Source organism: Oncorhynchus tshawytscha, linkage group LG04 (assembly GCF_018296145.1).
Source record: "Oncorhynchus tshawytscha isolate Ot180627B linkage group LG04, Otsh_v2.0, whole genome shotgun sequence".
Classification (NCBI taxonomy): Eukaryota; Metazoa; Chordata; class Actinopteri; order Salmoniformes; family Salmonidae; genus Oncorhynchus; species Oncorhynchus tshawytscha.
In genome coordinates, this window is record NC_056432.1 from 44,503,435 (window position 1) to 44,627,968 (window position 124,534).

The 124,534-nt window shown below is 42.6% G+C and overlaps 5 protein-coding genes and 1 long non-coding RNA gene across 10 annotated transcripts; 3 read left to right on the forward strand and 3 right to left on the reverse strand.

The window, feature by feature from the left end:
* Positions 1–626: 626 nt before the first annotated feature.
* LOC112248855 (F-box only protein 21) lies at positions 627–14,254 on the forward strand. 3 transcript variants are annotated; one of them, XM_024418211.2, is made up of 13 exons: positions 627–882; positions 2,712–2,847; positions 3,116–3,225; positions 3,520–3,641; positions 7,458–7,604; positions 7,899–8,035; positions 10,355–10,491; positions 10,715–10,894; positions 11,011–11,025; positions 11,125–11,257; positions 11,560–11,750; positions 12,031–12,188; positions 12,690–14,254. In XM_024418211.2, the coding sequence occupies exons 1-13, from the start codon at positions 656–658 to the stop codon at positions 12,965–12,967; spliced, it is 1,971 nt and encodes a 656-aa protein (XP_024273979.1). In that variant the 5' UTR covers positions 627–655; the 3' UTR covers positions 12,968–14,254. The 3 variants fall into 3 exon arrangements, with proteins under 3 accessions (XP_024273979.1, XP_024273982.1, XP_024273980.1); XM_024418214.2 differs by having other exon boundaries at positions 3,131–3,225; XM_024418212.2 differs by lacking the exon at positions 11,011–11,025.
* Positions 14,255–14,601: 347 nt separating this feature from the next.
* Positions 14,602–29,312, forward strand: LOC112248857 (calcineurin B homologous protein 3). Its single transcript, XM_024418217.2, has 8 exons — positions 14,602–14,863; positions 23,279–23,348; positions 24,323–24,403; positions 24,680–24,819; positions 25,255–25,316; positions 25,523–25,630; positions 26,289–26,336; positions 28,229–29,312. The coding sequence occupies exons 1-8, from the start codon at positions 14,800–14,802 to the stop codon at positions 28,310–28,312; spliced, it is 657 nt and encodes a 218-aa protein (XP_024273985.1). The 5' UTR covers positions 14,602–14,799; the 3' UTR covers positions 28,313–29,312.
* A 2,480-nt stretch (positions 29,313–31,792) lies between these two features.
* On the reverse strand, positions 31,793–61,758 carry LOC112248856 (F-box/WD repeat-containing protein 8). 2 transcript variants are annotated; one of them, XM_024418215.2, is made up of 11 exons: positions 61,142–61,758; positions 60,948–61,052; positions 60,622–60,786; positions 60,363–60,451; positions 57,746–57,903; positions 57,261–57,457; positions 56,702–56,947; positions 51,017–51,144; positions 34,055–34,228; positions 33,606–33,722; positions 31,793–31,967 (listed from the first exon to the last, which is right to left on the reverse strand). In XM_024418215.2, exons 1-11 carry the CDS (start codon positions 61,589–61,591, stop codon positions 31,802–31,804), a joined length of 1,995 nt encoding a protein of 664 aa, XP_024273983.1. In that variant the 5' UTR covers positions 61,592–61,758; the 3' UTR covers positions 31,793–31,801. The 2 variants fall into 2 exon arrangements, with proteins under 2 accessions (XP_024273983.1, XP_024273984.1); XM_024418216.2 differs by having other exon boundaries at positions 56,702–56,932; positions 61,142–61,757.
* Positions 61,759–64,009: 2,251 nt separating this feature from the next.
* Positions 64,010–69,113, reverse strand: LOC112248859. Its single transcript, XR_002953278.2, has 5 exons — positions 68,651–69,113; positions 68,289–68,534; positions 68,127–68,155; positions 67,739–67,888; positions 64,010–67,490 (listed from the first exon to the last, which is right to left on the reverse strand). It is a non-coding gene; the product is annotated as an uncharacterized LOC112248859 (long non-coding RNA).
* Positions 69,113–73,323, forward strand: LOC112248858 (SREBP regulating gene protein). Its single transcript, XM_024418218.2, has 5 exons — positions 69,113–69,844; positions 70,367–70,523; positions 70,776–70,927; positions 71,235–71,348; positions 71,473–73,323. Exons 1-5 carry the CDS (start codon positions 69,752–69,754, stop codon positions 71,554–71,556), a joined length of 600 nt encoding a protein of 199 aa, XP_024273986.1. The 5' UTR covers positions 69,113–69,751; the 3' UTR covers positions 71,557–73,323.
* Positions 73,324–87,891: 14,568 nt separating this feature from the next.
* LOC112248860 (cytosolic arginine sensor for mTORC1 subunit 1) lies at positions 87,892–120,759 on the reverse strand. Of its 2 annotated transcripts, XM_024418219.2 has the most exons (9): positions 120,445–120,759; positions 98,206–98,276; positions 93,441–93,634; positions 92,778–92,913; positions 90,913–91,036; positions 90,478–90,588; positions 90,172–90,254; positions 89,966–90,060; positions 87,892–89,296 (listed from the first exon to the last, which is right to left on the reverse strand). In XM_024418219.2, the coding sequence occupies exons 1-9, from the start codon at positions 120,555–120,557 to the stop codon at positions 89,228–89,230; spliced, it is 996 nt and encodes a 331-aa protein (XP_024273987.1). In that variant the 5' UTR covers positions 120,558–120,759; the 3' UTR covers positions 87,892–89,227. The 2 variants fall into 2 exon arrangements, with proteins under 2 accessions (XP_024273987.1, XP_024273989.1); XM_024418221.2 differs by lacking the exons at positions 98,206–98,276; positions 120,445–120,759 and adding an exon at positions 93,737–94,411.
* Positions 120,760–124,534: the final 3,775 nt, after the last annotated feature.

Sequence of the window (124,534 nt, forward strand, 5' to 3'; positions counted from 1 at the left end):
TTCTTTTGATTTTCCCATGATGTCAAGCAACTGAGTTTGAAGGTAGGCCTTGAAATACATCCACAGGTACACCTCCAATTGACTCAAATGATGTCAATAAGCCTATCAGAAGCTTCTAAAGCCATGACATAATTTTATGGAATTTTCCAAGCTGTTTAAAAGCACAGTCAACTTAATGCATGTAGACTTCTGACCCACTGGAATTGTGATACAGTGAATTGTAAGTGAAATAATCCGTCTGTTAACAATTGTTGGAAAAATTACTTGTTTCATGCACAAAGTAGATGTCCTAACCGACTTGCCAAAACTATAGTTTGTTAACAAGACATTTCTGGAGTGGTTGAAAAGGAATTTTAATGACTCCAACCTGTGTATGTAAACTTCACGACTTCAACTGTAGATGTTACCGTGGTGACATACAAGCCTTTAACCAACTACTAATCACTACTGTATACAGCATATACTTGTCCTGCTGCTAACATGTATTTTATTTTATAAAATACTAATTTACTGTATAATATAAATATATTAAATTCGTTTTTTTTATTCAGTCATTTCCCCTCCCTCGTTTTTTTATGGTTATCTCGAAGTTCAGCCCCCTGCGCCAGAAAGGGGCGTGGCTTGTACAATGAGGTAACCGGAGTAAACAGTAAAGATGGCGACATCTGGAGCAGGAGGAGAGGGGTACTCCGGCCTGAACGGGATCGTTTCCGAGACAGAACACAAAATAATGACAGACCTACCGGCCGAGTTACTCGAGTACATCCTTTGCTTCCCTGTCCTCAAGCATGTCGACATTTGCAACGTTTCCTGCAGCTGCAAGCGGTTACACGACGTTTGCCACGGCAGGGGGAAGGTCTGGGGACACCAGTACAAACTCAGGTGAACTGACATTAGCTTGCTTGCATAATCCCACGAGCTAGCTAGAGACGTAGCTATCTAATGCTAGATGGCATCTAAATCGCAGTTGCCCCTCTAAAATACGAAATTATTTCTAGCAGTACAGTCAGCACATATCCGTCATAGCGAGCTACTGTCGCAAGGGAGCTGTCAAACGGCCGTTGACATTCGGCTGATGCACAAAATTCGACATCACGCAAAGTAACGTTAATAGCTAGCTAGCTAACTAACGTTATGTATCCAGCCTAGCTAGGTAGCTACCATGTCCAGGGGCTTATATAAGAAGCTACTAAAATATCTAGGTCACAATTAACCATTTCACAATTCTTGCCTTGCACATTATCGTGCCTCTGAGGACAGACATTAAAGTTGTGTGACCTTGAATGCTTGGAAATTGTGATTGAGGTCTTGTGCAGTTCTTGCCAAAAATCAGTTGGCTTGCTGGTAGTTTTTTTCTCTGACTGAGTCCCCTGTATGGTTAAAGTTATGGCAAACCACTGCTGATTTTGAATCTATTGGAAGAATTATTTGTAAGCCAGCCACTTGTTACTTCATAGTAATTAGACCTTAAAGAAATGTTGAGTGTCATTCTGTACCATGCAAGTGATGGGCTAATAATAAACTTAGCAAAAAAGAAATGTCCCTTCACTGATAATTGTGTTTATTTTCAGCAAACCTAAGATGTGTAAAATATTTGTATGAACATAACCAACCAATGAGACAAACTGAACAAGTTCCATAGATATGTGACTAACAGAACTGGAATGTGTCCTTGAACAAATTGGGGGGTCAAAAGTAACAGTCAGTATCTGGTGTGGCCACCAGCTGCATTAATTACTGCAGTGCATCTCCTCATGGACTGCACCAGATTTGCCCATTCTTCCTGTGAAATGTTACCCCAGTCTTCCACCAAGGCACCTGCAAGTTCCCGGACATTTCTGGGGGGAATGGCCCTAGCCTTCACCCTCTGATCCAACAGATCCCAGACGTGCTCAATGGGATTGAGATCTGGGCTCTTTGCTGGCCATGGCAGAACACTGACATTCCTGTCTTGCAGGAAATCACACACAGAACAAACAGTATGGCTGGTGGCATTGTCATGCTGGAGGGTCATGTCAGGATGAGCCTGCAGGAAGGGTACCACATGAGGGAGGAGGATGTCTTCCCAGTAACGCACAGCGTTGAGATTGCCTGCAATGACAACAAGCTCAGTCCGATGATGCTGTGACACACCGTCCCAGACCATGACGGACCCTCCACCTCCAAATCGATCCCTCTCCAGAGTACAGGCCTCGGTGTAATGCTCATTCCTTCAACGGTAAACATGAATCCGACCATCACCCCTGGTGAGACAAAACCGCGACTCGTCAGTGAAGAGCACTTTTTACCAGGCCTGTCTGGTCCAGCGACGGTGGGTTTGTGCCCATATGCGACATTGTTGCTGGTGATGTCTGGTGAAGACAGGCCTACAAGCCCTCAATCCAGCCTCTCTCAGCCTATTGTGGACAGTCTGACCACTGATGGAGGGATTGTGCGTTCCTGGTGTAACTCGGGCAGCTGTTATTGCCATTCTGTACCTGTTATTTGGGTAATTGCCATTCTGTACCTGTTATTTGGATTTTTACGAATTATCTTTGAAAGACAGGGTCCTGGAAAAGGGGCGTTTTTTTATTTTCCTAAGTTTATTTATGAATTTGCACCCAACATCCATTAGCCTACTACTTGTTCACTGAACTCAACTCTCTACTAATCTGACACGTACAATGAAATTCACTGAATCTGACTGCAATCTCTTTTCCTACACTCCCCAGATGGCCAAGATTGCAGAAGCATTACCGCCAGAATGAGTGTTGCGATTGGCTGAAAGAATACAGAACGCGACACACTGTTGGTCTACAAATACGACGAACTGTTGTATCCATCTCAAAGAGATTCTTCACGGAAGTTGTAAGTAATGACATTAGCAGTAAGCTGTCATGGTTATTGCCATTCTGACTTAGCCAGGCTAGTTTGTGGAGACTGAACTAGTGTTACTAACATTGTAAGAACTTGTAAAGAAGTTAGTGACAGTCGTCTCTTGGCCATACTAATCCACCACATCATGGTGTCTGTGATTTAGCTGCTGTGCGCAACTGCGCACGTGATCATGTGTTTTTGTGTGTGTGTGTGAGGTTGGCTGGCCTGGTTAGCACTAACCCAGAGATCTGTAACACAGCCTTGCGTTGGCCAGGTGTTGGGGGACAGCTTTGCTGAGATTGAGTCCCTCGGGGCCCCTGAGCACTTCTGTGAAGACGAGCTGCTTTCCATACTGAACTCAGATAGGAGGTAAGAGCCATGTCTACACTCCAGTCCAGCACAAAAATCTATCTTTGGTCATTGGTTCGGTTTTATGTGTTAATGCTCCCTGGAGCTTTGTTTTATGTCCATTGTAACAATCTTCTCTTCTCCATCTCTTCTCTCCCTCTCTTGCCTTTTCCATCACTCTCTCTCCCTATTAATCTCTCTCATTTTCACCTTGCTTGCCCTCTCTCACCTTTTTTCTTTCTTGTGCCTTCTGTCTCTTTCTTTCTTGTGCCTTATCTCTTTCCATCCCTCCTCTCTCTCATCCCACTCCCATAGGAAAAGCCTGACACTGAAGTACTATGCAAAGAAAATCCTTTATTTCCTTCGCCAGCAGAACATTCTGAGGAGTTTAAAGATGTTTCTGGAGCAGCCTGCAGAGCAGCAGTCAGCACTAGAGGGTGAGTCATGAATATGGTGTACTTACTGTAGTAGATGTGGAGTGGGCCTATTCATACACTGCATTTATATGTATCATACTCTCATGACTTGTATTCAGTGTAGGCCTAAATTAAGTAAGGCAGACAGCTGAACATGGGCCTAGCCATACTTATTATTATTATAATACTGAGTGTTTGGATAAGAAAAAAACAATGGCCGTTTTCCCCCCCATTGTGGTTTTTGAAGTCATCAAATCAAATTTTATTTGTCACATACACATGGTTAGCAGATGTTAATGCGAGTGTAGCGAAATGCTTGTGCTTCTAGTTCCGACAATGCAGTAATAACCAACGAGTAATCTAACTAACAATTCCAAAAGAAAAACAACTACTGTCTTATACACAGTGTAAGGGGATAAAGAATATGTACATAAAGATATATGAATGAGTGATGGTACAGAGCAGCTTAGGCAAGATACAGTAGATGGTATCGAGTACAGTATATACATATGAGATGAGTATGTAAACAAAGTGGCATAGTTAAAGTGGCTAGTCATACATGTATTACATAAGGATGCAGTCGATGATGTAGAGTACAGTATATACGTATACATATGAGATGAATAATGTAGGGTATGTAAACATTATATTAGGTAGCATTGTTTAAAGTGGCTAGTGATATATTTTACATAATTTCCCATCAATTCCCATTATTAAAGTGGCTGGAGTTGAGTCAGTGTGTTGGCAGCAGCCACTCAATGTTAGTGGTGGCTGTTTAACAGTCTGATGGCCTTGAGATAGAAGCTGTTTTTCAGTCTCTCGGTCCCAGCTTTGATGCACCTGTACTGACCTCGCCTTCTGGATGATAGCGGGGTGAACAGGCAGTGGCTCGGGTGGTTGATGTCCTTGATGATCTTTATGGCCTTCCTGTAACATCGGGTGGTGTAGGTGTCCTGGAGGGCAGGTAGTTTGCCCCCGGTGATGCGTTGTGCAGACCTCACTACCCTCTGGAGAGCCTTACGGTTGTGGGCGGAGCAGTTGCCGTACCAGGCGGTGATACAGCCCGCCAGGATGTTCTCGATTGTGCATCTGTAGAAGTTTGTGTGCTTTTGGTGACAAGCCGAATTTCTTCAGCCTCCTGAGGTTGAAGAGGCGCTGCTGCGCCTTCTTCACGATGCTGTCTGTGTGAGTGGACCAATTCAGTTTGTCTGTGATGTGTATGCCGAGGAACTTAAAACTTACTACCCTCTCCACTACTGTTCCATCGATGTGGATAGGGAGGTGTTCCCTCTGCTGTTTCCTGAAGTCCACAATCATCTCCTTAGTTTTGTTGACGTTGAGTGTGAGGTTATTTTCCTGGCACCACACTCCGAGGGCCCTCACCTCCTCCCTGTAGGCCGTCTCGTCGTTGTTGGTAATCAAGCCTACCACTGTTGTGTCGTCCGCAAACTTGATGATTGAGTTGGAGGCGTGCGTGGCCACGCAGTCGTGGGTGAACAGGGAGTACAGGAGAGGGCTCAGAACGCACCCTTGTGGGGCCCCAGTGTTGAGGATCAGCGGGGTGGAGATGTTGTTGCCTACCCTCACCACCTGGGGGCAGCCCGTCAGGAAGTCCAGTACCCAGTTGCACAGGGCGGGGTCGAGACCCAGGGTCTCGAGCTTGATGACGAGTTTGGAGGGTACTATGGTGTTGAATGCCGAGCTGTAGTCGATGAACAGCATTCTCACATAGGTATTCCTCTTGTCCAGATGGGTTAGGGCAGTGTGCAGTGTGGTTGAGATTGCATCGCCTGTGGACCTATTTGGGCGGTAAGCAAATTGGAGTGGGTCTAGGGTGTCAGGTAGGGTGGAGGTGATATGGTCCTTGACTAGTCTCTCAAAGCACTTCATGATGACGGAAGTGACTGATACGGGGCGGTAGTCATTTAGCTCAGTTACCTTAGCTTTCTTGGGAACAGGAACAATGGTGGCCCTCTTGAAGCATGTGGGAACAGCAGACTGGTATAGGGATTGATTGAATATGTCCGTGAACACACCGGCCAGCTGGTCTGCGCATGCTCTGAGGGCGCGGCTGGGGATGCCGTCTGGGCCTGCAGCCTTGCGAGGGTTAACACGTTCAAATGTTTTACTCACCTCGTCTGCAGTGAAGGAGAGTTCGCATGTTTTCGTTGCAGGCCGTGTCAGTGGCACTGTATTGTCCTCAAAGCGGGCAAAAAAGTAATTTAGTCTGCCTGGGAGCAAGACATCCTGGTCCATGACTGGGCTGGTTTTCTTCTTGTAGTCCGTGATTGACTGTAGACCCTGCCACATACCTCTTGCGTCTGAGCCGTTGAATTGAGATTCTACTTTGTCTCTATACTGACGCTTAGCTTGTTTGATAGCCTTGCGGAGGGAATAGCTGCACTGTTTGTATTTGGTCATGTTACCAGTCACCTTGCCCTGATTAAAAGCAGTGGTTCGCGCTTTCAGTTTCATGCGAATGCTGCCATCAATCCACGGTTTCTGGTTAGGGAATGTTTTAATCGTTGCTATGGGAACGACATCTTCAACGCACGTTCTAATGAACTCGCACACCGAATCAGCGTATTCGTCAATGTTGTTATCTGACGCAATACGAAACATATCCCAGTCCACGTGATGGAAGCAGTCTTGGAGTGTGGAATCAGCTTGGTCGGACCAGCGTTGGACAGACCTCAGCGTGGGAGCTTCTTGTTTTAGTTTCTGTCTGTAGGCAGGGATCAGCAAAATGGAGTTGTGGTCAGCTTTTCCGAAAGGAGGGCGGGGCAGGGCCTTATATGCGTCGCGGAAGTTAGAGTAACAATGATCCAAGGTTTTTTCAGCCCTAGTTGCGCAATCGATATGCTGATACAATTTAGGGATTCTTGATTTCAGATTAGCCTTGTTAAAATCCCCAGCTACAATGAATGCAGCCTCAGGATGTAGAGATTCCAGTTTGCAAAGAGTCAAATAAAGTTCGTTCAGAGCCATCGATGTGTCTGCTTGGGAGGGAATATATACGGCTGTGATTATAATCGAAGAGAATTCTCTTGGTAGATAATGCGGTCGACATTTGATTGTGAGGAATTCTAAATCAGGTGAACAGAAGGATTTGACTTCCTGTATATTTCTGTGATCACACCACGTCTCGTTAGCCATAAGGCATACGCCCCCGCCCCTCTTCTTACCAGAAAGATGTTTGTTTCTGTCGGCGCGATGCGTGGAGAAACCTGCTGGCTGCACCGCCTCCGATAGCGTCTCTCCAGTGAGCCATGTTTCCGTGAAGCAAAGAACGTTACAGTCTCTGATGTCCCTCTGGAATGCTAGCCTTGCTTGGATTTCATCAACCTTGTTGTCAAGAGACTGGACATTGGCGAGAAGAATGCTAGGGAGTGGTGCAAGATGTGCCCATCTCCGGAGTCTGACCAGAAGACCGCCTCGTTTCCCTCTTTTACGGCATCGTTTTTTTGGGTCGCCGGCTGGGATCCATTCCGTTGTCCTGGTTGAAAGGCAGAACACAGGATCCGCTTCTTGAAAATCATATTCTTGGTCATACTGATGGTGAGTTGACGCTGATCTTATATTCAGTAGTTCTTCTCGACTGTATGTAATGAAACCTAAGATGACCTGGGGTACTAATGTAAGAAATAAAAAAACAAAAAACTGCATAGTTTCCTAGGAACGCTAAGCAAAGGCGGCCATCTCTGTCGGCGCCGGAAGTTGCATCACCGTTTGCATTAAAACCCATAGAGAGAGAGAGTGTTAATAACAAAGCCATAAAGAAATGTAGTGTATAACCATGTGTTTTTTACAGTCCTCTATTTTCTCCTCCTGCTGTAGGAGCTGTGCTGGTGGACCAGTATTGTAACCCCCTGGCAGATGTGTCGTTGGACGGTATATCCTCCCAGCTGGAGGAGATCACTGACAAGGTCAAGAAGATGCTGCGGATGAAGAATTCCTCTCATCCAAGCCTGAGGGTCACACAAGGTTGGTCTGAGCTGGAGAGAAACACATGTTGGAATGTTCTGTTTGTCTCTCAGGAATTAATACAAAGAGCTAATATAAAGTCAGGCTTTGTCAGACCTCAAAAGTAGTCTAATGTCGATTTTTAGTGCATTTTCACGTCGACAAATTTAGATTTTGTAGTTAACTATCAAAGTTCACTATCTAACCTAGGAGCTTGTGAGTGTATTACATTGTACCATTGTATTTGACCTTAGTGCATTCTCAGCACCGTTCTTTGCTAATACTTAATGATGTGATCCTTTGTGTTCTGTCTAGGTGACTGCTTTGCTGTGGAGGATTTTGAGCTCGAGAGGCAGGTGGTGGTTGCCCTCAATGCTGTTTTGTACGAGCAGCTTCAGTACAAGGGCAACGAGTGTGATTACTACAATCCTCTCAACTCTTACATACACCAGGTAGGTGCTTTCATCGAGAGGCTATAGAGGTCTTGGAAGGTGATTTACATTTGTGTCATTTAGCAGACACTCTTTTCCAGAGCGACTTACAGTTAGTGCATTCATCTTAAGATAGCCAGGTGGGACAACCCCATATCACAGTTATAGCAAGTAAATTCTTCCTCAATGAAGTGTCTATCAGCAAAGCCAGAGCTAGTAAGGGGGAAAATAGTTAAGTATGAGTGTTAGTTTACTAAATGCTTCTTTTTGGGGGGGTGGGGGTGCGAGGGGGGGGTTCTGTGTGAGTATTGAAGATGCTCTTTGAAGAGGTAGGGTTTCAGATGTTTTCAGTCCTAGCTTCAGGGGGATGTTGGTTCCACCATTATCGTGCCAGGACAGAGAAGAGTTTGGACTGGGCTGAGCGGGAGCTGCCCTCCCGTAGGGGTGGGAGGGCCAAGAGACCAGAGGTGGCACAACAGAATACTTGGGTTGGGGTGTAGGGTTACAGCCTGACGGTAGGGAGGGGAAGTTCATTTTGCTGCTCCATAGGCATGTACTATGGTCTAGTAGTGGATGCGAGCTTCGATTGGAAACTAGTGCAGTGTGCACAGGAGTGGGGTGACATGGGAGAATTTGGGAAAGTTGACACCAGACGGTGCTGCAGCGTTCTGGAGTAGTTGCTGGGGTTTGATGGCACAAGCGTGGAGCCCAACCAACGGCGAATTGCAGTAGTCCATACGGGATGTGACAAGTGCCTGGATTAGGACCTGTGCCGCTTCCTGTGTGAGGTAGGGTTGTAGAATAGTGGTCACCAACCTTTTAAAAATTTGTTTACTTTTTTTCTCCCCAATTTCGTGATATCAAATTGGTAGTTAGTCTTGTCCCATCCCTGCGACTTCCGTACGGACTCGGCTCTCGACCCTCAACTCTCCCATGCGTCCTCCCCGAAACACGACCCAGCCAAGTCGCACTGCTTCTTGACACACTGCTTGCTTAACCCGGAAGCCAACCGCATCAATGTGTCGGAGGAAACACCGTACAACTGGCAACCGTGTCAGCGTGCATGCGCACAGGAGTCGCTAGAGCGCGATGGGACAAGGACATCCCGGCCGGCCTAACCCGAACGACACTGGGACAATTCTACGTCGCTTCTTGGGTCTCCCAGTCGTGGCCGGCTGCGGCACAGCCCAGGATCGAACCCGGATCTGTAGTGACGCCCTAAGCACTGCAGTGCCTTAGAACACTGCGCCACTCGGGAGTCCACCGGTCATCAATCAGTCCTCCAGTCAAGATACTTTTGCAGTCAAAAAGCAAGCTGAGATCTCAGAATAGGAAAAAAAAACGAAAAAAGGGGTGCAAACCTTTAGGTCTTTATTGTTGGCTTTACTACAGAAATGTTTTGTGGTCGACTAGGAATGCCTTGAAGATCGACCAGTCGACCGCCCAGTTGGTGACCACTGTTATGGAGCATGAACCTGCAGGAGTAAGTCACTGCTTTGATGTTTGTAGAAAACGACAGGGTGTTGTCCATGGTCACACCAAGATTTTTTGCACTCTGGGAGGGGAGAGATGGCGAGGGAGTTAGTCAGAGAAAGAATGCTCTGACTAAGAAAAGAAAGAAGGGATACCGGTCAGAGGGGTCAAGTGTTGGTTTCTCGTGGAGGGGAGAGACTCAGGACATTTTAAAGTCAAAGGGTCGGGGACAGTGGTCAGGAATGGGAGAAGTTCATGATCAAACGCTGCCGGAGTCCAGGAATTCCACTGGGTTGTGCATGCAGGGTACACTAAATTAGAAGGATTGCAGCCAAGGGGTGGGGAGCGTCTGTAAAGCCTACACAGAGAGGAGCGAACTGGGATAGAAAAAAGCGCATAGTTGCCAAAGCTACAAAAGAGCAAAATGAGATCATCTGAAAATAACTAGGTAAGATACTCCTGGTTGACGTGTCAACAATCATCTGCAAATTATGAGTAGTCAGCAGTGCACACACTAAGTAGGCTACTGGGAAGACAGGCAGCACTTAAATTAGATGGCCTTAGCTAGCAAGAAGACCGTACTAGACAACAACAGATTAAGACAAAATTATACTTATCCGTCCTAGAGATTCAAGGAGTTCTCCAGCTAGAGCTATAGATGTTATCCTCGGCCTGTAAGTGTCTGAGTAGGATTGCTGAACTTCCTAGATCAGCACTCCTACTTTGAGTCTTTTTGAATATGGGCCCTTTATTATTTAAATAAAGTGAGTCTATTGATACTGTTATCCTCACCTTTTAATGGACAAAGTGGCTCTTTGAACTCTGTGGCTCTTCCTTACAGTCCCATGTCTTCTATTCCCTACCTAGGTGTTGCTCCGCCGGACAGGCATTCCCATCAGCCTGTCTGTCCTGTACATGACCCTGGCCAGGAAACTGGGGGTTCAGCTGGAGCCCGTAAACTTCCCCAATCACTTCCTGCTTCGCTGGTGCCAGCATCAAAGAGGGTAAGGGCCAGAGTGTGAGAGGAAGTGAACGTAAGGCATATACTTTAATGATCAGCCTTTAGTTCAGAACTAGTTCATGATTGGGTGAAATGCAGCATTGCTCTCCCAAAATGGCTGGGTTTCAATATACCCAATGTGGCATCATCTGCGTTGCATACACAAAATTGCCTCAAAGGTACTTATTTTTTTACTTGTATTGATAAAGCTACACATCTTATTCCAGGAGTGGGGACATCTATGACTTTGTGTACATTGACGCTTTCGGTAAAGGCAAGCAGCTGACGGCTAAGGAGTGTGAGTACCTCATCGGTCACCAGGTGACTGCAGACTACTACAGTGCCATCAGTACCACAGAAGTGCTGCTAAGGATGGTGGGGAATCTGCTCAACATCGGCAAGCGAGGGTAAGAGTTGTGGACTTAGGGATGTGATTTTTCTTAAACTAATCAATAACTTTTCTGACATCTTCTATCTGTACATCCAAAATCTTATTTTTCCTTATTTTCTATGTTGTCCTCAGGATCTCATCCTTGAGGTAATGTTAGGGTTAGAGTTGGTCAAAAATAAATTCCTACACTCAACTGTCGCTGCTCTGGTATGAAATAACATTGTATCACTGTGCTGTGTCATGCAGGGAAGGCAATGAAAAATCCTACCAGCTGCTGAGAGACTCCCTGGATCTCTACCTCACCATCAACCCAGACAACGTTCAATACCTTCTACTACAGGCCAGACTCTACTTCCACCTGGGCATCTGGCCTGAGAAGGTTAGCATGATTTCTCAAGGTGGCACATCATGAACCCAAGTACATATAATTGGACCATATGCCTTTTACCTTGGCTTTGATCATGTTCAAAGAGGCAGCACATTTAGAGTTTATTTTATTTTATTGGGCAATCCATTTTTGTAAGAAACAATTTGTCTTCTATCATTTGGCTATTGGTCTGCTTCTCTAACATCCAGGACTAGCTGCCTCTACTTTCTTACTACGGTGCAGAGGACAAGTTTCCCCAACTGATAATGACTGGTGTCTGCTTGATGTCTCATCCCTCTCACTTCCTCCTCCAGGTCCTAGACATCCTGCAGCACATCCAGGCGTTGGACCCGTCCCAGCATGGAGCGGTAGGCTATCTGGTGCAGCACACCCTGGAGCACATCCAGCACAAGAAGCACCCGGTGGAGCCAGAGGTGAAGAGACGCAGCGCCCCCGAGCACGTAGAAGTGCAGTACAGCGTAGGCCTGATCATGAAACACAAGAGGTGCGTCTGAGTTCTGACGAGGCAGTCAGTCACTCTTTCCACTTCCTTTATTATTTTGGTCTTCTTTCCATCTGTCCATACTCCACTACACCTTTTAGATAAATGCAGACATTTGGTTTTTTAGAGTATCTATTTACTACATTCCCATGAGTTTAAGTTTGTATAGTATTGCCCTGTAGTGTGACTCGGGTGTTTTGTATTGATAAAGCCCATGTGTTACACTGTACCCCATCTCTCTCTTGACACTGAGTGGCTGCCCCCCCCTCCCCCTCATTGCCAGGTCTGGCTACAACTGTGTGATCTATGGCTGGGACCCCAAGTGCACCATGAGCCAGGAGTGGATCACCACAATGAGGGTCCACCAGCTGTCCAGCGGGGCCAACCAGCCATTCTACAACGTCTTAGTGCAGGACGGTACCTGTCGATACGCTGCCCAGGGTACGTCTCCTCTAGACACACTAACATACATTCTCATTGTGTCAGGGCAGTGGTAGTTAGTTAAGAAGGTGCTCTAAGATGTAAGAAACTTGACAAATGTAGTACTTGAAATGCTTATTGAAGAGTTATACATGCTGGATGAGTAGAATACCTATCTGCTAAGGTGTAAGCCTATATGTTTTTGCATTAACACACAGAATATGCAGCTGTCTTGTACAGCAGTGGTTCCCAACCTTTTTCGGTTACTGTTCCACCAACTCAATTTTGCTCTGCTCTGAGTACCCCTGAAGTACCCCCTCATGTGCATTTTACCAGTAGGCCTATGGTCTTATGAGAGACTTCTCAAGTACCCCCTGTGGATAGACCAAGTACCCCCGGGGGTCCTAGTATCCCTGTTTGGGAACTACTGTTGTACAGTAACTTGCCTCCACTCAGTTTAAGATTTGATGTCACATGATATGATACTTTTTTTTTTTAAAGTAGCTTTCTCCCATCTCCCAGAAAACCTGGAGCCTCATTCCGCTCCTCTGGAGATCGCCCATCCGGAGGTGGGCCGCTATTTCTCAGAGTTCCATGACAGCCACTACGTTGCCAACGAGGAGTTGCAGACACGCTACCCAGAGGACATGGCAGAGACACTGGGCACCGTACGGGACCTCTACCACAGACTGACGCCCTGCTCAGGGCAGGCCTCAGGGCAACAGGAGAGCCCTAAAGGCACCGGGGGCTCCTCCCAGGACCAGAAGAGCCAGGAGAACCAGGAAGCTATGCCCATGTAGCTTAGCGTCCACTACTTCTCTGCCCTTTCCAAAACAACCCCTAGCCCGTACCACCTAGGCACCTGTGTAGATCTGAAAGGATTGGATGGGTATAAACAATGTCAGAATTACAACTAGCCTATCATAGGGCATAGTGGAGCTACTACTAGACCCTTCAGCAGGGATAGATTCGGCCGTGAGCCGATTTCTTTTCTTTCTTTTTTTTCTTGAGGAGCTGGAACATAATTACAAATAATTTGTAAACTGCAAATTGACCACAAGAAGCCCAACAGATAATATTTGACTAAAACATAATAATTTCAAACCCTTTCTTACATTTGTATACGATCATATGTTTGGGAATACTTGAACATATTTCCCAAATTAATATAACTTGGCGCTGATTTCCTGGTGTTTTTACAGTTTTGTATGTCCAACAATGAAAATGCAAAAAAAGATACATAAATATATATTTGGTTGCTCAGAAGGTTTTAATTGGGGGGCCAAATAAAGCCACCTGCGGGCCAAATTCGGCCCGTGGGCCAGTGGTTGTTTCTAGATTTTAAGCCCCCTCTCTTCCCCATCCAATTCCTTTACTTGACAACGTCCTGTCCAGAACCATCAGGGCCCCTGTTCACAAACAATCTCAGAGTAGATAGTGGTGATCTCGGATCAGGTCATAGCTGTCAGTATAATCGTATTCACTATGATCTAAAATGCTAAACTGATCCTAGATCATCACTCCTAGTCTAAAGCGATTTATGAATGATTGCCCTGGAATGCTTCAGTACCTGGATCTCATGTGCTGTACCACCGATTGCCAACCAACGCCAGTAAAAGCCAAAACCCCTTTTCTCTCCAACTTCATCCATCTTCAAGAAGATTTACCAAGCTTGTCTCCTTTACTCTCGCTCTCCATCTCAATCTACTTTCTTCACCTTCTGTCAAGTTCTTCCCAGACCTGACCCCTAGGCCATCACCCTCTCTTTTACCTCCACATGAAACACTATCAAAATGAACGTTACAGTATGAAGCAATGTGAAAATTAACATTTCTGTTACAATATCTCTTTCCATCTTACATTATAATAATGATTCATGCACTTACGAAAGGATGACTTTCGAATTTCTAGAACATGTTATACTTTTTTTTCTCTGTACATTTCCAAGTAAAACATTGTAGGACTTTTAAGGGCTCACAGATGTGTTGAGCTGTGTAAAAAGAAAACCACTAGGACTACAATGACTTGAAACAGTAGAGTGGTGAGACTGGATGAAATGAAAGGAAAAAATAAAATGTTTCAAGGTTTATTTTGGTCGTTCTACTATGTTATTTACAACAAACGTTTGTATTGTCTCTTCAAGAGCGTACTAAAGAATAGACATTCTAGTAGCCTGTGTATTTTTTGACGAAGTAACGTTCTGATGAAATGCAAATTGTGCTGCAGTTGCTATTAATGACTAGTGGTTCATGTTCTAAATGTATGTATGTTAAATTTCTTTAAGGACAATTAATTGAATTCATTCTGCATTCACTTCTGGACAAATGTGTTCAGGACCTTGGTAATCCCAGAAGTGACATTTATTGGTCAACTAACTACACGCAGAATCTGCCCAGGAGATTAGGACCTTGGGGATAACAGCAAAGCATCCCTCCCGACAGACCATAATAAAGAGTGCATGTGTTACTAACTTCTTTATGACAGCAGAGGGAATCGCTAGTTGGTAGGGAGCACAGTACAGTAGGAGCGCGAAAAGTCCACATAACTCGTAGATTCACCTGCGGCAAAGATCGTAGTACACTCTTGTAATAATTTCAATGCGCAAGTGTCGCTCTTTTGGGGAAAAACAGCAATGGGAGCCTCGCAGTCTGTGCGCACTGAACATGAGTTCCAAGATGTGGCTGATCGAACTGGATGTAAGTAGCCTGGGCTATATTATGCTCAAACTATAAGTGTTATTCAAATCAAAATGTATTTGTCACGTGCGCCGAATACAACAGGTACTTTACAGTGAAACGCTTACTTACAGGCCCTAACCAACAGTGCAATTTTTAAAAGTAAACAATAGAGAAGTTAGGAAATAAAAAACAGTAAAAAGACTGAATAATAAAAAAGACAGTGAATATTAATAGCGAGGCTATATAAAGGCACTGGTTAGTCGGGCTAATTGAGGTAGTATGTACATGTATGGTTAAAGTGACTATGCACATATGATAAACAGCGAGTAGCAGTATCGTAAAAAAGGGGGTGGTGGGACACAATGCAGATAGTCCGGATAGCCGTTTGATTTCCTGTTCAGGAGTCTTATGGCTTGAGGGGAAAAGCTTTTGAGAAGCCTTTTGGTCCTAGACTTCGCACTCCTGTACCACTTGTCATGCAGTAGTAGGGGTCCTCTGGGGTGGGTGGGGTCCTCTGACACTGCCTGGTGTAGAAGTCCTGGATGGCAGGCAATTTAGCCCCAGTGATGTACTGGGCTGTACACGCTACCCTGTGTAGTGCCTTGCGGTCAGAGGCCGAGCAGTTGCCATACCAGGCAGTGATGCAACATGCTCTCGATGTTGCAGCTGTAGAACCTTTTGAGGATCTCAGGACTGATGCCAAATCTTTTTAGTTTCCTGAGGGGGAATAGGCTAAGTCATGCGCTCTTTATGACTGTATTGGTGTTTGGACCATTCTAGTTTGTTGGTGATGTGGACACTAAGGAACTTGAACTCTCACCCTGGTCCACTACAGCCCTGTCGATGAGAATGGGGGCATGCTCGGTCCTCCTTTTCCCGTACTGAGCACGCACCCCTGAGGGGCTCCAGTGTTGAGGACCAGCGTGGCAGATGTGTTGTTACCTACCCTCACCACCTGGGGGCGGCCCATCAGGAAGTCCAGGATCCAGTTGCAGAGGGAGGTTTTTTGTCCCAGGGTCCTTAGCTTAGTGATGAGCTTTGCGGGTACTATGGTGTTGAACGCTGAGCTGTGGTCAATGAATAACATTCTCACATATGTGTTCCTTTTGTCCAGGGGTGAAAGGGCAGTGTGGAGTGCAATAGAGATTGCATCATCTGTGGATCTGTTTGGGCAGTATGCAAATTGGAGTGAGTCTAGGGTTTCTGGGATAATGGTGTTGATGTGAGCCATTACCAGCCTTTCAAAGCACTTCATGGCTACAGATGTGAGTGCTACGGGTCTGTAGTCATTTAGGCAGGTTACCTTAGTGTTCTTGGGAACAGGGACTATGGTGGACTGCTTAAAACATGTTGGTATTACAGACTCAGAGGGACATGTTGAAAATGTCAGTGAAGACAACTGCCAGTTGGTCAGCACATGCCCAAAGCACACATCCTGGTATTTCGTCTGGCCCTGCGGCCTTGTGAATGTTGAGCTGTTTAAAGGTCTTACTCACATTGGCTACGTAGAGCGTGATCACACAGTTGTCCGGAACAGCTGATGCTCTCATGCATGCCTCAGTGTTGCTTGCCTCGAAGCGAGCATAGAAGTGATTTAGCTCGTCTGGTAGGCTCGTGTCACCGGCTGTGCTTCCCTTTGTAGCCTGTAATAGTTTGCAAGCCCTGCCACATCCGACAAGCGTTGGAGCCGGTGTAGTATGATTCAGTCTTAGCCCTGTATTGGCGCTTTGCCTGTTTGATGGTTCGTCGGAGGGCATAGCAGGATTTCTTATAAGCTTCCGGGTTATAGTCCCACACCTTGAAAGTGGCAGCTCTACCTTTTAGCTCAGTGCAAATGTTGCCTGTAATCCATGGCCTCTGGTTGGGGTGTGTTTGTATAGTCAGGTTGGGGACGACATCCTCGATGCACTTATTGATTACACTGTTTCTATTGGATTATTATCAAATGCACACAAAAAACAAATTTGATCTTGTCGCGAAAATAAATAGCTTATCCTTAGATGAAGGGACAAATAGCATAAATGCCTCAATTTCATAGTTCAAACTGGAATTATGAATTGCTTTGTAGTGAGTCTTCCAAAGAGCATACAATAAGACACTGTATTGTAGCTGTTTTCACATGAATAGACAATAGTCGGATTGTTCTTCTGTCATTCCATTAAAAATCTAAGAGTGGTAGGCTACTCCTTCCAAAAAGCTTAAAGGACAGATGGACAACTGTTTATTTAACAAGTTGAATTGAATGTCATACTACTTGCCAATATGGTGCCATGTATGATGAATTTCCTATTGGAGTAGAATTTGTGATGATTTAGAGTGCAGTATTACTGTAAATTATGTAACTCAAATCCATTGACAATCAAATATCACACTATTTTTGGAAGTGACAAGGGTAAAAAAATATATGTTTTTTAAAAGTGGGTTAATTACTCATTTGTGATAGGATGATGTTCTGCAAATTTGGTCTGTTGCAACAACATTTGTTGTGCTTGGAACATTGATCTGTTCATTCTCATCAGCTGGCTTCTGTTATAAATGGGAGAACTGTGCTTCCTCCTCCCTCAGTGTAGAAGGATGAGAGAGGTCAATCAAGACAAAGCAATACTCTGATTTCCAATGTTCAACATAAAATGTTTAGATTGTAATAAGTGTAATAACTTAATACAGCATGTTGGTTATCCAGAGTGTGATAACTCCTAAAGTAAGATAATGGTGAAGAAACATGTTGCGCATTATGCAGCTGAATGGTATGCAAGTATTTGAACTGAAGTTCATAACCATGTCTTCCCTGAGTGCTGCTTCCATGGCATTTGTGGGGAAGCTTGTGTTTTTCAGTGATCCTGAAAGCTATACAGGTGTGGTTTCGATCTCAGGAAGGTTCAACCATGCTGGGCAGGTTCCAGGTGAGAGGCCAGACAAAACACCTGGCCCTCCAGGTTGGGGGTTGGGCGTGGGGCTAACAACCCCGCCCAGTAAAAACCACCATTGTTACAGAAACTGCAACAACTTCCAAAATTCAGGAAACTCTTGCCAATCTGTAGGCACTTTGACGGCTTTAGATGAAAGCCATACCCTGGAAATCGGGAGCTCGTTGAGGAGTTTAGGGCCCATAACTACAGTCCGTCTTGGAGTATGGAATGTCTGCACCATGTTTGAAACTTCAAAAACAGCTCAAGTTATCAGAGAGATAGACAACTACAATGTGGACATCCCATGTGTAAGGGAAAGCAGATGGACTGGTTAAGGGCGCAAGGTGACAAGTGATGGCTCAACAATTTTCTTCTCAGGAAAGGACGATGCCCACCCCAGTGGTTTATAGCTCTCATTGTTAGCGAAACAACTGCCAAATCTCTCTTGGAATGGGAACCCATCTGTGACCAGTTTATCAGAGCAATATTCAACTGCAAGGTCACCATCCTGCAGTGCTATGCCCCCCCACCAACGAGACAGAGGAAGAGGACAAGGATGACTGGTATGAGCAGCTACTGCAAGCAGTATCTAATGTCCCACAATACAATGTGTTCCTGATAACTGGAGATATGAATGCAAAGGTTGGAGCCGATAACACCGACTATGAGCAGGCCATGGGGCAACACGGCTGTGGGACCGTCAATAACAACGGTGAAAGGCTTGCCGACTTCTTCCTCAATGACAGCTGTGTGATTGGTGGCACACTCTTCCCTCACAAAGACATCCATAAATTAACATGAAGATCCCCAGATGTTCACACTGTCAACCAAATCGACCACATCAATGTCAACGAGACTTGCCAAAAGTCTCTATAGGATGTCAAGGTCCACCACCAGATGTCAACAGCAACCACTACCTGGCGGAAGCTGTGAGCCACAAATGCTGTAAAACAAGGGTGGAAAATATTCAACATCAACACCTTTCCTGAGATAAAGAAAGCGTTTACCATCGAGCGAAGACATTGCTTCAGTTCATTAGCCAAAGCAGAATATGAAGACCAGAGGGGTATACTACAGATGTAGAGTCTTAAATTCGATCCAGTTTGATACAGCATGAAAGTAATCCTGCACCAAAAGGAAATGTGAATTATTATGTGGATTATTATAATTAATGGACGTTTCTGTAGGGGTTGATATGTTTTCTTTTATATATTCGTAAGGGAAAATCAAGTTTGTAATTTACAATGAGACATTTCTAACTTCAGAATCCTTTTTAAACCTCAAATACAATAACAATTTAAAAATGTCCTGCATTGCTGGAAAGTCATCCTGCAATAGGGTGATCAAATTAAGATCCTACATCTGTACAAAGCAGGATCAACTAGTTAGCCTGCTAACTTGATAAACAACCAGAAATAACTATTGCATTTCTGAGGGGTATACTACAAAGCAGGATCAATAAGTTAGCCAGGTATATATTCTGAAATAACTTTTTATTTTTTTTTAAAGATAAGCTAGAAATGGGTATTGTTTATTTGACTAAACAACCAAAAACTCATACCTACGTTTAGCTTTCTACAGTTGGCCAAAGTAAAATTGTTGAATGCAAAATCACCTAGGCTGATTGAGCGAGCACAGTAGCAATGGGCATCAAAATTGTTAAAATGTTTTACAAACAATTTTAATAAATGCAACAGTTGACCAATCGAACAATGGATGAAGATACTCCAAACTACAATGTTTTTAATACATCAGATATTGATTTTATTATAGCACATAAAACATTTGACTGGCACTGACAAATAATGAATCAGGGTTGAAGGATTTTGGTGGGAATTCAGGTATTCAATTTATTGTCAAATGTCACCTTTTCTTTCTTAGAATAAACTAATATAAACATTTTCAAATGGTAATCAGGTATTTTGTAAATATTGTGTGTTAAAATAAATACAATTATACGTGCATAATTTGCTTAAATACATTGGGTGTACAGTATTTGCATATACAGTGCATTTAGAAAGTAGTCTGACCCTTTCCCTTTTTCCACATTTTGTTACGTTACAGTCTTATTCTAAAATGGATTAAATAAAACATTTTCCTGAGCAATCTACACACAATACCTCATACTGACAAATGAAAATTAGGATTTTAGATTTTTTTTGCAAATGTATTTATTATTTACATAAGTATTCAGACCCTTTGCTATGAGAATCGAAATGTCGGGAAACAGGGTGCATCCTGTTTCCATTTATCATTCTCTAGTTTTTTTCTACAACTTGATTGGGGTCCACTTGTGGTAAATTAAATTGATTGGACATGATTTGGAAAGCAATACACCTGTCTATATAAGGTCCCACAGTTGACAATGCATGTAAGAGCAAAAGCCAAGCCATGAGGTCAAAGGAATTGTCCGTAGAGCTGAGACATGATTGTGTCGAGGCACAGATCTGGGGAAGGGTACCAAAAAATGTCTGCAGTATTGAAGGTCCCCAAGAATATAGTGGCATCCATCATTCTTAAATGGAAGAAGTTTGGAACCACCAAGACTCTTCCTAGAGCTGGCCGCTCTCCAAACTGAGCAATCGGGGGAGAAGGGCCCTCTGAGTTCCTCTGTGGAGATGGGAGAACCTTCCTGAAGGACAACCAGCTCTGCAGCACTCCACCAATCAGGCCTTTATGGCAGAGTGGACAGACGGAAGCCACTCTTCAGTAAAAGGCAAATAACAGCTCTTAGAGTTTGCCAAAAGGCACCTAAAGGACTCTCAGACCATGAGAAACAAGATTATCTGGTCTGATGAAACAAGATTGAACTCTTTGGCCTGAATTCCAAGCGTCACGCCTGGAGGAAACCTGGCACCATCCCTACGGTGAAGGATGGTGGTGGCAGCATCATGCTGTGGGGATGTATTTCAGCGGAAGGGACTGGGGGACTAGTCAGGATCGAGGAAAAGATGAATGGAGCAAAGTACAGAGAGATCCTTGATGAAAACCTGCTCTAGAGCACTCAGGACGTCAGACTGGGGCGAAGGTTCACCTTCCAACAGCACAACGACCCTAGGCACACAGCCAAGGCAATGCAGGAGTAGCTTTGGGACAAGTCTCTGAATGTCCTTGAGTGGCCCAGCCAGAGCCCGGACTTGAACCCGATCGAACTTCTCTGGAGAGACCTGAAAATAGCTGTGCAGCGATGCTCCCCATCCAACCTGACAGAGCTTGAGAGGATCTGCAAAGATGAATGGGAGAAACTCCCCAAATACAGGTGTGCCAAGCTTGTAGAGTCATACCCAAGAAGACTCAAGGCTGTAATCGCTGCCAAAGGTTCTTCAACAAAGTATTGAGTAAAGGGTCTGAATACTTATAAAAGACTGAAATGTCACATTTACATAAGTTAGCAAAAATGTCTAAACCCCTTTTTTTGCTTTGTCATTATGGGGTATTGTGTGTAGATGATTAGGGGGGAAAAAACAATTTAATCCATTTTAGAATTAGGCTGTAACGTAACAAAATGTGGAAAATTAAAGGGGTCTGAATACTTTCCGAATGCAATGTTTTCCTACATTAACATAAATGGGTGGAACTGGGCTGAAACCACCAAAAACTTGCTCTGTCTAGGCCTATCTGCACTAACCTGTGCTGTCTAGACTGCCTCATTAATGACTGTTGTTGTCACATTCTTTACATTGTTTGTGAGATCAGACATAATATCACTATAATCAGTGTTCATTTTTGAAGGTTGCTTTCATTTCAGAGCATCTAATTTGTAAACATTTCAACTCTATTAAATTATTACTTTTTTCAATTCAACAAAACAAACACCCATCAAAATAAAGTTATCTTTTTTGTGATGTTAGTGTAGAGACGATACGTTAAAAGGTAGACTCAGCAGTGTGACATAGATGCAGAAAGTAAATAGCATAGTGGGTCAATTTCTGCAAAAACTGACCCCGTTTCACTGTGCTACCTGGGCGACACACTCATGTAATGTCTCACAAATACCTATAGGTCTAGGCCTTGTCTGATAAATACTGATACTACTATAGCAACATGTCCTTTGCTTAAGTCATTCCACACACAAGCCCATGCCTGAGAGGCTTGAGGATTTAGCAATTCAAGGATTTTTATTATCTGCTTGAAAACATGACTAACAAATCTGTTATCCTTCCTGTGATTACATTGTTGCAGTAATTGCACTGATACCTCTGTTCACAAACATGGATTAAGAGTTGAGCCATGAGCTTGCAGTGCAAAGTCAAGGTTGGCTGAATACAGATGCAACTCAAAGGGTTGAGAGGGAAAACAGAAGAGTCTGAAATGCAATACGCAATATTGCTGTATTGCTGCATACACACCACCCACGTAAGTCTATAAACCTGCCTGTGCAATAGTTTAGTGTGTGGCATTGTTCTGTGTGGTTGCTGAAGCATTCACCTTCAATAGTTGTTGCTACTGCAAACATTAATCTTGTTAAGGGCATTTCCATGTCCTATAAGCACTAACGTGAAGTTCATAGGAGCACATCAAATTTGGTGTCAAATTAAAGCTAAGAGTCTATATATTGTTTTTTATTAAGGCTTTTATAAATTCTTTAACTATTTTCCATCCTAAAAATGTAGAATAAGGTACTGATTTCTGGTCAAACAGATGGACAAGGGAAGGGGTCTTGGCAAACAGAAAAAGTCTTAATTCGGAGTAGATATTTAACAGATTTTTGGAAAATGTGGTCACAAAAACAACTGAGGGAGATTTTACCTTAAGTATGTTATCAAATCTGCACTGTCATTTGAGTAAATGTGTTTTTGTAAAAATGTCAGTAGAAATTGATAAAAGTAGTCCTTGTGCATATGGTTTAACTTTTCAATCAATGGTTTTTGTTTGGCATACTTTTAAAGTGAAAAGTAGAGTCTCGCCGTCATTCTATTACCATGAAATGATTATGTGCATTCAACAAGCACTGTGAGGGCAAAGCACGTTCCACCTTTGAGGAGAAGTCAAAATAAGCACCATTGTATACTAAGTTTGCACGCAAAGTAAAATATCACAATCTGTGGTTCTTTAACTGTATCTTGCAACCATAACATTAAAATGTTGTGCAAATATAACCCCCTGTGATCCTTTATTTCGAACATTAGCCCACAAAGAAGTCAATAATTCAAAGTTCCCTTTGAAAGCAAATATAATCTCACTAGAGTATGTTTGTTTTTGTATTAGGCCGATTGTGTTTTTTAAAATTATCATTATGCTGATTGTGTCGTAGGCCTATTGTTGTCACAATTCTGGCCATTTCTGAAGAGGTTTATCTGTTCTGTACCCTTTTGCACCTGAATCAAAGTTCATAATTGCAACAGGTCATTTACATGTTTTACACTTAAAAACCAATACATACCATACCAGAAAATATTTGGTAAAGATATCCAGCTAGTCTTGAAGGGTGGGGTATCTACCCTCAAGTTATTATGCCTTTAATAAGTATTAAGTTGCTAATGCTAATTTACTCCTCCAAACTACTGTGATTGTTTCCATTCAGTTTCCCTGGAGCAGATTGGCAACCTCAACAAGAGATTCAGACAGCTGAGCAAGAATGAGGAGACACTAAGGTAGTGTCACCAACACCATATATTTACAGTACATCATCGGCTGTTACCCATCTCATCTATTCATATACTGTAAAACCATTCTGGAAATATTTTATGTATTTTGGAATTTACCTTCAAATATGTTACGTAAAATATAGTAGCAGTTCACTTACTGTATTTGTGAATGTACAAAATAGAATGTCACACAAAGAGTACAAGGTCGAAAATAAATAAAAGCACATCCTCTAAAGAGGGAAAAAGTTTTTGTTGTATTTCAAATGGCTTGTAATTCCACCCCAAAGAATACGTTACCATATTGTATTTTTGCAGTGCCAAAATCCTTTTGACCACTAGTGGGTGCATGGTATTGTTGTTTCTGGCTACATTTGTGCTGTACCAATTTAATTGATATGTAGTAGTAGTACCCCATCAATTAAATGTCTATAGGGGACAGATTGGAATGGAAGCAAGTCTTAAACATTTAATGGTTGAGTATTTGCCTTTGCCATGTAGTCACTGTATGGAAGCCTTTGTTAAATGCCTCTAGAAGTATAAGTGCAACATTTGGTATTTTATAACACTTACATTTCTGGAGGCCTTAACACAGGCTTCAAAGTTGGCAGTCATTGATATGCTGTAAAATGTTAAACACATTACCTAGCAGCCAACCTGCTTGCAAAGACCACTTATCCTGGACATTTTTTTGATACCGTTCGTTACAATAAGCCTATAGTGGAGACATTTGAAATGAAACAAGTATTTCTAATATGGTATTGTTGTTTCTGGTACATAAACATGAGGCGTGCCTTGTAAGAGGCTACATTTGTCCTACCTGTTAGTGAGAGGGCTGTATCAATGTAATTGATGCTTGTTGACAGTAACCTTAATATAATACTTGTTAACAGTAACCTTGGCCTTTGGCAAAAGGCGGTAAACATCTCACATGATAATGTAGTTGTTACTAACATATTTTCATGTCATGTTTTCTTTTGCAGTCGACAGGATTTGGCGAGCATCTCTGCTCTAGATAACAATCCACTCCGGGCTCAAATTATTAATGCCTTCTTTGACAAAAGGTGATTATATAGCCGAAGTACAATATTGAAATCTCTCGTTTAATACATACTGTATTTACTGTCATTAACTGTTAAAACCATGTTTTTACACAGAGGACAGTTTTGTTCATGAGGTAATCAGTGATGCTGTAAAGGCCTTAGTTTTGAAGCATGTTCAACACAGGGCAGTCTGAGTGAATTCACATATACATGTAACTCTATACCTGTAGTCTTGGTAACCTCACCAGTTAGTCTGGTTTAACCAGACTAATGCCTCTCTGTGTTTACTTGATTTAGAAACCTCCGTGAGAATGAGGCGGGTACGGTCCAGGTGATTGGCTTTGAGGAGTTCCTTATGGTCATGTCTCACTTTCGTCCGGCAGCTATGCACATCACAGAGGAGGAGAGGGAGAAACTGAGGCGGGAAAAACTACGCTGTATGGTTTGGTGATGAGTAGAGTGACTTTGCTGAGACTTGTGTTTGTGCCCAGAGCTAATGCCTAGGCTTTAGCTCAGTGGGCTAGTGTGGTCTTGACTGAGTCATGCATGTTTTATATAAGGGCTATTCTAGATAGAATCATAACATTGATTCAGTTCTCTAATCATACTCTAGTGTAGAGTCAAGATTGGGTCTGGAGTAGACCAGCCAGTCTGTCTTGCTCCTACTTAACATGGATGCAGCTCAGAAAGCCAATTCTCATAATCATGACTTCTTCATCCACCCTGATGTGAAATGAGCCATTAGGCCCCTATCCTGCCCCTAGAACCCTTCCCAGTCGATGATGAATATAAATCATAGTAGAGACCTGTTACACTCTCTTTGGGGATAAAATAGTTAGTAAAAATGTCCTATTTTGCTTGTTCGTCTTCAGTTGTGTTCAACATGCATGACACAGACAGTGACGGCACCATCACTCTGGAGGAGTACAGACGGGTAAGGCCTCCCTTTTCTACCCTCTCCTCACCATAATCCTCCATGGGCCCCAGGGCGTGTATTCACAAAGCATCTCAGAGTAGGAGTGCTGTACTAAAATCAGGTTTGCCCATGTCCATGTAATATGATTCATTATGATTTTTTTTTAAAAGAAGGCAAAACTGATCCTATGTCAGCACACCTGGTGTGCTCTTTTCTTCCTCTAGGCGGTAGAAGAGCTCCTGTCTAAGGCTGGCACAATTGGGCAGGAGACCGCAAAGGCCATTGCAGACGCCGCCATGCTGGAAGTTGCGAGCACCACAAGGGGCAAAATGGTAACGTGGGTTATCACTTAATCACTAATGTTCGTACCCTTAAGACCAAAGAGTTCATAAAGTGCGTAAGATACAACGATAACACAATTGATTACAGTGAACCACACCTTATTTTTAAGTGCAAAGAACTGCTCTACTTTGTGCGGTGCCTAAGAACAACCCATAGCCGTCTGTTATTCATGATAGTCCACAGGTCCTCATGCCTTATTGCTTTAAGTGGCAAACTGCAGTTCAAACAATAACGTGTGTACAATAAAATACAAAGGACATTTCATGCCGAAACCTTAATATTAAACACCAATGGTTTTCACTAAGTTGATGATTTATATTTCAGATAATTTGTACAGCTTTGTTACTATAATTTTTATTTATATAAAAAAAAAAAAATCTTATTTGATAATTTCATATATTGTACACGTGATAAGGCCACACAGAGAGACATATATTATTAGACACCCGTGATCATCTGAAGTACCCAAAAGGCCCTAAATGTCATTTTATACAATTTCAAAGAAACATGGAACGTTAACTCAATTCTGGTAGTTTACTGGTACATTTGAAAAGTTCCAGTAATGCGCCCTCCCTTTGCAACCCTATGTAAAAATGTATGTAGCAATTGTAGATTTCCCATTTAAAATTGGGTTACTTTGTTTTTCAGGAACCTGATGAATTCTATGAAGGAATCACTTTTGAAAATTTTCTTCAGGTATGGTTGTATATAGAGTACAGTATACAGTCAGTGTACAAAACATTAGAAACAACTGCTCTTACCATGACAGACTAACCAGGTGAATCCAGGTGAAAAACATGATCCCTTATTGGATGTCACTTGATAAATCCGCTTCAAACAGTGTAGATGAAGGGGAGGAGACAGGTTAAATAAGGATTTTTAAGCCTTGAGACATGGATTGTGTACACAACATGACCAAAAGTATGTGGACACCTGCTCATCGAACATCTCATTCCAAAATCATGGGCATTACTATGGAGTTGGTACCCCCCTTTGCTGCTATATCAGCCTCTACTCTTCTGGGAAGGCTTTCCACTCGATGTTGGAACATTGCTGCAGAGACTTGCTTCCATTCAGGCACAAGAGCATTAATGAGGTTGGGCACGGATGTTAGGCGATTAGGCCTGGCTCGCAGTCGGCGTTCTAATTCATCCCAAAGGTGTTTGATGGGGTTGAGGTCAGGGCTCTGTGCAGGCCAGTCAAGTTCTTCCACACAGATCTCGACAAACCGTGTCTGTATACACTTCCCTTTGTGCACAGGGGCATTGTCCTGCTGAAAAGGGCCTTCCCCAAACTGTTGCCACAAATTTGGAAGCACAGAATCGTCTAGAATGCTGTAGCATTAAGATTTCCCTTCGCTGGAACTAACTATTCCTCCTCCAACAAACTTTACAGTTGACACTAAGCATTGGGGCAGATAGCGTTCTCCTGGCATCCGCCAAACCCAATCCGTCAGACTGCCAGATAGTGAAGTGTGATTCATCACTCCAGAGCAGAGTCCAATGGAGGCGAGCTTTACACCTCTCCAGCTAACGCTTGGCATTGCGTATGGTAATCTTAGACTTTTGTGCGGATGATCGGCCATGGAAACCAATTTCACGAAGCTCCCGACAAACAGTTCTTGTGCGGACGTTGCTTCGAGAGGCAGTTTGGAACTCGATAGTGAGTGTTGCAACAGAGGACAGACGATTTTTACGCACTACGGCACTCTGAATGGCACACATGGCAGTCCCGTTCTGTGAGCTTGTGTGGCCTACCACTTCGCGGCTGTGCTATTCTTGCTCCTAGATGTTTCCACTTCACAACAACAGCATTTACAGTTGACAGGGGCAGCTCAAGCAGGGCAGAAATTTGACGAACTGACTTGTTAGACAGGTGGCACCCTATGACGGTGTGATGTTGAAAGTCACTGAGCTCTTCAGTAAGGCCATTGTAATGCCAATGTTTGTCTATGGACTGTGCTCGATTGTGTACACCTGTCAGCAACGGGTGTGGTTGAAATATCAGAATCCACTAATTTTAAGGGTTGTCCACATACTTTTGTATATATAGTGTATGTGCGCCATTCAGAGGGTGAATGGGCGTGACAAAATATTTAAGTGTATGGTAGTAGGTGCCAGAACTGTAACGCTGCTTGGTTTTTCACGCTCAGTTTCCCGCATGTATCAAGAATGGTCCACCACCCAAAAAACATCCATCCAACTTGACACAACTGTGGGAAGCATTGTCAACATAGGCCAGAATCCCTGTGGAATGCTTTCGACACCAAGGAGGGTTCATGCCCTGACGAATTGAGTCTGTTCTGAGGGGAAAAGGGAGGGTTTGGGTGGGGGAAGAGGTGCAACTCAATATTAGGAAGGTGTTCCTAATGTTTTGTACACTGTGTACAACCTCTTCCCCATTTCACAAGCTATTCAAATTGGCTATTGATGTATTAGTTGAAAAAAGGAAATGCCATTTCACTTTTGAGTTATGCAAAAGAATGCTATTACAACACAGTGACATTTGGTGTCTTAATATACTGCTATACTTTATATATTGAATACTGCCATATCAGTCTTATATTCCCCTACATTTTCTCCCCACAGATTCTTAAAACCTTCGATATTGAGACGAGGATGCACATTCGCTTTTTAAACATGGACACTGCAACCATGCGATGTGGGAAATGAGTCCCTGTCTCCTTTAAAATAGATCTGGTACTGATGTTTTTACAGAATGAATCTCTCCGGTCTTCCTCTGAGATGAAGCCAAATACCTTTTTTTAAACTTATGAATGATTGATGGGAGATCCACTGTGATATACAGTGTCTTCAGAAAGTATTCATACCCCTTGACTTTTCCACTGCACCAGAGTCCAATTGGCGACGAGCTTTGGACTTTTGACATAATGGGGTATTGTGTTTAGGCCAGTGACAAAAATGTCAACAATCCGTTTTAAATTCAGGCTGTAACACAACAAAATGTGGAAAAAGTCAAGGTGTGTAAACATTTTCTGAAGGCACTGTAAGTGTACAATATTGTCTACATAACGTATGTTGTACATTTTAAAATGACAAACTATGCTGAACTATATTTTAAGGTTTGGGTTAGACATTTGCATCCATTTCAGTGCCGTGCAATGTCCTTGCAGTATTTAGTGCTTGACTGTGACTGAATACTAACATGCTTTCAGCTAAAAGTAAACACATACACCTCCAGTGCCCCAGATGAATCCCTTCATACCACCCTCCACACTCTCTCATGTCAGCATTATGTATACATAACAGTACAGACATTTTGAATGCCTAGAGGTTCACCCGCCATGTGGATCACTGAGAGGACCGGGGTTGGCATCCAGGGTCACTTTTATTCTGGCTCTGTGGGGCACAGTGCATTCCGACAGGGCTTCAGAATACACGTTAGACTCAATTTATTTAGTTCCTCAAGCTTCATTATTCCTGTGTCCTTTCAGTGGAGTCTCACCATTCTACCCTCTAAAATCAAAGACCACTTACAAATAACCACGTTTATGTATTACTCATGCTGAAAACATTGATCCTTAAAATAAATGTTTAAACACATTAGACGAATATTGTTCTTTATATCCAAAGAACCTGTAATAGCCTTTGCAATAATGTATACACATATTGTAGTCATTAATTAAAAATAAAGAAATTATGAGATGAAAAATTGTTGGAGTTACTTGTGTTTTGCTTCCATCTTCGTGTGAAGACAGATAAGACTGCCACCTGCAATTCCACTGAAGTAAATTAAGTGAAAGGACCATGTGACCGTTGTTGCCCATCAATTTATGGAGGATGTCAGTACCAACTTCAATGTCTAGTTAAAGGTCCAATGCAGCAGTTTCTATCTCAATATCAAATCATTTCTGGGTAAAAATTAAGTACCTTACTGTGATTGTTTCACAGTAAAATGGTAAAAGATTAACAGAAGTAGCTTCTTAGCAAAGATACATTTCTCAAGCAAGAATTTTGCTAGGAATATCTGGGAGTGGTAAGGAGAAAACTGAAAATGAGCTATTATTGGCAGGGGTTTGAAACCATCTTTCTTATTGCTCTATTAACTAATTTACAGCATGGTGATTTCACTATGGAAGGCCAAACATCTATGCCACCAAAACAGGCTAACCAAACACTAAAAGAGCAATATCATCATGCTCAAATTTCACAACCTCAATGTGGAAATATATATAAAACACAGAAAAATCACGTGTTTGACTGCACTGGATCTTTAACAAAACATGATCCCATCATAAGATGAAATCCATTCAGAATTCATTGTTGCTCTAGGAAAAAATTAAAAAATAAGGACAGCTATTTAAAATCGGATTTAGTTTGAAAAATCAAAAGGATATATAAAAGCTGATTTGCTTTGTACATACTGTCTACAGGGCTGGTGGTAGGGGTCTGCAGAGCTGGTGGTGGTAGGGGTATGCAGGGCTGATGGTAAGGGTCTGACGGGTCGGTGGTAAGGGTCAGAAGGGCTGGTGGTAAGGGTCAGAAGGGCTGGTGGAAGGGGTCTGAAGGGCTGGTGGAAGGAGTCTGAAGGGCTGGTGGAAGGAGTCTGAAGGGCTGGTGGAAGGAGTCTGAAGGGCTGGTGGAAGGAGTCTGAAGGGCTGGTGGAAGGAGTCTGAAGGGCTGGTGGTAGGGGTCTGAAGAGCTGGAGGTAGGGGTCTGAAGGGCTGGTGGAAGGAGTCTGAAGGGCTGGTGGAAGGAGTCTGAAGGGCTGGTGGTAGGGGTCTGAAGGGCTGGTGGAAGGAGTCTGAAGGGCTGGTAGAAGGAGTCTGAAGGGCTGGTGGTAGGAGTCTGAAGGGCTGGTGGAAGGGGTCTGAAGAGCTGGTGGTAGGGGTCTGAAGGGCTGGTGGAAGTAGTCTGAAGGGCTGGTGGTAGGGGTCTGAAGGGCTGGTGGTAGGAGTCTGAAGGGCTGGTGGAAGGGGTCTGAAGAGCTGGTGGTAGGGGTCTGAAGGGCTGGTGGAAGTAGTCTGAAGGGCTGGTGGTAGGGGTCTGAAGGGCTGGTGGTAGGAGTCTGAAGGGCTGGTGGAAGGGGTCTGAAGAGCTGGTGGTAGGGGTCTGAAGGGCTGGTGGAAGTAGTCTGAAGGGCTGGTGGTAGGGGTCTGAAGGGCTGGTGGTAGGGGTCTGAAGGGCTGGTGGTAGGGGTCTGAAGGGCTGGTGGTAGGGGTCTGAAGGGCTGGAGGTAGGGGTCTGAAGAGCTGGAGGTAGGGGTCTGAAGGGCTGGTGGAAGGAGTCTGAAGGGCTGGTGGAAGGAGTCTGAAGGGCTGGTGGAAGGAGTCTGAAGGGCTGGTGGAAGGAGTCTGAAGGGCTGGTGGAAGGGGTCTGAAGGGCTGGTGGAAGTAGTCTGAAGGGCTGGTGGAAGTAGTCTGAAGGGCTGGTGGTAGGGGTCTGAAGGGCTGGTGGTAGGGGTCTGAAGGGCTGGTGGTAGGGGTCTGAAGGGCTGGTGGAAGGAGTCTGAAGGGCTGGTGGAAGGAGTCTGAAGGGCTGGTGGAAGGAGTCTGAAGGGCTGGTGGAAGGAGTCTGAAGGGCTGGTGGAAGGAGTCTGAAGGGCTGGTGGAAGGAGTCTGAAGGGCTGGTGGAAGGAGTCTGAAGGGCTGGTGGAAGGAGTCTGAAGGGCTGGTGGAAGGAGTCTGAAGGGCTGGTGGAAGGAGTCTGAAGGGCTGGTGGAAGGAGTCTGAAGGGCTGGTGGAAGGAGTCTGAAGGGCTGGTGGAAGGAGTCTGAAGGGCTGGTGGAAGGAGTCTGAAGGGCTGGTGGAAGGAGTCTGAAGGGCTGGTGGAAGGAGTCTGAAGGGCTGGTGGAAGGAGTCTGAAGGGCTGGTGGAAGGGGTCTGAAGGGCTGGTGGTAGGGGTCTGAAGGGCTGGTGGTAGGAGTCTGAAGGGCTGGTGGCAGGGGTCTGAAGGGCTGGTGGAAGGAGTCTGAAGGGCTGGTGGTTCTAATAGTAGGGGTCTGAAGGGCTGGTGGTAGGGGTCAGTGGGAGGGGTGAGAGCCAGACAGGATGTCATAGGGCACGGTCAGGCCAATGTTGTAGTTGTAGCCAGATGACTCCACATTGTTGGACCTGCAGATGGGCAGAACATGGGCTGGTGGAAGGGGTCTGCAGGGCTGATGGTACTAGTAGTAGGGGTCTGAAGGGCTGGTGATAAGGGTCAGTGGGAAGGGTGAGAACCAGACAGGATGTCATAGGGCACGGCCAGGCCAATGTTGTAGTTGTAGCCAGATGACTCCACATAATTGGACCTGCAGATGGGCAGAACATGGTCCTGGGAGGTGGAGTCCTCTGAGAAGTCATAGTGGCAAATTACTCCCCTATGTCTATAATGTGGACACACAAGAATTGGGGCAGTTAAAAAACAAAATAACAAACAGACTTAAGAATTAGAATTAGAATTAAACAGAAAGTATTCACATCTCTGGACTTTTTCCACATTTTTTTGTGTTACAGCCTGAATTTAAAATTGATTAAATTAAGATTTTGTGTCACTGGCCTACACACAATACCCCATAATGTCAAAGTTTCAATTAAAAATGAAAAGCTTAAATGTCTTCAGTCAATAAGTATTCAACCCCTACGGAAAGCCTAAAGTAAAAATGTTGTTAACTACAAAGATACAGGTGTCCTTCCTAACTCAGTTGCCGGGAGAAGGAAAACATTCAGGGATTTCACCATGAGACCAACGGTGACTTTAAAACAATTACAGAGTTTAACGACTGTGATGGAGGATGGATCAACAACATTGTAGTTACTCCACAATACTAACTTAAATGACAGAGTTTAAAGGAGGAAGCCTGTACAGAATTAAAATATTCCAAAACATGCACCCTATTTGCAATAAGGCACTAAAGTAAAACTGCAAAAAAATGTGGCAAAGAAATTAACTTTACGTCCTGAATACAAAGCTTTATGTTTGGGGCAAATCCAACAAAACATATCACTGAGTACCACACTTCATATTTTCAAGCATGGTGGTGGCTGCATCATGTAATGGGTATGTTTGTCATCGGCAAGAACTAGGGAGTTTTTTGGGATAAAAATAAATGGAATAGAGCTAAGCACAGGCAAAATCCTAGAGGAAAACCTGGTTCAGTCTGCTTTTCAACAGACACTGTGAGACAAATTCACCTTTCAGCAGGACAATAACATAAAATACAAGGCCAAATATACACTGGAGTTACTTACCAAATCGACATTGAATGTTCCTGAGTGGCCTAGTTACAGTTTTGACTTAAATTGGCATGTATGGCAAGACTTGAAAATGGCTGTCTAGCAATGATCAAGCTTTTCATTTCATTTTTTTTTTTTCCAAACTTTGCGGCAGGGTAGCCTAGTGGTTAGAGAGTTGGACTAGTAACCGGAAGGTTGCAAGTTCAAACCCCCGAGCTGACAAGGTACAAATCTGTCGTTCTGCCCCTGAACAGGCAGTTAACCCATTGTTCCTAGGCCGTCATTGAAAATAAGAATTTGTTCTTAACTGACTTGCCTAGTTAAATAAAGGTTAAAAAAAAACAACAACAACCAACTTGACAGAGCTTGAAGAATTTTAAAAAGAATAATGTGCAAATATTGTACAATCCAGATGTGCAAAGCTCTTAGAGACTTACCCAAAAATATTTAGTTGTAATCGATGTCAAAGGTGATTCTAACATGTATTGAATCAGGGGGTTGAATACTTATGTAGTCAAGATATATTAGTATTATATTTTTCATTCATGTTTTACAAATGTTGACAGACTATTTTGTGTAGATCGTTGACCATTTAAAAAACAAGTGTAAAGAGTTTAATCCCACCTTGTAACACAAATGTGGAAAAAGTAAAGGGGTGTGAATACTTTCTGAGGCACATCTATGCAGACACTGATCTCTGTGTAATATGGAATCTTCAGTAAAATAAACAAGTATCTTGCTAAACTCTAAATGTATAAATTAGAATTTTGGGTGGTGTTATTAGGGACCTGCGGTGGGCTGTGAGGTCGTCATCTGTGATGCAGGCCCCTCGTGGAGACTTCTCGTCTGGGATGTTGGCTGTCACCAGAGTGCTAGTGTTGAATCTCAAGTGTCTGACTGGGTGCCTGCAAACAGATAGGAGGGAGAAACAACAAACACCATTTTTTATTACTAACAATTTGATTTCACACACACACACACAAATTCACTAACGAGCTGAAAAGGGATCAATCAATACTGATGCGCCTGTTTGGTTTGCTGCCAATGTCAGCCTGATAGGTAAATGTTGCGTATTGCTGAATATTTTAGCAATGCATACTTGAAAGTGACTGGAACGGCAAGACACTTACATTTTTATATTTCAAGTACTGAATAGCACGTAAGAATTCTACCTGCCTTTTGTGGCACAAACAAATAGATGTATGAGCAACCAATAGAAAGAACTCTGCTGTCCCACCTGTTGTGCATCTCCCACAGTTTAGCTCCCATCCTCATCTCCCAGACGCAGACCAATCCCTCACCTCCGCCACTCACAATCTTCCAATCGTCTGCCTGCACGGAGGTCACGCCCATGTGGTGAGCATACAGCGATGTCACAGAGGAGCCGGTGCGCAGGTCAAACACCCTCACCCTGAAACAGAACACAGCAAAAGCAAGTAGTCATTTCATCTCAGGAAGTGATGTTGCAGGAAGTAGATCAGACAAAGGTGGTCGATTCACTCCACTACTGAAGATATGAAAGGATGTATCTTTCCTAGGCTGGTCCAAGATCTGTGTGTGCTCTTGCCACCTCTATTGCTGTTATTTTCAAGCCATGGGATGACAATGAGTGCCAACAAGGAGTTGGCATTATAGAACCAACAGACCGGCACTCAGACCACATCTTAACAAGGTTACCAGAGGAAACTTGGTGCCTCCGAACAATGCATTACAAAAACAACAACAGAAAACCTATAAGACATGATCAGAAAAGACAGGCCAACAAAGACAGGAATAAACACCAACACTAGGTGACATTGAGGGGATTTCATCTGCTTCCTCTACTTTAGACCACTTATAAACGTACGTTTAATTACTTTAGCCACCAATAACACTCATTCACTCACAGCACCAAAGCTACAAATATTGAAGATGTTTTGAACTGATTAAACACGGTGCTGTTGTAGCATTAATAGAACTAAGGAGGATTCTTGGGTCTGGTTTGACGAGCCAAACATGCCCCACGGACCTCCAGCTCCATCTGTTGCCATCACTGCTTTAGTTTATTGGGTCCCACCGCACAGCAGCCGGAGGATGACTTCATGCAAAAAGCTTTCCAAAAGTTCATTACCCAAATTTAATTTATTTGGGGGTGAGCAGATTTAATTTCCGCTTCAATAAATTAAACGAATCAGGGTTGCATAGCTAAATGGGCATTAGCATTGTAACTAAGATGTATGGTAAGACATGAGTTGCGTCCCAAATGGCACCCTATTCTCCCTATATAGTGCACTACATCTGACCAGAGCCCTATGGGTCCTGGTCAAAAGTAGTGCATTATATAGGGGATAGGGTGACATTCGACACACTGACATGGCTGCTGAGTAGTGTTGTTTCATGGGCGCTCACGCTTCAGCAAAAGGGTTTAAAAGTTACTGTCTGGCAGCCTCCGACAGTCATAAATCTAATGTTTGGAGCGAGCCCTGGTCTTCACTGAGCTGCCAGTGGACAAGCTATTTCACATTAATCAGCATGATCCTTGTTTTCTACTAACCAGTTGAATGATAGGGGAAAAATATATATATATTCCACCAAAATAAACATACCCAAACACATTTTTTCCCCCATGAGATGGCCATAACCGGTAACTGGTAACGTTGCATAGTTTTAGAAAGGTCAGGAACTCACCCTTCTGGTAATAAAAAAATAATAATACTCACTTTTGAGGACAAACTCAAGTATATAGTACAAATATTATGAGAATATACAAATCATATATGAATGGTCAGTTCAATTCTATGAAATTATTTAGTATTTTTTTTATGTTGAGAGAGCTAAATCCGGCTGAGAATGAGACAGTGAGATGAAACTACAATGAACAAAAATATAAACGCAACATCTAAAGTGTTGGTCCAATGTTTCATAAGCTGAAAAAAAAAAAAAAAAAAAAAAAAAAAAAAAAAAAAAACACAGAAACTTTCCATATGCACAAAAAGCTTATTTCTCTAAAATGTTTACATCACTGTTAGTGAGCATTTCTCCTTTGCCAAGATAATCCATTCACCTGACAGGTGTGGCATATAAAAAGCAGATAAAACAGCATGATCATTACATAGGTGCACCTTGTGCTGGGGACAATAAAATGCCATTAAAATGTGCAGTTGTGTCACACAACACAATGCCACAGATGCCTCAAGCTTTGAGGGAGCGTGCAATTGGCATGCAGGAATGTCCATCAGAGCTGTTGCCGGATAATTTTATATTCATGTCTCCACCAAAAGCCACCTCCAACGTCGTTTTAGCAAATTTGAGGCCGTTCAACCGGCCTCACAACTGCAGACCACGTGTACCCTGCCAGCCCAGGACCACGGTGTTGAGGAGTATTTCTGTCTGTAATAAAGCCTGTTTAGTGGGGAAAATCATTCTGATTGGCTGGGTTCCCTACTGGGTGGGCCTGGCTGCCAAGTGAGTGGGCCTATACCCTCCAAAGCCCAGTCATGAGCATGAGGTGGGTGGGCCCTTGCCCAGTCATGAGAAATACATAAATTAGGGCCTAATGAATTTATTTCAATTGACTGATTTCCTCATATGAAATGTAAATCAGTAAAATCTTTGAAATTGTTGCATGTTGCGTTTATATTTTTGTTCAGTATAGTATTGCTGCATCCGTTAAATCAGTGGTCGCCAACCGGTCGATTGCAATTGAATGGTCGATCTTTAAGGCATTCCTAGTCGATCACCATATATTTCTGTAGAAAAGTCAACGAACGATTAAGTCGCTCCTTTTTAAAATTTCTGTTAAACTGTTACCGTAGGTGCACTTGATTCAAAAGTCTTACGCACCGGGTAAACAAAGTTTCCCCACGAGACAAAATCCGCCTACCCGGCTGACCGGCAAATCTGTGACTAAAATTGAGTGCACCTACTGCGCTGCCCAATCGGATAGCTTAAATCACTGTGGCTACAGAGCTTCCATGACTCTGGCCACAGCCAAGTTTAATAGACTACTAGCCTACGTAAGATTTAATAACTTTTAAAACCGAGACCACAGAGAGGACAGTTGCAAATCATTCAGCGCGTTGTCAGGATTACATATTTTATAGTATCAACAAATGTCGGTACATAGAAGTGTCTTACATCGTCTGAAAGCTTAAATTCTTGTTAATATAACTGCTCTGTCCAATTTACAGTAGCTATTACTGCGTAAGAAATACCATGCTATTGTTTGAGGAGAGCTCCTAACAACAACTGTTTTTTCACCGCAATAGGTTTGATAAATTCACCTCTGAAGGTGAAATGTGTACTTCTATTCATAAATCTTGCTCTGATTTATTATCCAAAGGGTCCCACAGATAACATGAAGTGTTGTTTTGTTAGATAATATAATTTTATATCCTAAAAAAGTCCATATAGAAGGCACTCATTCAATTTGCAAAAAAAATAATCTGAAAATCTCACCCTAAATATTGTTTCAACGAGTCAAATCACATTTATATATACTTCCTCAGAGATCCTAGAAGGTAACAAGACTTCACTATTTCATTAGGGGTGTAATATATCCTGAAGGATACCATATTTGGTCAGAGAGCGACGCCTTCATGGCACACCGATGGCGCGGGCGGCCATCACTTGAACATCTATCTTTGTCAAATAAGCACCAATCGGGGTCAAACAAAGCTAGCTAGATAGACAATGATCTGGGCTTTACGGGAGTATCAGGAAACCATGTTTATGTCGTAAAATGTAGCTTCTAACCTTGTACGACAGCATGCCTTTTCATTTTGGACAAAAATTATAAAGGATATTCAGAGTTATGAAAACTGGTTGTTTTGCAAATGTTGAACTTATAAAATGGCTACTAATACTTGGAAAGCTAAATCAAAGTCCAAGTATACATATTTGATGATATTCTTACAAAAAAATAAGAGTATGAATGTGAATGTCTCCTTTTGCCCAAATGTACATGGGGACTTCACACTAAAAGACTTGAGGATCAGTCATACCCCAAGTTATCCATCTGAAACTTTGCACATACACTGCTGCCATCTTGTGGACACTATCGGAATTACAACCAGAGTGATGGCTATAACAGACTCATCAATCTACACACAACATCCCTTAATGACAAAGCAAAAACAGGTTTTTGCAAATGCATTAAAAATACAAATCTGAAATATCACCTCTCACATAAGTACTCAGACAATGTATACTCAGTACTTTGTTGAAGCACCTTTGACAGCAATTGCAGCCTCGAGTCTTCTTGGGTATGACGCTACAAGCTTGGCACACCTGTATTTGTGGAGTTTCTCCCTTTCTTCTCTGCAGATCCTCTCAAGCTCTGTGTCAGGTTGGATGGGGAGCGTCGCTGCACAGCAATTTTCAAGTCTCTCCAGAGATGTTCGATCGGGTTCAAGTCTGGGCTCTGGCTGGGCCACTCAAGGACATTCAGAGACTTGTCCCGAGCCACTCCTGCATTGTCTTGGCTGTGTGCTTAGGGTCATTGTCCTGTTGGAAAGTAAACCTCCCGCCTCAATCAGAGGTCCTGAGCGCTCTGAAGCAGGTTTTCATCAAGAATCTCTCTGTACTTTGCTCAGTTCATCTTTCCCTCGACCCTGACTAGTCTCCCAGTCCCTGCCACTGAAAAACATCCCACAGCATGATGCTGCCACCACCATCCTTCACCAAGTTTCCTCCAGACGTGACGCTTGGCGTTCAGGACAAAGAGTTAAATCTTGGTTTCATCAGACCAGAGAATCTTGTTTTTCATGGTCTGAAAGTCTTTAGGTGCCTTTTGGCAAACTCCAAGCGGGCTGTCATGTGCCTTTTAATGAGTGGCTTCTGTCTGCCCACTCTACTATAAAGGCCTGATTGGTGGAGTGCTGCAGAGAGGGTTGTCATTCTCAAAGGTTATCCCTTCTCCACAGAGGAACTCTGGAGCTCTGTCAGAATGACCATCGGGCTCCTGGTCACCTCCCTGACCAATGCACTTCTCCCACGATTGCTCAGTTTGGCCAGGCGACCAGCTCTAGGAAAAGTCCTGCTGTTTCCAAACTACTTCCATTTAAGAATAACGGAAGCCACTGTGTTCTTGGGGAACTTCAATGCTGCAATATTATTTTTGGTACCCTTCCCCAGATTTCTGCCTTGACACAATCCTGTATCGGAGCTATTCGGACAATTATTTATTTATTTAACCGTTATTTAACAAGGCAAGTCAGTTAAGAGCAAATGATTGACTTCCGGTAACGATGTGGCGAGGAGCAGCAGCTAACTGTAGCTCAAACTATATTTTAACTAATTATTCAACGCCTATTTACACATTTTGTTATTTAATTGTCCAAAATGTTGGTTACATGGTAAATTTACTTAGAAATGCACATAAGCAGACACTTTTGACAAAAAAAACAAATGTCATCTCTACCTGCAGCTAGCAAGGAAAACGGTGAAGAAAAACAACCTGGTGACCCAGTTCTAAATGAGATTCGCGAAATGCACAAAAATCTCGAAGAGAAAATTGCAGGTGGGCGAAGTTGTGGCTGAAATAAAACTTACAGTGGGTGCACTGAAAGCAAAAGTGGACACACTCGACAACCAAGTTACACACGCTGAAGAGAGGACATCAACCTCAGAGGACAAGAACAACTGCCTAAACGACACTGTTGAAAAAACTGATAGAAGAACGACTTCAATACCAGGAAAATGACATTCGGAGACATACACTTCAAATCAGAGGGTTACCCGAAATCCACAAAAATATGGAAGATTGTGTGAAAGACATTTTACGCAACCTATTTGATAAAACACCGGAGGATGTTAAGTTAACAACATGCCCATCGAGAGAACACATCGGAAACCGACGACACTGCACCCAGGACCAGCCCCACGCAACCCCCGGCCTATCCTGGTGAAATTCTTACGATACACTGACAGGGAGAAGTTCCGGCTCAGAGCCAAAGAGCGTAGGACTTTTCAATGGAAGGAGACCAAAGTGGAGTTTTCCCCTGACTTTGAGGCATATGTGCATGAAAAGGGGACTGAAATACTCGTTGCAATATCCTGCCGTGTTCTGGGTTACTTTGAGAGGATCATTACGTCGTTTCACAGACCAAAAAGAGGCAAAGAATTGTGTCATGGACATCAATGAGGCCAAACAAATTGTGTAGCGTGGTAGGCTATGGTTCATCACGAATGGACTAACATTTTTCTCTAAGGCGATATAACTTCTCATGTTGTGAGTAACAGTCTCATTGAGTGTTTATTCTACGAATGCTGCCTATAATTTATCTTTCTGCTTTACAGCTGGCATCATTATACTACTGGATTAAGCAGGACTATAGTCCAAGCATATCATTCTGTATTATGGCTATAGTGGGGAGAAACATATATTAAGCTTTCATTCTAATAACAGCAATAGTGGGTCAATATAGACCACAACAGGTGTGTTCGTGCCATGAGTGATGGGCACAAGCCAAAGTGTTAGTCAGTTTATTTTATCATTATTATGACTTATAGCGGTCTCTCTTTTGTAGCTGACCTCAGTTTACATTCCTGTCTTTTGGATCTATACAGTTCATGTATCAGTCTCCACGAGAAAGGTAATCTCTTCTCTTTGCGAGAATAACGATCAGCCCATCTTTATGTTGGATGTTTTGATTGATTTATGTCATCTTTCAAATCAAATCAAATCAAATCAAATTTTATTTGTCACATACACATGGTTAGCAGATGTTAATGCGAGTGTAGCGAAATGCTTGTGCTTCTAGTTCCGACAATGCAGTAATAACGAGCAAGTAATCTAACTAACAATTCCCAAAAAAAACTACTGTCTTATACACAGTGTAAGGGGATAAAGAATATGTACATAAGGATATATGAATGAGTGATGGTACAGAGCAGCATAGGCAAGATACAGTAGATGATATCGAGTACAGTATATACATATGAGATAAGTATGTAAACCAAGTGGCATAGTTAAAGTGTCATCTCTATGACATGTCATATTTGTCATTTCATGCCTATATTTGGCGTTGTTAAAACGTGCTAATTCTAGTTGGAGCATCAGCGCCCGGAAGACCTCGGGACACTTCACACAGATGAAGGCCTGGTATAGGGCCTTCCTACCTCTCCAAAGGTATACATGTTCAAGTGGAAAAATAATTTAAGGACAAAGAGGGATGAATCTTGATTTTACTTGTAAAGATTTCAGGACAAAATATAATATTGGGAAATATTTATGCTCCAAATGAAGATGACCCAGACTTCTTCCTTCAACTTAACAAAATAATACTGGATTTAGGTGGTTTTCCTCTGGTACTGGGGGTGATTATAAATCAGGTCCCTGATGCTTTTTTTAGATAAATCCAAAATGGGTCTAACCAGGACCTTAAACTCAAGAAGCAATTAAAATACTGTGTAAAGATGTTGGTCTTTATGATATATGGAGATTGCGAGCGGTTGGATTGATCAATTACACATTATTTTCAAAAAGCCACACTGTTTATTCATGCATCGACTACTTTCTGATCTCACACTCTCTCATAGATAAAGTGGGTGCTTACAATGTAGGCACGATAGCTATGACAGATCATGCACCCATTGATCTGACTGTTGAAATATTGGCAAATGAACACCAGCCTCTTACAGAACGAGGCGTTTTTTGAATTCCTTAAAACACACTTTACGATATTCTTTGAAACAAACAATAGTGCGAAACAGGTACATGTCTGGGAAGCTTTTAAAGCTTACATTCGCAAAGTAATGATACAAAGATCTTAATGGTAGCCCATTAAGAAATTAGATAAACAGAAAATGTATAAACTTGAAACAGAGCTTAAAATGCTGGAGAGGGAATATTGGTCCAATCCTAGCAACATTTCTCTGGTAAATCTGAAAACAAGAGCTGAATATTTTATTCAGTAAAAAATATCATATTAAATATAATAATATTCCCTGTACAGGCTGAAATAGAGATGGTACGAATCTAATGAAAAGGCAGGAAAACTGTTGTCCAGTCAATTGAAATCTAGAGAAACAGCTCGGCAAATAGGTGGAATCAGAAATAAGACAGGCAAGCCGATTACGAATCATAAAGAAAAACAATATTTTGAGACTTGTTTCAGGAACTTTATACTTCAGACAGTCCTTTAGATATGCAGAAAGCAGAGGCATTCTTTCAGAATCTGAACCTTCCTAAATTAACAGAGAAAGACAGGAATTGGCACGACCACCCTATTACTTTGGAGGAATTGACCGAAACTATAAGACAAGCACCCAGTGGTAAAACTTCAGGGTTGGATGGGAAACCTAGTTATTTCTATAAAAGGTTTGCAGAGCAGCTTAGCCCAGAAATATTGAAAACATCGATTGACACAGGTGAGCTTCCACCTTCTATGAGTGATGCAGTAATCACCCTAATCCTCAAAAAGGGAAAGGATCCCCATAAGTGTGGGAGCTACTGTCCAATTTCTTTGATAAATTGTGATGAAAATTGTCTCATCTCCATTTTCTGTAGGACGAGGCACGAAACAAGGTGACGGTCTCTTGCCTCTCCTATTTATTAGAGCATTAGAAGCATTAACAAAAGCTATTAGGTTGCATCAGTCAATCAAAGGGATTAATATGGGAGGTAGGGAGAAAAAACTACTGCATTATGCAGACAACATATTACTATTAATATCAGACCCCCAACTCTCCATACCGCCTTTACTGGACCTTGTAAATGCATTCTCAGAGATATCGGGCTATAAAGTAAAACCGGACCAAATCTGAAGTAATGCCTCTATCAAAACATTGTCTGAGAAATGACCTCCTCAGCTGGAGGTTTCAATGGGTCCCTAAAAACTTGAGTTACCTGGGGATCGTGTTAATTCCTGGTCTAGAGAACATGATTTCTGAAAATCCTGACCCACTATTGAACAAAATTCAACTCCAGTTTAAGAGCTGGAATAAAGTACAAATCTCATTATGGGGTAGGATACAGGTTATAAAGATGGTTATAGCTCCTAAACTGAATTACGTCATCAGCATGTTCCACTATCCATACCGGTCTATACTTTTAAATCCATGGACAAAATTATTACTGAGTTTGTTTGGGCCAGTAAAAAGGCCAGGATGAAACTAGCACGATTACAGGCAAAGACTGAGAAGGGAGAAATAAAGCTCCCTAACATGCAATTGTATTAAGAAGTCTTTGTAGCTTCCCAAATAGGCTCTCTCTTTATTGAGAACTCGCCTAGGCCAATCTGGGTGGACATGGAGGAAGAACTTAATGCCCCATTTCGGGGGGCATCAGATTATTTGAGTCAACAAAAGGTGGGACTCCAGAATCCAAAACTGTGCCATACTAAAAAAATATATGGAGCCAGATTCATAAGAGAGAGAGAGAGAGAGAGAGAGAGAGCTTCACCTTTCTTGATAAGCTATGCTTCGTTATGGAACAACCCTAAATTGAAAATAGGGGGACACATGGTTTTCTGGAAAGGTTGGTATAGAAAGGGGATAAAGAACATTGGCTGTCTGTATCAAGAAAACACTTTTCCCTCTTTTGAAGAGCTGAGCTCCAAGTATAATACAGAAACAGGACTTTTGAAGGCATCTCCAGCTTAGGTAGGACAAAACAACAACAAATTCCTAGTACATTCCGATATAAGCGTTAAGATGGAAATCCTATGCAAATTACCACATACCGCAGGGCTTATACAGTGGGGCAAAAAAGTATTTAGTCAGCCACCAATTGTGCAAGTTCTCCCACTTAAAAAGATGAGAGAGTCCTGTAATTTTCATCATAGGTACACTTCAACTATGACAGACAAAATGAGAAAAGAAATAATCTGAAAATCACATTGTAGGATCTTTAATGTATTTATTTGCAAATTATGGTGGAAAATAAGTATTTGGTCAATAACAAAAGTTTCTCAATACTTTGTTATATACCCTTTGTTGGCAATGACAGAGGTCAAATGTTTTCTGTAAGTCTTCACAAGGTTTTCACACACTGTTGCTGGTATTTTGGCCCATTCCTCCATGCAGATCTCCTCTAGAGCAGTGATGTTTTGGGGCTGTTGCTGGGCAACACAGACTTTCAACTGCCTCCAAAGAATTTCTATGGGTTTGAGATCTGGAGACTGGCTAGGCCACTCCAGGACCTTGAAATGCTTCTTACGAAGCCACTCCTTCGTTGCCCGGGCGGTGTGTTTGGGATCATTGTCATGCTGAAAGACCCAGCCACGTTTCATCTTCAATGCCCTTGCTGATGGAAGGAGGTTTTCACTCAAAATCTCACGATACATGGCCCGATTCATTCTTTCCTTTACACGGATCAGTCGTCCTGGTCCCTTTGCAGAAAAACAGCCCCAAAGCATGATGTTTCCACCCCCATGCTTCACAGTAGGCATGGTGTTATTTGGATGCAACTCAGCATTCTTTGTCCTCCAAACACAACGAGTTGAGTTTTTACCAAAAAGTTATATTTTGGTTTCATCTGACCATGACATTCTCCCAATCTTCTTCTGGGTCATACAAATGCTCTCTAGCAAACTTCAGACGGGCCTGGACATGTACTGGCTTAAGCAGGGGGACAAGTCTGGCACTGCAGGATTTGAGTCCCTGGCAGCGTAGTGTGTTACTGATGGTAGGCTTTGTTACTTTGGTCCCAGCTCTCTGCAGGTCATTCACTAGGTCCCCTCGTGTGGTTCTGGAATTTTTGCTCAACGTTCTTGTGATCATTTTGACCCCACGGGGTGAGATCTTGCGTGGAGCCCCAGATCGAGGGAGATTATCAGTGGTCTTGTATGTCTTCCATTTCCTAATAATTGCTCCCATAGTTGATTTCTTCAAACCAAGCTGCTTACCTATTGCAGATTCAGTCTTCCCAGCCTGGTGCAGGTCTACAATTTTGTTTCTGGTGTCCTTTGACAGCTCTTTGGTCTTGGCCATAGTGGAGTTTGGAGTGTGACTGTTTGAGGTTGTGGACAGGTGTCTTTTATACTGATAACAAGTTCAAACAGGTGCCATTAATACAGGTAACGAGTGGAGGACAGAGGAGCCTCTTAAAAGCCAGAGATCTTGCTTGTTTGTAGGTGACCAAATACTTATTTTCCACCATAATTTGCAAATAAATTCATAAAAAATCCTACAATGTGATTTTCTGGATTTTTTCTCTCTCATTTTGTCTGTCATAGTTGAAGTGTACCTATGATGAAATTACAGGCCTCATCTTTTTAAGTGGGAGAACTTGCACAATTGGTGGCTGACTAAATACTTTTTTGCCCCACTGTATACAGCCACCTTATAGGTGCATTTAATGGAACTTGTAAGGGTCTAAAGGATGTATGGGAAAAAGACCTGGAGGTAACATTTGGAGAGGAGGAATGGAATATCTCTCCCTATGAGAGATGCCCGGTCCAAGCTGATTCAATTTAAAGTGTTCAATAGGATTTATTGAACTCCTCTGAGGTTGAACAGAATAGGTTTGATAGAATCCAGACTATGCTGAAGATGTCAGTTAAGTAGAGGTGACATGATCCATATGTTCTCTAACTTTCCAAGCTTACATACCTTTAGGCAGAAGGTATTGGAAAAGATTGGGGATATTCTGGGTACCACAATACTTGTAAATCCTGCTTTGCTATTACTGAATATCATTAAGGATATTGATGGACTGAGAAGCTCATGTTTAAACTGGCTAAAAGTTGCTCTAACCACAGCCAAACGAGTCATACAGAGACACTGGAGGGAGAAGGACCATCCGTCTTATAAGGAATTGTATGTGGCTTTGGCAGAAACAGCTTCATATGAAAGAATGATTTATAAAAATTAATTGTAAACTCGCTACCTTTGATATGTGGGGACATTTTCTCTCAGCGACAGAAAGTGAAAACAATATGAAATGGCCTGATAAGACTACAGACATACAGTTGAAGTCGGAAGTTCACATACATCTAAGCCAAATATATTTAAATTCTGTTTTTCACAATTCCTGACATTTATTCCTTGTAAAAAGTCTGTCTTAGGTCAGTTAGGATCACCACTTTATTTTAAGAATGTGAAATGTCAGAATAATAAATGAGAAAATTATTTTTTAAGCTTTTATTTCTTTCATCACATTCCCAGTGGGTCAGAAGTTTACATACACTGAATTAGTATTTGGCAGCATTGCCTTTAAATTGTTTAACTTGGGTCAAACGTTTTGGGTAGCCTTCCACAAGCTTCCCACAATAAGTTGGGTGAATTTTGGCCCATTCCTCCTGACAGAGCTGGTGTAACTGAGTCAGGTTTGTAGTCCTCCTTGCTCGCACACGCTTTTTCAGTTCTACCCACATATTTTCTAAAGGATTGAGGTCAAGGCTTTGTGATGGCCACTCCAATACCTTGACTTTGCTGTCCTTAAGCCATTTTGCCACAACTTTGGAAGTATGCTTGGGGTCATTGTTCATTTGGAAGACCCATTTGTGGCCAAGCTTTAACTTCCTGACTGATGTCTTAAGATGTTGCTTCAATATATCCACATAATTTTCCTACCTCATGATGCCATCTATTTTGTGAAGTGCACCAGCCCCTCCTGCAGCAAAGCACCCCCACAACATGATGCTGCCAGCCCCGTGCCTCAAGGTTGGGATGGTGTTCTTCGGCTTGCAAGCATCCCCCTTTTTCCTCCAAACATAACGACTGTCATTATGGCTAAACAGTTCTATTTTGTTTCATCAGACCAGAGGATATTTCTCCAAAAAGTACAATCTTTGTCCCCATGTGCAGTTGCAAACCGTAGTCTGGCTTTTTATGGCGGTTTTGGAGCAGTGGCTTCTTCCTTGCTGAGTGGCCTTTCAGGTTGTGTTGATATAGGACTCGTTTTACTGTGAATATAGATACCTTTCTACCTGTTTCCTCCAGCATCTTCACAAGGTCCTTTGCTGTTGTTCTGGGATTGATTTGTACTTTTCGCACCAAAGTACGTTCATCTTTAGGAGACAGAACGCATCTCCTTCCTGAGCGGTATGACGGCTGCGTGGTCCCATGGTGTTTATACTTGCGTACTATTGTTTGTACTGATGAACGTGGTACCTTCATGCGTTTGAAAATTGCTCCCAAGGATGAACCAGACATGTGAAGGTCTACAATTTCTTTCTGAGGTCTTGGCTGATTTCCCCATGATGTCAAGCAAAGAGGCACTGCGTTTGAAGGTAGGCCTTGAAATACATCCACAGGTACACCTCCAATCGACTCCAATGATGTCAATTAGCCTATCAGAAGCTTCTAAAGCAATGACATCATTTTATGGAATTTTCCAAGCTGTTTAAAGGCACAGTCAACTCAGTGTATGTCAACTTCTGACCCACTGGAATTGTGATACAGTGACTTATAAATGAAATAATCTGTCTGTAAACAATTGTTGTAAAAATTACTCGTCATGTACAAAGTAGATGTCTTAACCGACTTGCCAAAACTATAGTTTGTTAACAAGATATTTGTGGAGTGGTTGAAAAACGAGTTTTAATGACTCCAACCAAAGTGTATGTATACTTCCTACTTCAACTCTACATAGACCACTGGTAGGGGTAGGAATATATATATATATATATTTTAATTTTCCTTTTGTTGTAATAGTTATTATGGGGGAGGGGGTTATGGGTGAAAAAAGTTTCCTTTTCCATCTTTGTGTGCGGTGTGTTTGGGGGGTGCGCACGGTGACTTTTTCCACATTTTGTTGCGTTGCAGCCTTGTTCTAGAAAGGATTAGGTTCTTTTTTATTTGGCCCGTCTTGGAGTGGGACTATGGCGTGAAGCGGGTGGGGAGTCTGGGTGCTTTCCGGGTGCTCTGTATTATTCATGTCCGTCAAGTTATGGTTTAATGCCAAATGTATGCATTGTTGTTATATCGTAAGAGGAAACAATGAAACCTATAATTACGAAAAAAATAACATTCTTATTTACAAAGACGGCCTACCCCGGCCAAACCCTAACCCAGACGACGCTGGGCCAATTGTGCGCCGCCCTATGGGACTCCCAATCACAGCTGGTTGTGATACAGCCTGGTATCTAACCAGGGTCTGTGGTGACACCTCTAGTACTGAGATGCAGTGCCTTAGACCGCTGAGCCACTCAGGGCTTGATTCCTTCGAATTCATGGCTTGGTTTAGTCTGACATGCACTGTCAACTATGGACCTTATATAGACAGGCGTACCATTACAAATCATGTCCACTCAATTGAATTTACCACAGGGGGACTCCAATCAAGTTGTAGAAACATCTCAAGGATGATCAATGGAAACAGGATGCTCAATTTCAAGTGTCATAGCAAGGTGTCTGAATACTTATGTAAATAAGGCATTTATTTTTAATGCATTCGGGTATTGTGTGTAGATTGATGAGGAAAACATTTCAGTTAATCCACTTAAGGCTGTAACGTAACAAAATGTGGATAAAGGGAAGGGGTCTGAATACTTTACGAATGCACTGTAGGCCAGAAAATGTGACACGTCACTCCCTATGCAAACATGGGGTCTGAAACCTGACACTTTAAGTCAGCCCTGCGAAAAGAGAAATGGGGCTTTCTTGCACTATAAGACATGGGACCATTTGACGTTCACAGCAGTGGAGGCTGCTGAGGGGAGGAAGGCTCATAGTAACGGTTGAAATGGAGTCGCTGGAATTGTATCAACCACATGGAAACCATATGTTTGATACCATTCCATTGACTCCATTCCAGCCATTATTATGAGCCATCCTCCCCACAGTAGCTTCCATTGGTTCACAGAGCACTTTGTACACAAAAATGTCAGTTGCAACGGGTCCAAAACTGCTCTAAGTCTCCCAAATAGGGGGCTTAACATCCAAGAGGCTATACAACACCTAAGAGGCTATACAACACCTAAGAGGCTATACAACACAGTAATGTGAGAGTGGAACTGTAAACCAGATTAGGAATGACATTGAACCTTATGTTCAAGTATTTGAGTGTCTGTCATCTTAAAGGCCCAGTGCAGTCAAAAACATGATTTTTCAGTGTTTTATATATATTTCCACACTATGAGGTTGGAATAATACTGTGAAAATTATATCCTTTTAGTGTAAGAGCTGTTTGAAAAGAGTCCGATTTTTGGCCTTCCATGGTGACATCACCAGGCGTTAAATTAGTTAATAGCCTGTCTGACAATAACACATGTTCGGTTTTCACTCCCCACTCAGACAGTCCTAACAAAATGACTGCTTGAGAAATTGACCCTTCTCTAAGCCCCGCCCCAGAATTGTGGCCAACCAATGGATAGCAACTCGGACAAGCTCACGTTTCAAATGCATGAAAGCCAATGAAAGCTATAGCAAAACTGAGTTAATAAAAAAAAGCTAAATTGTTTAAATAGCTAACATTAAATTGCTTAAACAGTGCACATGGGGTACTTGCTACTGTGATTCCTAAAATGCAAAGCCTATTGGAGTATTTTTCTAATCTGAAATTATATGTTATTATAAATTATTATATTTTACATTGTTTGCTAGCTCAGCTGGTTAGAGCTAGCGATCAGTCTCTTTGACCACCAAACGTTGTTAACGCTAGCTAGCCAGCCATTTAATATAACTTTGTTCTCTCGAAATGTATGTTAGCTAGCTAGGTTTGCTATATTATGAATCCAACTATCATCTGCTGTCGACATCAGGATACGACTTGAGAGAATTTTTGCTTCTTTCTGAACATTTTAATTGAAAATAGTAAGGTGCTTCATTGTTACACAGAAATGAGTTGATATTGAGATAACAATGGCTGCATTGGACCTTTAACATCAGTTGAGCTCAATAAAGGTATGTTTAAAACTAGACTGGCAACTTGAAACACTTGATTCAATGAAATGGAAAGGCTAATAGAGGAGACAAAGCAGACAGTATATTTTTCTTTGTTTTAGGGTTGTGGTTTGTTATTTCCTATGGGTACAGGACTACTGGGCACGAACATGGCTCTCTCTCCATTCCACCCCCCCATCCCTTCCTCTCTCCCTCCCCAGTCCCCAAAATCCTTCCTGTTTGTTCAGATGTGGCCCAGGCAATTATGATCAAGGCAGTATTCCAGACAGCCCCGGCCTTATCAGGACCCTCGTTTGCGCCCTAGAAACTTCAGAACGAGAGTGAGAGAGCAACTAATTTGGAGAGAAGAGAGACGGAGAGGAGGAAGAGACGCATTAGGCCCTGGCCTTTGGCCATCCTAATGGACAGCTAGAGCAGACCCGCTGCCTGCCTTCTCATCTCCCTCGTGCCCCTTTGTCCCTGGCACATCAGACAAGACCAAATGGTCACAGCCAAGTTGGCCTCCGACTGCCTACGTACAAGACTACTTAATCAGAGAGAGGGACATAGGTAAGAGTCTCCTACTTTGTCTATTATTCTTACAGATGGGGTCGTACTTTACGAGAACGGCTGTGCCCAACGAGATGTAGTGCTACACATGCTTTCCTCGCTTTTGGCTGTCTACTTAAGGCCTGATGAATTTGGTGAAGGAGTTTGATTTGTAAGGATTCTGCCAAAAGTGCTATGCTTTCACCTGCCAACTCCTGTCCCGCTGTCAGGGACAAGTGCAGATGAGGATGGCTCTCTTTTGTGTCTTTCTTTCCCCATACTGACGGCCAGGTTGCAGATGCAGCGTGTGTGTATACAGCGGCTGAATGGCGAGGCCACTGGACAGCAATGTGGAGACTGCCATCGTCTGCCACCCTGCTGTTTCCTTCACAAATACCCCCAGGTGATGGGCTGGCTTCAGAAAACACACTGTCCACCCCGAGCGACGCTCGTTGACACAAAGAGTATTTCACAAAGAGTATTTCACTTCCAATCATTAATTAGGTCCCCCCTCCCTCTCTCTCATAACCAATTTTGATGCTTTGTTTTTCAAGGTATGCCAGTGGTGTGAAAAAAAAAAATTATCTTTTCTTTTTCTTTTCTTTTCACAACTTTGCTAAACACCTGATCCACCTAGAAGTACGCTGTGATTTGCACCTCCACGTTCCAATATTCCTAATCAGTTGTAATTATGTGTTGAGGAATATTGTGTTGTGATAAACAGTTATTGCATCTGACTTGAACCTGGAAGGTATACCCAAGGGAGCCACAGGCACTACGGTGGTGCTCAAACTTGTCAGACAAAAGTATGTGAGACAGATTTTAACACCATAGTGCCTATGTATATGTGTGTGTGTGTGTGTACCCAGCTGGTGTGGTGACACATACAGCGGTCCCATACCTCCTATCTTTGTTTCCACAGATGAGCATGTGAGGAGGGCTGTCTCTCAGGTTGACACAGGAGAAGTCTCCCGCTGAGTTCCCCACAGACATCTCCAACTGGCCCGTCTCTAGGCTGTACACATGGATCTGAACACACACACACACCAACACAGTTAAGACTCATTCACTACGGTTGCAAAAGTTAGCACCAGAGGCAACACATAGAAGTTATTTGACAATGGCTTCTGTTGCTACAGACATATTTACTTATCCCTATACACTGCAGCAGGAGTTAGACAGCACCTGCATATGAGCAGATAAAATGTAGTAGTGGAAACAGCGGAGTAAATAGTCACAATGTACTCTAAATCCAGCAACAGCGTCAGACTTAAGGCAGTAAAGACAAGTTGATCTTCACAACTTTCTAGTCATGCACACACTGGGCTCGACGATATGGACAAAATCCATATCACGATAAATTGACCGAATTATCACAATAACGATAAATAGAAAGATATATTTATAACATTAATGTGAACCAGTTCTACATTTTCTTTACATTTTTATATCCCCTTAAAACTAGGCTACTATTATTACTTTGAATGTTGTGGCTATCAATTGTCCCATTAACAATTGAGCCATATTAGTAGACTTATTTCATTTCAAACTTCACATTTCTCCAGTATAGGCATCTTATCGTAAGGAACAATATCATCAAAATGTCCACGATAGGTGGTTGGTTCAGTCGGTGTCGCTCATTTTCGGTTTATCGTCCCAGCTCTATCACCAACACGCCCTAATACACACACAGCACTATTGGCAAAGTCTGAGAGCTACTGAATTATGCATGTCATTATGAATCTCCTAAGATGCCTTTCAGAAGTGTGCCGAGTTAAAAGCCCACTGAGAATCACTCACACTTGTCTGTCTGAGCTCATAGACTTCTCACAACACTTTCCTTCACCTCACATTTACAAAGGAATTCATATCTGTGCTGTTAACAGGCAGAAGACAATGCTTTGTAACAGATTCTAAACTGAGTTCAGGTGGGTATGCGGAGAGCCAAACACAGTACTTGGATCAATACCGACAGGTTATCAGGATGAATGAGTGAACAGAGAAGAATGCTCAAATGTGGGGAAATTAAGATCATCTAAAAGAAATGCAATAGTTCCATGCCAATAATCATAAACACTACCTTTTCTTTGCAAAAAAAGCTAAGAATGCAGTATTGCAAAGCTAAATTAAAACAAGTTTGACAATGATAGGAGGGCAATTGACCCACAAACATCCCTATTAATTCAAATAGAACAATTAAGTGTGTTCCCTCCAGTCAGAGAGAGAGAGTGGGGAGAGGAAAGAGAGTATGTAAGAGAAAGGGAGAGGAACCGAATGAGGGAGAGAGATAGAGTTGAAGAGGAAAGAGAGCAGGCAGCATGATGTAAGGCTTGAGAAAGTGCCAGCTGTTTTGTGTCCCCTATTTGGGCCACATAGCCTTAATTGTGAGATGGCCCTGAGTGGAGCATGCCAAAATCACACAGGACACACAGACGGACATACAGACACACACATAAGACATTGAAATGACAGCTTGATGGGGGGTAGGATGAAAGGGAAGGAGCGGTAAGGGGGCTGTCTGCCTGCATGTCTTTTTTTCAATTAATCATCACCGTTTTTTGGGAGGAGGTTTGATTAAAAAGCATCCCAAACCAGCAATTATGTGGAGGAGCCATCAGGGCAGTTTAAAGCTAATGTCCAACCAGTTAAGTGGGCACCTCAGCATGTGTTGATGAAAGGAATCATGGCTTGGCTACAGCAGTCATCGGGTTAATGTGCCTGACAGAAAAAAGAAAAAGAAAAAAAGGAACCGCTAATCTATAATTTGTCCTAACTCACTCCCTTCACCAGTCCCTTTGTTTGGTAAACAAACACATATGTCCCTTATCTATTGTCAAATAATACAATGAGTTGATGAGTTCATGTTGCATTAGACTTTCAGGTGCATTGTGGGGCAGTGCAGTTAAACGTGATTTTCCTGTTTATTTTCTCATATTTCCACACTATGAGGTCGAAATAACACTCTGAAATTGTGAAAATTACAATAAATGCCTTTTTTTGTGTAAGAGCTGTTAGAAGAAGAAAAATCCTGGAATTTCAGCCTCATCAAGATGGGATCGAACTTTTGGCCCACATTATGACGTCACAAGGTGATCTGATTATAATAGACCAATGACTGTTTATCTGGGTAAGGGGGTGGACCCTGGACCATGCTATCAGCCAATCAGGGCTGTGTATGTAAATATCTTCACATTTCTTTCCGAACGCCCACACAGACTGAGCATTTCAAGGGCCAATGGAGGCTCAGGGAAATAAATGATAACAAATATATTCTGTAGTTAGTTTCATGATATAAACACACAGTGATTTGTTAGGCATACATTGGTGATTTAAAAACATAATTACAAAGACTGCATGGGGGCTTTAAGCTAATGCTTTTAAACAAGTTGATCTACAGAACATAGACTGACATGGACATAAATTACGCTCAAAGAGTTTGAAGATATGCCTACAAAGCAACCGGTCGGAAGTGAATCAAGAGCATTTATCTAAACGACAAACGGAAGAGGTCACACTTTCCCCTGAACAAATATACACTGAGTGTACAAAACAGTAGGAACACCTGCTTATTCCATGATATAGACTGACCAGGTAAATCCAGATGAAAGCTATGATCCCTTATCAATGTCACCTGTTAAATCCTCTTCAATCAGTGTATATGAAGGTGGGAGACAAGTTAAAGGAGGATGTTGAAACCTTGAGACATGGATTGTGTATGTGTGCCATTCAGAGGCTGAATGGGCAAGACAAAGATTTATAGTAAGTGCCTTTGAACGGGATATGGTAGTAGGTGCCAGGCGCAACGGTTTGAGTGGGTCAAGAACTACAACGCTGCTGGGTTTTTCACAATCAACAGTTTCCCCTATGTATCACGAATGCGCCACCACCCAAAGGAAATCCAGCCAACTTCACACAACTGTGGGAAGCATTGGAGTCGACATGAGCCAGCATTCCTGTGGAACGCTTGACACCTTGTAGAGGCCATGCCCAGATGAATTGAGGCTGTTTTGAGGGCAATAGGTGGTGCATCTCAATATTAAGAAGGTTATGTACACTCCGTGTACGTAATGGTTGTGTTCTGTGTAACCTATGTAATGGTTGTGTTCCGTGTTAGGTCTATAAGCTGTGCCGCCTGTAGTTTTACCAGCTCTATCTGAGTGGCTGCAGGGTACAGGGTAACAGGAGCCCAGTAGAGAGCAGCTGAGCAGATGTCCAGACCCCCAGGTCCACTAGCAAGGGAAGGATTGGGGAGTTGGGGGTGTAGGTCCACTGGCAGGGGAGAGGGAGTAGTAATGAGGACCTGGAGACTGACTGCTAGCTGACTGGCTGACTCTCGCAGACACCAGACAGACAAACAGTCCAATAGACAGTCATGAACAAGACACAGATATAGACATAAGACACAGACAGACACATGTAAAAGACAGAGACAGGAAAGGCAAACGGACAGACAGACAAGAGAAGCGTGGCACATTGTTTGACCTGGATAACAAAGACAATACATGTCATAATACATTCAAAACATTTAGCTAGTAGAAAAGCAACCAATCATAGTGATGACTCACTTTTCAGTGTGAAAAGAGAGATAACATGTCTGGATGCCACCACCATTTCTTTGACAGCTTTTAATTAGGCATATGTCTTCTCATTAAATAGCATATAACACATTCTGCCTCGCCAGAGTCTGTTGGCAATTCTTACTTCCCTCTTCGCAGTAGGAAAATGCTGTCAGAAACACTATGAAGCCGATAGGCTTGTTAAAGCGGATTAAAAGTTGTAATTTTTTAAGTTTAATTAGTGAAGGGAAAATGTGACAATCATGAATTGGCATAATTTTGTGACGATGAGCTAGCTAGGTCTATAGTGGAGAATGAAAACAAAAGAAACTCAATGCTCAATGACCAATACCATATCAAATATACAAACTTAGAGATGTTGCCTTAGATTACTTGATTGGATAGTGAAACTATTCAAGTAGCCTGCACTATTTTGGACGGAAAGACACACCAACAAAACGTGTACCAAGATCTATGGAGCTGGCAGCCTATATGACGTCTCTCTTGATTGTAGAAGCAGAACTCCAGTTCATATTATGATTTAGTATCTCTGTTAACCCAGCAGTAAAATCGAGTGTAATTTGGTCCAATGCGTGATCAACTTCTGTGTTCATACTTAGAAATTGAAAAGTTAGAAATTGATAGTTCAGGCAAAAGTCCCCCCCTTCCGATCTGTGTGGGCACACACGCAAAGCACTCGAGGCAAAGCAGTAGAAGCAACGCCTTCGCCCAATCCTGATACGTCCAAATAACCAGTGACAATACCCCAAAAAATGGAAAGAATGCCGCTCGTTATCTCGCGCATCCCATTCAATCCCGGCAGATTCTTTGGTCTACATGCAGAAACTGCCCACGGGAGATCAGTTTAGCTGTAACCTTGAGAGGAAGGAGTAAAGTTATCCCTCAGACTTTCTCTAAGGTCCACTATGTGGTGCTGTAGGGCTAATATAACAACATCAGCAATGAGAACATTGTAATGATGTCAGGGGGAGAGTCTGCCAAAGACCTGTCGAACCAACAGAGAGAGGCTCCATTTGGGACCGGTCCCTAGTCACTTGACTAATTACTTAAGTACCAGTATCGGTGCTAAACAAAACATAAAACTTTTAAGAGGAGAGAGACAGACTGAGGTTTTTATCTAAGTGGATTTTTGAAACAGTGAGATATTCCTTTGGTCACAAAACAGAAAAAACAGCTCCTTGCAAAAGATTGTCTTGAAATACACTGGAAAGCATGACAATGGTTTCGTATTGAAACCCAAACCTGATCCCTGAGCAACTCTTTTGTCTCCTGGGTATGTAATCTGCAGAGGGATAAATAAAGGTATGAGCCTCCGTTAGGAGCAGGGTCCTTAGATACAAGACCTTAATAGACGCAAACAGCAACTTCTTTGGGAACAAGAGACTAAACTTGTTTAGTGTGCGTGTGTGAGAGAGAGTTTGTGCATTAAGAGAGTAAACTAAATACTACAGTAATTAGGAACAATACCCAGTAGGAGTAGTTCAGCTATTTTTATGCCCACAATCCTCAGCCGGTGGCCCCATTTCTGTCTCAGATTCCCCAAGTTGGGATGCACCACCCCATTGGGGTCCCAGAAACTCTAAATACACTCAGATTGATGCATTGCTACTCAGACTCAGAGAGATGCAGGTTTTGGGGTGACATAATAGGGTTGCAATTAATTTAGGACTGCAATTCAACCCTATACTAACATCAATAAAAGCCTAATTCAAGGATGGCCAATTTGTAGCTGTCCAAATGTGTTGAGTGCTTAGAAACATAATGGTGTGGGCTTCAGTTTTGGCTTTGCGCATAGCTTTGGCATAGCTACCTCAATTTAACCCTGTTCCCAACTCCAAGGACAGTAGAACAAAAGCCACAGCTGGGTTGTATTCATTAGGCATCAAAATAAAAATTGTGGAAAACGGCCTGGAACAGAAGGGGACAACCTTATCTTTATTTGAAAAGTTGTGCCCTGATGAATAGGACCATGTAAAAAGACTATTTTAGTACACTGTTGATGCACCCACCTTGTTGCCTCCATCGTTCATGGCCCAGCCACAGCTCTTGACCCCCAGGGCAGCGTGAGAGGCCGAGGCATCCAGACAGGTGATGGGGTGGCCGTAGACGGTGTGGAGCACCCGGGGTTCCAAGTCCTCAGGGGCCAGCAGGAACACCGTCTCCCCAGCAGACAGGGCCACCAGGGGGACACTGTCCCCTCCTCGCCCCCCGGCCCATGGCACCACAACCATAGACTCCACCTGGGACCAGAGTCTCTGTTAGAACAAGTTATAGCAAATTTATTCAGCCTGCTGACTACTGTCACAGGGAGTGAAACGTCTAAAGTAGCTCCCATATGAAAAGTTCAGTTGCACTGTTAATGAACAAACTAATATGGTATAATGGATTGACTGTGACATAAATTTGAAATTGAAATCACAACAGCACACTGGATCAATGTAGACACCCTATCATTGCTCCAGGGAATTGTATCATAATCCTCATTAAAATTATAAAGCTGATGGTGCTTTTCCAGACCAATCAGAGACAGACAGATAGACAGAGAGAAAGAGAGCAAGGTAGACTCACAGGTTTGGGTAGCGTGGCCTGGCAGAGGGTCCTCCAGTAGCCCCTCTCATCAGGCTGGTCCAGCCGGACGTCTAGCCCAGCAGCAGTAGCCAAGGTGGGGCTCTCCAGGCTCAGAGCCAGGGCGTGGACCCTCCCAGGGATCTGGAAGTGGTGGACGGGCTCCTGTCCCGTCTCTGTGCTCCACACATCCACACATCCTACACAGGAGCAGAATATACAGTTAACATGTACTCAAAGACTTCTCAGTGTGGCCATCCATGTGTCCATACACCTTAGTGGAACTTGGTAATAAAGTGTGAACTGTACATCTGCCTCCTGCCGGTCATTATCATGCCTTCTAACAGAGGCACCAGGGTGGTTATACCTATCAAAACCGGCAAAGACCACCGACCAACAGGTGGCGCCCCTTTTCAATGCCCTAAACTGGAAGGCTAGCCAGTAAAATAGCCACTAAGTTGACTGCAGAGTTGAGGACCCTCACTCACCATCGTCATAGGCAGCCACAGCCACAGTGTTGTTGACCCGGATGTGACTGACGTGAGGTCTGGGGGTGACGTCTGCCATCAGGGGGCTTGGCTTCAGGAAGGAGGCTGCAGAGTCCCAGTGGAGGGTGTCCCACAGTCTCACGTCCCCTGACGTGTACCTGAGGGGACAAAAAACAATGTAAGCGATGCTAAATTTTTATTTTGAAATGACCTAAGGCTCCATTTAAACAAGCAGCCCAGTTCTGATATTTTTTTTTCACTAATTGGTCTTCTGAAAAAAATTGGATGTTAAAATATCTTATGCAATTGGTCAAAAGACCAATTAGTGGAAAAAAAGATCAGAACTGGGCTGCATGTCTAAACACAACTTATGAAGCATGAGGATGCATCTTAATTTTCCCCATTAAATATGCTAACTGTGTACCATGGTAACCATCCGTGCATTATTATGTGAATATGAGTGGATGTCTGTGTGCTTATGGGCGACATGACAGTAAATGGGTGGGTGATGATGTGGTTCAAATGTGTGAGTATCTGTGAGTCTCAGTCAATTGGAGGCATGGCAGAGATAACACAGCCTTTCCAGGGGGTGGGTATGGTGGCAGCTGAGTCCTTCACAGACGGCCTGGGACGAGCCACGCCACCCCAGGCACAGCCATATACCCCAGCACCAGCTGCCCTGGGCTGCCTCAGACAGACCGAGACCCTATCTGGTGCTGGAGCCTGGATGTGGTTCAGGATTCGTGCTGAGCTGAGCAGCTGGAGAAAGCTGCAGACTGACAACCACAGAGAGTGGCACCAAAGGGCTGCTGGATAAAACCTTTCAGCTATTTAGCTACTAACAACACTGTGGCACAAACATGGTATGATAGCTAGCTTCCATCCCCTTCACTAACTTGAACCACATCAGCTAGCTACTGTACCACCTACTTCAATCAGCATCCGTATCCCAACAAGAGGGAACAAGAGACAGAGAGAGACAGATAGAGAGGGGGAAAGGGGGCTAAAACACTCCATCTGACATCTCAGGGTTTGTTAGGAAGGTAACAACAGGCGCACACTCTACATAATTAGTGCATTATCTTTCAGCCAAGAATCAACAGGAGAAATGTATGCCTCAGCTGGCACTTTTCTTCATCCAAATAATCTCTGGAAACTTCTGACATATCAATTCCAAGGAAGATAACAACCTACAGTTCTGCTTCATCAGTGCATCTACAAGATCCTACATAAAAGTGAGAGAAATATTACCTTATGTGTCATTACAAAATGTCCACAAAAAAGCAACCTTGGTTAAACAAGGATCCTAATTTCAAAGGGTTGCTAAAATCTACAATGAGTATCTTAGAAAATCAGTCATCCAAATCTGTAGATGTGAATAGATAATAATAATAGATAATAAAAAAATAATGTGCAGCAGCAGGCAGGCCTCTGTTGTCTGGCTGAGACTGTCTCTCAAAATGGAACCCTATTCCCGTAGGGGGCTCTGGACAAAAGCAGTGTAATATCTATGTGGGGAATAGGATGCCATTTGGGACACAGGCTGAGAGTTCACCGGGGCCAGGGGAGAATTTAATCAGACCACCCCCTGGGCACCAGCCTCCTGATACAACGTTTACCAGATTCATTTCAGCAGCTGAGTACTCAAGTCACGCTATGATCCTACAGTAATGGGCCCAGTCAGTTTAAGTAGCTTACATGATGCAAACATTTTTTTACAAGTTGAATTTTTGAAGAGTTCGATCACCATTTATTGGGCTGAAACCGTGCTGATCACCACAGCTGCTTGCCCCTCCTGACATTAAAAACTAAGGATGGGCATTTTAAATGATTTCACTATTCAAATAATATCATGTTTTTTTTCGGAATCCGGATAGTCTAAATTTAAAAAAATACATATTTTACTCTACTCTCTTAACCAATCAGAATGATGCAACATGCCACAACAGCATACAGTGCTCAGTTGTTTTCAGGGTACAATATCGGTAGTTTTTGGCTAACAGTAGCCTAGGCGAATAGTAACAGTGAAAGAAGTCTGATGTTCTCCATCATATAATGTTGTGTTTTCTGGTGAGTGCTTCACATTGATCTGTGTCAGGTCTTGTGGAACCCTGCGTTGGTGCGCGCCTATAGGCTAATCGTTATTTGAAGTGGGAAAAATACCATACCGTTGTCAGGGCTGACCGGAGGGATAAATGTGCTATGATAGTAAAATGCCCTTTAATTTAAAATGCAACCCATAGAGCATGAGAGAGAAAATTAGCTTGAAAAGAAAACAATCCCATTGTATATCCTCTGAACTGTAATCTACATTTAGTGTACAACTGTAAATAATGTTCTGTCAAAGCCATGTGACGTCTGAAGCAGCAGTAGCTCAATGTGCCATACGTAAACACTACATTCTAAAGTTTGTTGTTTTATCAAATTATGCATTTCAAATGTCATGATATATCCTTGTGTGTAACAACTTAACATGGACAATTTAATTCAGACAAAGCTTTTTCATTGTTAAAATAAGCATTAAAAAAAGTGTTGGAATACTAACGTCCAATCAGATATCCAGATATTTGATTAACCGTGCCCATCCCTACTAAAAACAGGTTATGTTATATCTTACCCAGCAACAACATAGCTGTCACAGGAACTGACATCACACAACACTTTCCCCAGCTCGTACTGCAGTTGGCTGATTGATCCAACACGATTCTAGGAGTATGAAGAGAGACACAAAACATGTCGTTTTTAGACATCCCTATGTAATTACAATGCTGTTACTATAGTTAATACTCTACAGTTTGATGGGTGTAAGGGCAACTTCAGGTAAAGTGTTGCCAAAGTGTCATATCAGAAAAGCATTTAGTTAACTGAACCCCTACCTTCCAGTTGGAGCGCACAGTGTTTTCAGAGTTCCTGCAGTCTCGTAACATGCTCTTCCAGCAGGGGGAGTCAGAGACAGAGGCCCCGTGGTGATAACTCTCTGTCTGACACATCCTAAACCACAGCACCTCATCCTCTGCCAGGACCCCCCACGCCTTGCTCACCTGTGAAAGTATCAGAGAGGCTATAATGAATACTCATTGATCATCATATACTGTACATCAGAATAGATTGAACAAATCAGTGTAAAGTCAATATTCAGACCTATGTTTCAAGTGACAACAGAGTCATTATGATTTTTATGTGATTGAAAATCACAGTTTACCTGAGCACATCGCCCCAGCTCTGTCCGACTGAGGTACTGGAAGATCTTCAGAGCTAACTCGTAAGGCAACTCAATGTCAAAGAAGGGAATGTCATTTGTCTCATTCTGCAAAAATAGGAAAATACCAATGAAATCGAGATCCACACAGTGTCTAGTGGTAGGCTGCCTCACAAAGACTATCACCTTCATCTTACCAGGTCTTGAATGAATTGATCCACTAATTTGTCACCCTTGTTAATTTTCCTCTGGGGTTGTTGTTGGGAGGAGGTGTTACAGGCGCTTGTCAGACTGTGGTATTGTCTCTTCCTTCGAGTCCTCTCCTCCTGGATCCTCTCCAACAAGGGACTGGTCCTTCCATCTAGCAAGCCCTCGGCTATCGACACATACTCGGGTTGGTCCTCATTTGGAGTTTTTGCTGCAGACAAAAATGCACCCTGTCCTCCCTTACTGCTCCCAGGTGATGTCGAATCCTGTTTTTTTCCTGGTTCACTTCTGTTCTGACCAAAATCTTCAAAATACCGTTTTAATTTAGAGTCTTCCCGACTTGGTTGAAGAGTAACGTTACAGTTCGAATGCGCCTCGTTTTTAATCGTCAGTTCTTGCTTCCAATGCTCTCTGAACGCCAGAAGCTCGTCTTCTGCCATGTTTTTCTAACATAGTTACAACAACATACATATAGTTGACTTGTTATTTTTAGACAAAATTAAAAATTGGTAGGGTTAAATTGTTAGTAGCTGGCTAGGTAACTTATATGGCTCATGCTAAAACTAAAACAAACACTGAAGTCCTGGAACAAAACTGTCCGACTAGAGATACTTTGCGGTCTTAAGAGTTCCGCGATGTTTAATTCCTCATTGTTTATTTTAGGCGTTGCGAACTGGGGTGCATTTTACAATATTTCATTTAAAAATAGAATAACTGGTACAATTAATAAGATTGACATGAAAATACATAATTATCAAATAGCATAAAATTCCGATTGTGTAAAATGTCTAGGGGCAGTAGCCTGTAGTGTACTGATTTTAAATCCTATGATTATCCAATTAGACATCGCTATTCCTCCATCCTATCAAACAAAAGGCTCGTCAGATAAGATGAGACGACGTTTTTTAAAGAGTTAATGATTACCTCTCTCTTTTGGGAAAAGATGATGTAAACACCTCACACCATGTGACTCTTTAATCGTGTATAACGAGAGCGAGAGAGAGAGCGAGAGAAACACAGTCCAGATCTGATCAGATCCGGACAGTAAAAAGAGGATAATTTTATATAAGAGCGGATCAGAGGAGGGGACATATAAAGAAGATAGAGCGATTTGTAGAGAAGATGTGCTGGCTCCCGATAGACGAGCCTCTGCCTCTACCCGGCGACGTGATGGTCTGTGCCCAAGGAACCTCCCCATGCTCCGGGACCCAGTTACTCGCCTCTCGCCTCAGGTGGATCGGGGATGAGATGGATAAAAACTGGACGGTTGGATCTCGAGATAACAGATATAATGAGAAACTTGGGTTAAATAGAGAAGCCCGCTTTAGAGGCTTTGTATGCACAGCAATACAAATCACCGTCCTCATAATCTTTCTTAGAAAGCGACACCTGTAGATGTAAGTCACTGCAACGGCAAAACCAGCAACAGGTAAGCTTCACAGGTGCCCATCACATGTTGGTTTGGCTATGAGTAATGCAAACAAACTTGGTTGCGGTTAAAGACGCTTTATTCTCGACCTTCCCAACAATGTTCAGCAGGTGATTTGCGAACATGTGGTTAAAGATATGTAATTATAGTTGGTGTGAGATTTAGTTTATTTACAATTTAGTATTTATCATTGATGATTATTTATCTATACAATTGGGGTTTTATCTCAATGAGTATGTATCATGGAGTTATTCATACAACTATGCTGGGCTATTCACTGAGGATGAACTTCTTCTAAATATGATCTAAATGTTTTATTATATACTCAAAGCAATTAATATTTATCCACTGTAGATGGTGCCTTCAGGATCCTGAGGAGAGAGAGCTGTCAGAATATTTGCACTGAGAAAAAGGATGACAGCCAGCCGAGGTTCAGTGTGCACCGAGGTCATAATAACCATGCCCCAAAATCGGCAAGACAGTTAGGAACAGGGTACATTTTTTGTACTTTGTTGGCTAAGGAAAATGTTGTGCTTCGGAATTCATGTGACATAACATTATGTCACAGAGATTAAGTAACATTTTCAGTTCTTGTTTTATGGGTATAGGATGTAGTACTGTGTGAATACATTTTTAATTGCGTTATTTCCCAGTTTATTTTATTGTTTAACTCACTGCTTGGAATTCAGTAGGATTTAACAGACATAAATTGTGTTAGTATAATCACTCTCTGGCGGTTTTTCCCCGAGAATAAAACGGTGACGTCATCCTCCCTTGACCGTTACCAAAGGAAAAACGTACTAGAATTGCCCACACGACTGTCATACGTGGACGACCTTACACTTGAATTATCGATGCACTAATACACGATGTCAATTACCTAACTGAAAAAGCTTATTTGTATTAAAAAAATACATGTTTCTACTTTTTAGATGCCCGTCTCCTTTGAGCAATCTGGAAATGGTGCTCTGTGGAGAAATAACACTACTTTTTACATAAGGTTCTGTAATAATTAGAGACCATGCAAAGTCTGGATTCTATCCTTACTAAATATGAAAGTCAATTTGTAAAGGTTTTTTTCTGCAGTCATTTTTATTAGGTGAATAATGATGTTAGTTGTATCAAATATTCATAACGAAAAAATAAGTCAAATCAACTGTTCTATTTTTTGAACTTTTGAAATTGGCTGGGGACTCAGCATTGTTAAGGCAGATAATGTTTATGAAACCATGCAAGAAATCTTGTGTGCAAAAATAAGGGCATGCTATTCATGTTTACAGTACATAAGCTGTTTTTATATATTGCAAAAAACTGTAGTTTTCAATTGCAGTGCTGAATCTGTGTCTTTTATAAAGAATGTGTTCTTTACATGCTATTTACATTTGTATTACATTGTGAATTCTGTGCTCACTCTGGATAATAAAAGTTTCAAAGTAAAAATGCTTTCATGCTATCATTGTTATGAAAAAAGTAATGACAACATAAAACATTCAACAAATGCTGAACAATACTGCTTCAACCATGGTTCCATTGAAAAATCTGATACATACTGAAAACACACAACTTGTGTTCGAGTTTCTCAAATGTTTTGGTAGGTCTGATGTCATCAAACATAAGCTGTATCTTTACTAGAAATCAGGTGAAATGTATAACACGTAAATTGTTGCAAGAATGGTAACATTAGTGAAAGATCTACGAAATACATCAGCAAATGAGCAATTCATGTGCTGACATAAGCTACCCTGTACAATAATACTGACCAATACCACACTGCTGTGCTGCACGGAGATAAGTTCACATTCTATTTCTTTGCAAGGATGGATGAGACAACTGTATAGACTGTAGAGTTTAGACTCCAACGGGCAACACAGTAAGGGCATACTTAAATGACTTATTCCTCTGTAATGTCCTCCAGTGGAAGCTAATGGCTGTCAATCCCAGCTAGTAGATCTGGAAGTGGGCAGAGGTGGTGCCTATGACCACAGAGTGGGCATGTTTGCTCACGGTCTAACCACAAATACAGACACTCCTCACAGAACACATGCTAGGTGGGAGAGAGAAACACATGGGCTTTACACTCACATTCACTTTGGTTTACCAAAAGGAGTATGCATTGAATATTGGTCAGTTATTCAATACAGTATTGATCAGTAAGGCCACAGAAAGAAACAAAAGAGTCATGGACAGTGACTTTAGCATCAAGCTACACCACACTAAGGGTCATATAAAACCTTTTTTTAAATTTAACTTTTATTTAACTAGGCAAGTCCATTAAGAACAAATTCTTATTTACAATGACGGCCTACCCCGGCCAAACCCTCCCCTAACTCGGACAACGCTGGTCCAATTGTGCGCCACCCTATGGGACACCCAATCATGGCCGGTTGTGATACAGCCCATACTGTTACAGTCGGCTTGTGGTTACCATGGTTAACACAGGCGAATGGTGGTATAGTAAAGTATGTAGTAGCAGAGCTTATGGTTTGATGTATGTACTCTCACATGCCTGAGAAGAGCTATGGGGTTTCTGAAGTCACCCTGACAAATAGTACACACATCTCCGGCCTCATTGCACTGCTGGCTGCTGCTGGCCCTCACACCTTAACTCTATGGGTGATAGAGCATCAGGTAGGTGGTCACAAGGAGACAAAGCTTGTGTTTACATTCCCATACCATTAGGCAGGGATTATCAACTAGATTAAGCCGCGGCCCAAACCTTTCTTGAGCAGATGGTCGGGGCCCCCGGAACATACAGCAAATACAAATAATTTGAAGACTGCAAATTGACCACAAGAAGCCCAAACAGATATATTTGACTAAAACAATAATTTCAACCCTTGCTTACATTTGTTTATGATCACGTGTCTCCCTATTATGGAAATACTTGGGAACAGAGTTCCAAAATTAAAATAACTTGGAGCTGATTTCCTGGTGTTTTTACAGTTTTTTTATACCCCCCAAAATGTAATAATAATAATTCTCAATTTGTTTTGCTCTGAAAACTCAGGGGGCCAAATAAAACACCCGCAGGCCACCAGTCGGGGAACCCTGCCATACAGGGTCAACTCACTGTATACAGTATCTTTATTCTGATGTTGCATTTTAATACGGTACATGTAGTAAGATGATTCAATCAGAGTGCAAGATCAGGCAAAACCCACTGACAGTTGAAGGTTTACAACTGTAGCTAGTAGTGTTATAGGGCAGTGATGTGGGCTGGTATTTGGCCCTGATACTTTTCTTTACAGAAAGTAATCATTTCTCACCTGAGAACTGCAGAGAATTTCCATATAGCCCTGCGTATGGCTGATACTCGTCCACAGAGGTCAAGCGACTGAAAGATAAACATATTACACAGTCAAGGCACTAGAATCGGGTGCATTAGTGCAGCCCTGGAACAAAAGCCTGCCTCTGGACCAGGTTGGTGACCACTGTATAATATCCTTAAAACATGAGAAATTCTCACTCTGAAACATTACAAATTCTTCCCTGAATACAGTGCCCTAGTGATTCCTTTTTTATGATTCCCTTTCTGCTCGACTTAATGACTCAAACCCGCCCCCACTCTCTCTTATTTTCTTTTCTTTAACCACTCACTGATGGGCAGTGTCCTGTCCCATTTTGCAATATTCTGAGGACACACCTCTGTGAACAGTTCTGACTCAATTTCTCCAAGTTCTCATGATCTCAATCCATAATACTTTGACAGCTGCACGCACCCATTTACTAGGATTTGTTTTGCACACAGCAGCAAAAATAAGGGGTTAAATACATATAAAATATGTTGTTCCATGTGGTGAATTTGTTATTCAATTCATTTTTTAAATAAATATATTTTTTTTATACTTCAAGGGGTCTTAAAATTCAAAATCAAATAGCTAAATGATCATCCCCCAGCTTTGACAGGGCTTAGACTTTTATGGGTTAAGAGCAGCACACTGTAAGAGTTTTAAAGCAGCACGCTCCAGACTAAGCATGGCCCCTGGCCTAGGCTCCACAGGCTGCAGCTTCTTTCCTCATTGTCCCTTCCTGCCCCTAGTTCTGGCTACACACACACACACACACACACACACACACACACACACACACACACACACACACACAACCACTTGATATGTCAAACTAAAACTGGACTCCAGCCAGAAACGTTGAGCCACAGAAGCAGTTCTAAAGCATTCTGGGACTTTCTGCTTGTTTTGTTTCATTAGTGATGCTGACCTCTCAACCTACCAATCAAAGCCTACCCAGCAGTTGGGTACGCCACCGTTATAAGTAATTCCTATCAGCTGCTAAAAGCATGTTTTCATTCAATCTTGCTGCATGGTTATTAGAAAATACATTTCCCTGAAGTGGGAGTGCACTGACAGTGCCAAAAAATGTAGCCAACAAGCAATGTTAAAATAACAGTAGAGCAAAGTAAATCAAATACATTTACAACCCACCACGGTATACAGTAAATCAATGTACAAGAGTCTGGTCTTTTTCTGTAGGCCTCCACTTGTACCGACTTGCATGTTTGTGCTTGTGAGATCATTAAATCAGTCCTTCCGTGGATGGAAGCAAAAGCAAAAGCACGAAGCAGAATGATTGGCTGATGTGTGGCCATGACTTCATCGGCTGAAAGTGGGCCACTTGGGCCTGTTTCAGGACAAGGTTTGGTTGGGGCAGAGGGTGGTGGGAAAGGTGGGGGTTGGTTGGTCGGTTGGTTTAGTGATAGCGTGGCGCGGGTACCCCAGCAGCCGAGGAGGAGTGGGAGCACACACAGCAGTAATGGTCCAGCCCCAGGGAAGGATGACCTCACCTCTGCACCCCTCCAGGGAGAAATGAGCTCAGTGGCAGCAGCCTCACTCTCTGATTGGCCTGTTTATCAGCCGAGTCAAAATACACTCTGTGACCCCAACGGGCAAAACCTGCACGCAGATAGAACACCAACAGATAGACAGACAATGACAAATACACACTCTTTCTGTGACCACAACATGTTATAAACAACACTTTCGTGTGGATAAGACACCAAAATCAACACACACACACACTCCCACATTGTGACCCCCAGGACATAAGTGAAACTTTAATGAATATAAAACACACACAAGCTGTGACCCTTAGGACACCAGAAAATAGTATGAATATAACACACACTCACACAGGCTCTTACCATGGATTTAAAGGCCCAGAGGATCTTGGGCAGAAACAGGGCTGATGGTGAAGTACTTGAGAACAAAGTCAGTGATCTCCATCGCCCAGATCAAAGAAGTCAAAGCTGTTGATGTTGGGCTTTGCAAACATGGGCTTTGCAAACATCGGGCTGAGGTGGGGGGAAAAACAGCAGCGATGAGACATGAGACTTCAGTTCTGTACAGGTTGAGGTTTGATCATGGATAGACGTGATACATTATGTCTAGTCTCTATTGGTTACAAGGGAAACTTTCATTGATCAACAGAAGATTTAGTAACAAATATGAACAAGGTAACTCAAATTTCATAAAACAAAACTAAATGTGATAACAGGTGAAATTATAAATAAACACAAAATCAATACTCACATGAAACGTAGTCACATGGTGACATATGCCTAAAGACAATGAAAATAACATTAGAGCATAAAGGACAAAAATTAATGAATAAATTACCACACAGATTCTGTACACACACAGATAAGAAAGAAAACCAAATCAACGACAACAAGGGAGGGAGGTATTGCCCACCCTCAGTGTGGTGTGGACCCCTTTCCTCCCTGGAGGAGACGGTCATCTGGATGAAGACGTCTTGGGGAGTCCCCAGAACCAGGCCAACTGCCTGGAAGTTAGCTGAGGGCACGCCGGACCAGAGGGAACCCCGACCCCAACCAGGCCGGAGAAGAGCTGCTGGGGGAGGTAGGAGAGTCAGGCTTCAGACAGTCAAACAAGCCTTGGTCCAGGCTGCTTTATGATCCCAGGGTTTGGCTATGGGTCCTGGAGAGCAGAGGGGATCAGCTACATCTTTTGACGGTTCAAAGACTGTTGTCTAGTCTATTTGCTGCATTGCCTTTCAATGAATTTGGTTCCTGAAGGTAACATGTCTTATCTACCTTCCTCTTTAGTGGGAAATTTCAGGTTATGATGAACCTGCAGAGAGGTCTGTGTCCTAGAATGTAGACTCGAACCTTTCTGAGGGCATGCCATCGGTGTTACTGCTATGCCTCCTCTGCATGGCACATCCAGTCCATCCCCATTTGATCCAGGTCTGTGGTGGGGTGCAAACAGACACACAGATGGCAACGAGTGAATACGGTAAAGAGCAGCAGGGGGGGTATCAATGGTTGGCTAGCCTTTTATTGCGACATTATAGCTAGCCGCAGATAGATTGTGGCACTATCACACCACCATTTACATGTACATGGTTTACTGATTTTTCAGATGTATATGGTTGCTTCCTAAATGCATATTTTTGCAAGGAAATTGTTAAGCTCAAATGAATCATCGTTTTATTTATAATTATCATACCCCTGTAGCACACACCCCTGCGGCTGCCAGGCTCGCAACTATGTTTTCCCTGTATGATGACGTCAGTGAAATTGTAAATCTACCAACTAGCGTTCACTTTCCCACCACGCCACACCGAGTTTGGAAAATGTTTTGATGGTGGACGTCAGATTTAAAAAATGTTAGTTTATTTCCGAGGCTTTCTCTGTAATTTCTCTGAAGTGAATGTCGGCAACAGGTGTCTCTTGTAGAGTTATAGCCAGTTAGCGATGAATCTTACAGCAGGCTACTAATGTTAGCTAGCTCATGCTAACTCTAGCAGCTGGATGAGTACAGTAGCTAGCCCAGTGTCGTTAGCGTGTCCACAGGCTAACAAAGCAGTCTTTATCCAAAACGGCTTGCTAATATTTACTTTTTTTAGCTAGCTACCTAGCACTACGGAAATATATATATTTTTTTACAGCTCATGTATTCACAGCTACCACGTTTTCAAGCCTAGTATTGCTAGCTAGCTAGCTAGCTAGCAAAATGGGTTAGTTTGCGGTTATGGTGTTGACCAAACAGTTACTCTGTCATAGCCAGACACCCCAGTTCAACTGCAAGTCTCTACTTAACAGTTTATCCAGCTTGCTTGTTATTGGAGCATTCCTGCAATTAAATTCCTCTGGCTGGACTGGGTGGTCGCGGGGATCTCCTAAGGTCATGCCATGGTGCTACGAAGATTACTGAGAAAACGTTGGGTGCTAGGTGTGGTGTTTGGACTTTCTTTGATCTACTTCTTAACCAACACCCTGAAACAGGTATTTAAACTTTTGACATCTCAGCTTTATGTCCAGCTCAAAGAACTGGAAAACAGATATTATATTTGTCTGTACAGGCCTACGTTAGCCTAGACAGAGAGTCTGAGGTCCAGCTCGGGTGGGTATAATTAGTGGAACGTTCTAACAGGAATCTGTTCCAAAAACTCCGTAAAGTAACTTACAAGTTGCCAACAAACGCATACAAAGTCGCATGATCAATTCAGCTAGCTGACAAATAGGCATCAACTCACCACGTAGCTTATTCTTAAGGTTTGTCCATAGGCTACCAGAGTGAGGACAGACATTTTACGGAATTAACGTGGTGAGTGAAAAACTTAATTAAATAGCCAGCTCCCTACCTGGTATCTTATTCTGCCGCTATACAACTTAGTATGCGTTGTTTGTTGACAACCTTGTTATTTACGAAGTTTTTGAAACAGATTCCTGTTGGAACATTCCACAAATTATACCCACCCTTTGGCTATACAAGACCTGTGAGATGAATTGTGTTGTGTTATGCAGGAGGAGAGAACCATAAGGGATCGCACCCTGTTGGAGGCCAGGGACCCGGACCACCGGATCCCATGGAAGGTCAGGTTTAACCTGGGCAACAGTAGCAGGCCAATCACTCAGTGCCGGAACTCCATTCAGGGCAAGTCACTGCTCACAGATGAACTGGGTAAGTTATTAACCTAACTGGACTCATTCACTCACTTGTAATACCTTAGGAAAAATGGCTTTATCTCAATCTGTATTTCCACGATTCCTTACATCCTGTCTCCTCCCACCGGACCTTCTTCTCCAATGTGTTTTGATGAGATGGGATTCAAGGAAAGATGAATTAAGAAAAGCCCCTATCATTGAGGTATCATGAAATACAACTTCAATATTCAAGTCACTGACTAATCCATTGTATGTAATGGTCCACCAGGTTATGTGTGCGAGAGGAAGGATCTGCTGGTGAACGGTTGCTGTAATGTCAACGCTCTGAGCTCCAGACAGTACATCTGTAAAAGTTGTCTGGCCAATGGCTGCTGTAACATCTACGAGTACTGTGTGTCCTGCTGCCTCCAGCCTGATAAGGTATTCAAACTGTGGCACTCTTGTTGTGCTGCACCCAATAGCTAAATTGTTTGTTCCAAATGAGAATTTGCTGGAGGATGCATGACTTTTCAGTCAGTGGTATCATATATCTTACCTTTGACTCTTCAACTCTACATTGTTTTCATCTTAACCTTTTGTAGTGGTTGAGTTATAACTAATCCATGTTAGAAATTCAAGATTTTGATCTGACCTTTACACTTCTCTCTCTGATCTCTTCACCCAAATTTCCCTTTCTTTTTGATGTTCTCCCTCACTCACTTGCCCTCTCTCTTTCTCCCTCTCTCAGCAACTTCTACTAGAGCATTTCCTGAACAGAGCTGCAGACGGCTTTCAGAACCTCTTCACCGCCGTGGAGGACCACTTTGAGCTGTGTTTAGCTAAGTGTCGAACTTCATCGCAGGTATGTTGAGTTGTGTACATGAAACAAATGCATACCTCCCTGACCCTACCCACATGCTTTCATGCAGAGATGGTAAGAAAAACATTCTAATGGTCGTGTTTACCTTCTCATTTTGCTAATGCAGAGTGTCCAACATGAAAATACCTACAGAAATCCACAAGCAAAATACTGTTATGGAGAAAGTCCACCTGAACTCCTGCCTATATGATTGTTCGATCCTCTGGGACCTACGAGACTGAAAAGAAACTAATAATAGTCCAACTAAGAGCTAAGGGACACACCTTGATGCTGCTTGAAAAGACGGGCTTCATCTTGTGTCCCATACTGGCCTTGAACAGTCTGATACCATACAGTGCCATCAAGAACACCAGAGCCATATACTGTATAGAGGGAGTTTGGCAAACTTTGACTGGCGACAACGGACACCATGTTGAACCTTTCGATATAATGTGAGTAATCGTCTCTACATATGGCTCTGAAGAACACTATCGTAACCTCACAACTATGGACAAATACTTTATGATTTTTCTATATTATTTACACTTCATAAGTGCATAGCTTCATAACTTCATCAGTGATGATCATCAGGTCTCATTTGCTCACCAGTTGGGATTCGCCTCATGCTGCCCATTGTTTCACATCATGGGCGTGTTCATTAGGGCATGCAACTGAAAGTGTTTTAAAATGTTTCGCAACAGAACTAAAATGTGGGTTTCTTATTGGTTAAGTCCCTCCCTGTTTAAGTTGTTTTCTTCCAAATGAACATGGCCCATGTTATAAAGGTTTTTATTTCAAGCCTGATCAATGTACTGAAGGATGGTATTAGTTAAGTCTTCATTGTTGAGAAACAAACTACAAAGAATGTGTCATCACTTGTGTGTAGTTGTGCATGCATATTGACTGACGGCTATTTAGTAACGTGACTGAAAGTAATCTGCTCACGGTTTACGTTGCAATGTCTATTTTTTAGACCCTTTCAGAATAATTACCAGTATTGCATTTTGTATAGAAATTGTATCTATTTTACACTATGAAAGAATTCTATATTATGATGACTAAAGACCCTATAGTTTATCTGGGGTCAGAGCGCTGTATCAACATGTAGAATTGGCATATTTGATTGAATATATGACAAAATAACTTTTTCAACATTGTTTTTTTCATTGTCAATATACATACATTTTCTTTCTGCTGTGCTATTGTTACCTATCATTTTGACATGGGTTTAACAGCTTGATCTGCTTTACCATGCTCTGTCTACCTGCCTATGCTATAATTGCCTGGCTACGCAAAGTCCTTGCTGCAGTCAAATGCTACGCCACCCCCATGGAAGTTCTTTTTTTGCAGTGAGTCTGGATCTGATTTGAGTACCTCCCCGACAATTTCTAGAATCAAACACATTCTAACTGTTCGGATCAGTCCCAGAAACTGGTGGTTTTGGCCATTGCCAGAACACATGTGTAAAGCAGTGTTTTTCACACTCTGCTGATTGGTAGTGATGAGCCAATAGCTGATTACTTTGTTTTATACAACCCCCCCCCCCACCCCTGATTTTTTACATCGCCACAAACGACTTCAAGGATGGCAGTCTCATGCTGAAGTATTTAGCGAACATAGAGCAGTGGAAGAATTCAGTTAGAGTCTTCAGGAAAATGCTATACACCCTGGAATACAGTGATTGGACACCAGGGCCCTCAGTTTCTATGCAATATAGAAACATATTTAAAAAATTGGCCAACGTACAATCACTGGAGAATGAACTGGAGGATCTCCGTCGAGACTATCCTACCAACGGGACATAAAAAATTGTAATAACTTATGTTTCACCGAGTTGTGGCTGAACCATGACACGGATAATATACAGTTGGCTGGGTTTGCCGTGCATCGGCAGGACAGAACAGCTACGTCTGGTAAGACGAGGGGTGGGGGTGTGTGTTTATTTGTCAATAAAAGCTGGTGTGCAATGTCTTATTAAGGAAGTCTTGAGGTATAGCTAGCCTGAGGTAGAGTACCTAATGAATAGCTGTAGACCACACTAACTACCAAGAGCAGTCTATTTACCATCACAAATCGATGCTGGCACTAAGGCCGCACTCAACGAGCTGTTTAAGGCCATAAGCAAACAAGAAAAATGCTCATCCAGAAGCGGCGACCCTAGTGGCTGGGGACTTTAATGCAGGCAAACTCAAATCCGTTTGACCTCATTTCTACCAGCATGTCACGTGCAACAAGAAGGAAAAAAATTCTAAACCACCTTTACTCCACACACAGAGATGCACACAAAGCTCTCCCTCACCCTCCATTTGGAAAATCTAACCATAATTGTATCCTCCTGATTCCTGTTTATTAGCAAAAACTAAAGCAGGAAGTACCAGTGACCCACTCAATACGGAAGTGGTCAGATAACGCGGATGCTACGCTACAGGACTGTTTTGCTAGCATAGACTGGAATATGTTCCGGGATTCATCCAATGGCATTGGTGAATATACCACCTCGGTCACCGGCTTCATCAATAAGTGCATCGACGACGCCCCCCCCCCCACAGTGGCCGAACATACATATCCCAACTAGAATCAATGGATTACAGGCAACGCCGCACCGAGCTAAAGGCTAAAGCAGCCACTTTCAAGGAGCGGGACACTAATCCGGACGCTTATAAGAAATCAAGCTATGCCCTCAGACGAACCATAGAAGAGGCAAAGCATCAATACAGGACTAAGATTGAATCCTACTACAGCGGCTCTGATGCTCGTCGGATATGGCAGGACTTGCAAACTATTACGGACTACAAAGGGAAAACCCAGCCACGAGCTGCCCAGTAAAGAAAGCCGACCAGACAAGCTAAATGCCTTTTTATGCTCGCTTCAGGGCAAGCAACACTGAAGCATGCATGAGAGCACCAGCTGTTCCAGATGACTGTGTGATCACACTCTCTGTAGCCGGTGTGAGCAAGACCTTTTAACAGGTCAACATTCACAAGGCCGCGTGGCCAGACGGATTACCAGGACGTGTACTCGGAGTATGCGCTGACCAACTGGCAAGTGTCTTCACTAACATTTTCAACCTCTCCCTGACTGAGTCTGTAATACCTACATGTTATAAGCAGACCAGCAGACCTCCCTGTTCCCAAGAAAGCAAAGGTAACCTGCCTAAATGACTACTGCCCCGTAGCACTCACGTCGGTAGCCATGAAGTGCTTTGAAAGGCTGGTAATGGCTCACAACACCATAATCCCGGAAACCCTAGACCCACTCCAATTTGCATAGCACCCCAACAGATCCACAGATGACGCATTCTCAATCGTACTCCACACTGCCCTTTCCCACCTGGACAAAAGGAACACCTATGTGAGAATTCTGTTCATTGACTACAGCTCAGTGTTCAACACTACAGTGCCCACAAAGCTCATCACTAAACTAAGGACCCTGGGACTAAACACCTCCATCTGGACTTCCTGACGGACCGCCCCCAGGTGGTAAGGGTAGGCAACAACACATCTGCCACGCTGATCCTCAACACGGGGTCCCCTCCTGTACTCCCTGTTCACCCACGACTGCGTGGCAAAGCATGACTCCAACACCATCATTAAGTTTGCTGACAACACAACAGTGTTAAGCCTGATCAACGATGAGACTGCCTATAGGGAGGAGGTCAGAGACCTGGCAGTGTAGTGCCAGGACAACAACCTCTCCCTCAATGTGAGCAAGACTAAGGAGCTGATTGTGGACTACATGAAAAGGAGGGCCGAACACGCCGTGGAGCGGGTCGAGAGTTTGAACTTCCTTGGTGTCCACATCACCAACAAACTATCATGGTCCAAACATACCAAGATAGTCGTGAAAAGGGCACAACAAAACTTTTTCCCCCTCAGGAGACTGAAAAGATTTGGCATGGGTCCTCAGATCCTCAACAGGTTTTACAACTGTACCATCGAGAGCATCCTGACGGTTTGCATCACTGCCTGGTATGGCAACTGCTCTGCCCCCGACCGTAAGGTGCTAAAGAGGGTATTGCGTACTGCCCAGTACATTACTGGGGCCAAGCTTCCTGACATCCAGGACCTATATACTAGGCGGTGTCAGAGGAAGGCCCAAAAAATTGTCCAAGACTCTAGTCACCCTAGCCATAGGCTGTTCTCTCTGCTACCGAATGGCAAGCGGTACCAGAGTGCCAAGTCTAGGTCCAAAAGGCTCCTTAACAGCTTCTACCCCCAAGCCAAAAGACTGCTGAACAATTAATCAAATGGCCACCCGGACTATTTACATTGACCCCCTTTGTTTTTACACTGCTGCTACTCGCTGATTATTATCAATGCATAGTCACTTTACCCCTACCTACATGTACAAATTACCTCGACTAACCTGTATATAGCCTTATTATTTTGTGTTACTTTATATTTCTTACTTTAGTTACGAAATATTTTCTAAACTCTTTCTTGAACTGCATTGTTGGTTAAGGGCTTTGTAAGTAAGCATTTCATGGTAACCTGTTGTATTCGGCACGTGACAAATACAATTTGATTTGAAAATAATACTTAGGAACAGAATTTAGAATGTGTGTTAGCATAGAAAAAGTGTGATTTATCAAACAATCTTATGAGCGTCATGTACACACTGGTAGGAGATAACCATAGATAAATACCAATATTGTTCTCAAAGCCTCAGTGCTCGTGAGTGACCATGGCTGTTTGTGTTTTGAAATTGGTCAAAATAATCCCAATCCCACACATGGGGAATATACAACACCCTACCATAAAATTCAACTGCGAAACAAAACATTTTTCTGAGACTGAAATAGAGGTGCTAATGTCTGCGATTGAGTTCAAACAAAATGTTTTATTTCGCTCATTCAGTTGTGGCTTAACCAGTAAAAATAAAAGCATAGCTACAAAGAGAGGACCATTAGGACAATTCAGGTTGCTTTGGCAATGGCAAAATACTACAAATGAGTAAAGAACACTCAACAATAAGCTATCTTGTAGACGTATAAGCCAACATTGCTGTTCTGCAGAATTAACGAGTCGTGCTGGTCACCTGGCCACCTTATTCAGCAGCGTCTTTTGAGCATCACATAACCTATCAAATGCACATAAAGTGTGGAAGTTTTTTCTGTTCACATGCATAGTTAAAATCACCATTCCAAAATGATTTCATGGCCATGTGGATGCTGTCTATTTCTCTGTTTATATTTGGGAACCCATTGATGGCGGCATGGCAAACATCCCTCTTGACTTCACCCAGTTGTGCGATGGTATTTTTTTAAACATTTAACCTTCATTTAACCAGGCAAGTCAGTTAAGAACAAATTTGGCCTACACAGGCCAAACCTGGACGACTATGGGCCAGCTGTGTGCCACCCTACGGGACTCCCAATTATGGACGGTTGTGATACAGACTGAATTCAAACCAGGGTGTCTGTAGTGACGCCTCTAGCACTGAGATGCAGTGCCTTAGACCGCTGCACCACTCGGGAGCCCAGTATGTTACTGTTAGTTTAGCTGATTATTGCATCCAAGACATTGGCTCATCGAGGGATCCGAGATGCCGATCAGCAAGCTCCCTTCGGGAAATGTGCCCATTGCCAAAATCCCGAGGGGGGATAGGGACAGTGGTGATTTTAGCATGTAAATCTTGGTGGGGCAAACTCCTCATTTTTCGGGGGTTGGTGCATGCCAGCAAAGCCTCTACACAACACTACATTCGTGGCCAAAAGTTCTGAGAATGACACAAATATAAATTTTCACAGTCTGCTGCCTCAGTTTGTATGATGGCAATTTGCATATACTCCAGAATGTTATGAAGAGCGAGCAGATTAATTGCAATTATTGCAATTGCAAAGTCCCTCTTTGCCATGCAAATGAACTGAATCCCCCAAAAACATTTCCACTGCATTTCAGCCCTGCCACAAAAGGACCAGCTGACATTATGTCAGTGATTCTCTCGTTAACACAGGTGTGAGTGTTGACAAGGCTGGAGATCACTCTGTCATGCTGATTGAGTTCGAATAGCAGACTGGAAGCTTCAAAAGGAGGGTGGTGCTTGGCATCATTGTTCTTCCTCTGTCAACCATGGTTACCTGCAAGGAAACACGTGCCGTCATCATTGCTTTGCACAGGCAAGGATATTGCTGCCAGTAAGATTGCACCTAAATCAGCCATTTATCGGATCATCAAGAACTTCAAGGAGAGCGGTTCAATTGTGTGAAGAAGGCTTCAGGACACCCAAGAAAGTCCAGCAAGCGCCAGGACCGTCTCCTAAAGTTGATTCAGCTGTGGGATCGGGGCACCACCAGTACAGAGCTTGCTCAGGATTGGCAGCAGGCAGGTGTGAGTGCATCTGCACGCACAGTGAGGCAAAGACTTGGAGGATTGCCTGGTGTCAAGAAGGGCAGCAAAGAAGCCACTTCTCTCCAGGAAAAACATCAGGGACAGACTGATATTCTGCAAAAGGTACAGGTATTAGACTGCTGAGGACTGGGGTAAAGTCATTTTCTCTGATGAATCCCCTTTCCGATTGTTTGGGGCATCTGGAAAAAATCTTATCCGGAGAAGACAAGGTGAGCGCTACCTTCAGTCAGTCCTGTGTCATGCCAACCGTAAAGCATCCTGAGACCATTCATGTGTGGGGTTGCTTCTCAGCCAAGGGAGTGAGCTCACTCACAATTTTGCCTAAGAACACAGCCATGAATAAAGAATGGTACCAACACATCCTCCGAGAACAACTTCTCCCAACCATCCAGGAACAGTTTGGTGACGAACAATGCCTTTTCCAGCATGATGGAGCACCTTGCCAAAAGGCAAAGGTGATAACTAAGTGGCTCAGGGAACAAAACATCGATATTTTGGGTCCATGGCCAGGAAACTCCCCAGACCTTAATCCCATTGAGAACTTGTTGTCAATCCTCAAGAGGCGGGTGGACAAATAAAAACCCACACATTCTGACAAACTCCAAGCATTGATTATGCAAGAACGGGCTGCCATCAGTCAGGATGTGACCCAGAAGTTAATTGACACCATGCCAGGGTGGATTGCAGAGGTCTTGTAAAAGAAGGGTCAACACTGTAAATATTGACTCATTGCATCAACTTTATGTAATTGTCAATAAAAGTCTTTGACACTTATGAAATGCTTGCAATTATACTTCAGTATTCAATAGTAACATCTGACAAAAATGTCTAAAGACACTGAAGCAGCAAACTTTGTGGAAATTAATATTTGTGTCATTCTCGTGGCAGAAGTCATGCTAGATTGACAGCATGGCCAATGTATTCAACCTGTTCTGGCCCATGGCATGTGAATGTTTATCCTTTTAAGCTTGGAAAAGAGACCATTAAACCCAGACTTGGACTACAGGTGGAGGTGTAGAAGCACGGTGGCTAGGAAAAACTCCCTAGAAAGGCCAGAGCCTAGGAAGAAACCTAGAGAGGAACCAGGCTATGAGGGGTTGCCAGTCTTCTTCTGGCTGTGCCGGGTGGAGATTATAACAGAACTTGGCCAAGATGTTCAAATGTTCATAGATGACTAGCAGGGTAAAATAATAATAATCACAGTTGTTGTAGACGGTGCAACAGGTCAGCACCTCAGGAGTAAATGTCAGTTGGCTTTTCATAGCTGAAAATTCAGAGTATCTCTACCGCTCTTGCTATCTCCAGAGAGTTGAAAACAGCAGGTCTGGGACAAGGTAACACATCCGGTGAACAGGTCAGGGTTCGATAGCTGCAGGCAGAACAGTTGAAACTGGAGCAGCAGCACGACCAGGTGGACTGAGGACAGCAGTCTAGGTAGTCCTGAGGCATAGTCCTAGGGCTCAGGTCCTCTGAGAGAGAGAAAGAAAGAAAGAGAATTAGAGAGAGCATACTTAAATTCACACAGGACACCGAATAAGACAGAAGAAGAACTATTGCAGCATAAATACTGGAGGCTGAGACAGGAGGGGTTGGGAGACACTGTGGCCCCGTCCAACGATACCCCCGGACAGGGCCAAACAGGCAGGATATAACCCCACTCACTTTGCCAAAGCACAGCCCCACACCACTAGAGGGATATCTTCAACCACCAACTTACTATCTAAAGGTCGAGTATAGCCCATGAAGATATAATTCTCAGATTCAACAGAAGATCTCTTTGTTTCTTGGGACCTACTAGAACTAGCATCTCTGTCTTGTCAGAGTTTAAAAGTATACAATTTGCCGCAGGGTAGCCTAGTGGTTAGAGTGTTGGAATGAAAATGTCTGAAACACAGGCTTCCAGGGAGGGCAATTTTGGGGCTTCACCATGTTTCCTCGAAATGTACAGCTGTGTGTCATCCGCATAGCAGTGAAAGTTAACATTATGTTTCCGAATGACATCACCAAGAGGTAAAATATATAATGAAAACAATAGTGGTCCTAAAACGGAGCCTTGAGGAACACCGACAGTTTTCAATCTCTCCAAAAGAATGTGATGAATGTCTAACAATACGAGGACAGATGTAGAGCCTTGGTATGACACCATTAAAAGGTCATTTACCACCTTCACGTGTGCAATCTCAGTGCTATGATGGGGTCTAAAACCAGACTTACACGTTTCGTATACATTGTCTTCAGGAAGGCAGTGAGTTGCTGCACAACAGCCTTTTCATTTTTTTTGAGAGGAATGGGAGCTTTGATATATGCCGATAGTTTAGATTTTCTGGGACAAGGTTTGGATTTTTCAAGAGAGGCTTTATTACTGCCTCTCTTAGTGAGTTTGGTACACATTCGCTGGATAGAGAGCCATTTATTATGTTCAACATAGGAGGGCCAAGCACAGGAAGCAGCTCTTTTAGTAGTTTAGTTGGAATAGCGTCCAGTATGCAGCTTGAAGGTTTAGAGGCCATGATTATTTTCATCAATGTCAAGATATATAGTATTAAAAAACTTGTCTCCCTCGATCCTAGGTCCTGGCAGTGTTGTGCAGACTAGACTAATAGTGAATATATCAAAACTATGAAATAACACATATGGAATCATGTAGTAACCAAAAAAGTGTTAAATATAAAATATGTTTTGATTTGTTTATGATTCTTCAAAGTAGCCACCCTTTGCCTTGATGGCAGCTTTGCACACTTCGCATTCTCTCAACCAGGAGTTCCCACATATGCTGAGCACTTGTTGCTGCTTTTCTTTCACTCTGCGTTCCAACTCATCCTAAACCATCTCAATTGAGTGGAGGTAGGGTGATTGTGGAGGACAGGTCATCTGATGCAGCACCCCATCCCTCTCCTTCTTGGTCAAATAGCCCTTACACAGCCTGGAGTTTTGTTGGGTCATTGTCCTGTTGAAAAACAAATGATAGTCACATTAAGCACAAACCAGATGGGATGGCGTATCGCTGCAGAATTCTGTGGTAGCCATGCTGGTTAATTGTGCCTTGAATTCTAAATAAATCACTGACAGTGTCACCAGCAACGCACCATCACAGCTCCATGCTTCACGGTGTGAACCACATATGCGGAAATCATCCGTTCACCTACTCTGCTTCTCTCAAATTTGCACTCATCAGACCAAAGGACAGATTTCCACCAGTCTATTGTCCATTGAATGTCTCTTCTTATTATTGGTGTCCTGTAATAGTAGTTTCTTTGCAGCAATTTGACCATGAAGGCCTGATTCACCCAGTCTCCTCTGAACAGTTGATGTTGAGATGTGTCTGTTACTTAAGGTCCGTGAAGTGTTTATTTGGGCTGTAATTTCTGAGGCTAGTAACTCTAATGAACTTATCCTCTGCAGCAGAGGTAACACTTTTCTGCGTCGGTCCTCGTGCGGGTTTCATCATAGAGCTTGATGGTTTTTGCGACTGCACTTTGGTGAAACTTTCAAAGTTCTTAAAATGTTCCATATTGACTGACTTTCTTTTCTTAAAGTAATGATGGACTGTTGTTTCTCTTTGCTTATTTGAGCTGTTCTTGCCCTTTTACCAAATAGGGATGTCTTCTGTATACCACCTCTACCTTGTCACAACACAACATATTGGCTCAAAAAACATTAAGAAGGCAAGATATTCCACAAATGAACAAGGGAACTTGTTAATTGAAATGTATTCCAGGTGACTACCTCATGAAGCTGGTTGAGAGAATGCCAAGTGTGTGCAAAGCTGTCATCAAGGCAAAGGGTGGCTACTTTGAAGAATCTCAAATATAAAATATATTTTGATTTGTTTAACACTTTTTGGGTTACTACATTATTCCATATGTGTTATTTCATAGTTTAAGTCTTCACTATTATTCTACAATGTAAAAAATAGTGAAAAAACCTGGAATGAGTAGGTGTCCAAACTTTTGACTGGTACAGTATATATTCAAGAGATGTTATATATTATTTACAGTACCAGTCAAAGGTTTGGACTCATTCCAGGGTTTTCTTAAATACAGTACATTAAAATTGTAATAAATAAAATATGATTTAAAAATAAATAGTATTGCCGACCTCCAAAATGAGTGAATCCTGAGACCTGATTCTTCTCACCAGGATTTAGGACTTCTAGAATCTATGGTACTCTGGAATTGACTATAGATTCCACTCAAACCACAAGTCCCGGGACTGCTTCCTCGCAACAATATTTTAAAATACTGAAAGACATTATGAAAGTGCACAGTGTCGGATAGTAGTGCTTTCTTTTTGTGTATACTTTTCAATCTAATATAATTAAATGTGTTGTAATGGAGTGTAGCTGTGGGCACACGTTGCATTATATAACCTGCTGTTGACTTCATATAGAAAATCTCATATGCCATGTCTTCAGTTTTTATTGCTTATGTTGTCAGTAATATAGCTAAGAATGAATTGCTTAGCCAAGTGAGTGTGGCCATAGTCTTATATTCATCTGGCTTCATATGGTATAAAAAGTACTGTCGATATGGCAAACTTCCTTCATACAGTATCTTACAATGTGCTACCATAATAGGTGAAACCCCATCAGAAAAATAAATCAATTTGTTTCCTTTTTAAATGATTATTTGGTCAACTAAATACCATTTTGAGTTTGTTGGCTTATGAATTACATGTCTAACTATCCACTGCATCATCCTTTATTTTTCTCATTCAATTTAGCGGTTTCTCAACTTCAGGAAGTTTACGGGCAAGAAAGTGATGCAACTACTACCAAAGTAATGCAACTGCTTCATGACCTGAGTCATGTTGAGTGTAATCAATTCAAATTGTATTGGTCACGTATTTAGCAGATGTTATTGAAGATGTAGCAAAATGCTTTTGTTCCTAGCTTCAAAAGTGCAGTAGTATCTAACAATACACACAAATCTCAAAGTAAAAGAATGCAATTAAGAAATAGATAAATATTAGGATGAGCAATGTCGGCATGGCATTGACTAGAATACAGTATGTAAACATTATTAAAGTGACCAGTGATTCCATGTCTATGTACATAGTGCACCAGCCTCTAAGGTGCTGCGTCGACTAACCGGGTGGCAGCCGGCTCGTGACAGTGACTAAGTTCAGGGCAGGGTACTGGGTGGAGGCCGGATGGTGATGGCTATTTAACAGTCTGATGGCCTTGAGATAGCTGTCTTTCAGTCGCTCTGTCCCAGCTTTGATGCACCTGTACTGACCTCTCCTGTATGATAGCGGGGTGAACAGGCCCGTGGCTCGGGTGGTTTATGTCCTTGATGATCTTTTTAGCTTTCCTGTGACATCTGGTGCTTTAGGTGTCCTGGAGGGCAGGCAGTGTGCCCCGGGTGATGCATTGGGCAGACTGCACCACCCACTGGAGAGCCCTGTGGTTGCGGGCGGTGCAGTTGTCGTACCAGGCAGTGATACTCTCAATTGTGCATCTGTAAAGATTTGTGGGGGTCTGAGGGGGCAAGCCAAATTTCTTCCGCCTCCTGAGAAGGCTGTTGAGCCTTATTCACCACACTGTCTGTGTGGGTGGACCATTTCAGATTGTCAGTGATGTGTACGCTGAGGACTTGAAGCTTTTCACCTTCTCCACTGAGGTCCCGTCGATGTGGATGGGGGCATGCTCCCTCTGCTGTCTCCTGAAGTCCACGATCAGCTCCTTCCTTTTGTTGATGTTGAGGGAGAGGTTATTTTACTGGCACCACTCCGCCAAGGCACATCCTCTTCATTGCTGTTATTCAGGCCTACTACCGTTGTGTCGTCTGCAAACTTGATGATTGAGTTGGAGGTGTGGGTGGCCACGGGTGAACGGAGTGCAGGAGGGGGCAGAGCACACACTCTTGAGTGGCCCCTGTGTTGAAGATCAGTGTAGTGGAGGTGTTGTGGACCTTCACCACCTGGGGGCGGCCCGTCAGGTTGGTCTATTACCCAGTTGCACAGGATGGGGTTCAGACCCAGGGCCCCGAGCTTAATGATGAGCTTGGAGGGTACTATGGTGTTGAAGGCTGAGCTGTAGTCAATGGACAGCATTCTTACACAGGTATTCCTCTTGTCCAGATGGGAAAGGGCAGTGCGATGGCGATTGTATCGTCTGTGGATCTATTGTGGCGGTATGTAAATTGAAGTGGGTCTAGGGCAGGGTGGAGGTGATATGATCCCTAACTAGCCTCTCAAGGCACTTCATGATAACAGAAGTGAGTGCTATGGGGTGATAGTCATTTAGCTCAGTTAACTTTGATTTCTTGGGTACAGGAACAATGGTGGACATCTTGAAGCAAGTGGGGACAGCAGACTGGGATAGGGAGAGATTGAATATGTCCGTAAACACTCCGGCCAGCTGGTCTGCGCATGCTCTGAGGATGCGTCTAGGGATGCCGCCTGGTCCGGCAGCCTTGCTAGAGTTAACACGCTTAGATGTCTTACTCATGACTGCCACTGTTATCTTCAAAGCGGGTGAAGGTGTTTAGCTGGGAGCAAGACGTGGGTGTCCACGATATGGCTGGTTTTCCCTTTGTAATCAGTGATTGCTTTTTCACCAGAGGGATTGTCTGAGACCAGCCAATGAAACTGTGGGTTTGCACAACCAAAGAATATCTGCACAAACTGTCAGAAATGGCCTCATGAAACTCATGTGCATGCTCATCGTCCTCAGCAGGGTCTTGACCTAACTGCAGTTCGGCATCGTAGCCAACTTCATTGGGAAAATGCTCACCTTCGATGGCCACTGGCATGCTGGAGAAGTGTGTTCTTCACGGATTAATCCCGGTTTCAACTGTACCGGTCAGATGTCAGACAGCATATATGGCATTGTGTGGACAAGCGGTTTACTGATGTCAACAGAGTGCCCCATGGTGGCGGTGGGATTATGGTATAGGCAGGCATAAGCTTCGGACAATTAACACAATTGCATTTTATCTATTGGCAATTTGAATGCACAGAGATACCGTGATGAGATCCTGAAGCCCATTGTCGTGCCATTCATCCACTGCCTTCACTTCATGTTTCAGCATGATAAAGCACAGCCCCATGTCGCAAGGATCTGTACACAATTCCTGGAAGCTGAAAATGTCCCACTTCTTCCATGGCCTGCTACTCACCTGACATGTTACCATTGAGCAAGTTTGGATGCTTTGGATTAACACGTACGACAGTGTGTTCCAGTTCCTGCCAATATCCAGCAACTTCGAACAGCCATTGAGGAGTGGAGCAACATTCCATAGGCCACAATCAACAGCCTAATCAATTCTATGTAAAGGAGATGTGTTGCGCTGCATGAGGCAAATGGTGCTCACCAGATACTGAGTTTCAGATCCACACCCCTATTTTTTTTTAAGGCATCTATGACCAACAGATTTATTTCTGTATTCCCAGTCATGTGAAATCCACAGAATAAGGGCCTAATTTAACTAATTTCAATTTACTGATTTCCTTATGAACTGTAACTCAGTAAAATCTTTGAAATTGTTGTTGCATGTTACATTTATATTTTTGTTCAGTGTACTATTACAGAGAAACAACTTTAAAATAAATAATTAAACAAAGAAATACATCATTTTAAACAGGACGAATCTAAGAGGGCATGTGCACTTGTGCCCCCTATGGTCATGACTTCCTCTGTTCATATCAATCTCATAACAAATAAATAATTACACATTTCAAATTGACTGTGTGCAGTTTTCAAAAAAAGGCCATCAAGACTTAACTTGATATAGCTGAGACCAAAAGTTACAAGTTTAAACACAAACCCATATAGCAGACACGTTTATACAAAATAACTTACAGTACATGAATGAATGAATACATTTTTAGTATACATTAAATATTTCTGGCATTACTAACACTTTAGTATACAGTGTCAGCCTGTTATTTGTGTGTTCTGAGGATGCAAGAAGGACGTCATGAGATGTGAATATTAGGAGTCAGTGTCTGTGTTCCAAATGGCACCTTATTCCCTATTTAGTGAACAACTTGGGTTCTGCTCAAAGCAGTTCACTAAATAGGGAATAGGGTGTCATTTGGGACACAGACTCGCAATCTCTGGGGACTTCTGACCTCCCTGGACGTCATAGTACTACTTCCTGTTCTTCTACCCCACTCACCAACCACAGCTCTCAAACCTCTATGAAACACCATTTGAGTCAGAGGGAGATGCTCCCTCAACCTAGCCTAATTTAGGCTCCATAGACGAGGAGCAGTAGGGACAGCAAAGACCGGGATGGAAATGTCTATGTTCCTCTCCATGACAAGAGTGAATTGAATAACTTAAAAGTGAATAACAAATTTGATAGTGTTCCTTGTGGTCCTTGATTTGTTTCGAAAATAAATTAGAACCTAAACTGAAAACTCAAATAAATAGATGTAAATATATACTGTGCAGTAATCAAACCACAATCTTCTTTCACATTCACATTACTGGCGATGGGCCTGTGTCCTTATTGTTGATTTACATGAAATTCCTGAATAAATATCCTAAAATCACCCTTAAGTGACAAAAAAATCACTCTCTCTAACCCTCACATACAGTATTAGCCTTAAAGCCAGCAACTTCCAACACCGTGGCCAGAAAGTCCTTATGCCGGTCTAGCACTGCCCAGCCATAAATCTTCTTCTCATACTCATCACGGGACACATCTTGGGGCACCTTGGTGGACACAGTAGTGGTATTTGAGTCCAGGATCTGCAAGAGCTTCTCTATGCGGCCAAAGAGGTTCTGGAGATGGTTCATGGAATCCCTCAGGAGCCGCAGGAGTATCTGAGTCTCATTATCTGAGGCCTCCAACAGGTCAGTCATGTATTTGGTTACTGTGTCTATGTGCCAGTGGAAGAGCATGGCTCTGTTGTGGATGTTCTGTAGCTTCACCTTATGGGTGGAGCCAGTGATGGTTGTTGGTGGTACTCCATCCACGCCTGGGGCCTGCTGATCGGTTGGGAAGCCATTTGTTTTGATCTGGAAGCACACAAAACAGTGGACTTTCAATTCAATTGCACATTATTTGCAGCTTGGTAGTAAACACAGCAGCATAAAATATACTGCTAAAGTTTATAATACACAAAGCAATGGTTATTCCACAGTTAACCTCTTCCCCAGGCTAATTGCTACCGAATATAACAGAGATGGCTGGTAGACAATAATAATACACAGTAGTTACACAGGCGAGCTAAGAGCTTGACTATCCCTCAACGCTCTTGCAAGTGAACAGTACTTGTTTTGGTAGATAAATGCAGTTACAGGTATAACTTTCCCAGGAATAATACACAGCAGTGTTTGAAATACTGTTGAGATAACACCACGTAATCTTTAGTTATTTAGTGGGGAGTTCGCGATTGTCACTGTGACCAACCCAGGGTTTAAACCCTGATCTCCTGTGGTCCTCAAGATTGTGTTAGCCCACTGAGCTAAAGGCCAGGCATCGGGTCAAGTTTCAGACAAATATATTCACCGAACCAACTCAGTTGCATCTTGTTACTTACGTAAGTAGTCAGGAGGATGCCAGCTTCGTGATCCAACAGGTTGGAAAGCTCTACGATCTTGTCTAAAGCCTTCTGACACTTGTCCATGTCCCCAGAGTGGGGTGCAGCTCGTACCGTCTCCAACTTGATCACAAGGAGAACACATATGAACACTGGGGAAATTCAAAATGTACCATGTAAGGGACACAGCACGAATGAACACTTAGGAACATGATCGCACACACACGTAAAAAAAAAAAAAAATGCTGTGTATCTAGTCACCAGCAAAATGACCAAATCATGAAACCATAGCTTATTCCATTACTAAGCCAAATATGTGACAAAGGATTAACATACACAAATATTACTTTAAATATTAAGTATACATATTTACCAAAGTCTGTTAGAGTTGTTCTATGCTGGTGAGCCATGGAGACACTAAATGGTGGGTTGATCAACTAATACCGTATGACTGGTGTCTCTAAAACAAGAAGCATTCTGATGGAAACAAAAATGTACTCTGTTAAAAAAAAAAAATCACATAATGGTTGTCATGAAGACATTGCATCACCAAATAGTGTGACAAAGTATGTGTAATACATCTCACCCCATGTCCAAGGTATTTGTTGTGTAAATTCATTCAAAACAAAGTAAATGTTACTATAAATGTTATCTTAACAAATTGGTGACAATGTATTCATAAAATGAAGTCCAGAAATACATGAATTCATTCAATAGTCTTTATTGAATAAAGCAGTACATTTTACAAATATTTCACAGAACATTTTGTTTTTTATTGTACAAAATGTCATTGTACCAAAAAATATATATATTTCTAATGATATTAGTAGCTTCAATATCAGTCTACAAGGAAATGAAAAACAAAGTTGTTTATTGTGCAAATTGAAAAACAAACTGTAAATAAGACATAGTGTTGATCGTATCAAAGCTACAAAAGTAAAGAAATGTTGACCCTTAAAAAAAATCTGAGTAACTTATTGATGTTGGAACTGCATCACGGCATTGAATAAAACCGCACTTAACCTTGGATGGTCGTAGGATTTTTGTAATATCTTTTGTAGTATTGCCTGCATGTTTTCCAAGAAAATACAATTCTGAGATTTGTTTTTAACAATTATTAACAGAATAATTTCCACAAATACACTTTAAGTTTGAACCTTTTTGAATGTCGTAAAAAACATAATTGGCCAAAATAACACGCGGTGCTGAGATTTCAAAGAGTGTCTTCAGCTATTGGGGGTGCGATTAGGAAATGTACGTGCCCTACTACACGTAGAATTTGTGAAGATGTGGCGAATATGACGCACCAATGGAGAATGTTTTTTTACCAAGCATAAGTTGTGCTTCACATAATTCACTCACACAATTAATTTGACCTTTGACACAAAGGGGGTCTTTGACACATACTATTACGATATAAACATCACTGGAAGACTCAGCCGTGTTGTTTACAGTCCTAGTAACATGTTTGTGCCCTGCGGCAAGCAGGAAAGTAACATAAAGTCCTCACGGTAACACTTTCTAAAAAGGCTACAGGTATAATGTGTTATTGCTCGTTATAAGAGTGCATGCGCCTTTATAATAATGCATTATGACAAGGCTTAGGCTATGATAGGTATCCCCCTTTCTCTTTCCCTTTAATGTTATATCGCTCTATGTAGGACATTTACAACTGACTCAAAATTGCTGTTATTTAGTCAGCTCTTGTTATGGGGTGATAAGACATAAGGGGGTTATATAGGCTTATAACAAGTCTTAGAATGCATTCATTATAACCTCATTATACCTGCAGTCCTTAAGTAAAGTTTTACCAGCATCACAACTGGACTTTAAGTTCACCAATTCCCTTATCCCGCTGTGTGCATTGGTCAGGGTCCAGGCAGCATCCAATCGGTGCATGGTCATGGCAACAAAGTTCATAGTTAATACTGCTCATGCTGCAGTGCTAGTCTAGGCACAGAGTTAGCATCTCCCTCCAGCCCTGTACTGCCCCAGGCCCAAGACACGGAGAGGGGCGTAGTACGGACCAGGCCGCCATCAGCAGGCTGGCTCTTTCCTGTGCTGCTGGAGCATCTCAGTCACACTCACTATGTCCTCTTCAGGGACCTAGAGTAGAACACAGGAGAGACGAGGTTGCAATTCCTATTCCAATGCCATCAGCATCTTCAGCATGAGAAGCATTCTAATTGATGGCTCATCGCCATCAAGTGTAAGGTTTCTGTGGGGTTTTCCTACATAGGATAGACCACAGGGGTATTTTAATAACACATCATATTAGTAAAAGCATTTTATCTTGGGCTTGTTGACTGACATTTGAAGATAAAAGGCTAGGGGGAGTTTAAAACAGTTTGTTAAGTCAGAAATTCATCTCCTCACGTCAAACTATCAGTGTCATTCAAGTGCCAACTATGTAGATAGCGCAGAAAGTCACTGCTGACGTCAAGTTGTAAAGTCTAAGGGAAGCCGATGATTTAGCATTATCTGGTGTTGATACTTCTATGACAAATCAGAAATTAAAAATGTATTGAAGAGCTGCTGACATTATTGTAATTTCTGTAACCAGATATGTCAACGTCCTGTTACACAAAAACCTGCTAGTGTAGTTTAGCCTTAGATAAATTATCATGGCATTCATTACACACTAGCCTGAAACTCTGGCAAACAGTGCCCTCCACTGGTCAGAATCAGAAAATACCCCCTTCTAGAGTTCTGAATGCCAAGTTGCAAGGAGTAATGCCTTTTGTAACTCACATCAGCAGTTTAAGGCTTACTCACCAGGGCATGGTCGAAGCTGAAGGTGCTGATATAATAGGCGGAGATGTCACTGTCGGCTAAAGGCTGGGATATCTGGGCAACAATGCCACACTCATCTGGAAAACAAGGCGCAGAGAGAGAGAGATATACACTAAAATAATAGTGGGCGTGATTGAATCCCAATCACATATTATATTATTAATAATTAGGATTAAAGGGTGGCCTACCGAAACCCAGAGGCTGTCCCCCAATGCGCACCATCCTCCACAGCTCCCCGGAAGAACTTGTGAAGAGAAGATCAGCAGGGAACCTAACAAGAAGAGAGAGAACAAAACACACACACTGCTGTTACCAACCTGATATGTCCAACTGCCCACCGACACACAGATGCAACAGCAGGGACCACCAGTAGTCTCTTCTCCCTGCCACTGTAGCGGTGCGCCCAGATTCTGGTGAGCGAGATAACCCAGTGTGTCACGTGAGAGCTTCAGGGCAGCTCAGATTTAAGAGAGGTGAAAGGAGATGAGTCTTACTGTCGCTGTGCCTCAGTGTCCATGACCAGAGAGACGTAGCCATCGATCAGGGAGAAGGAGAAGAACTTGATACAGTCCAGATCCTGGCTGGGAAGAGCGCCCTCTTTAGGACTGGGGGAGAAAATAGTTGACACTTTATCAGGACTGGAGGGTCTTACAGGTCAATGTCTCCAGACAAAAACAACAAAAAAACATTTTCCAGTCCTTATTAATTAGTTCATTATCAAATAGTTTACCGGATATTTTGCTCAAAGGCAAAATGTACCCCCTATATTACTTATTATTATTATATATTATTATTAATATTATATATTATATTACGGTCAACTCCGTGTTAATGACTGGTTTTACACAGTGGTCATCTTTTGTATTAGTAAGGCTATAACTGAGAAAAGGTCAACAAGGAAGGGCATTGCATGCAAGAGCAGGTTTCACCTGCTGGAGTAGAAGAGCGCGTCGATAAGTGTGGTGGCAATGGCAGGCAGAGTGTCTGGGTCTAGACTCATCACACAGAACTGGTTCGGTGGTATCAGCACCGGGTGCACTGTAGGCTGGGGGGCTAGAAACAAAAAGGAGAATATAGAGTTGGTTTTCATTTACAAATCTCAACCATGTGTGAATGAACCCTAAGCACTGGGACTGGAGAGTGGTCTGAAAAGCAGTAAAGACAGTAGCTACAGTGCATTCTGAAAGTATTCAGATCCCTTGACTTTTTCCACATTTTGTTAAGTTACAGCCTTATTCTAAAATTGATTAAATAAACGTTCTCTCTCCAAACTACACGATAATGAAGAAAGCGAAAACAGATGTATACATTTTTGGAAATTAATAAAATCACAGAAATACCTTATTTACTGAAGTATGAGACTTGAAATTGAGCTCAGGTGCATCCTGTTTCCATTGATCATCTTTGAGATTTTTCTACAACTTGAATGGAGTCCACCTGTGGTAAATTCAATTGATTGGACATGATTTGGAAAGGCTGTCTCTATAAGGTCCCACAGTTGACAGTGCATGTCAGAGCAAAGACCAAGCCATGAGGTTGAAGGAATTGTCCGTAGAGCTCTGAGACAGGATTGTGTTGAGGCACATATTTGGGGAAGTATACCAAAAAATGTCTGCAGGTCCAAGATCACAGTAGGCTCCATCATTTTTAAATGGAAGAAGTTTGGAACCACTAAGACTCTTCCTAGAGCTGATTAGGGGTCGAAGTGCCTTCGTCAGGGAGGTGACCAAGAACCCGATGGTCACTGACAGAGCTCCAGAGTTTTTCTGTGGCGATGGGAGAACCTTCCAGAAGGACAACCATCTCTGCAGCGCTCTACCAATCAGACCTTTATGGTAGAGTAGCCAGATGTAAGCCACGCCTCAGTAAAAAGGCACATGACAGCCCGATTAGAGTTTGTCAAAAGGCAAATAAAGGACTCAGACCATGAGGAAAAACAAGATTCTCTGGTCTGGTGAAACCAAGATTGAACTCTTTGGCCTGAATGCCAAGCGTCACATCTGGTAAGAATCTGGCACCTTACGGTGAAGCATGGTGGTGGCAGCATCATGCTGTGGGGATGTTTTTCAGCAGCAGGGATTGGGAGACTAGTCAGGATCGAGGGAAAGATGAACGGAGCAAAGTACAGAGACATCCTTGATGAAAACCTGCTCCAGAGCACTCAGGACCTCAGACTGGGGCAAAGGTTCACCTTCCAACATGACTACAACTCTCAGCACACAGCCAAGACAACCCAGGAGTGGCTTCGGGACAAGTCTCAATGTCCTTGAGTGGCCCAGCCAGAGCCCGGATTCAAACTCGATCTAACATCTCTAGAGAGACCTGAAAATAGTTGTGCAGCAACACACCCCATCCAACCTGGCAGAGCTGGAGAGGATCTGCAGAGAAGAATGGGAGAAACTCCACAAATATAGGTGTGCCAAGCTTGTAGCGTCATACCCAAGAATACTCAAGGCTGTAATCACTGCCAAAGGTGCTTCAACAAAGTACTGAGTAAAGGGTCTGAATAAATGTGATATCAGTAAAAAAAAAAAAATTGTTTACACATTTGCAATGTATTTCAATTTTAGAATAAGGCTGTAACGTAACAAAACGTGGAAAAGGGGGTTTGAATACTTTCAAAATGCACTGTATGCATCAGCTATGAGTCAGAGATAATGGATTTAACTGCATGTCGAATCCAAAACGGGTTAACTTTCGTGTTAATGTACATTTGTTGCACATTCCATCCGTCTCCCTCTATCCTTCTCTCCCCATCCTTCCCCCTACCTCATCCCTCTCTCCTGAACCGTACCTTCTTTGCCGTTCTTCTGGAAGCCATTGCGGACATCTTGGCTGAGTACAGCCGAGTACTCTCCCCCCACCTCTCTGTAGATGTTGAACTCTTCCTCCAGAGTGTGGATAACTACAGCCAGATCCTTCTCCCGCACCTGAGGAAACAACAACAAAAAAAGCTTACTTTGTCATCAAAATAGAGTAGTTGCCTACCTGGCTAAACACTACCACCCTCGTGTAATACGCTCCCTCCCTCTTTTGACACAACCAGTCTTTTGCCTTAACAGAGCCCATGAACTCTGAGAACTATGTCAGGAATTAACATATTTGCTGACCGGGCCGTCTGGCACTACGTCTGTTATTTCTGCACACTTAACACTTTCACTGGGGAGATGTCAACAACTGCTATTAGAATATTCAGCTAAATTCCGGTTCTCAGTAGTGGCTGTTAATACCTCACCTGTTAAAATGTCAGGTTGACAAATAACACAGCCTATCGCTTAGCAACTCTGTCACAGTTAGACACCAAGGCCATGTTTAGGAGGGTGTAACAAAACAGAATTTCTGTCTGGACATTAAGGCCCATTATGTTGTAGAAGAACAATAAATAAATCGTATCAGCCAACCCAATCATCCCCAGGTATAAACTGGTCGGAATTACAGCCACAGTTTGCGGACTCACCAGGATGAAGTCCGTCTGATAGGTGGACAGCATGAAGACTGACACGTGCTGCTGGGCCAACGGGGCGATGACGGATTTGGCGATCTTGGTCACGCCCACCGCTTGTGAGCTGTTGGAAGCGTTGCCGTTGGAGATGACGTTGAGTGGCAGCCACACGGAACTCTCCACCTGAAGGTGCTCCGACGGCTGTAGCTCTGGAGGGGGGAGTAGGGGAGGGGTGAGGGTCACGTCAGGACACGCAAACAACACACACAAAGTTGGACACAGGCCAAATGCAAAGTTGTTATTTTACCAACCTAGCCTCAAGCCATGTCTACACAGCTGCTTTAAGTAATTTCCTCTGAACTCCACCCCACTGCCAGTGCCTTCCTTCATGGGGGTCTAAAATACCTATGCTATTTATAAACGATCACTCAGCTGAGTTACAACCAGGAAGTGGATCCTATGTCATGACATAGAAACAAGTTGGGACTAGGATGGCGTTTCCCGAAGAGACTGCTCTAAAGTCAGTTTCGTAGTTGTACCTCTAAGTGGTTGAGATTAAGATTTGGGGAGGGTAAGGTGATTCTGGAGCAGTAGGCTACTTCGATCACTCGACTGCTTGATGGCTATTGTGTGTGTGTGTGTGGGGGGGGGGTCAAGAGTCAGGGTTCAACCAGACCCTCCTTTAACTCTCCGCTCTGTTTGCATCAGTCTATTCACACCGGATGGGCACGGGCCAGGGAAAACAACACTGTTCCCTACTGGGCCTCGAGGGTCTAAACTGACCCACAAGCAGGATATTGCTCACTCCTCACCTTCATTGCAAAACAGTGTTTTAATCAGTTATTTGGTGACAAGTGAATATATTTCATATAGTTGCATACTTTAATGTTTCACAATTTTTATTTGTATGAAATTCACCGAGTAGGATGGTCCTGGTGCACAACCACAATGTACAGCTGAAGTCAGAAGTTTACATACTTAGGTTGGAGTCATTAAAACTAATTTTTCAACCACTCCACAAATTTCTTGTTATTAAACTATAGTTTTGGCAAGTCAGTTAGGACATCGACTTTGTGCATGACAAGTAATTTTTCCAACAATTATTCACAGACAAGATTATTTCACTTATAATTCACTATCACAATTCCAGTGGGTCAGAAATGTACATACACTGAGTTGACTGTGCCTTTAAACAGCTTGGAAAATTCCAGAAAATTATGTCATGCTTTAGAAGCTTCTGATAAGCTAATTGACATCCTTTGAGTCAATTTAAGGTGTACCTGTGGATGCATTTCAAGGCCTACCTTCAAACTCAGTGCCTCTTTGCTTGACATCATGGGAAAATCAAAAGAAATCAGCCCAAGAAGAAGAAAAAAAAAAAAGTCTGGTTCATCCTTGTGAGCAATTTCCAAATGCCTGAAGGTACCACGTTCATCTGTACAAACAATAGAACGCAAGTATAAACACCATGGGACCACGCAGCTGTCATCCCGCTCAGGAAGGAGTCACGTTCTGTCTCCTAGAGATGAACATACTTTGGTGTGACGTGCAAATCAACCCCAGAACAACAGCAAAGGACCTTGTGAAGATGCTGGAGGAAACCGGTACAAAAGTATCTATATCCACAGTTAAATGTGTCCTATATCGACATAACCTGAAATTCCGCTCAGCAAGGAAGAAGCCACTGCTCCAAAACCACCATACAAAAGCTAGACTATGGTTTGCAACTGCACATGGGGACAAAGATCAGACTTTATGGAGAAATGTCCTCTGGTCTGATGAAACAAACAAAAAAATAGAACTGTTTGAACATAATGACCATCCTTATGTTTGGAGGAAAAAGGGGGAGGCTTGCAAGCCGAAGAACGTCATCCCAACCGTGAAGCACGGGGGTGGCAGCATCATGTTGTGGGGGTGCTTTGCTGCAGGAGGGGCTGGTGCACGTCACAAAATAGATGGCATCACGAGAAAGGAAAATTACGTGGATATATTGAAGCCACATCTCAAGACATCAGTCAGGAAGTTAAAGCTTGGTCGCAAATGGGTCTTCCAAATGTACAATGACTCAAAGCATACTTCCAAGTTGTGGCAAAATGGCTTAAGGACAACAATGTCAAGGTATTGTTGTGGCCATCACAAAGCCCTGACCTCAAACCTATAGAAAATTTGTGGGCAGAACTGAAAAATTGTGTGCGAGCAAGGAGGACTACAAACCTGACTCAGTTACACCAGCTCTGTCAGGAGGAATGGGCCAAAATTCACCCAACTTATTGTGGGAAGCTTGTGGAAGGCTACCCAAAATGTTTGACCCAAGGTAAACAATTTAAAGGCAATGCTACCAAATACTAATTGGAGTGTACAGTGGGGCAAAAAAGTATTTAGTCAGCCACCAATTGTGCAAGTTCTCCCACTTAAAAAGATGAGAGGCCTTTCATCATAGGTACACTTCAACTATGACAGACAAAATGAGAAAAAGAATCCAGAAAATCACATTGTAGGATTTTGAATGAATTTATTTGCAAATTATGGTGGAAAATAAGTATTTGGACAATAACAAAAGTTTCTCAATACTTTGTTATATACCCTTTGTTGGCAATGACAGAGGTCAAACGTTTTCTGTAAGTCTTCACAAGGTTTTCACACACTGTTGCTGGTATTTTGGCCCATTCCTCCATGCAGATCTCCTCTAGAGCAGTGATGTTTTGGGGCTGTTGCTGGGCAACACGGACTTTCAACTCCCTCCAAAGATTTTCTATGGGGTTGAGATCTGGAGACTGGTTAGGCCACTCCAGGACCTTCAAAATGATTCTTACGAATCCACTCCTTCGTTGCCCGGGCAGTGTTTTTGGGATCATTGTCATGCTGAAAGACCCAGCCACGTTTCATCTTCAATGCCCTTGCTGATGGAAGGAGGTTTTCACTCAAAATCTTACGATACATGGCCCCATTCATTATTTCCTTTACACGGATCAGTCGTCCTGGTCCCTTTGCAGAAAAACAGCCCCAAAGCATGATGTTTCCACCCCCATGCTTCACAGTAGGTATGGTGTTCTTTGGATGCAACTCAGCATTCTTTGTCCACCAAACAAAACGAGTTGAGTTTTTACCAAAACGTTTTATTTTGGTTTCATCCGACCATATGACATTCTCCCAATCTTCTTCTGGATCATCCAAATGCTCTCTAGCAAACTTCAGACGGGCCTGGACATGTACTGGCTTAAGCAGGGGGACACGTCTGGAACTGCAGGATTTGAGTCCCTGGCGGCGTAGTGTGTTACTGATGGTAGGCTTTGTTACCTTGGTCCCCCAGTGTGGTTCTGGGATTTTTGCTCACCGTTCTTGTGATCATTTTGACCCCACAGGGTGAGATCTTGCATGAAGCCCCAGATCGAGGGAGATTATCAGTGGTCTTGTATGTCTTCCATTTCCTAATAATTGCTCCCACAGTTGATTTCTTCAAACCAAGCTGCTTACCTATTGCAGATTCAGTCTTCCCAGCCTGGTGCAGGTCTACAATTTTGTTTATGGTGTCCTTTGACAGCTCTTTGGTCTTGGCCATAGTAGAGTTTGGAGTGTGACTGTTTGAGGTTGTGGACAGGTGTCTTTTATACTGATAAGTTCAAACAGGTGCCATTAATACAGGTAACGAGTGGAGGACAGAGGAGCCTCTTAAAGAAGAAGTTACAGGTCTGTGAGAGCCAGAGATCTTGCTTGTTTGTAGGTGACCAAATACTTATTTTCCACCATAATTTGCAAATAAATTCATTAAAAATCCTACAATGTGATTTTCTGGATTATTTTCTCATTTTGTCTGTCACAGTTGAAGTGTACCTATGATAAATTACAGGCCTCTCATCTTTTTAAGTGAGAGAACTTGCACAATTGGTGGCTGACTAAATACATTTTTGCCCCACTTTATGTAAACTTCTGACCTACTGGGAATGTGATGAAAGAAATAAAAGTTGAAGTAAAACATTCTCTCTACTATTATTCTGACATTTCACATTCTTAAAATAAAGTGGAGATCCTAACTGACTTAAGACATGGAATTTTTACTCTGATTAAATGTCAGGAATTGTGAAAAACAGAGTTTAAATGTATTTGGCTATGGTGTATGTAAACTTCTGACTTCAACTGTATATGTAGTTAGACACAGGCTAATAATGCATTGTACTGGATTGAACCATGTATGCATTCAGCTCTGAGGTTTCTAAAGGAAATGTGTTTGTTGCTATGTTACTTTATGCTCTATAGCATTATGTTTCAAATGTGTGAAGTGAACTTCTTGTTCTTCATCCCCTGAAGTAATTGAACACTTGTTGACTGGGAATCTAAATGGTATTAATTCACAACATTAACAGGCAGTTCCAGGACCCTTCAATCACTAATGAAACATCACTCTCTCATCCCCTCCCTCTTTCCCCCTATTGCTCTCGCTCTGTCATTCCCCTTTCCATCTCTCTATTCACCTTCAAAGGACCACTGTTCTGATTAGAATAATTTGTCAGAAGAAGCCCCTTGTGGCTTCACTGCACCAGCTTTCACCTCTTAAAATAGAAAGAGAGAAGGCCCGGAGGCAGTATGCGCCGGTAATATCAATTACATCGGTGAGAAAAAGACACTGGGAATAATATGACTCAAAGATAATGGGCCATAAAAAACAAGTGATGTTGAAGTTGTTACAGCATGTTAAGGGAGTGTGATTGAGAATAGGCCATGAATGGAGGTTTGTTAAGTGGTGCCTCTGGTTAACTTGATACGAAGTAGGGGAATCATTTACCTTTAAATCCCTCTTCATCGAGGACGACAGTGAAGTTCTCTGGGGTCTCTGTCAGACTGAAGAACTTGCATCTGAGAGAGATGGAGAAAGAGAGAAAGGGATAGACAAGAGGCAAACCACTGGCCAATCACCAAGCCAAGCTCTCGTCTTCCCTTTGCCAACATTCCCCCAGCTTGGTCTGCTCTGCTCACAATGTGTGTACCCAATCCAACAAGGTCCTGCTTTGCTTCAATCACCCACAATTTTTTTTAAAAATCATCCTGGAGAGAGCAGAGCCAGACCCGTTCTAAGATGGGATGGCAGGACACTCAGTCTTTCGAGGGCCCCACTTGTTAGGCCGATTGCTGTGCAGCCTAGCAGTGGGGAGCACTGGGGACATTAAGGTAAGCAGGGAACTTGGACTGGATTCACTTCAGGCCTGAACCCAAAATACTTAAGTCTTAGATTTTGGGACAGGGGTAGTTTCAGGGACACATCGTTGTCTTTGTGGCAGGTGGTCCCCTGCCCAGCAGGAGAGAGATCCATTCAGGAGAACTATGGGATGAGATTGGGCCCTGGGCAGAATAAAGAGTGTACTGAAAGAATAATGATATGGGTCTCATTAAACCCCACACCTCTCCCCTGCAAAGCGGTAGTTGCAAAACGAAAGAGAACAGACATAGCCTAGTGCCAGATCAGTTTGTGCTCTAGGTCTATATACTAGTCAACTTCTATGGTCATTATCATAAGTGCAAAGCTGCAGAGTCAGACCATCTAATCTTCTGGATGATTAAAATGTGCAACATCCTTCCCTTTAGTTCCCTCAGCAACATCCCCCCCCATCATCATCCCATCTCCCACCAGCTGCATTACACTAGAATAAGGTCCTACTCAGCAAAATGTTATCCATTGTTTCCATTAGACAGTGAAATTAATCCAAAAGAGAGTGGTGTGTCTGAAATGGAACCCTATTCCCTACATAGTGCACTACTTTGACCAGAGCCCTATGGCAGTGCATAAAAAGTAGAGCACTGCACATCATACAGTAAAGAATAGGGGAGACATTTTGGACGCAACCAAAAAAAAGACACAGCTCCACCCAGCCGACTGTAGAGCGAGCTAACTTAGCAGCCCATTGTCTCCTGCCACCTCCTAGCCATTCCTTCCGGTTGACCTCCCACGCTGTCTTCCTGATAGGTTTTCCACTTGTTATTGTTAAGCCCGCAAGAAGAAGGGAGAGAGGACAGTGCTAGCAACCCTCTGTCTGCTTTGTTTAGGCTAGCCTTCTCATTGAAAAAACATTAAAAGCTCATGAATTTTTTATACCAGTGGGAGAGTGCATTATAGTGAGCCTAATTGGTAACAATTTACTTTGACTTCCTATTCATAACATTAATTAACTATAAACAAATCAATGAATTAATTAACTATAAACAATTCATGAACTTGTTATAACAGGTCCCAAATGCATTATTAGAGGTTAATGAAATATATCCACAGCACATTCATGTCATTCTATGCAAGAGATCATATTTAGGCATCTTAATAGATGCATCATTACAATGACAGCGTAGTGTCATTATGGCTGTTCTCAAAATTGTGGTTCTGCCATACCAGCTCTTAGTGAATATGACAAAAAGGCCAAACCACGTTTAGAAAATTGAGCTAATATGTAGCCGGCCTGTACCAGCTCCATTTCCCCCACTGGTCAGTACAGACCCTTGACTTAGCTTCTTTTTCTTCTTTTTCTTCTCACTGAGGTCAATGGTGCATGAAAATCCTGACGGGGTTGAATCCTCAAGGTAAATTCTACGGATCAAATCGTGTAGTTGAGGGTCATGTCATAACTCTTTCGCAACGCATTAACAGTCCTCCACATCACAATTAACTTGGCCATACTGGCCATAACGCACACATGAAAGGTCTATGTATGAATTATATGCAGTCAATGTAATGTAATTTCTATTTTTCCATTCATAAAACATGAATTTATAAACATGCCTCACTTATCAAAAAGAGCACAGACATTTTCCAGATGAAGCTAGCACATTCGATGAGGACATCGACAAAGAATCTTACTATTGCAATTTTTCAGTATTCATTTTGTATTATTTTTTAATAGATTAATAGCCTAGTGGTTAGAGTGTCGGGTCAGTAACCGAAAGGTTGCTGGATCGAATCTCCGAGCTGACAAGGTAAAAATCTGTAGTTCAGCCCCTGAACAAGGCAGTGGGTTACACTGTTCCCCGGTAGGCCGTCATTGTAAATAAGAATTTGTTCTTAACTGACTTTTAGTTAAAAAAGGTTCAATTTTTACAAAAATGTTCAAAGCATTAAAATGTTATTCCCCATTTCAGACTCGTAGCAATAATTATTTAAGTGACAAAACATACTAAGACAGGGTGGTAAAGATGGCTAAAATTTACTTACTAATGTAGCTAGCTATCCCCCTGGCTATGTCAATACGAAAATTAGCTTTTTGGTCTTAATGTAAAATGTTAGGTTTACAATCACATTTTAGGAAGCGAAATAGATGGGGTTTATGACTTTGTGGAAACTAGTGATGACCCAGGAGGAGAGAGTGAGAGGTCACTTTAATGTCACTTCCTGGTGACCTCGCACTTATTAAAAATTTTAAAAAGATTACAATATAATATTACAGGAGTTTCCCCTTGAAATCAGACATGTCCATGGTAAGGACAACCTGGTTGCTGATTGTCTTCCATGGATGGGCAGTCAATAAGTTTTGTGTTTAGCCAGTATGTAGCCCTGGCACACATTTTGTTTTGACTGAACATTTTGCCATATTTTAGATAAGGTTTGTTTTGGTTGGGCTCGTACCAAGGGGGTGAGAGTTATAGAAATGTTCATTAGTTTTAGGCTGCTATATTAAAAATAAAATGGAAACAATGTTTATTAAAAAAAAAGATTAATTCCAGGGGTTTTATTTATTTGTACTATTTTCTACATTGTAGAATAATAGTGAAGACATCAAAACTATGAAATAACACATATGGAATCATGTAGTAACCAAAGAAGTGTTAAACAAATCAAAATATATTTTATATTCGTCAAATAGCCACCCATTGCCTTGATGACAGCTTTGCACACTCTTGGCATTCTCTCATACAGCTTCATGAGGTAGTCACCTGGAGTACATTTCAATGAACAGGTGTGCTTTGTTAAAAGTTCATTTGTGGAATTTCTTTCCTTCTTAATGCGTTTGAGTCAATCAGTTGTGTTGTGACAAGGTATGGGTGGTATACAGAAGGTTGCCCTATTTGGTAAAAGACCAAGTCCATATTATGGCAAGAACAGCTAAAAAGAAACAAAGAGAAACAACAGTCCATCATTACTTTAAGGCATGAAGGTCAGTCAATCCAGAAAATTTCAAGAACTTGCAAAAACCATCAAGCGCTATGATGAAACTAACTCTAACGAGGGCCGATACAGGAAAGGAAGAAGTTAAAGTTAACTGCACTAAAATGTTTCAGAGTTCAAGTAACAGACTAGAGGTGGACCGATTAAATCGGCATGGAGTGCTGCAGATGACCTGGCCTCCACAATCACCTGACCTCAACCCAATTGAGCTGGTTTGGGATGAGTTGGACCGTAGAGTGAAGAAAAAGCAGTCAAGTGCTCAGCATGTGTGTACTCCTTCAAGGCTGTTGGAAAAGCATTCCAGCTGAAGCTGGTTGAGAGAATGCAAAGAGTGTGCAAAGCTGTCATCAAGGCAAAGGGTGGCTACTTTGAAGAATCTCAAATATATTTAGATTTTTATCAACACTTTTTTGGTTACTACATAATTCCATGTGTTATTTAATAGTTGTCGTCTTCACAATGTAAAAATATGAAAAATAAAGAAAAACCCTGGAATGATTAGGTTTCCAAATTTGACTTGTATTGTGTGTGTATGTATGATTTGTTTTGTCGAAGTGTTGACAGCCAGTAAACGCCATGTTTATATTGGACAAGGCAATGCATTTAAATAGTGTCACATTTAAGTGGATCATGTTGTGAAATTGAAGTTGTTTTCTGTTGGTTTTGTCCAACAAAATATATATTTGTTGTCTTAAGGGGGAAGGTGTTACAGGATTTGGTTTTTCCATTTATATTTCAAGGTTGGACTTTAGCACTTTGGGCATACTGACTGGTGTCACCTCGTTAGTCAGTATATGTTACACCTGTGTTGGCTTGTCATCTCGTTATTGAGAAGGTGTTTCATCTGTGTTGGCACAGGTGATATTTAAGAGCTGCTGGCCCAGTGCTCCAGTTAACTTCAAATCAAATCAAATTTTATTTGTCACATACACATGGTTAGCAGATGTTAATGCGAGTGTAGCGAAATGCTTGTGCTTCTAGTTCCGACAATGCAGTAATAACCAACAAGTAATCTAACTAACAATTCCAAAACTACTGTCTTATACACAGTGTAAGGGGATAAAGAATATGTACATAAGGATATATGAATGAGTGATGGTACAGAGCAGCATAGGCAAGATACAGTAGATGATATCGAGTACAGTATATACATATGAGATGAGTATGTAAACAAAGTGGCATAGTTAAAGTGGCTAGTGATCCATGTATTACATAAAGATGCAGTCGATGATATAGAGTACAGTATATACGTATGCATATGAGATGAATAATGTAGGGTATGTAAACATTATATAAGGTAGCATTGTTTAAAGTGGCTAGTGATATATTTACATCATTTCCCATCAATTCCCATTATTAAAGTGGCTGGAGTTGAGTCAGTGTCAGTGTGTTGGCAGCAGCCACTCAATGTTAGTGGTGGCTGTTTAACAGTCTGATGGCCTTGAGATAGAAGCTGTTTTTCAGTCTCTCGGTCCCAGCTTTGATGCACCTGTACTGACCTTGCCTTCTGGATGATAGCGGGGTGAACAGGCAGTGGCTCGGGTGGTTGATGTCCTTGATGATCTTTATGGCCTTCCTGTAACATCGGGTGGTGTAGGTGTCCTGGAGGGCAGGTAGTTTGCCCCCGGTGATGCGTTGTGCAGACCTCACTACCCTCTGGAGAGACTTACGGTTGAGGGCGGAGCAGTTGCCGTACCAGGCGGTGATACAGCCCGCCAGGATGCTCTCGATTGTGCATCTGTAGAAGTTTGTGAGTGCTTTTGGTGACAAGCCGAATTTCTTCAGCCTCCTGAGGTTGAAGAGGCGCTGCTGCGCCTTCTTCACGATGCTGTCTGTGTGAGTGGACCAATTCAGTTTGTCTGTGATGTGTATGCCGGGAACTTAAAACTTGCTACCCTCTCCACTACTGTTCCACCGATGTGGATAGGGGGTGTTCCCTCTGCTGTTTCCTGAAGTCCACAATCATCTCCTTAGTTTTGTTGACGTTGAGTGTGAGGTTATTTTCCTGACACCACACTCCGAGGGCCCTCACCTCCTCCCTGTAGGCCGTCTCGTCGTTGTTGGTAATCAAGCCTACCACTGTTGTGTCGTCCGCAAACTTGATGATTGAGTTGGAGGCGTGCGTGGCCACGCAGTCGTGGGTGAACAGGGAGTACAGGAGAGGGCTCAGAACGCACCCTTGTGGGGCCCCAGTGTTGAGGATCAGCGGGGAGGAGATGTTGTTGCCTACCCTCACCACCTGGGGGCGGCCCGTCAGGAAGTCCAGTACCCAGTTGCACAGGGCGGGGTCGAGACCCAGGGTCTCGAGCTTGATGACGAGCTTGGAGGGTACTATGGTGTTGAATGCCGAGCTGTAGTCGATGAACAGCATTCTCACATAGGTATTCCTCTTGTCCAGATGGGTTAGGGCAGTGTGCAGTGTGGTTGAGATTGCATCGTCTGTGGACCTATTTGGGCGGTAAGCAAATTGGAGTGGGTCTAGGGTGTCAGGTAGGGTGGAGGTGATATGGTCCTTGACTAGTCTCTCAAAGCACTTCATGATGACGGATGTGAGTGCTACGGGCGGTAGTCGTTTAGCTCGGTTACCTTAGCTTTCTTGGGAACAGGAACAATGGTGGCCCTCTTGAAGCATGTGGGAACAGCAGACTGGTATAGGGATTGATTGAATATGTCCGTAAACACACCGGCCAGCTGGTCTGCGCATGCTCTGAGGGCGCGGCTGGGGATGCCGTCTGGGCCTGCAGCCTTGCGAGGGTTAACACGTTTAAATGTCTTACTCACCTCGGCTGCAGTGAAGGAGAGACCGCATGTTTTCATTGCAGGCCGTGTCAGTGGCACTGTATTGTCCTCAAAGCATGCAAAAAGTTATTTAGTCTGCCTGGGAGCAAGACATCCTGGTCCGTGACTGGGCTGGATTTCTTCCTGTAGTCCGTGATTGACTGTAGACCCTGCCACATGCCTCTTGTGTCTGAGCCGTTGAATTGAGATTCTACTTTGTCTCTGTACTGACGCTTAGCTTGTTTAATAGCCTTGCGGAGGGAATAGCTGCAGTGTTTGTATTCAGTCATGTCACCAGACACCTTGCCCTGATTAAAAGCAGTGGTTCGCGCTTTCAGTTTCACACGAATGCTGCCATCAATCCACGGTTTCTGGTTAGGGAATGTTTTAACCGTTGCTATGGGAACGACATCTTCAACGCACGTTCTAATGAACTCGCACACCGAATCAGCGTATTCGTCAATGTTGTTGTCTGACGCAATACGAAACATCTCCCAGTCCACGTGATGGAAGCAGTCTTGGAGTGTGGAGTCAGCTTGGTCAGACCAGCATTGAACAGACCTCAGCATGGGAGCTTCTTGTTTTAGTTTCTGTCTGTAGGCAGGGATCAACAAAATGGAGTCGTGGTCAGCTTTTCCGAAAGGGGGACGGGGCAGGGCCTTATATGCGTCGCGGAAGTTAGAGTAACAATGATCCAAGGTCTTTCCACCCCTGGTTGCGCAATCGATATGCTGATAAAATTTAGGGAGTCTTGTTTTCAGATTAGCCTTGTTAAAATCCCCAGCTACAATGAATGCAGCCTCCGGATAAATCGTTTCCAGTTTGCAGAGAGTTAAATAAAGTTCGTTCAGAGCCATCGATGTGTCTGCTTGGGGGGGGGATATATACGGCTGTGATTATAATCGAAGAGAATTCTCTTGGTAGATAATGCGGTCTACATTTGATTGTGAGGAATTCTAAATCAGGTGAACAGAAGGATTTGAGTTCCTGTATGTTTCTTTCATCACACCATGTCACGTTAGTCATAAGGCATACGCCCCCGCCCCTCTTCTTACCAGAAAGATGTTTGTTTCTGTCGGCGCGATGCGTGGAGAAACCCACTGGCTGCACCGCTTCGGATAGCGTTGTTCCAGTGAGCCATGTTTCCGTGAAACAAAGAACGTTACAGTCTCTGATGTCCCTCTGGAATGCTACCCTTGCTCGGATTTCATCAACCTTGTTGTCAAGAGACTGGACATTGGCAAGAAGAATGCTAGGGAGTGGTGCACGGTGTGCCCGTCTCCGGAGTCTGACCAGAAGACCGCCTCGTTTCCCTCTTTTTCGGAGTCGTCTTTTTGGGTCGCTGCATGGAATCCACTCCGTTGTCCTGTTTGTAAGGCAGAACACAGGATCCGCGTCGCGAAAAACATATTCTTGGTCGTACTGATGGTGAGTTGACGCTGATCTTATATTCAGTAGTTCTTCTCGACTGTATGTAATGAAACCTAAGATGACCTGGGGTACTAATGTAAGAAATAACACGTAAAAAAACAAAAACCTGCATAGAATCCTAGGAACGCGAAGCGAGGCGGCCATCTCTGTCGGCGCCAGAAGTAAGTTGGGGAGGGTTAACACCTTCAGTTAGCTCGCCCCATTTGACTTCTTAAATGTATTATTTTTTATTTAACATCGTTTTTCTTTTGCTCCACTTTTTGGTTTGCTTCCAGTCTAAATTTGGTGTGGTTTTTATTTTTGTATGCCTCTTGGGCAAATGTATTGGGCACTCCTGGTTGGTGTCTAAGGTCCCAGTTGTTGTTGCTAGTCATCTTTCAGTGGACACCCCATGAGTAGCTTTCAGAACCCCTCCCAGAACCCGACCTGTTTTATTTTGTTTGTTGTTAGGGACTTGTTCGTTCTCCCTTCCGTTTGATTAACTATTTTTGGTTTCTTGCTGGGGAACACTAACAGGGACGTTCCCAAGCAAGAAACCAAAAATTGCCACTCAAAAAGATTCACTAACAACAACCAATACGAGTTCATGACTGACATTGTACGTTTGCACATTGAAAAAACAAATAGCTAATAAGAAGCCCAAATAACACTAGGTTGTAACCCGAAGTGAATACAGTTGGAGTCGGAAGATTACATTTAGCCAAATACATTTAAACTCAGTTTCACAATTCCTGACATATAATCCTAGTAAAAATTCCCTGTCTTGGGTCAGTTAGGATCAGCACTATTTTAAAAATGTCAGAATAATAGTAGAGAATTATTTATTTCAGCTTTTATTTTTTTTCATCCCATTCCTAGTGGGTCAGAAGTTTACATACACTCAATTAGTATTTGGTAGCATTGCCTTTAAATTGTTTAACTTGGGTCAAACATTTTGGGTAGCCTTCCACAAGCTTCCCACAATAAGTTGAGTGAATTTTGGCCCATTCCTCCTGACAGAGCTGGTGTAACTGAGTCAGGTTTGTAGGCCTCCTTGCTCGCACACAATTTTTCAGTTCTGCCCACAAATGTTCTATAGGTTTGAGGTCAGGGCTTTGTGATGGCCACTCCAATACCTTGACATTGTTGTCCTGAAGCCATTTTGCCATAAACTTTGGAAGTATGGTTGGGGTCATTGTCCATTTGGAAGACCCATTTGCGACCAAGCTTTAGCTTCCTGACTGATGTCTTGAAATGCTGCTTCAATATATCCACGTAATTTTCCATCTTCATGACGCCATCTATTTTGTGAAGTGCACCAGTCCCTCCTGCAGCAAAGCCCCCCCCCCCGGTTAGGATGGTGTTCTTCGGCTTGCAAGCATCCCCCCTTTTCCTCCAAACATAACGACTGTCATTATGGCCAAACAGTTATATTTTTGTTTCATCAGACCAGAGGACATTTCTCCAAAAAGTACGATCTCTGTCCCCATGTGCAGTTGCAAACCATAGTCTGGCTTTTTTTTTATGGCAGTTTTGGAGCAGTGGCTTCTTCCTTACTGAGCAGCCTTTCAGGTTATGTCAATATAGGACTTGTTTTACTGTGGATATAGATACTTTTGTACCTGTTTCCTCCAGCATCTTCACAAAGTCCTTTGCAATTCTGGGATTGATTTGCACTTCGCACCAAAGTACGTTCATCTCTAGGAGACAGGACGCATCTCCTTCCTGAGCGGTATGACAGCTGCATGGTCCCATGGTGTTTACACTTGCGTACGATTGTTTGTACAGATGAACGTGGTACCTTCAGGCGTTCAGAAATTACTCCCAAGGATGAACCAGACTTGTGGAGGTCTACAATTTTTTTCTGAGAGCTTGGCTGATTTCTTTTGATTTTCCAATGATGTCAAGCAAAAGAGGCACTGAGTTTGAAGGTAGGCCTTGAAATACATCCACAGGTACACCCACAATTGACTCAAATGATGTAAATTAGCCTATCAGAAGTTTCTAAAGCCATGACATCATTTTCTGGAATTTTCCAAGCTGTTTAAAGGCACAGTCAACTTAGTGTATGTAAACCTTTGACCCACTAGAATTGTGATACAGTGAATTCTAAGTGAAATAATCTGTCTGTAATCAGTTGCTGGAAATATGACTTGTGTCATGCAAAGTAGATGTTCTAACCGACTTGCCAAAACTATAGTTTGTTAACAAGAAATTAGTGGAGTGGTTGAAAAAAAAAGAGTTTTAATGACTCCAACTTAAGTGTATGTAAACTTCTGACTTCAACTGTATGTCCTGTTTAAAAGGTTTGTAATGTGCAGAAAGAAGTACAATGTAAATAGTGAAATGGCTACCTAACATTGTAACAAAATATTTCATTAGTTTTATGACAAATTTGTAACTTTTATTTACAGAGTTGGAAAACATGTAGACATTGTGCCAGGGGCTTAGCTAGCCGCTAGCTAAATTAGCTAATGAATAAGGGGGAAATGCTAGCTAGCTTTACCACCCTGTGTGTTTTTGTTCTACTCACAAAAATAGTTATGAGTCTGAATCTTTGAATATTAACCTTTGTTAAATCTATTAAAGAAAAGTCATACAGATAAATGCCAATAGTAGGATTCTTTGGCGATGTCCTCAGCAATTGATTTATGTGCTAGCTACATCTGGAAAATTGTAATAAAATGTTATATTTCCTTGAACATTCTGTGTTGTGTCTGTATTCCTTTTGATAAGTGAGGCATGTTTATAAATGCAATTGAAATGCTTTATGAATGGTTAAATAGAAATGACAGTACATTGACTGCATATAATTTATAAATAGACCTTTAATGATGGTGTTCTAGATCATAGTGGCAAACTGCACAGTTAATTACCATAGCCATAAATGCTTTATGAATGGGAAAAAAAACTATCAAACTACACGATTTGATCTGTAAAATGAGATATATATATGGCCTTTTGACATATTCACTAAGAGCTGGTACAGCAGAAGCACACTTTTGAGAACACCCATAATGACACTACGCCGTCATTGTAATGATGCATCTATTAAGATACCCAAATATGAGCTCTTGCATAGAATCATATGAATGCACTATAGATATACTATGATATATTTTATTAAGCTTTAATAATGCGGTTGGGACCCGTTATCACACATTCATGAAATGCCTGTGTATTATAAATGCATTATGGATATGTAGTCAAAGTAAGTAAGTTACCCCCTAATTTAAGCAGGCACTTTAATGGTTTGGAGCCGGGTTTTCAACCCCCTATCTGCGTAACACCGTTGATGGGTTAGTTTCCTGTTTCTGTGGTAATCATTCAAATCTTTCTATGAAGCTTCTTCAAAACATCTGAGGTACTGACAGGGAGAACATTATAATTCTATATTCTAGGCTTAGATGAGAAAACTAAGCATTCCACTCTATTATGTCCCCAGTTCACTGCATGTAGCAACAAAGGCACAGTCATACCTTCATGATTGGTGATGAACAAGAAAAAACAAGTTATTTCTTTGGTGACGTTGAGTGAGCAGACATACAGTACATTTGTGAGAGGGAGAGAGAGCGAGCAAGCCTCGAAGAATTTCACTCAAAATGCTGTTTTTACCAATGAAGTAAGGGGAAATGAGAGAACTTGATTTTGCAACTGATGTTTCATTGGAAGTGGGAGGGATGTGAGCCATGATGATGTCATTCTGTTATGAACAATCGCTCACCATTGCTGGTGACCATGGTGTGTATGTGAGCATGCACATTAACTGAGGCGCAGTGGACAGGGTCAAAAGAAAAAAAGTTCCTTGGCGTGCACATCCCGAAGACATAAAAATGGTTCCAACACACAGACACCGTGGTGAAGAAGGCGCAACAGTGCCTCTTCAAACGGAGGCGGCTGAAGAAATTTGTCATGGCCCGTAAGACCCTCACACACTTTTACAGATGCACCATTGAGAGCATTCTGTCGGGCCGCATCACCGCCTAGTACGGCAACTACACCGCTTTCAACCCTATGGCTCTCCAGAGTGTGGTGCGGTCAGCCCAAACGAAGACCATTAAGGACCTCAGCCACCCAAGGGCTGTTGAGGTGACCATATTACCGCCAAACCGGCGGTCACTAGTCATGAAGGCAGTCAAATTCCACATGACCATTTAGTCACGGTAATTAGGCTCTCCAAGCTCTGCTGATGCTGCTCATTAGTAGCCTACCAAACTTGCTAACTGCCTGGTACTCCATTGTCCCTCTAATCACTTTGACATCAATGCAAATGTATTCAAAAATCTAATCAAACACTCCATGAGAGCCCATGAGCTCATGTTGCGCAACATTTCTATAGGCTATTCAATTGCGGGAGAAAACACTGATGGCCACTAATAAAAAGATGAGGATCAGCGTTCTATATGCTAGGCCTACTATATTTCTCAACTTTCCTAATGTTAAGCACATTGCTTATATTTACAACAGGAGTATAACCTACCTGGCTGGCATGAAAATAAACCATGGGGAAAAGCATCCTCCATTCACTATTTAAGTGCATAGATGCACCTGTATCGAAATGCTGCCCCGGTTCGATACAGGTGCATGATAAATGGCCCATTCTAAATCAAAACGTCACACTTTAAAAATATATATATATGTAAAGACAAGATTAAATCAAGAATAGACTGATGGGTGACAATATTGTCGCTTGTGATTTATATATTATCACTTGTGAATGATGCCCAGCATAAGAAACAACGTATTTTTTTGCGACTTTTTCTAATCATAGTCGCACACCTCATATAGCCTAGCCCATAGGCCTATATGTTTCAACAAGATTTGTTTCACAACTAAAATGGCCAAATAACTTCTAGAAATTAAGCACATTAATCCACTTTACAAGGGGCTGGCATACATAAGCAGCGTGTGAGTTCAGTTTGGGGAAGATCATTTTTCACCATAAAAATGCACCTTTATAATAAAAGTGATAAAGGTGTTTTTCCGCTAACGGAACATTTGCGCTTATAGCCTCCTACCATGTGTGCATTGCTGCACTTACAATGTGAATATATAGCCTATCAACATTTTAAGTTAAACGTTCTGATCGGTTGCATCAGCCACATTGCATAAAAACATTTTTTTTTTATGCTAGTGGTTGTATTCATTTGGGATCTATCGCATCCCACACTGTCCCAGACTACAGTATGTTTGAAATATTTATTTCTTGCACAGAATAGGTCGACTAGATTGACATAGGCTAGTGGTTTTGCTGTTAGGCATACTCATCTTGTTGGCTGACGAAAAGTAAACAGTCAGAAAAGGACACGTGCAGTTGCGTCCCCGATGTGTCGGTCTTCACTTAGAGAAAGACCCGATCACGTGAAGGAGAGCTGTTGTTGTCATCATGCTATGTTGTCGTCTTAGGTATCTCTTTATGTAGTGTTGTCTCTCTTGTCGTGATGTGTGTTTTGTCCTGCATTTTTATTTAATATATTTTTAGGGCCTTCCTCTGACACCGCCTGGTATAGAGGTCCTGTATGGCAGGAAGCTTGGCCCCAGTGATGTACTGGGCCGTACGCAATACCCTCTGTAGTGCCTTGCGGTCAGAGGCAGAGCAGTTGCTATACCAGGCAGTGATGCAACCAGTCAGGATGCTCTCAATGGTGCAGCTGTAGAACCTTTTGAGGATCTGAGGACCCATGCCAAATCTTTTCAGTCTCCTGAGGGGGAATAGGTTTTGTCGTGCCCTCTTCACAACGGTCTTGGTGTGCTTGGACCATGTTAGTTTGTTGGTGATGTGGACACCAAGGAGCTTGAAGCGCTCAACCTGCTCCACTACAGCCCTGTCAATGAGAATGAGTACGTGCTCTGTCCTCATTTTCCTGTAGTCCACAATCATCTCCTTTGTCTTGATCACGTTGAGGGAGAAGTTGTCCTGGCACCACACAGCCAGGTCTCTGACCTCCTCCCTATAGACGGTCTCATCGTTGATCAGGCCTACCACGGTTGTGTCATCAGCTAACTTGATGGTGTTGGAGTCGTGCCTGGCCATGCAGTCATGAGTGAACAGGGAGTACAGGAGGGGACAGCATGCACCCCTGAGGGGCCCCCGTGTTGAGGATCAGCGTGGCGGATGTGTTGTTATCTACCCTTACCACCTGGGGGTGGCCCGTCAGGAAGTCCAGGATCCAGTTGCAGAGGGAGGTGTTTAGTTCCAGGGTCCTTAGCTTAGTGATGAGCTTGGAGGGCACTATGGTGTTGAACTAGCGTAGCCCACAGCCATTTGTAATAGCCACATCAGGCCAACTCAGAGTATGCTATTATTTTCTTCTGATAGACTATATTTTCTTCATATCATGCTTACTTAGACCTGTCTAAAATAAATCATGGATTTCTTGTGAAGGTGTAGGCTATATTACATTGATTTCTTAGATTTATTTTTTATAAATGGCTTGTAGGCGGTGTGGATTCCAGGAGATACTAAATGTGTTAATTAATGATCATTAATTAATCAATTAATGATCATCATCAAATTATGTGAGACCGACAGTTACTTGCTTGACAATCACCGGCTGATGAAATTTTGTGACCGCCACAGCTCTAGTTCACCCTGCTACCAGCTAGCAGACAAATATTTCAATGCATTTGAACGGGGTATGGTAGTAGGTGCCAGGCGCACCGGTTTGAGTGTGTCAAGAACAGCAATGCTGCTGGGTTTTTCACAATCAATTTCCTGTGGATCAATAATGATCCAACACCTAAAGGACATCCAGCCAACTTGACAACTGTGGGAATCATTGGAGTCAACATGGGCCAGCATCCCTGTGGAACACTTGACACCCCGACAAAGAGGCTGTTCTGAGGGAAAAGGGGGGTGCAACTCAATATTAGGTAGGTGTTCCTAATGTTTTATACAATAGCAAGTGTCTTCTCTTAAACAATGGCTAAAGTTTACCCAGCTCTCCCCCTGTTGCTAGCCCAGGGCCCCTGGGCCATCGCAGTATAAACCTTGGGCACCGACCTTGACTGCCTACTGGAGCAGGCAAGTGGAAAAGTCTCCATTGTTTTTGGCTCAGAGGCGGCATTGTTGCGACCCATGCTCTCTCTTTAGCAAGCTGCAGAGAAAAGCTTGACTTGCCCTTCGGTCTTTGTACCACAGATTGGAGAGTAGTCCTATTCCGTTTATGGGAGATTCCATTATTATGGACATTCCATTTGCAAAAAAAAAAAAAATCACAACTTTAAGGTCTCACAGAATGGACAAACAAAATATAAATTAAAAACGTATGTGTGTGTCTATAGTACCCCTTGGGGGGCGTGTATACCCAATAAAGCAGACTTGTAAATACTGACATGTTGGAGAAATAAGCAAATAAGAAGTGTCATGGATGTTACATGAAATGGACAAGCTTTTTGGGGAGACTGAACATATTAGCAAAGGTCTGTGAGTTTGTAAGTCTTAAGTCAAAACATGGATTGCCATTTCGAAGGAAAGGCTTGGCTGAACACAAACTATAATTTTGAAAATACTGACATTTCCATTATTACTTTAGGAGGAAAAACAACTAATGGATGTTAGTCTGAAATGGGCATTAAAATCTTAAAGATGTCTTGATCAAAATCTATTACAACACATTGGTTGTCATATGTAAATGTTTTTTTTTTTTTTTTTTTAAAGGCAGCAGATGGCACACCCAATCACGGCCGGATGTGATAGAGCCTATACACTCAAGTGTATAGAATTGTACCGAAACGTCCTGTTTCCATCACAGCCGTTGTCATTTTTTTTGTATACGGTATGACTTTACTTGCAAGAAAACTGTTGTTGGAAATGTGGTTTCTGATCAAAATGTGTTTGCATGCTCGCTTTTCAGCAGACATATAGTGAGCAATACATTTTCGTATCGGCACCCAAGTATCGTGAAAATAACATATCGTGAAATCCCTTGCAATTCCAAGCCCTATTCAGATTATCAAAAACCACTTTATCTAAATAAAAGTGTTTTAAAACAGTACTGCCATATGACAAATACATTTCAGCATATATTTTCCAAGAGAACCTTAGCTAGCACACTAGCGAAATTCTGAAGAATAAGCACACAAAATGTGGTGAATGCACAAGCTTCTAAAGCCAAAATATGATCCATCACATCCACAACTGTTATGTTACGGATATCATAATGCTGGAAAAGGATACTGACAATGAATAGAAACCAATTATAGACCACACAAAACCTTGACGAAAGTTAGCTTAACAGAGGAAGATCCAAGATGATCAGATGTTGCTAAAAAGGTTATGGATGTTACATTGTCTGTACCAGTCACCCCCCTATCTTTACAAGACTGCAGAACACGCAAACAAAACTCAAGACACTTCTATTTGATCTGTATTGCGTCATTAATATCTCATCTTCACAAAAAATAGTGGGGGTCAGCTTAGTGGAAAAACAAGATGCCCTGGAAATGTGATTTCCCACAGTCAAAGTCCTGCAATATGCGCTAAGACGTTAATATTTGTGCAAACACAGTTCTGTCCTGTGAGAGGACATCAATAAGTTAGGCAGAACAGTGCGTAAGTATGCCCCCAATGCAATTCTAAAGTCTAATACAGCCACAGCGCAATTTCAGATTTGTTTAATATATAATTATTGTATTTTGTTGAAGTTGTACAACATTCCGACCTAGTTTAGCATCTAGTCCAAATATGGCATGATGGCACAATTTGCTCCTCCCATCCTATAAGTAGAAACTCAAACAGGAAGTACCTCTGCTAAGGTCAAGTCAACGCTGATCTGACCAATCGGAATCCATGCTTCAAGAATCTTTTGATCACGCGGACTGGGATATATTGTGGGTAGCCTCAGAATCCCGTCGACGAATACATGGATCCGGTGACTGAGTTCATCAGGAAGTGTTTAGGCTATGTTGTACAAACTGACTATTAAAACCTACACAAACCAGCAACTGTGGTTAGATGGCAGCATTCGCGCAAAACTGAAAGCGCAAACCACCGCATTTAAACCATGGCAAGGTGACTGGGAATCTGGCCAAATACAAACAGTAGTTATTCCCGCCGTAAGGCAATCATACAGGCAAAACGTCAGTACAGAGACAAAGTGGAGTTGCAATTCAAAGCTCAGACACGAGACGCATGTGGCAGGGTCTACAGACAATCACGGACTACAAAGGGAAAACCAGCCACGTCGCGGACACTGACGTTTTGTTTCTTCGCCCACTTTGAGGATAACACAGTGCCACCAACGCGGCCCACTAGCAAGGACTGTGGGCTCTCCTTCTCCGTGGCCGACGCGAGTTAAGACGTTTAAGCATGTTAACACTCGCAGCAGGGCTGCCGGCCCCAATGGCATCCCTAGCCGCATCCTCAGAGCATGCGCAGACCAGCTGGCCTGAGTGTTTACGGACATATACAATCTCTCCCTATCACAGTCTGCTGTCCCCACTTGCTTCAAGATGCCCACCATTGTTCCTGTACACAAGAAAGCAAAGATCGCCCCCTATCATTCACTTCTGTCATCAGGAAGTGCTTTAAGAGGCTAGTTAAGGATCATATCAACTATCCCACCTGACACCCTAGACCCACTTCAATTTGCATACCGCCCCAATAGATACAATAGCCATCGCACTGCACACTGCCCTATCCCATCTGGACAAGAGGAATACCTATGTAAGAATGCTGTTTATTGACTATAGCTCAGCATTCAACACCATAGTACCCTCCAAGCTCATCATTAAGCTCGAGGTCCTGGGTCTGAACCTCGCCCTGTGCAACTGGGTCCTGGACTTCCTGACGGGCCACCCCCAGTGGTAAAGGTAGGAAACAACCCCTCCACTTCACTGATCCTCTACACAGGGGTCCCACAAGGGTGCGTGTGCTCAGCCTCCTCCTGTACTCCCTGTTCACCCATGACTGCATTGCCATGCACACCTCCAACTCGATCATCAAGTTTGCAGACGACACAACAGTAGTAGGCCTGATTACCAACATTGACGAGACAGCCGACAGGATGGAGGTGAGGGCCCTGGGAGAGTTGTGCCAGGAAAATAACCTCTCACTCAACGTCAACAAAACGAAAGAACTGATCGTGGACTTCAGGAAACAGCAGAGGGAGCACGCTCCTATCCATATTGACGGGACCACAGTGGAGAAGGTGAAAAGCTTCAAGTTCCTTGGCGTACACATCACTTACAATCTGAAATGTTCCACCCACACAGTGTGGTGAAGAAGGCACAACAGTGCCTCTTCAACCTAAGGAGGCCGAAGAAATGTGGCTTGGCCACTGAAACCCTGACAAACTTCACAGATGCACAATTAAGAGCATGCTGGTGCGGCAACTGCACACCCCACAACCGCAGGGCTCTTCAGAAGGTGGTGCGGTCTGCCCAACACATCACGGGGGCAAAATACTTGCCTTCCAGGACACCTACAGCACCCGATGTCACAGGAAGGCCAAAAAGATCATCAAGGACATCAACCACCCGAGCCACTGCCTGTTCACCCTGTTATTATCCAGAAGGTGAGGTCGGTGCAGGGACCGAGAGACTGAAAAACAGCTTCTATCTTAAGGCCATCAGACTGTTAAATAGCCATCAGTTAGCTTCCACCCGGTTATGAAACCCTGCACCTTAGAGGCTGCTGCCCTATATACATAGACTTGGAATCACTGGCCACTTTAATAATGGAACACTAGTCACCTTAATGTTTAAATAATGTTTACATACTGCGTTACTCATCTCATGTGTATATACTGTATTCTATTCTACTGTACTTTAGTCCGACATTGCTTGATCTAATATTTATACATTACTTAATTCCATTCTTTCACTTTTAGATGTGTGTTTTGTTGTGAATCATTTTTAGATACTACAGCACTGTTAGATACTACTAGGGCTGCACATTTTGGGGAGTATTCAGAGGCGGAAACTTTCCGTGGGAATTAACGGAAATATGAAAATTAATACCATTTTAAATGTAGATGTTTTTTGCATTGGATATATTTACCATATCATATGGAGACAAAAACAAACTTTATACCTTATCATAAGTAGACATAATTACAAATGATTAAATCCTTCCAATAGAAATAAAAAACAATTCAGTGTTGAAATTAACTTGAATTAAATGAGTTAACTCTTTACATGGGATGATTTCACTGAACAACAAAAGAGAATATTGAATGATCCATCACATCTCCAAAAACATTTAACATACATCTGTAAAATGATCATCTAGAAACTAAAGCTTTGGTTGTCTTCCTCTCAGGCTTCAATGTCTTCTCCCTGGACCTCCTGAATGTCCACCTCTTGAATATCAGACTCTGAGGCCTCAACTTCACTGTCACTTTCCAACCTTGTTGAGGATAGCTCGTTGTCAGGCTCAAAAAAGCCTTGAATTTGTCCGGGTGGCCTCCAATTTCTCAACCTTCGTATTGATCAGCCTGTTGCACGCTTTGGTGTACGTGTTCCCAAACAAGGACCAGTTGCACTCTGAGGCGGCTGATGTTGGTGGGATTTGGAGGATGATGAGGCAACCGGGGAAAGAGATCCACAAAGTCCCTTCCACCAGGTGGCTGATGAGATATGTTGGAACAACTGCCATATTGCATCTCCATTCCAAAGCCCTTGCTTGGAAGTGTACTTCGACAGACTGCCAAGAACCTTGCCCTCATCCAGGCCAAGGTGGCGAGACACAGTAGTGATGACACCTTAGGCCTTGTTGATCTCTACACCAGACAGGATGCTCTTGCCAGCATACTTGGGGTCCAACATGTATGCTGCGGCGTACGTATGGGCTTTCAGGCAGAAGTCTTCACGCTTTTGGATGTATTTCAGAACTGCCGTTTCCTCTGCTTGGAGCAACAGTGAAGTGGGCAGGACAGCACGGATTTCCTCTCTTACATGTGCAAGCAGAGTCTGAAAATCAGACAGGATGGCATTGTCTACCTCAATCTGTGCAATGGCTGCTGCTATAGGTTTCAGGAGTTTCAGGCTGCTTACTACCCTCTCCCAAAATACATCATCCAGGAGAATCCTCTTGATGGTGCTGTCCATTACGGCAGACTGTGATATGGCCATTTCTTGGAGACTCCTTCCCCTCCAGGAGACTGTCAAACATGATAACAACACCACCACAACGGGTGTTGCTGGACAGCTTCAATGGGGTGCTCTTATTCTTCTCACTTTGCTTGGCGAGGTAGCTGCTATAACTTGATGACCCTTCACATACCTAACCATTTCCTTGGCTCTCTTGTAGAGCGTATCCATGTTTTCAGTGCCATGATGTCCTTGAGGAGCAGAGTCAATGCATGAGCAGCACAGCCAATGGGTGTGATGTGAGGGTAGGACTCCTCCACTTTAGACCAAGCAGCCTTCATGTTCGCAGCATTGTCTGTCACCAGCGCAAATACCTTCTGTGGTCCAAGGGCATTGATGACAGCCTTCAGCTCATCTGCAACATAGAGAACGGTGTGTCTGTTGTCCCTTGTGTGTGTGCTCTTGTAGAATACTGGTTGAGGGGTTCGAGATGATGAAGTTAATCATTCCCTGCCCACAAACACTCGGCCACCCATCAGAGATGATTGCAATACTGTCTGCTTTCTCTATGATTTGCTTGACCTTCACTTGAGCTCTGTTGAACTCCGCATCCAGCAAATTAGTAGATAAAGCCTATCTGGTTGGAGGGGTGTATGCTGGGCAAAGAACATTCAGAAATGTCTTCAATACACTTGCCTTCAATTGCCTGTGAGCATCAGAGGTGAACTAGTTGCATACACAGGTCGAGCAAAACATTCATCAGAATTTCTCTGACTACGTTCCTCCATTGAGTCAAAAAAATCTCTGGATTCCTGGAAGACCATGAGCTGTTGCTATCGATAAGGTATCAGATTCATAATTTTCACCTCGAATAGAAATAGAGGGACTTTTGTCAGAGGATGCTTGTTGTGAACGCTGAGGGAACTTTATGCACTTCGCCAGATGATTCTGCATCTTTGTTGCATTCTTCGCATATGATTTGGCACAGTATTTGCAAATGTACACAGCTTTTCCTTCTACATTAGCTGCAGTGAAATGTCTCCACACATCAGATAGTGCCCGTGGCATTTTCCTGTAAAGATTAGGAAAAAAAATTGTAAATTAAAAAAAATACAAATCCATGTACAGATAAATAGTTAAGCAGTTAGGTTAAACAACTCCTTTGTAAGATAAATGTTTTAAATGAAACATGTATGGAAACAGGCGAATTAACACTCCTCAGTTAGCAGGCTCATGTAAGCTAAAACACACATCGTAGCAAAAACAAATTAGCAGAAATTGTTAACATGTCAGAAATTATTTAAACACACTTTGCTGTAGGCTACTATTTTCTAGTTAACAAAAAAATCATGTGTCAAAATATATTCACCCCACCCAGTATTGTAAAAAAAAAAAAAATTATATATATTTTTTAACTTACCAGAAAGCTAGTAGTCCTTGGCTCAGACAGTGTGGTAGTGTGGGCTCAATAGCATCTCATTAGTGTGCAAGATCTTGAGAATCAGCTCTACATGTGATGGAAGAATGCACCGTGCATGCAGAGGGTTGCAATTTCATTGAATTGGGGATAGTTTAACCAAAATATGCCACAAGACCAAGAATTGCCTTGTGTATCCCACAAAAAGGTTCACTGTTAAACTAACTTTTTAGATGAATTTAATCAAAATTACCAGGCTTAATTTCCCATGGAAAATTTCAGGAAATTTACCGGAAAGTTTCCGACCCTTTGCAACCCTAGATACTACTGCACTGTTAGAGCGAGGAACACAAGCTTTTCGCTACACCCACAATAACATCTGCTAAATATGTGTATGTGACCAATAAAATTGTATTTGCATACGTTTGAGTCACTTTCAAATGGGGACTTTTATTTTGAAGGCGAACAACAATTGCACTCTTGTGGCTAATCCTTATTGTGGCTATCTTCACACAGGTCCAAGCTAGAACGTCTGCCATTACCTCTCGAAAACTCTAGGCGGCATTTTGCTTTCTCCCTACAGTTCTCAGCCAATACCTTAGCCCAGGACTGCCTGATGTGAACTACAATGCCTGCCGTTGTGTCTTAACATTTTGAAACGTTAATTATCGCATGTGAAAAGGCTTTCGAAACATATGGCCCTTATCTTTCATCTGCAATAAAGAATCCTTCAAATAAAAAAAGATAAACTTCTACAGTAAAGTGTAACACATATCTATACAGCTATGGGTGCCTCCCTCCGATTAAACTATAGTACGCTTCCAGTTAAATTCACACAGGTGTTTAGGACCCTCTTGTCTTCTATAAACAAGCGCTGTAACATGGAAGGAGATATGGCCAGGTGGGATCACTAACCCTATCAAGGTGTGTATAAATTATAACTTTAAAAAATATATATATCGCTGATATGAAAGATAAGGTCCTTATGTTTGCAAAACCGTACCGCAAGCCATGTATATGAATGTTCAGACTGAGCGTCAAGGATCACGAAACTTATCCTACAGAAGACGCCTTCTTCCAATGACCCTTATGTTTAATGTAGCCTAATGGCACAGAGTCCTGATCATGGGCTAGTCTGCCATCAACAGCGACCTGGCAATGTTTTTTAAATTATTATATTGCACGTTTTGGGATCGCGGACGGCTTCAAATGAACAGATCTCTTCACACAAATAATCTTACCTTGTTCTTTTCCGCAGAAATATGAGTTTGATCAGTGGGTGAGTGAAATTCACCAACCCATTTTTGCAAATGCTGGTCACTCGCAGTCTGTGATCCAAAATGTGCAAATCCATGGTTCTGAATAGCGCAATCCTGCCTGAATCTGTCTAGAAAATCATTCAGTTCCAGGCACGATCCAATAAAAAGTTGATAAATTAATATTGACTGTGTTATTTCATTCCCTTGGATTACAAACGCCCGCAGTTTAGTTGGGACTGTGTCTTGCATCAGTCAGTCACCGATACAGAGAAAAACATGCTACGCAATCCGACTCCACTCAACTACTCTATATTCAAATAAAAGACACGGCCTCATATAATAACACGCCCCCCTGGTCTTAAAGCTACAGAGGAAGCTAATATATTATAAAATGAATAAACGTGACAGATATCAAATAGGCCTATCTGATATTCATAGTAGCCTATTTATCACATCCATAACCCCAAAACATTTGCAATTCTGGAACAGTGAACAGTGCTTGCAACTTCGGGTCTGCATGCCCCAGTATCTGTGTGTTTGAGATGAGTGAGATGGAAGCTCCGATTCAAACTTCCATTAGACAGCTCTCCATTCGACAGCTCTGCAAGCATTACAATGTCAAAATATGTTCTTCACTCAACAAATATTGAGTTTCACTGAACTTTCATTTACTCCCGTTACCTCTGATGTATTTCCAAAAAAGGTCTAAATAAAAATGCACACACAACCATAAAAATGCCTTTTTGGCACTTCCAATGTATTTTGAGCTGTTGTAGACTTCCAACCTGTGTGTGGCAGCAATGAGTGATTGGAAGTGCTGAATAGGCATTTTTTTTGGTTGCTTCTACATTTTTATTTACACCTTTTTTGGACGTACACACAGGCCTTAACGGGAGCAAATGAAGATTATTGCTCAGCGAAACTCCATATTTTGTGAGTGACAAACGTATTTTGGCATTATAAAGCTTGCATAGGTGTTTAAAGGGAGTTTGAATCAGAGCTTCCTGGGCATTAGAGAGGAGGCATCTCATATCCACATCTCCAATGCACAGATACTGGGGCAGGGTCTGCAATACCATCACTGCAAAAGCATGTTTCCATATATTTAATAAATTCACTGGTCAAATAATATGCATAACAAATGTTGATCAATAGATGAACATGAAATAATTAATCACAAGACAAAACACACAATCAATAAAAATATATTACATAACCTCTAATAATCCATGTTCAAATGGGCTCATCGTAATGGCTGGAATGTTATGAATGGAATAGTATCAAACACATGGAAACCACGTTTGACTCCGTTCCATTTATTCCATTACAGCCATTACAATGAGCCCGTCCTCCTACAGCAGCAAATGTGGTGAGTGTGAAAGTGTGTGTGTGTACAGTGCCTTCAGAAAGTATTCATACCCCTTGACTTAACATCAAGCTATGTCTGTCTTTACAAGACACTTGCAGCCTATACTCTATATGTCAAGACAAAGTATTACATGATCATGAAATAAAAGGGTCTGAAATGATGATCAGTCAGTCAGTCTGATCTGAAGCATGCATTTATTTCTGGTCTATTCTAACTAGGGTTGCAAAGGGAGGGTATATTACTGGAAACTTTCTAGGAATATATGGAATCTTATCAGATGGCATCTAGTGGCCTTTTTGCGTACTTCAAATTATCACATATGTTGTAATTATCTCTGGCCCTCTGTGGCCTTATCGCATGTAATATATACAATATATAAAGCAATCTAATAAGATGATTTTAAAATAAAACAGTTGAATGACAAAGCTATAAAACATCACAATTTGGTGAATATCACTGGTGTTTAATATGAGGGTTTCAGCATGAAATGTCCTTTATTTGTTTTATACACTTTTATTGATTTTACTCTGTCCGTATGTCTTTGTTGTAAATGTTTTGGGGCCAAACTAGTGGCAGAGTTATAGATAAAATAATGCCATTATTGATTAGATGCTTTTTTCATGAATTAGGCCATTTTCTCTTGAACCATATGGTCTATCTACTAGAAATGAATGGACAATATGGACACAGATAAACATTGTTATACTATATATGAAACCATTTTATTAAAAGTTATTAAAATACAATACAAAGTAACCATAGACTGCCTTAGATTACCTAGATCATGTCAACTTTGGTAAATTACCGGTAGCTTTGCAACCCTAATCCTAACAGACGAAAGCAATTTACATGTATGCCCTACATGACTAACATTAATACTAACTTACTAACTGCCCACAAGCCTGTCATTCCAACAGAAGCTAGCCAGCTAACTAGCTACTAGCTAGTAGTCAGCTAGCCACTGCTAGCGGTCATCAGCTACCTTTAGCCCGGACAACTCTCGCCAGTCTGCACAGCGTGACTCAAACCAGAGCAAATCAGACTTATTTTTCTCCATATCTCCGGATTCCTACCGCAAGCTCTGAACCTTTTTTTTTTTCCCCACCTTGATCACCGCAGCAAGCTAGCTGCTATCCAAGTGGCCACTCTCTGTCCCGAAGCAAGAACCAATTAGCCTGGAGCTAGCCTTGCTAGGCCCATCTGCAAGGCCCATCTCTCGGCTAGCCGTAGAGGTCCATCAGCTACTCCTTGGGCTTCAATACCTATTTTGCCGACTGGCATGGACCCTCACTGACCCATCACGACTGGACTACCGACGTGATTCGCCCGAGGGGGTCTCTCAACTGGCTCCTGCATCACGACATCCCCTGAATGCCCATCTGCTAGCCTGCTAGCCGCAGCCCGCTAGCTGTCTAGAGCACATCGGACTGTTAGCTTAAGAGGCCCATCGGACAAAATCTTTGGCCACTATACCTATTTTGCCAACTGGCCTGGTTTACCACACGGAGCCCCGCTGATCCGTCTGCTGACGTAACAGCACGAGGGGGCCACAACAGACTTTCTTCCGTCGCGACATCCCTCAAAGGCCCTTCTGCTAGCCCCGGCCCGCTAGCTGCCTGAAGCCACTCACTGGACTCCTATGATCACTCGGCTACGCATGCCTCTCCCTAACGTCAATATGCCTTGTCCATTGCTGTTTTGGTTAGTAATTATTGCCTTATTTCACTGTAGAGCCTCTAGCCCTGCTCAATACGCCTTAGTTAACACTTTAGTTCCACCTCCCACACATGCGGTGACATCACCTGGTTTAAATTATATTTCTAGAGACAATATCTCTTTCAACGTCACCCTATGCACAGGTTTACTCCCACTGTCTTCACATCCTACCATACCCCTGTCTGTATATTATGCCTTGAATCTATTCTACCGTGCCCAGAAATCTGCTCCTTTTACTCTCTGTTCTGAAAGTACTAGACAACCAGTTCTTTTAGCCTTTAGCCGTACCCTTACTCTACTCCTCCTCTGTTCATCTGGTGATGTGGAGGTTAATTCAGGCCCTGCAGTGCCTAGCTCCACTCCCATTCCCCAGGCGATCTCATTTGTTGACTTCTGTAAAAGAAAAAGCCTTGGATTCATGCATGTTAACATTAGAAGCCTCCTCCCTAAGTTTGTTTTATTCACTGCCCTTGCACTCTCTGCCAACCCGGATGTCCTAGACGTGACTGAATCCTGGTTTAGGAAGACCACCAAAAACGCTGAAATTTCCATCCCTAACTATAACATTTTCCAACAAGATAGAACTGCCAAAGGGGGTGGAGTTACAATCTACTGGAGAGATAGCCTGGAGAGTTCTGTCTTACTATCCAGGTCTGTGCCCAAACAATTTAAGCTTCTACTTTTAAAAATCCACCTCTCCAGAAACAAGTCTCTTACTGTTGCCGCTTGGAATAGACCACATTCTGCCCCCAGCTGTGCCCTGGACACCATATGCGCATTGATTGCCCCCCATCTATCTTCAGAGCTTGTGCTGCTAGGTGACCTAAACTGGGACATGCTTAACACCCCGGCCATCCTTCAATCTAAGCTTGAGCACAATCTCACACAAATTATCAATGAACCCACCAGGTACAACCCCAAATCCGTAAACACGGGTACCCTCATAGATATCATCCTAAACAAGCTGCCCTCCAAATACACCTCTGC

Coding starts and splice junctions, on each gene's coding strand:
- LOC112248855 (XM_024418211.2), top strand. CDS start 656: ATGGCGACATCTGGAGCAGGAGGAGAGGGGTACTCCGGCCTGAACGGG. Junction 3,226..3,519: donor ATACTGAACTCAGATAGGAG/GTAAGAGCCATG, acceptor CCACTCCCATAG/GAAAAGCCTGACACTGAAGT. Junction 7,605..7,898: donor AAGCCTGAGGGTCACACAAG/GTTGGTCTGAGC, acceptor TGTTCTGTCTAG/GTGACTGCTTTGCTGTGGAG.
- LOC112248857 (XM_024418217.2), top strand. CDS start 14,800: ATGGGAGCCTCGCAGTCTGTGCGCACTGAACATGAGTTCCAAGATGTG. Junction 14,864..23,278: donor TGTGGCTGATCGAACTGGAT/GTAAGTAGCCTG, acceptor GTTTCCATTCAG/TTTCCCTGGAGCAGATTGGC. Junction 24,404..24,679: donor AATGCCTTCTTTGACAAAAG/GTGATTATATAG, acceptor TACTTGATTTAG/AAACCTCCGTGAGAATGAGG.
- LOC112248856 (XM_024418215.2), bottom strand. CDS start 61,591: ATGGCAGAAGACGAGCTTCTGGCGTTCAGAGAGCATTGGAAGCAAGAA. Junction 51,145..56,701: donor TGAACGATGGAGGCAACAAG/GTGGGTGCATCA, acceptor GTGTGTGTTCAG/ATCCATGTGTACAGCCTAGA. Junction 34,229..51,016: donor TGTGGAAACAAAGATAGGAG/GTATGGGACCGC, acceptor GTTCTGTTTCAG/GGTGAGGGTGTTTGACCTGC.
- LOC112248858 (XM_024418218.2), top strand. CDS start 69,752: ATGGTGCTACGAAGATTACTGAGAAAACGTTGGGTGCTAGGTGTGGTG. Junction 70,928..71,234: donor GCTGCCTCCAGCCTGATAAG/GTATTCAAACTG, acceptor TCCCTCTCTCAG/CAACTTCTACTAGAGCATTT. Junction 71,349..71,472: donor AGTGTCGAACTTCATCGCAG/GTATGTTGAGTT, acceptor TTGCTAATGCAG/AGTGTCCAACATGAAAATAC.
- LOC112248860 (XM_024418219.2), bottom strand. CDS start 120,557: ATGGATTTGCACATTTTGGATCACAGACTGCGAGTGACCAGCATTTGC. Junction 93,635..98,205: donor CGATGAAGAGGGATTTAAAG/GTAAATGATTCC, acceptor TCCCCCCTCCAG/AGCTACAGCCGTCGGAGCAC. Junction 90,061..90,171: donor GGGACAGCCTCTGGGTTTCG/GTAGGCCACCCT, acceptor CTTGTTTTCCAG/ATGAGTGTGGCATTGTTGCC.